This window comes from Muscardinus avellanarius (genome assembly GCF_963383645.1).
Source record: "Muscardinus avellanarius genome assembly, chromosome: 12".
NCBI lineage: Eukaryota > Metazoa > Chordata > Mammalia > Rodentia > Gliridae > Muscardinus > Muscardinus avellanarius.
Window position 1 is genome coordinate 63342498 of NC_137798.1, and position 104386 is coordinate 63446883.

The window sequence follows — 104386 nt, forward strand, 5'->3', positions numbered from 1 at the left end:
TACCACCCCCCCCCAAAAAAAAACTCCACTAAAAATAGCTTTTTCTTTAGCAAAAGAGTACCTTAACTGGATCATAATGTTACTGTGCATGGATCAGATATCTAAGGAATAGCGATCTTTCACCATGCCTTGAGTGTAAACAAGGGTGTAGAGTAAGAGAACTGTAACTGATAGATTATCTTAAATCTCTTATTATCTTGAATCTATTTTTATAGGTCAATATAGCCATTTTTATTAATTCTGTCTTCTCAGAATAACACATCAAAACTTTCTGGTTCACACTAACAGAAGAAAATGATGGGTGAGATCCAGGCTTTCATCTTAGCAACAATACAAAGAAATCCAAGTCCTTATGGTCAGTTCCAATCCTGACTCTGGCCCAAAGAACAAAGGTGAGGAAATCAGGAAAAAACGCCCAGCATGGTGGCGCACGCTTGTAATCCCAGCATTCAGGAGGCTGAGACAGGAGGATCGTGGTTCATGGACAGCCTCAGCTACTTAGCGAGGCCCTCCGTAACTTAGACCCTGTTTCAAAATAAAGAATTAAAAAAAAATATGGAAGGGGTATAGCTCTGAGGTCAAATGCCCCTGGGTTCTATCCCTGGACCCACACACACACAAAAATCCATTTTTGTCCAGCCCTTTACAGGCACAGCACGAAAATCATTTGTAGTGTAATATTAGTGAATTGGAATGCTAGTCTAGAAAACAAATACATTATGCTCAACCAATGGTTTATAAAAATTGTTAAATGTTTTGGCCAACTTTCTCTCCTTCCTCAAGTATAAAAATGTTGTGACTCTGTGATTGATGGTTTGGGATCTTGCCATACTTTATAGCTAGCAATAAATTTTCATTATGTAGTTCTACAGAAATGAAGAGTGTGATTAATCAATCAGAATGTGTCCTGACCTTAACATAGTCCTGGTCCCCATCCCTAGTGAATTATGTCTCTTTTCTAAAAGAGGACACATCACCATAATTCCAGCTGCTCATGGGCTCTAGTTTGAAGTTTTATTACAATGTGTCATGAAGTGTGGCATGAAATTTTCTTTGATAGGTCAGCTTCGAAAGCACTATTGTGGTCAGTCACGTGGATGGGTAGCCATGCCCCCAGACTCTAGAGTGATTTCCTGCTATCCCTTGCCAAGGTGGCTGGGGGAACTCAACTGGTCAATTCCCATGCCTCCGGCATCCTTTTTTTTTTTTTTTTTTTTTTTTTTTTTTTTTTTTTGGTGGTACTGGGGGTGGAATCAAAAGGCTTTCTACCTCCGGGCTATACTCCTAGACCTATTTTATATTTTATTTGGAAACAGGGTCTCACTAAGTTGCCGAGAGCCTCACTAAGTAGCTGAGGCTGGCTTCGAACCTGTGCAATCCTCCTGTCTCAGTATCCCAAGCGCGGAGATTACAAGCGTGCGCCACCACGCCCGGCTTCTGGCATCCATTTGAAACTCTACCAAGTGCCTACTCTACACTCACTCCTCCTCCAGGGCCTGCTCTTCAAAATCCCTTTCTCACAGTGAAGACACAGTCGATTCAGAATAACTTTATAATAATAGGTGACAGTCATTTATTAACTGAATCCAGAGCTTGTGCTGTGCCTGATGCTGTGATAGGCACTGGGAAACAATAGTAAACTAAACTGACAAAGACCCTTGCATCATGGAGCTTGTATTTATTTATGTGTCTATTTATTTATTTTTATTGGTACTGGGGATTGAACCCAGTGGTTCTCTATCTCTCAGCTACATTCTCAGCCCTTTTTTATAACAGCTTCTTGCTAATTTGCTGAGGCTAACCTTGAACCTGCAATCCTCTTGTCTCAGCCTCTCAAGTACTAGGATTACAGGTGTGCCTCATCATGCCAACCTAGAATTTGTGGTGCTAGGGATTGAACCCAGGGGCATTCTACCTCCAAGCTACAGACTCATGTGTGTGTGTGTGTGTGTGTGTGTGTGTGTGTGTGTGTGTGTTTTACTGAAGATTGAACACAGGAACATTCCACCTCCGAACTATACCTCTGACCCTATTTTACTTTTTGTTTTGAAACAGAATCTAGCTAGGTTACTGAAGTTGTTCTTAAACTTGCAATTTCCTGTATCAGCCTCTCAAGTACTACCACAGGCATGTATCACAATGCCCAGCTTTATTTATTTTTAATTTGGTAACAGGGTCTCACTATGAGGCTTTTGAACCTATAATCCTCCTGTCTCAGCCTCAACTACTAGAATTACAGGTATGCATCACCACGCCCAGCCTGAAGCTTGTATTTAACAGCCCTGATATGCAGAGGATGCCAATGGAGCCCAAATAAAGATCTCAATAGACTAGGAGACTAGGGCTCAGGGCTTTTCTGGAGGCAATGCTTAAGCAAAGCTCGGAAGGAAAGGAAGCTAGATAAAAAAGGCATCCCAGGCACAAAATTGGACGTGTGAAGTAACAGGGTACATTCTGGAAACTACTGGCTGGTTGATATAAATGCTGCTTTATCTGAAAACTGCAGAGTGCCATTGAAATGTCTGAAGCAGAGCGTCATGATTGCATTTGCTTGGTAGAGTGGTCACTCTGCCCGTAGTACAGACGGTGAACTGTGGAGAGGCTGGAGAGCCACTGAAGCAGCTGAGACAGAATTCCAATCTCGGAGTGGGACGGAGAAGGTAAGACTTACACTAAACATGCCGAGGTGTCAGAAAAGATCCATGGCGGGGGGGGGGGGGGGCTCAGAGATTCTAGCTATACTGTAAACGTCTGGTTAGAAATACAACCATTTAAATCACTAGTGCTGATGAAAACTCTTTATCAACCAAGTATGAGAGAGATTTTACAGTACCTCTACCAAGTGTAAGATTAGGCCACCTACCCAGCCACTGAAGAACCAACATCAGTTCCTGAGTTGAAGAGGTGAGGTGTTCCTGCTAGCTCCGAGAAGGGGCTCTGGTGACCGAGAGCCAGTGTATGTCAGCCTGGGCTCCAGGGCCCACCCCTGTCTTCATTTGACCACCTGGCCTGCAGAGGCGGCACAGTGTGGAGGGGGTAATCAACTGAGCACGAGAGAAAGGGAGACTGTCCACGGCCCCCATTGTTTTAGCCTGCCCACCACCCACCCCTGGTTTCTGAGGTCAACTTCAGTTTTCTATTAAGAATCCACATTTCTCCCACTTTCGGTCATTTAGTTCTTGAGGGGCACAAGATCTGACTAATGGTTCAGGGAGGAGCATAGACAGCAGGGCCCATCAGTATCATGACTGCTAGAATTCTGCTTTGTTTGTTTGTTTTTGTTTTGGTATTGGAGAATGAACCCAGGAACATTCTACCTCTGAGCTACACCCCCATCCTTTCTTTTTCTCTCTATTTTCTTTTTTTTTTTTTTTTTATGGAACTGGGGGTGGTACTCATGGGATTTATCTTCGAGCTACACCCCCAACCCTATTTTTTATTTATTTTTAAACAGGGTCTCACTAAGTTGTAGGGGGCCTCACTACATAGCTGAGGCTGTCCGCGAACCACAATCCTCCTGTCTCAGCCTCCCAAATGCTAGGATTACAAGCGTGCACCAACACAGCTCTCTCCTGCATTTTCTAGACAAGTCCCAACTTGTTCCATCTCCTTTCTTTTCTCACGCCCTTTGCAGTCAGTCTCTTGGGAGAGCAAGAGGGAATGTTGATGTGGATCTCCCAGCCACTTACACCCAGTAATTTCTCTAGTCTATATCTATTTCTGAGCACCTCACTGCTCAGAAAAAGGCTGGGAGAGCTAGCCCCGGCAATAAGTGTAAGATTGAATGAGCGTGTGTGGCCCCCAGTCGCATAGAGACACGCCGAGATCTATAATCGGTCTTACGGATATCTTTATTCGTGGGACATCGGCCTCCAGCCCCCGCGTGGCCGCGGGGGCCGGTGGCGGGGGAGAGCGTGCGTCCCTCCCTCTCAGGCTCCTCTCTGAACTCTGCACTGAACTCTCTTCTTCCGGGACAGGAGGCCTGGTCCCCTCCGGAATTGCAGAGCTCCACCTCCTAGCTTCCGGCCCTGCCCCCTGTGGGCCAGGGGGGGCGACTCACACCTTACAATAAGGTTCTTGAACCAAAATAAACAAACTAGTTCTTTCTTTATCAAAGACTGCTTCTAACTTAGAAAACAGTTTCAAAGTTGGGCATAGTGGTACATACTCATAATTCTAGATTTGGGGAGGGTGCCTGCCTCAGTAACCTAGTGAAATTCTTAGCAACTTAGAAAGACCCTGTTTCAAAAAAATAAAATAAAAAGGACTAGGGCATATCTCAGAGGTAGAACGCCATTGGATCCAAGGTTCAATCCCCAGTACCAAAAAAAAAAAAAAAAAAAAGAAGAGAGAGAGAGAGAGAGAGGAAGGGAGGGAGGGAAGGAAGGAACAAAGGAAGGAAGGAAGAATTTTCAAAACAAGCAATGTCCTAGCCAGGCATGGTCCCACACACCTGTAACCTCAATACTTGGGAGACTGAGACAGGAGAATTGCAGGTTGGAGGCCAGCCACAGCAATGTAAAGAGACTCTCAGAACTTAATGGGACCCTGCTTAAATTATTTAAAAATAGGGTTGGAGTGTAGCTCACAAGTATAATGCCCCTAATGAAACAGGGGTTTCTTGAGAGAAAACCCGGCGAGTTCTTGTCTACTGTGAGCGAAGGTGAGCGAAGAATGACACCCGCAGACCTCAGGAAGGGGAGTAAAAGGTTTATGGAAGCAGCAGGGAATGGGGGGAGAGTGGCTGAACACCCCCAAAGGGGCTGGAACTCTGGGACCAGCAGCTGCCTTCAGGACAATACTTGAGAGTAGTCCAAGCCGAATTGCCTTCAGGTGCAGGCTGCTTTCTTCCAGAGTCCACGCGATCTGCCAGAAGGGAAAAGTGACCACAAGTGCCCATCAGTTGCAAACTACTTTCTCCCAGAGTCCACGCGATCTGCCACTACTTGAGAGTCGCCCGAGAGTTGCCCTCAGATGCACTCTGCCTTCTCTCAGGGCCAACACGACCTGCAAGAGAGAGAACAGCTCCCCAAAAGGGGAGGGGGTCCGGAGTGGGAAAGTCCCCCTTTGCCATCTAGTAAGGCAAAGGCCTAAATGCTTGCAAGTCCGTTTTTGGTTAGGGTGAATTCCAAGGAGAATTTGCATAGGGTATTTGCAAGTCCTTTGAAGGGTCTCCTTTCAGGAATGCCAGACTTGCTCAGTGTGTTTGTTGATTAGTAAACAGATGGCTTTGTGAAGCTCTGGCCTTCTTATCTCTGAGCCTTTGGAGTTTCAGGCATTTGTTGCCCCTCAGGAAATTCAGGAAATTAACTTTTTTCTACCAAGGCCTTTTCCCTATCTGCCTATTTCCTTTCTATCTCCTCACTAAGTCAGTCCCCAGTGCCATAAAACAAAATGGGTGTGGGGGTGGAAAAATTAGCTGAAGCTGGGAAAGGAGGCATACATTTGTATTCCAGTACTCTAGGAGGTTTGAGGCCAGCCCCAGCAACTTAGCAAGACTCTCTCAAAATAAAAAGAAGAGAAAAGTTAGTAAAAACTAGCAGAAGAAGCAAAGGTCAAGAATATTCCAAATAAGCTGAGCATGGTGGCACACGTTTGTAATACCAGTACTTGGGAGGCTGAGTTAGGAGGATCACAGGTTCATGGTCAGCCTAAGCTACTTAGTAAGGCCATCCATAACTTAGTGAGAACCTGTTTCAAAATAAAGAATAAACCAGGCATGGTGGCGCACACTTGTAATCCCTGCACTTGGGAGGCGGAGACAGGAGGATTGCGCTGGTTCAGAGCTAGCCTCACTGGCTTAAGAGACCCTGTTTCCAAATAAAAATTATAAAATAGGTATGGGAGTGTAGCCCAGAGATAGAATGGCTTCCAGGAACCCCAGTACCGCCAAATAAATAAAGAAAGAGAGAGAATGAATGAATGAATGAATGAACGAATAAAATATAGGGCTGGGGCTGGGGTGTATCTTGGAGGTAGGATGCCCCTTGGTTCCATCACCAGTACCAAAAAAAAAGTTCCAAATTGTTGGGAGTGAGGGTGATGGCACAAGCCTGTAATCCCAGCATTTGGGAGGCTGAGACAGGAGGATCACAGTATGCGGGACAGCCTCAGCTACTTAGTGAGGCCCTTTGCAACTCAGACCCAGTTTTAAAATAAAGAAAAAGCTGGGCGTGGTGGCGCACCCCTGTAATCCCCCGCGCTTGGGAGGCTTAGGAGGCGGAGATAGGAGGATCAGGCAATTTCCAAGCCAGCCTCACTGGCTTAAGAGACCCTGTTTCCAAATAAAAATATAAAATAGGTCTGGGAGTGTAGCCGAGAGGCAGAAGGGTTCCATCCCCAGTACCACCAAAAAAAAAAAAAAAAAAAATTTAAAAAAAGAATGAAAACTAGGGTGGGGGTCTTAGCTCAGAGGTAGAATGCCCTAGGTTCAATTCCCAGTACTGAAATAAATAAATAAATAAATAAATATTCCAAATTTAATGAAAAATAGAGACCCAGTGGTCCAGAAAACACAATTAATCCCAAATACAACATGAAGAATATTACACCAAGGCACATCATAATCAATTACCTTTAAACAAGTGACAAGGAGAAAATCTTAAAAGCAGCCAGAGAAAAATGACTTTATTTATAGAAGAACAAAGATAATGGCAAATGCCTCATCAGAAACAATGTAGAGCAACAGCTTTAAAGACCCAAAAGAAAAAAAAATACTTCTTAACCTAAAATGCGATACTCAAGGAAAATAGCTTCCCAAAACAAAGCTAAATATTTTTTAACACACTTATCACTAGCAGATATACATATAAAACGGGGGTTTCTTGAGAGAAAACCCCGGCGAGTTCTTGTCTACGGCAAGTTCTTGTCTACGGAGAGCGAAGAATGACACCCGCAGACCTCAGGAAGGGGAGTGAAAGGTTTATTGGAAGCAGCAGGGAATGGGGGAGAGTGGCTGAACACCCCCAAAGGGGCTGGAACTCTGGGTCCAGCAGCTGCCTTCAGGACAATACTTGAGAGTAGCCCAAGCCGAATTGCCTTCAGGTGCAGGCTGCTTTCCTCCGGAGTCCACGCGATCTGCCAGAAAAGAGATGCAGCCAGAAGGGAATAGAGAAAAGTGGCCGAACACCTTCAGGGTCACTACCCGAGTGTCGCCCGAGCCAAGTGCCCATCAGTTGCAAACTACTTTCTCCCAGAGTCCACGTGATCTGCCAGGAAAGAGATGCAGGTCACCCCTAGGGGCCTGGTCAGCCATGATGTCCAGCAGAGGCCTTCAGGTCACTGAAGAGGCCCGAGCCACGTGCCTTCAGATGCACTCTGCCTTCTCTCAGTGCCAACATGACCTGCGAGAGAGAGAACAGCTCCCCAAAAGGGGAGGGGGTCCCGAGCGGGAAGTCTCCTGCTTTTGCCATCTGACTGGCCGATGCCTGACCGCTTGCAAGTCCCTTTGTGGTTAGGGCGACTTTGAGATTTCAAGGAGAATTTGCATAGGACATTTGCAAGTTCTTTGAAGGGTCTCCTTTCAGGAATGCCAGACTTGCTCGGTGGGTTTGTTGATTAGGAAACTCAGGATGGCTTTGTGAAGCTCTGGCCTTCTTATCTCCTGAGCCTTTGGAATTTCAGGCATTTGTCGCCCCTCAGGAAACTCAGGAAATTAGCTTTTTCTACCAAGGCCTTTTCCCTATCTGCCTATTTCCTTTCTATCTCCTCACATACACTATAAGCTGGGGTGGTGGTGCACACTTATAATTCCAGTACTTAAGAGGCTGAGACAAGAGGATCACAGGTTCAAGGACAGCCTCAGCAAATAATGAGACTCACCAATCTAGTGAGACTCTGTTTCAAAATAAAAGTCAAATAGGGCTGGGGTGGAGCTCAGGGGTAGAATGCCCCTGGGTTCAATTTTTCGTACTGCAAAAAGTAATTATGCCGGACGTGGTGGCGCACGCTTGTAATCCCCGCACTTGGCAGGCTGAGACAGGAGGATCGCACAGGTTTGAAGCCAGCCTCAGCTACTTAGTGAGGCCCTCAGCAACTTAGTGACACCCTGTTTCCAAATAAAAAGTATAAAATAGGTCTGGGAGTATAGGCCGAGACATAGAAAGCTCCTGGGTTCCACCTCCAGTACCACACACAAAAAAATTAAAATTAAAAAGATACACTATAAACTGGGCATGATGGCACACACTTGTAATCCCAGCATTCAGGAGAGACAGGAGGATCACAGTTTGCGGACAGCCTCAGCTACTTAGTGAGGCCCTTTGCAACTCAGTGAGACGCTACTGAAAGAATAAAGAACAAAAAGTAGAGCTGGGGGTGTAACTCGGAGGTAGAATGTCCCTGGGTTCCACCCCCAGAAACGCCAAAAAAAAAAAAAAAAAAAAAATCACTATAAATGTTAACCTAAATCTTCATGTGGGAGGAAAATTATACCAGATAGGAATCTGGATCTGCACAAAGGAATGAAGAATACCAGAAAAGGTAAAATAGAGATAAAAATAATACTATTTGAGACAGGGTCACTTGCCATATTGCCCAAGCTGTCCTCAAACTCTTAACCTCAAACGATCCTCCTGCCTCAGCCTCTCGTGTCGCTAGGACTACAGATATGTGCCACAGCACCTGGTTAATTTTTCGTATTTCTAAATCTCTTCTAAACCTGCTTCTATTTCTTGGTTATAGTTCCAACCAAAGAATTTTACAACTGTTTTGGATAATCAGAGCCAATTCAATTGTTTTGTAAACATTTCTGTGGCCTAAATATTCACTCTACCGTGCTTCACTGTTAATGTTTTACCTCATTCTCCCATAAAAATTATCCACCTCTCAGTGTTTCCATACATTCCTTTGTATTAATTTTTTTAAATTATTTCTATGGTAGCCGGGCGTGGTGGCGCACGCTTGTAATCCCCACGCTTGGGAGGCAGAGACAGGAGGATTGCGTAGGTTCGAAGCTAGCCACGCGCGCGCTGGCTTAGGAGACCCTGTTTCCAAATAAAAATGTAAAAATAGGTCTGGGAGTGTAGCCCAGAGATAGAAGGGTTTCCAGGAACCCCAGTACCACCCAAAAAAATAAATAAATAAATAAAAATTATTTCTATGGTACTGAGACAGGGGTGTTTCTTCTCAGAGAGTTCTTGTCCAGTGCATTTCTCTTTTTTCCTTTTTTTCTTTTTTTTGGGGGGGGCTACACGCCCAGACCTATTTTATATTTTATTTGGAAACAGGGTCTCTTAAGCCAGCAAGGCTGGCTTTGAACCTGTGTGATCCTCCTGTCTCCGCCTCCCAAGTGCGGGGATTACAAGCATGCGCCACCACACCCGGCTTGTCCAGTTGATTTCAACGAATGAAATCCAAGGACTAGCGAGCGAAGGGTATAGAAATATGGAAGCTTAGCCAGGCGTGGTGGCTCATGCTTATAATCCCAGTGTTTGGGAGGCTGAGCCTGGAGGATCACACAGGTGCAAAGCCAGCCTCAGCTACTTAGTGAGGCTCTCAGCAACTTAGTGAGACCCTGTTTCCAAATAAAGTAGAAAATAGGTCTGGGAATATAGCCCAGAAGTAGAAAGCCCCTGAGTTCCATCCCCAGCGAAGAAGGAGAAGGAGAAGGAGAAGAAATATGAAAGCCTTTTTGTTGTTATTTTTGGTGGTACTGGGGTTCCTGGAAGCCCTTCTACCTCCGGGCTACACTCCCAGACCTATTTTATACTTTTATTTGGAAACAGGGTCTCTTAAACCAGCACAGCTGGCTTCGAACCTGCGAGATCCTCCTGTCTCTGCCTCCCAAATGTGGGGATTACAAGCGTGCACCACCACGCCCAGCTGAAAGCTTATTTTAAGTCAGGGAGGGAGGAATAGAAGACTAAAGGAGGAGGGCTGGAAAGAGAGTATCCAGTGAAGCTGTTGTAAGGTGGAATTTTAAACCTTATTGAGTTTTCCCATCTGCTCTTGTATGATTGGCCCATTGGATTTGGGGGAACCAGTGACTTTTACAGAATTTCAATCCTTCATTAGAAGTGTTATTTTTTGGGCTGATGGGCCCTGATTTCCTGGTGCCCACAGGTTTCTCAGTTTCCTGCTCACCTCCCGCCACCCCTCACAGAAGGCCATGCAGAGGGCCTCTTTTTTTTTTTTTTTTTTTTGGTAGTACTGGGGGTGGAACCCAGAGGCTTTCTACCTCTGGGCTATACCCCCAGACCTTTTTTTACATTTTATTTTATTTGGAAACAGGGTCTCACTAAGTTGCTGAAAGCCTCACTAAGTAGCTGAGGCTGGCTTCGAACCCATACGATCCTCCTGTCTCAGCCTCCCAAGCGTGGGGATTACAAACCCAGCTAGATGGCCTCTTTTTTAATCCCTTCTGCTTTCAGGTCCTTTGCCCTGCCTCAGTACTTGGCGGGTCTGGTGGCACACACCTGTAATCCCAGTACTTGGAATGCTGAGATAGAAGTATCACAGGTTTGCGGCCAGCCTCAGCAACTTAGCAAGACCCCGTCTCAAAATAAGAAGGAATGAGGGGGAGCATTCAGGGGTAGAATGACTCTGGGTTCAATTCCCAGCAACACACAGTAGCACACACATGTAACACACACGTAACACACACACACACACACACATACTGTTCATATATCAGGTTATTTTAATAAAGTATCTTTTTGTGGTGACAGAAGAAGAAATATTTGAAAGTTAGAAAGTATCACGTCAGTTGGATTTTGACAAAGAGAAAGAATTCCTCACAGCTAAGTCTCAAAAGTGTTTGCAAATCCAGCAGGTGGTACACACTTGTAATTTTCAGTGTTTGGGAGGCTGACACAAAAGTGTCAGAGGCCTCCATAGCCAGCCTCAGCAACTTGTGAGGCCCACCGCAACTTAGGGAGATCCTGTTTTCAAATAAAAAGTAAAATACGGCTGAGGATGTGGTTCAGAAATAGAACTTCCCTGGGTTCAGTCCCCAGTAACTAAAACGCACGCACACACACACACACACACACACACACACACACACACACACATTATTCCTGAAGCCAAATGATGGAAGTTTGCTGCACTGTTTTTACTATGTTTGCAACTTATGAGGTTTAATTGACATCGGAATGGAGTAATTTTTGTGGACCATTGGCATATAATATGTCTATCCTTCCTCAGTATATTTTTCTTTTCTAATTTTTTAAATTCCTTCAGTTGTTACTGAGATATTTTAGACCAAATCTTATGGTTGAACATTGCCATCTGTTTTTGTCTATTAGTCATATACATTGAAAAATAAAGCTACAAAATTAAATCTGCATTCTGATTAAATCTTATTATAGTTTCAAAAGCATTAATTCGGAGGCATAAGATAGGAACTAAAAGTCCCAGTAACTAGGTAACTTCAGTTGATTAAATCAGAATACTTGTTAAATTTATTTCTAAGACATTGCTAAATTGTCTCATTGTGACCTTATTGTTGTTAAATATAAAAATCATGTCTTCTCTTATATAAATAACATGTCTTCTCTTAAATAAATAAAGGCAATTTGTCACATACTCATGATTACTGACTAACCCTATCTCCACTTCTAAGTTAAATTCAAACCAAATTTTCTTGCATGTACACTTAAACATTGAATATATAAATTATTTCATGGAGTGCTTCACATTTAAATTGTTTTGTGCAGGGCATTGTGGCGCATGCTTGTAATCGTAGACTTGGGAGGATCACAGGTTCGAGGGCAGCCTCAGAAAGTAGTGAGACGCTCAGCAACCTGATGAAAACCTATTTCCAAATAAGAAATAAAATCAGTCTGTGGGTGTGGTTTGGGTTAAATTTCCATTACCACAAACAAAAATTTGTTTCTTGTATTCTGATCTAAATCTTAGCAGCATTATTTTTCAAGTTGAGAGTTTGTGATAAACCCTAAATGAACAGACATTATATTTTAAAATGACCTGTTTAATCCCAAAATCTACCCCCATCACTATGACCCTCTTTTCCACACACTATAAATTTTTTTTGGTGGTCTTGGGAGTGGATCCCAGGGGCTTTTCTACCTCCGGGCTATACTCTCAGACCTATTTTATACTTTATTTGGAAACAGGGTCTCACTAAGTTGCTGAGAGCCTCACTAAGTAGCTGAGGCTGGCTTTGAACCTGTACGATCCTCCTGTCTCAGCCTCCCAAGCACTGGGATTACAAGCATGCGCCACCACGCCTGACTTTCCACACGCTATTTAAAACAAACCACCAGGCATGGTGAGGTTTGCCTGTAATCCCAATACTTGAGAGGCTGAGAGAGGAAGACCCCAGGTTCATGGACGGCCTCTGCAGCTTAGCAAGACTCAGCAACCTAGGAAGCGCCCCGTTTCAAAACAAACACACAAAAAGGGCAGGGGTATAGCTCAGCAGTAGAATACTCCTGGGCTCAATCTTCAGTACCAAAAAATAAAAAATAAAACAAACACAGCCACCCAACACTGTTTCATTTACCTTATGTGTTGTGTATATATTTATTGTCTATCTCCCCCTGCTGGAATAAAGATTCTCCATAAAGGCAAGAATCTTTTTATATTTGGTTTGACAGATTTCCAAGCACCTAGAACAATTCCTGGCACACATTAGTGTACTCGATTATTTTTCTTCCACCAATAAACCTTATATACTTCTCATCAGGGAGGCCTGTTAGCACTGAGACTTTTGTGTTTGGTTTTGTTTCCGCTTTTGTATGTCAGGGTCAGTCTTCATTTTTTAGTCAGACTCTCAAATTTTTCTAAAATCCTTTCCTTTTCTACCATGTCATTGTCTTAGTTAAGGTAGTCATCATTTCTTTCATGGATTCTTACAGTTGTTTGCAAATTGGTTTCACACTGCCAGTCTCAATCCCCTCTATTTTAATCCTGGTCTACCAAACACTGAAAGAGATAAATGCAAACTGAACACAAAAGTGACACTCTCCCCGTCTTATATAAAATATTTTGAGTGGTTACTAATACCTACAACACAAAGCGCTAACTCCCCAACATATCAATAAAGTGTTTAATGATTTGACCCCATTACCTCTGGACAACTGACCCCTGAGTCTTACCAAACTTCCCATAAACCATGGCTACCTGCAGTTGTCTCTACCTGGAATACTCTCCCTGTGATTCTAAGTTGGAAAAATGCAGTTAAGTTTTTATTTTTATTTTTATTTATTTATTTTTTGGTGGTACTGGGGTTCCTGGAAGCCCTTCTACCTCCGGGCTACACTCCCAGACCTATTTTTACATTTTTATTTGGAAACAGGGTCTCCTAAGCCAGCGCCCGCGGCTGGCTTCGAACCTGCGCGATCCTCCTGTCTCTGCCTCCCAAGCGCGGGGATTACAAGCGTGCGCCACCACGCCCGGCGCAGTTAAGTTTTTAGATAGCGTGAGTTTGTGTATTATGTCCTGTTATATTCTCTTTCTTGATGAATTGATTGATACTGGAGCTTGAACCCAGAGTCATTCTACCAATGAGCTACACTTCCAGTCCTTTTGCTAAGTTTGCTGAATTGCTGAGGCTAGCTACAAACCAGAAATTCTCTTGCGAGCCTCCCACATACTAAGATTACAAGTGTACTGCTACTGCCCCTGACTTAATTTGTACATTTACTTCAAAGGATATTTTATTTTTTGTGGTACTGGGGATGGAACCCAGGGGCCTTCTACCTCCAGGCTACACTCCCAGACCTATTTTATATTTTATTTGGAAACAGGGTCTCTTAAGCCAGCAGAGGCTGGCTTCGAACCTCTGCGATCTTCCTGTCTCAGCCTCCCAAGCGCGGGGATTACAAGCGCCACCACACCCGGCTCAAAGGATATTTTAAAAGATACAAATAAACAGTCAAATGGACTAAGATACTGTTCTTTGTGTTAGAGTACTCATTTTATTTTAGGGTGGTTTTTTGTTTGTTTGTTGTTGTTTTTTTTTTTTTTTGGTGCTGGGGATGGAACCCAGGGGTATTACCTACCTTTGGGCTTTACCTCCATATTTATTTATTTATTTATTTATTTATTTATTTATTTATTTAGTGTTACTGGGGATTGAACCCAGAGACATTCTACTTTCGGGCTACAGCCCCAGCCAATTTTTTATTTATTTGGAAACAGGGTTTAGTTAGGTTGCTGAGAGTCCTCACTACTTGCTGAGGCTGTCTTGGAACCTGTGATCTTCAAGTCTCAGCCCCCCACTCCCCAAGTACAGGAATTACAGGCATGGGCCACCTCGCCCGACTCTTATTTTTTTATATGAAAATTGCTGAGGCTGGCCGCATACCTATCCTGTCTCAGCCTCCCAAATACTGAGATTACAAGCGTTCACCGCCTACCCGGTTTTAGTGCCAACATTTTTACACTCCGATTATATGCTTCTTAATGCCTCGTTGCTCCTGTGGTTCTTGTCGTCTGTTACTTTTACTGTTCCTGCATTTCTCTAACTTTTCCTGTTAACTGTGTGAGGAAGTGGGGTGGGGGAGGTGTGGTGAGGTGGGGAGAGACTGGGAATTGAACCCAGAGCACTTTACCTCTGAGCTACACCCCCATTTCATTTTTTGTTTTGAAACAGGACATTACTACGTTGCTGAGCCTCTCCTAAATCTGTGATCCTCCTGTCTGCCTCTCAAGTGCTGGGATTACAGGCGTGTGCCACGGCAACAGGCTCAACCTTAGTCCCACTAAACCACTGATTGGTACTCCTGAGATTCACTGATGCTATTGGCGTGTGTGTGTGTGTGTGTGTGTGTGTGTGTGTGTGTGTGTGTGTGTGTGTAGAGAGAGAGAGAGAGAGAGAGAGAGAGAGATTCTACCTGAGTTACACCCCAGCCCTATTTTTTTTTCTTTATTCTTTATTTTGAAACAGGTTCTGAGTTGCAAAGGGCCTAAGTAGCTGAGGCTGTCTTCAAACTGGCGATTCTACTGTCTCAGCCTCCTAAATGCTGGGATTACAAGCGTGCGCCACGACGCCTGGCTTTATTATTTAGTTTTATTTACTTTGGTGGTACTGGGGGTGGAACCCAGGGGCTTTCTACCTCCGGGCTATATTCCCATAACTATTTTATACTTTTATTTGGAATCAGGGTTTCACTAAGTTGCTGAGAGCCTCATTAAATAGCTGAGGCTGGCTTCAAACCCGTGCTATCCTCCTGTCTGAGCCTCCCAGGTACTGGGATTACAAGCGTGCGCCACCACGCCCGGTTTATTCTTATTTTAAGGCAGAGTCTCGCTAAACTGCTGAGACTTATCTCAAACCTGCAATCCTCCTGTCTCAGCCTCTCAAATACTGGGATTGCAGGCGTGCGCCACCCACACCGACTCTAGCTGCTTTCTTCGGGATGAAAATTAAAACTTTCAGCAAAACGACTGCCAAATAAAGTGCTGTTCGCACCCATTATCCTTTAAAGCTTTAGTATAGATTTTTAAATCAGAAGGTCTTAAGGTCCGTCCCTGGCTCTGTCTGGGGAACTGAGAAAGTTAATCTCTCCGAGCTTCGGTTCCCAAAACCAGAACACCTATTCTGGGTATTTGTTGCCTTGGTTAAATGATAGGCAAAATGCCTGGCACCAAGGAGGTGGAAGGCGGGTCCGGCAACTGCTGCCCCAAGAGCCCAAATAACCCACGAGAACAACTCCCGCTGCCTCTGCCGCCTCTGCCGCCTCCGCGCAGAGACCCGGACGCGCATGCGCCGAGCGAGGACCCCCTCCACCCCCGGGGCCGCCCTTGCTCCCTGGGGTGCCCGCCGCGCCTGACCGCGCCGCCTTCTGGGGGGTGCTCCGCCCTCGCGTCCCCGCTCCTAGACCCCCGGCCGCCCGCGGCTCCCCCTCTCTGACCCCAGTGAGGGGTGCGCGTGCGAGGGTTTGGACCCACCCGGAATGAGGCGCAGCCTGGGCAGCCCGAGCCGGCGCGCCGCGGCCACGCTAGGACCCCGCCCCGCCCCGCCGGACAGCCCGGGCTGCGGACAGCGCTGCGCCCACCGCCGCCTGCCTCGCCGCCATGCCGCTCTACGAGGGCCTGGGCAGCGGCGGCGAGAAAACTGCAGTGGTGATCGACCTGGGAGAGGCCTTCACCAAGTGAGTGGCGGTGGCGCCCCCTCCGGTCCCCGCTCCTCCCCCAAGGCGCCCTGGGCAGCCGCAGGTCCCCCTTCCTTTCCCGGCTCCCCGCCGCCGACGGCTTTTGTTTCCGCCTTGGGCGGTGCGAAGCCTGGAGCTCCGGTGGAGCTGGCGGGGCTTGAGCCCCAGAGAGGCCCGGGCTGGCCCAGAGGATTGCCATCGCCGCCGCCAAGGTCGTCACCCCAAACCCAGCGGACTTTTGGGGTCACGTTGCAGTGGGTGATAGCGATGATGTAGATGTCGCTTACCTTAGCCTAATCTTGTTAGGATTGCAGCATTTGAATTGTAACGCTTGACGATGATTTTTCCATCATAAAACATTTATTGAGTGGATCTTCTGTTGGTGGTGTTATGTTTAAGATAGGGCGATTGCTCCCCAAGAGTAGGGAATCAAATTATGGAAACGGATAAAAGGAGGTGAAACCCTATAGATGCGACTGAAAATACTTAGTTGGCTTCTCCAAACTCTTTGATTACATTTTACATTAAAATAAAAAAAAAAAACTTGTAAACACTAGAGTAGTGGTCTTCAGTCTCTCGGATGGCAGAGGTCTCTGAAAGCTAGATGAAATCCACAAATTCACGAATCTTTAAACATTTACACACAGCTTCAGGGGATTAGTGAGTCATCATCGTGGTCCTGGTCCTGCAACCCTACCTAAAAAGCCCTTGTATAGGGCTCAAGAGAGGGGGAAAAAAAAAAAAGACAGAATTACATCTAGCTATCCATATGCATGAAATAGAAATACTTAAAAATCTTTGTTCATCTGTTAGCACTACCTACCATATAATAAGTATTAAATAACTTTTTCTTTAGCAACTAGTTAAAGAGTGCACTTAAAAATTGGATCTCAGGAGCTACAGAACTGGATTAAACTGTCCGTGGTTCCTAGCATTCTCTATCCAAGGCCCTCAATTATTTATCCTTTATGTTAAAAACTTTTTAACATAATAAACACCTTAAGACTACTAGATAATTATTTTGTCCATACATTGAAAAAACAAAAAGCTGTTACACGGGAATATTGAGATAGCAGGAAGGCCGGGGGTCGTGGCACAGGCTTGTAATCCCAGCAATTGGGAGAGCAAGACAGGAGGATCGCTGTTCCAAGACAGCCTCAGCTATTTAGTGAGGCCCTTTGCAACTCAGTGAGACTGTTTCAAAAAAGAATAGCAGGGCGTGGTGGCGCAGGCTTGTAATCCCCGCGCTTGGGAGGCAGAGGCAGGAGGATCGCGCGGGTTTAGGAGACCCCGTTTCCAAATAAAAATGTAAAAATAGGTCTGGGAGTGTAGCCCGGAGGTAGAAGGGCTTCCAGTACCACCAAAACAAACAAACAAACAAAAACCAAAAAACAAGAATAAAAAATAGGCCTGGGGATATAGTTCAGAGTTTAGAATACCCCTGGGTTCTATACTCAATACAGAGAAAAAAAAAATAGCAGGACAATAAGGCAAGTAAATAGTGCAAAAGTACATACAGGGGAATTCAAACACAGGTACAAGCAAATGTGGATATGGGAAGAATACAAAATGGAGAGTGATGTTTGGGTATAGGAGGAGAGCAGTATCAAAAACTAGACAAGATACGAAGAGGTAATGTCAAGACTAAAGAAGCATTGTGGTCATTCTTAGAAGGTTTTGTTTTCCTTACTTGAAACAAAAATGGCAATATCTAAATACTCAAGAGAATAGTTTCTTTTTTTCTTTTTTCTTTTGTTGTGCCAGGGATGGAACCCAGAGGCATCTAACCTCTGAGCTACACCCCTAGCCCTATTTTTTATTCTTGTAGAGTCTCACTGAGTTGCAAAGGGCCTAAGTAGCTGAGGCTGTCCCTGAACTGTGGTCCTCCTGTCTCAGCCTCCCAAATGCTGGGATTACAAGCGTGCACCAAGCCTTTCTGAGAATAGTTTTTAAAAGCATGAAGTAAACAAAAAGAAAAAATTTAAGTGTGAAGTATTATGCAGTTTTTTATTTTTTATTTATTTATTATTTTTGCGGGTCTGGGGATGGAACCCAGAGGCATTTGACCTCCGAGCTACACCCCCTGCCCAGTTTTTAATTCTTTGTTTTTGAAACAGGATCTCGCTGAGTTGCAGAGGACCTCACTTAAGTAGCTGGACCGGTCTCAGCCTCCCAAATGCTGGGATTACAAGCGTGCGCCACCATGCCCAGCTTGCAGTTTTTTTTTTTGGTTTTTTTTTGTTTGTTTGTTTTTTTTTTTTTGGTGGTACTGGGGTTCCTGGAAGCCCTTCTACCTCCGGGCTACACTCCCAGACCTACTTTTACATTTTTGTTTGGAAACAGAGTCTCCTAAGCCAGCGCGCGGCTGGCTTCGAACCTGCGCGATCCTCCTGTCTCTGCCTCCCAAGCACGGGGATTACAAGCGTGCGCCACCACGCCCGGCAGCTTGCAGTTTTTTAAATAGGACTTAATATGGGCATAAGCTTATTGTTTGAGTTCACAGTGTATTAAGTGTTATTATAACTGTCATATATATATGTGTAATAGTTTGCAAAAAGACTAAAGATAACACCAATATGGAATTCTATTTCTATTAAAATGATGGAGTTAGCCCATGTGGTGTAGCATGCCTGTAATCCCTGTACTAACAGAGGCTGAGACAAGAGAATTGTGGGTTCACAGCCAGCCTCAGCTACTTAGGCCCTCCACAATGGAGTGAGACCCTGTTTCAAAATAAAGAATAAAAAATAGGGTTGAGGTGTAGCTTGAAGGTAGAATGTTCCTGGGTTCAATCTCCAGTGCATAGGGGAAATAAATGCTGGAGTTAAGCTGGGTAAGGTGGCACACACCTGTAATCCCAGTACTTGGGAGACTGAGACAGGAAGATTACAGGTTTGAGAACAGCCTCAGCAAGTAGTGAAACTTATCAACCCAGCAAGACCTTGTTTCAAAATAAAAATAAAATAGGGCTGGGGGTGTGGTTTGGAGGTAGAATGCCCCTGGGTTCAATCCCCAGTAACACACACACAACACACACACACACACACACACACACACACACACACATAAATGGAATTGTGAATTATAGTCATGCACTGACACATAAAATCCCCTGGTCTGTCACTATTATGTATGTGGTTTGTCATTGGCTGAAATGTTACATGGTGCATGGCTATAATTTATAGTAATCGTTTGTATGTCAAGAAACATATATTTGCCTTTTCTTTTTTTTATTTATTTATTTTTTTTTTTGGTGGTACTGGGGTTCCTGGAAGCCCTTCTACCTCCAGTATACACTCCCACGGGCTATACTCCCAGACCTATTTTTTAACATTTTTATGTGGAAACAGAGTCTCTTAAGCCAGCAAGGCTGGCTCTGAACCAGCGAGATCCTCCTGTCTCCACCTCCCAAGCGCTGGGATTACAAGCGTATGCCACCACACCCATCGTGATATTTGCCTTTTCTATGTTTAGATGTATTTAGATATACAAATATAACTTTGTTACAATTGCGTGCATTATTCAATGTAATAACATACTGTAGCCTAGGAGCAATAGGCCATATTATATAGCCTAGTTGCATACTAGACTATACCATCTAAGTTCCTGTAAGCATACTCTATGATGTTGCACAGTTACTAAATCACCTAACATTTCTCAGAGTATATCCTATTTATTTATTTATTTATTTATTTATTTATTTAGGTGTACTGGGAATGGAACCCTTCTACCTCCGGGCTACACTCCCAGACCTATTTTATATTTTATTTGGAAACGAGGTCTCTTAAGCCAGTGAGGCTGGCTTCGAACCTGCACGATCCTCCTGTCTCCACCTCCCAGGCACGGGGATTACAAGCGTGTGCCACCACACTGGGGGAGTATATCCTCTTTTAAGCAGTGCATAGCTGTATATGGTGTCACATGATATAGTGCAGATCCAGGGTTGTTGAAATATTTTGCCTAAAATTCAGCTAAAATTAAAAATTGAGGGAAATTTAAATGCTGTCTTAAGAGAACATACTAGTTTATTTCAGTTTCACAATTTTGAGATAATTTTTTTATATAAATTATTAACAGATGGTATTAACTTCTTGTTTTCTTTGGGGGCAAAGGTTGACACATGATGTATCAGGCCTTTCCAATAGTTTTTGTGGCATTGTTTTGAAACAAATGCACAAATACTTGTGTCTCTGACAAATATTTAGAAAGATTGCTATAACTTGTTTTAATTTTCCATTTATTTGCAGGTGCGGATTTGCTGGAGAAACAAGTCCAAGATGTATAATTCCTAGTGTGATAAAAAGAGCTGGCATGCCTAAGGTATTTTGTTTTAACAAATTACAAAAATAAATGCTGTGCTATAAAATATTTTAAAATATGACTTCAAATAAGATTGATTAAGCCAAGCATGGTGGCACATGCTTGTTATCCCAGTAGTTAGGAGACTGAGACAGGAAGATCAGGGTTGGTGGACAGCCTCAGCTACTTAATGAGGCCTTCTGCAACTTAGTGAGACCTTGTTTCAAAATAAAGAATAAAAAATAGGATTGAGGGCTTGGTTTCAAGGTAGAATGCCCCTGGATTCCATCCCCAGTACTGCAAATAAATAAAAGCCAGGCGTAGTGGCTCACTCTTGTAATCCCAGCATTCAGGAGATTTGCAGTTTGAGGACAGCATCAGCCATTTAGTGTGGCCCTTTGTAACTCAGTGAGACCCTGTTTTAAAATAAAGAATAAAAAGTTGGGCTGGGGGTATAGCTCGGCGGTAGAATGCCCCTGGGTTCCATCCCCAGTACCGCAAAAAAAAAAAAAAAAAAAAAAAGATTGATTAAAACACTGCTTAATATATAATTTGTAGCTGTATTCCAAAAAGGTTTCTTTATTGAGGTCTAATTTTTAAAATTTTTTTTATTTATTTTTTTGGTACTGGGAGTGGGACCCAGAGGCTTTCTACCTCCGGGCTATATTCCCAGACCCATTTTATATTTTACTTGGAAACAAGGTCTCACTAAGTTGCTGAGAGCCTCACTAAGTAGCTGAGTCTGGCTTCGAAACCTGTGCGATCCTCCTGTCTCAGCCTTCCAAGTGTAGGGATTACAAGTGTATGCCACCACGCCCGGCTAATTTTTTTTGTTTGTTTGTTTTGGTACCGGGGAATGAATCCAGAGGTATTCAACCTCCAAGTTATACCCCCAGCCTGCTTTTCTTATTTTGGAACAGGGTCTTACTAAATTGTGAAGGGCTTTTTGTCAAGTTGCCAAAGCTGGCTTTGGAACCTGCGATCCTCCTGTCTGAGTCTCCCAAGTACTGGATTACAAGCATGCACAATCACGCCCAGCTTCTAATTTTGTATTGCATAAATTTTTATGTTGTACAATCTTCACCACAACCCAAACTTAAAATATTTTCATCACTCCAGCCAGGGGTGGTAGCGCACAGTTGTAATTTCAGCATTTGGGAGGCTGAGACAGGAGTATCTCAGCTCGCAGATAACCTCAGCTACTTAGGCCCTTTGGAACTCAGTATATATAGTATATATATATATATTCATCACTCCAGTGAATTTCCTAATGCTTATTTATAGTTAAATTCCCATTCCCATCATACAGATTCACCTTTCATCGCTTCTTGGCCAAAGTGTAGTATCTGTTCTTATCAGTTTAATAGACTCACCTCCTTTCTGCACATTTTACTTAAGTGGAATCAGATAATATGAAGAGAAAGTTTTTTTTTCCCTTAGTATAATACCTTTATGAATCCTGTAACATAACATAATCACCGAATGATTTACCCTATTCAAAGTCATTATCTACAATTCCAAAACCTAAAGAATTTTTTTTTTTTTTTTTTTTTTTGTGGTACTGGGGGTGGAACCCAGAGGCTTTCTACCTCCGGCCTATACTCCCAGACCATTTTTATATTTTATTTGGAAACAGGGTCTCACTAAGTTGCTGGAAGCCTTACTGAGTAGCTGAGGCTGGCTTCGAACCCGTGCGATCCTCCTGTCTCAGCTCCCAAGCGCGGGGATTACAAGCGTGCGCCACCACGCCCGGCAAACCTAAAGAATTTTAAGAAACATTTTCTTGCAGACTAATAGAATAATTTTGTCTATCATAAAATTCATTGGTTTGGTGTGCATTTATGTCTACACAAGTTTTTTACCCCATTATGATGTATAAATACAATGCACAAATAAAATAAAATTCCCTGGTTAGAAAACATAATACAGGTTGTTCTGCTATAAGATAATGCTATATTTCTGAGAAACCTGCAGTACTTTGTGTGTGTCTGTGTGTGTTTGGTACTGAGGATTGAACTCAGGGCATTCTACCTCCAAGCTACACCCCTACCCCAATTTTATTTTTTATTTTGAAACAAGGTCTCACTAAGTTGCAGAGGGCATTTATGAGGTTGCTGAGGCTGGCCGCAACACTGTGATTCTCCTGTCACAGAAGAATCCCAAGTACTGGGATTATAAGCGTGACCCAAAACCTGGCTTTGCCATACATTTAAGAAAAAAAAATAAAGTTTCAGCAGAAAATGAAGTTGAAGTAGACCTTACATTTGTAACTTCATAAAACATTAGCAAAAACAATAATTGATAACTCAGAAAAATTTAAATAACCTTGCCTGGTAGCAAAGTTATGTGTGGCTGGAGGCTATCTTAGGAGATATTAAAAACAAAATAAATGTTGAAAATGTTGGCCAGTGCATGCTGAGACAATCCAGAGGGAAGTGAACTCTGAGTCAGCGGAGCTGCCGTTACATTGGAACCAGGAGATGCAGTCCAGTATCATGAAAGGATGCATTCTGGAGATGGAGCCCTGGGCGTAGGGGTTTGTTTAAATAGATGTAAAATAGTAAGTACTTGTGTGATCATTAAATTGATGACTTTTTTTCCTTCATGAAAGTTACAATTTTAGCTTCTATTGCCCATTATGAACTAACACAAGTTTAACATTATAGATATTTCCGTACGTAGCAATTACATATGAGTATATTTGGTTTTATAGAAACGCATGTTGAGGCTGGGTGTGATGGCACATGCCTGTAATCACAGGACTTGGGGGGCTGAGACTGGAGGATTGCAGGTTCAAGGCCAGCTTCAGGAACTTAGCAAAATCCTTAGCAACTTAGCAAGTTTCAAAGTAAAAATAAATATAAAAATGGTTGGGGTGGTATAGCTGGAGATAAAGCACACTGGCTTTAATCCCCAACCCCCCCCAAAAAAATAAATAATAAAATAAATAAGCATATCATTTTAATATGAAAGTTTTATTAATATAGACTTACAAGTCATTTTAATTTTTTTAGCCAATTAAAGTTGTGCAATATAATATCAATACAGAAGAATTATATTCCTACCTAAAGGAATTCATCCACATATTATATTTCAGGTAAGTTACAATTCTATTTGTTTGGGGTTTTTTTCCTCTTAGTTTTTGCAGTTAGATGCATTGTCCTATTGCCAGTCATAGTAGTATTTGATTGTACTATATCTGATTTTTAAAAAATTCCATTGCCAGTTTACTTGCTTATATTCAGCCTTTTAAAAGTATATTTGAAGAATAGAAAACTAGCAAGCATAAGAAAATATTGAAAACAAATCCAATTTCTATTATTAAAGGAAAATTATAAGTAAATTTTCGTATATCTCTATAGAAAAACTTAATGCAGCCATTTAAAAAGGAGTTCTGAGAAGCCGGGCGTGGTGGCGCACGCTTGTAATCCCCGCACTTGGGAGGCTGAGACAGGAGGATCACACAGGTTCGAAGCCAGCCTCAGCTACTTAGTGAGGCTCTCAGTAACTTAGTGAGACCTTGTTTCCAAAAAAATAGGTCTGGGAATATAGCCCGGAGGTAGAAAGCCTCTGGGTTCCACCCCCAGGACCACAAAAGTTCTGGGGGTTTGGGGAGGTAATTCAGTGGTAGAGTGCTTGTCTAGCATGCATGAGGCCCTGGGTTCTATCCCAGCACCAAAAAAAAAAAAAAAAAAGGAATAGGAATTCTATATGTAGTAATACAGAAACATGTCTTAGGAATATTGATAAATGCAAAAGGCAAGTTGAAGAACATCTGTAGAATCAATATTTCTGTTAAAATACATGCATACACATACACATTCATGAGTATGAAAAGTATTCAAATTACTGTTGGTGGTAGTTTCCAGACAGTAGAAACTTAAAGATCATTTAGTTTTCCAAGTTAATATCTTTGACAATTTGAAGTGTTGCAAAAATCTATTTCTTTTACAAACCTACAAAAAGAAATTGTTTTTAATGATGAAGATTAGTAATCATAATTGGCTATAGTTTTATTTTCTGAGGTAAGTGAGTTAATAAAGTTCCTGGCATAGTGCATGGCACATAGGAAGAACTCAAACTTTTTCTTTTTTTGGGATAATAAAATGATTTTTTTTTTTGTCATAAAACATCTTAAGCAAAGTAGTATACTTTCTCTATTCCTAAATTGCATTACTTACCAAGATAAGTGCTAGGTTTTATATATCTTTAAAAACAAAACCATCATTTTTCAGACATCTGTTGGTGAATCCCAGAGATCGTCGGGTTGTGGTTATCGAGTCGGTATTATCTCCTTCCCACTTCAGAGAGACACTCACTCGTGTTCTTTTCAAGTATTTTGAGGTACCTATCTTCAAATGAAATGAGTATGTTGCTTCTAAGTTGAAAGAAGGATTAGGGGACCACTGGGCATGGTGGCATGTGCTTGTAATACCAGCATTTGGGAGGTGGAGACCGGAGATCCAGGTTTGGAGATCCAGGTTTGCGGACAGCCCCAGCTACTTAACGAGGCTCTTCACAACTCAGAGAGATCCTGTTTCAAAAATCAAAAGAAATCTAAAAAATATGTCTGGGGGTGTAGCTCAGCTGTAGAACGCCCCTGGGTTCCATCCCCAGTACTGCAAAAAAAAAAAAAAAAAAAGGATTTAGGGGTATATCTCAGTGGTAGAGCACTCGTCTACCATCTTCATATCTCTGAGTTCGATCCCAGCACCACAAAAAAAGGAAAAAAAAAAAAAGAAAGAAAAAGAAGTTTAGAAAAGTCTTACATATTAGTTTTTAGGGAATTTTTTCTACCCCCAACTTCTGTCTTTTTGGAGGAGATACTCAAAAACCAAAAACCCCACATTTTATCTGCTTCACTGTATATGTACTACACAGTATATTTGAGGAATCAGATGACAGAAGCTTCTTCAAATTGTCCACTTATTTCTTTCACTTTATGGTTATTTCATGTTCAATTAGCATTTTATCTAATGCATAAATAATTGGAAATTTTTTCTTACCAGAATTTGTTATTTATTTATTTGGTTTTTTGTTTTGTTTTGCTGGTCCTGGGATTGAACTAGGGCATTTTACCTCCAAGCTATACCCACAGCCCTATTTTATTTTATTTTTTTAATTTTGAAACAGGTTCTTGCTAGGTTAATGAGAGTCTCTACTTGTTGAGTCTGTCCTCGAACCTGTAATCCTCATGTGTCAGCGTCCCAAGTACTGGGATTACAGGCATGCACCACAATACCTGGTTTCTGTGATTTAATGTAGGTTTTTCTGTTTGGGGACTTTTTTTTTCAGAATTAAAAGGAATATTTAGTACTGTGGAATTTATGGTTGATTTTTCCCAAGAATTTCCAGTTAGCTAGGCCCTTTGCAACTCAGTGAGACCCTGTTTCAAAAATAAAAAGACTGAGGCTGGGCATGGTGGCGCACATTGTAATCCCCGCGCTTGGGAGGCTGAGACAGGAGGATCGCACAGGTTCGAAGCCAGCCTCAGCTACTTATTGAGGCTCTCAGTAACTTAGTGAGACCCTGTTTCCAAATAAAGTATAAAATAGGTCTGGGAGTATAGCCCAGAGGTAGAAAAGCCCCTGGGTTCTATTCCACTCCTAGTACCACCAAAAACAAAAACAAGCCGGCTGTGGTGGCAAACGCTTGTAATCTTTGCGCTTGGGAGGTTAAGACAGGCGGATCACATAGGTTCTAAGCCAGCCGTGCTGGCTTAAGAGACCCTGTTTCCAAATAAAATATAAAATAGGCCTGGAAGTGTAGCCCAGAGGTGGAAGGACCCTGGGTTCCATCCCCTGTAACACACACACACACACACACACACACACACACACACACACACACACACACACTAATAAAAGGACTGAAAAATAGGGCTAGGGATGTAGCTCAGAGGTACAGTGCTCCTGAGTTCCATCCCCAGTACCGCAAAAAGATAAATAATAATAATAATAATAACAACAACAACATTATTATTATAGTTTTCACTTGAGAGGAGTTAATTATTTTAAGACCAAAAACAAGATCCAGGTGTAGTGGTGCATGTAGGTTTGAGGCCAGTCTCAGCAATTTAGTGAGACTCTGTTCAAAATAAAAAATAAAATAGGGCTGGGTTTAGATAGCCAAGTGTGGGGGTGCATGCCTGTAATTCCAGTACTTGGGAAGCTGAGACAGGAGGATTCCAGGTTTAAAGCCAGCCTCAGTAACTTAGCAAGATCCTGTTTCCAAATAAACAAAATAGGAAGCCAAGTGTGGTGGCACATGCTTTTAATCCTAGTACCTGTGAGGCTGAGACAAGAGGTTCACGGCCAGCCTCAGCTACTTAGTGAGGCCATCTGCAACTTAGTGGCACCCTGTTTTAAAATTAAAAAATAGGGCTGGGCCTGTAGTGTGGTAGAATGCCCCTGGGTTCAATCCCTATTACGTCACACACAAAAAGACCAAGAATATATTGTAAAATTATTACATTTTATAGTATGCCAAAATCTAGTAGTGAGACTCTCATCAACCTAGCAAGACCTGGGGGGTTGTAGCTCAGAAGTAGAATGCTTCTGAGTTCAACACTCAGTACCAAAAAATAATTAAAAAAATATTCACAGCCCAGTACTTGGAAGGCTGAGACAGGAGGATCACAGCCAGCCTCGGCTACTTAATGAGGCCCTCTGCAACTTAGTAAGACTCTATTTCAAAATAAAGAATAAAAAATACGGCTAGAGGTGTAGCTTGAAGGTAGAATGCCCCTGGGTTCAGTCATTAGTACAGAAAAAAAAAAAAAAAAGGTGTACAGTATATAAGGAATAAACCATATATAAATTTTTTTCATGCATTTTACTTAACTAAAAATATACCTAATACCAAAACTTAGTGTCTTTATGTTGTAAGGGCAGTTAATGTTTCTAACTTATATTTTGACAAGACACATAAACAGGTTGTATAACCTCCTGTACTTACTGACACTATAGATTCAGGAATTGTGTTTGCAATAGGGATAACAAAATACCATAAGTTGTCATATCAGCTCTTATCTGAATAAAGGTTATCTGTACTTATGCTTTAAATTAAGAGTTCTAGTTGTTTTTGTGTATCTTTTCTCATACAACTATAATACTGTTATATCTGCTTAGATAAGGGATATATAGCTATAATTTTTGTATATGTGAGTACTAGGGATTGAATCCAGAGGCTTTCTACCTTTAAGCTATACCCCTAGCCTGATTTTATTTCTTATTTGGAAACAGAGTCTTGCTGTTATTTTTTTATTTTTTATTTATTTATTTTTGTGGTGCTGGGGTGGAACCCAGGGTCTCACTAAGTTGCTGAGAGCCTCAATAAGTAGCCGAGGCTGGCTTCGAACCTGTGTGATCCTCCTGTCTCAGCCTCCCAAGTGCAGGGATTACAAGCATGCGCCACCACACCCGGCTGTCTTGCTGTTATTTTGTCTGCTATTTCATTAAGATGGACTGAATATCTGATATTTGGATATCATTAAATCTGGCAAATACTCACTAGGAAAAATGCCACACAGGGTAATGATTTTTATAGTTTTGTTCTTCAGTTTATTTTAAACTGCTATATTATAGTGTGTTAAAAGTAGAGTTTAGGCCAGGCATGGTGGCGCATGCCTGTAATCCCTGTACTTGGGAGGCTGAGCCAGGAGGATTGCAATTTCAAGGCCCGCCTTATCAAGTAGTGAGACTCTCATTCTACCTCTGAGCTATACCCCCAGCCTTATTTTATTATTTTATTTTGAAACAGGGTCTCACTAGGTTACTGAGGGCCTCATTTGATGGCTGAGATTGTCCTCAAACCTGTGACCCTCTTGTCTCAGCCTCCCAATTACTGGAATTACAAGCATGACTAGCAAATTAGATCTTAATTAAATGCCATAAAATGGCTGAACAGATATTAAAATATAAATAAAAACAATATTCCACTGAATTTTTTCAAACTATTTTAATATAAAGCCAACACCTTCAAATACCTCCACTTACTCTAGTTTTGGTGTTGTTTTGTCTTTTTCTAGGTTCCATCTGTCTTGCTCGCTCCGAGTCATCTAATGGCTCTTCTGACTCTTGGAATTAACTCTGCCATGGTCCTGGATTGTGGATATAGAGAAAGTCTGGTGTTACCTGTATCTTTTTTGTCAACCATCCAATTATGTCCATTTTACTCTAATTTAACTAAAACAATTAGGGTTACTAGAATTTTTTATTATATTAAACTTTTGGGTTATTATGTACAAATATGAATTAACATGTGGTAAAAGTTTACAGTATTAGCCAGGCATAGTAGCACAAGCCTGTAATCCTATTACTTGGAAGGCTGAGACAGGAGGATCACAGGTTCACAGCCAGCCTCAGCAACTTAGAGAGGCCCTCTGCAACTTGGTGAGACCCTGTTTCATAATAAATAAGATAAACCAGACGTGGTGACAGTGCTTGTAATCCTAACATTCAGGAAGCTGAGAAAGGAGGATCAAAGGACCTAGTAAGGCCCTTTGCAACTCAGTGAGACCCTGTTTATAACTAAAAACTAAAAAAAAAAAAAAAAAAAAACTGGGCTGGGGGTGCAGCTGGAAGGTAGAATGCCCCTGAGTTCCATCCCCGGTACTGCAAATAAAAATAAATACATAAATAAAGCCGGGCGTGGTGGTGCATGCTTGTAATCCCAGGATTCGGGAGGCTGAGACTTGAGGATTGCAGTTCTTGGACAGCCTCAGCTACTTAGTGAGGCCCTCTGCAACTCAGACCCAGTTTCAAAATAATAAAAAAATAGGGCAAGGGCTGTAGCTCAGAGGTAGAATGCCCCTGGGTTCCATCCCCAGACCGCAAAATAAAATAAATAAATAAATAAATAAATAAATAAATAAATAAATAAATAAATAAATTAGAGATGGTGGTATAGCTCAGAGGCATTTTGCCCCTGGGTTCAGTCCCTAGTACCCAAAATAAATAAACAAAAGATCAAAATATTATAAGGCTTAAATTTACTCTTTGTAGAAATTTTTCGTTACAGTTTGGTCCCAGTATATACTACAGGAGCAGAACTGAATATTATGTTTAGTTTTTAAGAGGAACCTCAACTAATTAGGATGTGTCAAAAGAAGTTGACAAGGATAATTAAAGTCTAAGAAAAAAGCCAGGCATGGTGGCACACACTTGTAATCCCAGTACTTGGGAGGCTGAGACAAGAGGATCACAGGTTTGTGGCCAGCCTCAGCCACTTAATGAGGCCCTCTACAACTTGGTAAGACCCTGTACCCAGATTTAAAAGGCCAGCAGTGTAGCTCAGAGGTTCAATCCCCAGAACCAAAAAATATTCTAAGAGCCAGGCGTGGTGGCGCACTCTTGTAATCCCCACGCTTGGGAGGCGGAGACAGGAGGATCGCACAGGCTCGAAGCCAGCCTTGCTGGCTTAAGAGACCCTGTTTCCAAATAAAATATAAAATAGGTCTGGGAGTGTAGCCTGGAGGTAGAAGGGTTCCATCCCCAGTACCACCAAAAAAAAAAAAAAAAAAAAAAAATTTCTAAGAAAACAATTATGCAGCAAGTAATTGGAGAAACCGAAATGAGAAAATTTAATGAAGAAAAATTAAAATGTAATGGCAGCTTGAAATCAGCCTTCAAATACCAGAAGAGTGTGTTGTAGAGAAATTAACGTATATTTTTCTCTTATGTCCAGAGGCAGTCGTATGTCAGACTGTATACTGTAGGATATGAACTTGGGTTTTGGAATCATTTACCCAATAAGTACACATTTCAGCTGTGCTCCTTACTATTTGCACGATGTTGGTCAAGAAGCTTAAACTCTTTTGGCTTCAGTTTCCACATCTGTAAAGAGCTGATGATATTTCAGTCTCAGAAGAGTTGTCTGGGCTGAGTAAAGTAATGCATGTAAAGCATTTAGCACAGGACCTGGCACTTGTTCAGTAAGTGCTATAGTTCTTACGTCATTCACTAGGGAAGAATTTACCAACTCAAGCAGTCCCAAAATGAAATTACTGCCTATATAAACTGATACATTCCTTTTTTTTTTTTTTTTTTTTTTTTTTTTAGTACTGAGGATGGAACCCAGGGGCATTCTACCTCCTTGTGACACCCCCCATCCCTATTTTTTTATTTTTTATTTTGAAACAGAGTCTTACTGAGTTACAAAGGGCCTAGCCTAAGTTTCTGAGGCTGGCTGCGACTGCGATCCTCTTGTCTCAGCCACCCAAATGCTGGGATTACAAGTGTGCACCACCACGCCCGCTCCATTCCTTTTCATTATAAGCATTTAAGATAGTAGAGGTAAGCAGTTTTTGAATTGTCACAGTGAACATCATTTCATAGAATTACATTGAATGTAAGCCTCTTGCAATTTTGAGACCCACATGTATATTTATGAGAATATTCATGGGAAGGAAATAAGAATAAATTATTCCATAAGTTTCTCCTATTCTACCTCTGAGCTATACCTCAGCCCTTAATATACATACATAAATGTATACATACGCGCACGCACGCGCTTGCGTGCTTTTATTGTTGCACTGAAATACTCCAGCCCTTTTTTTTCCTGCGGTTCTGGAAATGGAACCCAGGGATATCTACCTATGAGCTAGCCCTATTTAAGTCTTTATTTTTGAAACAGGGTCTCACCGAGTTCTAAAGGGCCTCACTAAGTAGCTGAGGCCGTCCATGGAACTGCGATCCTCCGGTCTCTGCTTCCCAAATGCTGGGATTACAAGTATACGTCGCCGCGCCCAGTTTTTGTTTTGTTTTAACAGGGTCTTGGAGCTCTGTAGCTCAGAGATTAGAGCACTGGTCTCATAAACAGGGTCTTGCTAAGTTGCTGAGGCTGGCCTTGAACCTGTGATACTCCTGTCAGGCCTCCCAAGTACTGGAATTACAGGCCTCCTTGAGTCTCTGGGATTACAGGCATGAACACCATACCTGGTTTATTTTTATCTATTTCTTTGATGAATAATATGAAGAGGATTTTTCTATAACTTTTTTTTTTTTTGCAGTACTAGAGATGGAACCCAGGGGCATTCTACCTCCGAGCTACACCCTGAGCCCTATTTTCTATTCTTTATTTTGAAACAGGGTCTCACTGAGTTGCAAAGGACCTCACTAAGTAGCTGAGGCTATCCACAAAACGGGATTCTTCTGTCTCGGCCTCACAAATGCTGGGATTACAAGCATATGCCATCACAGTCGGCTTTTTCTATAACTTCTTAAAAATTAGAAAGATAGCCGGGCATGGTGGTGCATGCTTGAAATCCCAGCATTCGGGAGGCTGAGACGGGAGGATCACAGTTCATGGACAGCCTCAGCTACTTAGTGAGGCCCTCCACAACTTAGTGAGATCCTGTTTCAAAATAGGGTAGGGGGTTTAGCTCGGAGGTCAAATGCCTCTGGGTTCCACACCCAGACCGGGAAAAAAAAAAAATGAGAAAGATGCTGGGTCTGGTACCCTATACCTGTAATCCCAATACTAGGGAAGGTGAGCAGAATTGTAAATTTCAGGCCAGTCCCAGCAACTGAGAACCTGTCTCAAAATAAAAAATATAAAGGGAGCCAGGTGTGGTGGTGCACTCTTGTAATCCCAGCATTCGGGAGGCTGAGAACAGTGAGGCACTCCGCAACTTAATGAGACCCTGCTTCAAAATAAAGAGTAAAAAATAGGACAGAGGGTGTAGCTCAGAGGTCAAATGCCCCTGGGTCCATCCCCAAACCTGAAAAAAAAAAAACCAAAACATATATATATGTAGTTCAGTGAGAGTATACCTAGGTTTTATACCCAGTACAAAAAAAATGAAAGAAAGGAGAGTTTGTCACCAAAGTTAATTTAGAACAATACTCCAGAAATTGAGGGAAATACCAAGAAAAGAGCATTATTTTATCTCCTAAAATACTAATGTCCTTGACTACCCTGTAGATATATGAAGGAATCCCAGTACTAAATTGCTGGGGAGCACTTCCCCTAGGAGGAAAAGCTCTTCACAAGTAAGTTTCTCACAGTTCTCTTCACCTTTGCCACAAAAGCAGATACTAATCTGTGTATACATCAGTGATCAATACTGATGGACTTTTAATAGGGACATTTCATTTTATTTGTTTCATTCTGTTAGTTTTAGTGTTGCTCTTTGAAAGATAAAATCTTTTTTATTCAAAACATAATCTGTTATTTAGTAAAAGTGTTAAGAAAAGGATATTGCTTATAATATCTTAATTTTAGTAACTTTTTCAAATTTCAGGGAGCTGGAAACTCAACTGTTGGAACAATGTACTGTTGACACAGGTGCTGCTAAAGAACAGAGCCTTCCCTCGGTGATGGGTAAAGTCATTTTGAGCTGTTTTTTTATTTTTGGTGGTACTGGGGAGGAACCCAGGGGCCTTCTACCTCCGGGCTACACTCCCAGACCTATTTTATATTTTATTTGGAAACAGGGTCTCTTAGGCCAGCTAAGGCTGGCTTCGAACCTGCCCGATCCTCCTCTCTCAGCCTCATTTTGAGCTGTTTAAGAAATGATTTAAGAGCTGGGCGTGGTGGCGCACGCTTGTAATCCCAGCACTTGGGAAGCTGAGACAGGTTGGAAGCCAGCCTCAGCTACTTAGTGAGGATATCAGCAGCTTAGTGAGACCCTGTTTCCAAATAATATATAAAATAGGTCTGGGTGTATAGCCCAGAGGTAGAAAAGCTCCTGGGTTCTACCCCCAGTACCTCACACACAAAAAAGAGTGATTTATATTAAAATTTCTTAAAATTATTATTATTATTTTTGGTATTGGGAATTGAACCCAGAGGCATTCTTCCTCCAAGCTATACCCCAACCCTTTTTATTTTGAAATAGGGTCTTGCTAAATTGCTGAGACTAACTCTTTAAAATAAGAATCTTCAGCTGGGCATGGTGGCGCACGCTTGTAATCCCAGCGCTTGGGAGACTGAGACAGGAGGATGGCACAGGTTCGAAGCCAGCCTCAGCTACTTAGTGAAGCTCTCAGGAACTTAGTGAGACCCTATTTTCAAATAAAGTATAAAATAAGCCTGAGAATATAGCCCAGAGGTAGAAAAGCCCCTGGGTTCCATCCCTAGAACCACACACACAAAAAAAGAATCTTCAAACTGGTTTTAGGCATATATATATATATATGTGTGTTTATGTGTGTGTGTGTGTGTGTGTGTGTGCTGTTCTCATAGGATATGAACATGAACTTTAAACACTTATGCTTGTTTATTTGCAGACTCTATATGTGTCATTACTGCTATATTATGAAGTGCACAAAAGTAAGAAATTAAAAAGGACTAGGTAGCCGGGCGTGGTGGTACACGCTTGTAATCCCAGTACTCAGGAGGCTGAGACAAGAGGATTGCACAGGTTTGAAGCCAGCCTTAGCTACTTGGTGAAGCTCTCAGCGACTTAGTGAGACCCTGTTTCCGAAAAGTATAAAAAAAGAGGTCTGGGAGTATAGCCTGGAGGTAGAAAGCCCCTGAGTTCCACCCCAGTACTACCAAAAAAAAGTTTTTGTCTTAGCCAGGTGTGGTGGCACATGCTTGCAGTCCCAGAACTTGGGAGGCTGAGACAGGAGACTCACAGATTTAAGGACAGCCTGAGTAATTCAGTGAGATCCTTTTTCAAAATAAAATAGGGCGCGGTGCGCACGCATAATAATCCCAGTATTCAGGAGAATGAGAACAGAGGATCATGGTTCCTGGACAGCCTCAGCTACTTAATAAGTCTCTTTGCAACTCAGTGAGATCCTGTTTCAAAATAAAGAATTAAAAAAATAGGGATGAATGTGTTGCTCTGAGGTAGAATGCTCCTGTGTTCCACCCCCAGTACTGTACCCACACACACACACAGAAAAGTAGCTGATGCTGGCTTCAAACCTCTGTGATCCTCTCAGCCTCCCAAGTACTGGGATTACAAGCATATGCCACTACGCCCGGCTTAATGCCAGTTATTTACTATATTTTAAAGTTTTTTATATAAAATTTATGAGCTAGTGACATTCTATATCACTTTTTTTATATTTATCTTCAACATCTATGCTTTGTATTAACTTTAAATAATGAAATTTATTTCCTAAAAGCAAACTTAACTCTCTTAATTTTACTGAGATGAAAAATGGAAATGTGAATGCAATTTATTAGGCTGTTTTTAATTATTATATAAGTTCTATAAGCCAGGTATTTGGTACATACCTGTAATACTAGTACTTGGGATGCTGAGGCAGGATGATTGCAGGTTTAAGGCTAGCCTCAGCAGCCAGTTACAAAATAAATTTAAAAGTGGTGGGGGAGTAGCTTGGAGGTTTAAATGCCCCTGGGTTCCATTCCCAGTACCCCCCAAAAAAAGTAAAGATCTGTAATTCTAAATAACATTTCTGTTTTAGGTGCAGTTCCAGAGGGCATCTTAGAGGACATTAAAGGTAAACAAAGTTTTCATTTCTTTCTCTTTCATCTTTTACCATTAGTTTGGATGACATGTTTCTAAATTCTCCCATAGCTAGTAAATAAATTTGTAATGTAATATACTAAAATATTTAATACATAGGCTGTAGCATAATATGAATTAGAATCTGGTTTTTCTTCACATCTCTAGAAACTCTGGCATTATTCATGATGTGTTACTGAAGCAGCATCTCAATTTTATATAAAGTACGGGGCTACTAGGGAACTAGTAGTTTACACAGTTTGAAATAAGTTAAATTGCTTAAGAAAACCACTGGTTTGATGTTGTCTAATGTTTATTTTTTACTGTAGTTTTTCTTTATGTTTTTTATACGGTTAGTCTTTTTACTGACTATTCAGAATTTCTTTTTTTATTGTTGTTGGTACTGGGGTTCCTAGAAGCCCTTCTACTTCCGGGCTACACTCCCAGACCTATTTTATATTTTTTATTTATTTGGAAACAGGGTCCCCAAAGCCAGCGCGGCTGACTACGAACTTGCGCGATCCTCCTGTCTCCGCCTCCCAAGCGTGGGGGATTACAAGCCTGCTCCACCATGCCTGGCCACTATTCAGAATTTCTAAAGTTGGAACTAAAGTAAATTGGATTCACTTTTTTTTTTTTTTTTTTTGGGCGGGTCTGAGGATGGAACCTAGGGGCATTTGACCTCCGAGCTACACTCCCTGCCCTATTTTTTATTCTTTATTTTGAAAGCGGGTCTCACTGAGTTGCAGAGGGCCTCACTAAGTAGCTGAGGCTGTCCACAAACCGCGATTCTCCCGTCTCAGCCTCCCAAATGCTGGGATTACAAGCATGTGCCACCACGCCTGGCTTAGATTCACTTTAATAAGATATATTACTTCTACTTTGCTAGAAGTAATATATTTTTATTTTTAAATAAATTTTTATGATAATGTTCAAATTGGGTTTTCTGGTATTTTTATTCACTACAAGGAAAAGCATTTAAAATTTATGTTCCTTAGGATGTCATGTAAAATCAATCTGGAATTTTCAATAGAGAATTAGATAATAATACATTTTAGATTTAAATGGGACTTGAAGATAATTTAGTACAGTCTGGGCTCTGAATTATTAAGTACTTAGTTCATTGTCATACAAATAAGTAGGGTAGGAGTTAGCTCTATGAAAGAGATCTTGCTCTTCATTATATCGCTTACTTGTGAAGTAGAATTACCTTAATTTTTTTTCCCCAGAACTAGGGTTGAACACAGGGGCATTCTACCTCCAAGCTACACCACCAGCCCCATATTTTATTTTATTTTATTATTATTTATTTATTTTTACAGTGCTGGGGATGGAACCCAGGTGCATTCCCCCATATTTTATTGTATTTATTATTATTTTTTTTTTACAGTGTTGGGGATAGAACCCAGGGGCATTCTACCTCCAAGCTACACCCCAAGTCCTATTTTGTATTCTTTATTTTGAAACAGGGACGCACGAAGTTGCGGAGGGCCTCATTAAGTAGCTGAGGTTGTCTGCAAACCGCGATCCTCCTGTCTCAGCCTCCCAACTGGAGTTACAAGTGTGCGTACGCCACCATGCCTGGCTTATTCTTTATTTTGGAACAGGATCTCACTATGTTGCAGAGGGCCTCACTAAGTAGCTGAGGCTGGCCTCGAACCTGAGATCCTATCTCAGCTCTCAAGTACTGGAATTATAAGTATGCATCACCACACCCAACATAGAATTACCTTAAATTCTTTCTATTGTTGTACAATTTTAGTCATTTGTAATCAGACTTATTGCAAAGTTCAAATAACATAGAAAATGAATTTACCTCGAGTAAAATGAATAGTTTTTCTTCCTCTTTTCAGTCTTATTGTCCATGTTTTAACAGTTGTGACCGTGTGGAGGGTTTCTCTTTATATGACTTCTAACTTTTGAAAAGATGTTTAGCTTTTCTATCAGTTAGGGAAACATCAGACTGGCCAAAATTTTGAAAGAGATACCCAGTACTGGTGAGATTGTGGGAAAAATTAATACATATTACTATTAGTAAGGATTGCAAACTGAATTTCTTGGAAAGCAGTCTGTCATGTTTGTTAAAATTGAAAGTGTTTGGCTATCTAAAAGGGGAATCTTGAATGAAGTTTGACGACTTAATAAGGAATACCATGTACCTATTTATTCTTTTTTTTTTTTTTTTTTTTTTTTTTTTTGGTGGTACTGGAGGTGGAACCCAGAGGCTTTCTACCTCCGGGCTATACTCCCAGACCCATTTTATATTTTATTTGGAAACAGGGTCTCACTAAGCCAGTTGAGGCTGGCTTGGAACCTGCGCGATCCTCCTGTCTCAGCCTCCCAAACACGGGGGATTTCAAGCGTGCGCCACCACGCCCAGCAACCATATACTGAAGGGTCCAAGAATTGCCCACCAACCCAAATATCGAAGGACTCACAAGAGATGTAAGAATGCAAGCGAGGTTTATTGTCCCGGCTAGCCAGGGGTCGAGACCAAGACACTATGGCCGAGGTTCGACCCCTCCCCACTCCACGCTCTGAATTTTATAACCCTAGGAGGGAGTGGTTACACATGAGGGAGTGGTTACACACGTCAGAGCCCGCCAACCTTAGAATACAACCAATCAGATACAAGGACAAACAAGTACAACCAATAATTTTAAAACATGCATCCACACACGGCAGAGCCTGCTCTGCCTTTCCCACCCACCTTGGCTGGGCCAGGCTCATCTCTGCACTGAAGAACAGATTATCTCTGCACTGGAGAGCAGATTAGCCTGGCCTTGTTTGCTGATCTAGCTCAGAGATATGGGGATGGGGTCCCATTTACAAAGACCTTGGCCGGCAAGCTGGAGATTAGAGGCTTTGACCTTGTGGGTCCCCTACCCTTGTCCTTGGATGGATCTTGATTTTATTTCCAATCCTACCCTACTTCTATCTTAACTATATTTTAATACCTTATTTCTAATCCTAATATGGGAGAAGACTTCTCTAGTTAACTTCTCATATAGGGGGGGAAAGCACTTCTTCCAGCCTGCTTTCCAGCACCCCTACAATACCTATTTAAAAGAAGGCAATAGCCAGGCATGGCAGCACATACCTATAATCCCACTACCTCAGAGACTGAGACAGGAGAATCACAGGCTTGAGGCCAGCCTCAGCAACTTAGGAGACCCTCAGCAAGTTAGCAAGACTGTTTCAAAATAAAACGTAAGCCAGGCGCGGTGGCGCACGCTTGTAATCCCGCACTTGGGAGGCGGAGACAGGAGGATCGCGGAGGTTCGAAGCCAGCCACAGTGGCTTAAGGAACCCTGTTTCCAAATAAAAGAAAAGTATAAAATAGGTCTGGGAGTGTAGCCCGGAGGTAGAAGGGCTTCCAGGAACCCCAGTACCACCAAAAAAATAAATAAATAAATAAAAATAAAAAGTAAAAAGAGCTGAGGTATATCTTGGAAGTAGAGTGCCTCTGAGTTCAGTCCCCAGTACAAAAAGAAAAAAAGAGCTGGGCATGATGGCGCACGCTTGTAATCCCTGCACTTGGGAGGCTGAAACAGGAGGTTTGCACAAGTTCGAAGCCAGCCTCAGCTACTTAGTGAGGCTCTCAGCAACTTAGTGAGACCCTGTCTCCAAATAAAATACAAAATAGGTCTGGGAGTGTATCCCAGAGGTAGAAAGCCTCTGGGTTCCACTCCCAGTACCACCAAAAAAAAAACAAAAACAAAAAACAAAAAAAGAAAGCAGTAGATGTATTGTTTTGGAAGGATATCCATAAAGTTAAGGAAAAACCATGCCGTGGAATGGTATACAAAAAGGACCTGTTGTTACTGATGCAATAGGCAGCATACTCACCTAGCCCTGTAAAGTTCTGCTCATGATATGTTGACTGATGTGTATTATAAGCAACATGCCATTAGATTTCTTGCATTCAACATCAGTTCTCTCAAGTTTTTACTTATTCCTTCCCTGTTTCTAAAGATTATCTGAAGTAATTTATTTAAAAGGTATTGCAGCCGGGCGTGGTGGTGCATGCTTGTAATCCCAGCATTCAGGAGGATCGCGGTTCGCGGACAGCCTCAGCTACTTAGTGAGGCCTCTGCAACTCAGTGAGACCCGGTTTCAAAATAAAGAATAAAAAATAGGGCAGGGGGTGTAGCTCGAAGATCTACTGGGTTCCATCTCCAGACCTGCAAAAAAAATAAATAAATAAAATAAATAAATAAATAAAATAAAAAATAAAAGGTATTGCAGCTGGGTGAGGTGGCACATGCTTCTAATCCCAGTACTTGGGAAGCTGAAACTAAAAAAAAAAAAAAAAAAATTGTGGTTTTACAAAAAATGAGTACTTGATTAAGATGTCTATTTGAGAATTATTTTAGCTGGAATATAAATTTTTTTCTGTTAATCAGAACCCATAACAAAATTTCTTTTCCTCCTTTCTTCATAAGTGCGCACTTGCTTTGTAAGTGATCTGAAGCGTGGACTAAATATCCAAGCTGCAAAATTTAATATTGATGGGAATAATGAGGTAAGTTAAAAGCAAGCATAAATATATCTTCTTTCCTCATAGGTTACAACATGTATAGTCTTATGGTTATGATATTTTTATTTCAGCGTCCTTCACCACCCCCAAATGTTGATTATCCATTAGATGGAGAGAAGATTTTACATGTTCTTGGATCAATCAGGTTAGACTTCAGTTTATATGAGCAAAATAGTAAGCTGAAAGAAATTCTCGGCTTTAGTGTTTCTGATTTAACAATTGAATGCTTTTTTATTAACCTCTTTTACTCATTAATTTTATTAAGCTCTAAACTGTGTATGTGTGTGCACCCATGCACACTACTAGAGATTGAACCCAGGGGCTACCTCCAAGCTACCCTCAACCCATTTTATGTTTATATTTTGAAACAGAATTTTCAATAGGTTACTGAGAGTCTCACTGCTGCAATTTAGTGAGACCCTGTTTCAAAATAAAGAAAAAAAAATAAGCCGGGCATGGTGATGCATGCTTGTAATCCCAGCGTTTGGGAAGTTGAAACAGGAAGATTGTGGTTCACGACAGCCTCAGCTACTTAGGCCCTTTGCAGCTCAGTGAGACCCTGTTTCAAAAAGAATAAACCGGGCATGGTGGTGCACACTTGTAATCCCAGCATTTGGGAGGCTGAGACTGGAGGATTGCAGTTCCAGGACAGTCTCAGCTACTACTTAGGCCCTCTGCAAGTCAGTGAGACCTTGTTTCAAAATCAAGAATAAAAAATAGGGCTGCGGGTGTAGCTAGGAGGTAGAATGCCCTTGGGTTCCATCCCCAGACCTGCAATAAATAAATAAATAAATAAATAAATAAATAAATAAATAAATAAATAAATAAATAAATAAATAAAATAAAAAATTAGGCTGGGGGTGTAACTTAGAGGCAGAATGCCCCTGGGTTCAGTTCCCAGTACCAAAAAGAAACAAAAAAAAAAAGAAAGAAAGAAAATATGTAAATGAATGACTATTTGTGTTACAGTAAAACTTTATTTGGAGAGATAAATATTGGGCTTGATTTCACTCAAAGGCTGGCTACACCCCACCCCTTTCTCTCTCTCTCTCTCTCTCTCTCTCTCTCTCTCTCTCTCTCTCTCTCTCCTCTCTCTCTCTCTCTCCTCTCTCTCTCTATGGTTCCTGGAAGCCCTTCTACCTCCAGGCTACACTCCCAGACATATTTTATACTTTTTTGTGTATGTGTGTGGATACAGGGTCTCTTAAGCAAGCACGGCTGGCTTTGAACCTGCGCGATCCTCCTGTCTCCACCTCCAAAGTGCAGGGATTACAAGCGTGCGCCACCACGCCCGGCACCGAGCTATATCCCCAGCTCTTATCTTTTTTTGGGGGGAGGGGGCAGGGTCTCTTAAGCCAGTGTGGCTGGCTTCATTTTTTGAAACAGGGTCTCACTGAGTTGCAAAGAGCTTCCCTAAGTAGCTGAGCCTGTCTGCGAACCATGATCCTCCAGTCTCCTCCCGAATGCTGTGATTACAAGCATGCGCCACCACCCCCGGCCTATTACTTGCTTTGAAGCAGGGTCTCCCTGGGTCTTATTAAGTTGCTGAGGCTGACCTTGAACCTGAAATCTTCCAGTCTCAGCTTCCCAAACTCTTTATTGTTTTTAAATCCCTTCCATCTCTGATTTATATGCTTTTTGAATCTTACTTTTACAGAATACTCTTTCTATTCTGTTATTGGGCTTGGGGGGTATAATTGGGCACATAATATATGTAAATTTACACATAATAATAGTAATAGGTAGCCGGGCGTGGTGGCGCACGCTTGTAATCCCAGCGCTTGGGAGGCGGAGACAGGAGGATCGCGCAGGTTCGAAGCCAGCCGTGCTGGCTTAAGAGACCCAGTTTCAAAAATATAAAATAGGTCCGGGAGTGTAGCCCGGAGGTAGAAGGGCTTCCAGGAACCCCAGTACCACCAAAAAAAAAAAAAATAGTAATAGGTAATACTTAGAGGTCACCTTCTATATTTCAGACCTTATTCTGTGAACTTACTAAATCCTCCTCTCAGGCAGGTGTGGTGGCGCATGCTTGTAATCCCAGTATTCAGGAGGGTGAGACTGGAGGATCTCTGTTCACAGATAGCCTCAGCTACTTAGTGAGGCTCTGCAACCTATTGTGACCCTGTTTCAAAATAAAGAATACAAAATAGGGCAGGGGGAGTAGCTTGGAGATAGAATGTCCTGGGGTTCAATCCCCAGACTCCCCCACATACACACATAAAATCCTTATCTCAGCTGGACGTGGTGGTATATGCTTGTAATCCCAGTACTTGAGAGTCTAAGACCGGAGGATAACAGGTTCGAGGCCATCCTCACCATAGTGAAGCCATCCACAGCTTAGTGAGACCCTGTTTCCAAGTAAAAAATAAATAAAATAAGGGCCGGGCGTATTGGCACATGCTTGTAATCCTCATGCTTGGGAGACGGAGACAGGAGGATCGCACAGGTTTGAAGCCAGCCTCTTTGGCTTAAGAGACCCTGTTTCCAAATAAAAAAAAATATAAAAAATAAGTGTCTGGGAGTGTAGCCTGGAGGTAGAAGGGTTTCTAGGAACCCCAGTACCACCAAAATAATAATAATAATAATAATAATAATAATAATAATAATAATAATGATAATATAAAATCGGGCTGGGGGTATAGCTCAGAGGTAAACTGTTTTTGGGCTCAATCCTCAGTACCACAGAAAATAAATAAATAAATCCTCATTTCAACCACTGTGAGGTAAGTACTATTACTCTCTGCATTTACAAATGAGACTACCTTGTAGTTAAATAATTATTTATTATCATAGTTCTGATACTTTAAAATATTGTGTCAATATAACTAATGGTTTATTTCATATCATATGATTCCAACAAAACACTCTTTTTTAATCTCATTAGAGATTCAGTTGTGGAAATTCTTTTTGAGCAAGATAATGAAGAGAAATCAGTTGCCACTTTAATACTGGATTCCCTTCTGCAGGTATTGTATTTTTTAAAAAGCTTCCCTTGATTTTAATAGTCCTTTAAGAGAAAGGTATTTCCTATATTTTCCTTGTTTCTTGCTTTTTTTTTTTTTTTTTGGTTTTTTGTGATGCTGGGCCTGGAACCCAGAGGCTTTCTACCTCTGGGATATACTCCCAGACCTATTTTATATTTTATTTGGAAACAAGTTCTCACTAAGTTGCTGAGAGCCTCACTAAGTAGCTGAGGCTGGCTTCGAACCTCTGCGATCCTCCTATCTCAGCCTCCCAAGTACTGGGATTACAAGCATGTGCCACCACGCCTGGCTAAATTGCAGAGGGCCGCTGGGATTACAAGCAGGTGCCATCACTCCCAGCTTACTTTTTTTGAAAACAGTATTTCACTAAGTTGCCAGGGCTGGCATTGAACTTGTGATCCTTCTGCCTCAGCTTCACAAGTAGCTGGGATTATAAGTGTACACTGGAAAACCCATCTTAGTACTATTTATTTTTTTTAATAGTTTACATATTTTTATTGTTGAATTTTTAGTTAATGAGTTTTACTTTGGCAATAGATATGGTACCTATATTTCATACCCAAGGATAATGACTGCTTTTTTCCCCACTTTTAATTTTGTACCTATTGTGGCTTGTTCCTTCAAATTCTCTCTAGTGTTGAATGTAAGTTCCTCAGAGCAAAGCCAGCATGCCTGTAGTCCCAGCTGTTGCACAGGGTAGCAGTTGGGTCACTTGAGCCCACAAGATTGAGGACAGCCTGAGCAGTGTCCCCATCTCAAAATAAGTAAATTCCATGGGGCATAGGGCCTCACTAAGTAGCTGAGGCTGGCTGCAGATGTGCAATCCTCTTGTTTTTGCCTCCCAAGTACTGGGATTACAAATGTGTACCACCATGCCCAGCTAAGAAAAGTTATTTCTTCTCATGTTCTTGGTCCAACTCAGCCATTCTACTTTGAAAATAAGGACACTCATATTACTGCCATAATACCTGTGGAATTGTAAATTCTACGCTGTTAGATTTTAAAACAGAAGCTGGCCGGGTGTGGTAGCTCACGCTTGTAATCCCAGTACTTGGGAGACTGAGATAGGATTCAGGTTTGTGAACAGCCTCAGCCAATTAGTTTGGCCCTCTACAACTTAGTGAGACCCTGTTTCAAAATAAGGAATAAAAAAAATCAGGCTGGGGATGTAGCTCCGAGTTAGAATGCCCCTGGGTTCAATCCCCAGCACCAAAAAAAAAAAAAAAAAAGCCACAAAAGCCGAGCATACTGGTGCACACTTGTAATCCTAGTACTTGGGATGCTGAGACTGGAGGATCACAGGTTCAAGGACAGCCTCAGGAATCTAGTGAGGATCTCAGAAACTTAGTGAGACCCTGTTTCCAAATAAGAAATAGAGCTGGGCATAGTGGCACACACTTGTAATCCCAGTACTTGGGAGGCTGAAACAGGAGGATCAAGTAAGTTCGAAGCCAGCCCCAGCTACTTAGAGGTTCTCAGCAGCTTAGTTGAGAACCTGTTTCCAAATAAAATAGGTCTGGGAGTGCAGCCCAGATGTAGAAAGACCCTGGGTTCTGTTCCTATCCCCAGTACCAAAAAAAAAAAAGAATGAGCTCAGAGGTAGAATGCCTCTGGGTTCAATTCCCAGTAAAACACACACACACACACACACACACACACACACACACACACACACTATGAAGCAGATTAAATTATAAAAATAATTTAAAATCTTTAAAGTTCTATGTCTGATAGCTGGGCATTGTGGTGCACACTTTTGTAATCCCAGTACTGCAGAGGCTGAGACAGGGGAATCTCAGATTTGAAGCCAGCCTCAGCAACTTAGTAAGACCCTTTTAAAAATAAAAAAGGTCAGCCGGGTGTGGTGGTGCACGCTTGTAATCCCAGGTTTGGGAGGCTGAGACAGGAGGATCGCACAGATTCGAAGCCAGCCTCAGCTACTTAGTAAGGCTCTCAGCGACTTAGTGAGACCCTGCTTCCAAATAAAATATAAAATAGGTCTGGGAGTATAGCCTGGAGGTAGAAAAGCCCCTGGGTTTCACCCCCAATACCACCAAAATAAATAAATGAAAAATAGATAGATAGATAGATAGATAGATAGATAAAAATAGGTCTAGCGGTGTATCTCAGAGGTAGAAGGCTCCTTGATTCCATCCTCGGTGTCATAAATAAATAAATAAGTAAGTAAATAAATAAATATATTTCTATATATAGTATGGCAGTATTGTGGTGGTTGTATTTGCTACATGAAAGAAGTGTTGCTGTCCTTTTTGGGTGCAAATGATGACCTTTTTGATCTGTACTAAATACTTCTGTATATTTCCTTCAGGAAATCAGTACTTAATCTAATTAAGGATGAATTTCTTTTTTCTTTCTTTTTTGATAACAGTGCCCAATAGACACCAGAAAGCAGCTAGCAGAGAATTTGGTTGTCATAGGTGGCACATCTATGTTGCCAGGATTTCTTCACAGATTGCTTGCAGAAATAAGATATTTGGTAGAAAAACCAAAATACCAAAAAGCACTTGGCACAAAGACATTCCGAATTCATACTCCACCTGCAAAAGCTAATTGTGTGGCCTGGTTGGGAGGTAAGAGTTTAGTTTTTAAAACATAATGATATATTATTGATTCCTAAGTGGGATTCTAATGCATGTATTAAAATAGATGAATCAAGCAGGGCATAGTAGCGCATGCTTGTAATCCCAGTACTTGGGAGGCTGAGACAGGAGGATCTCAGGTTTGTGGCCAGCCTCAGCTACTTAGTGAGGCTCTCCACAATTTAGTGAGACCCTGTTTCAAAATAAAGAATAAAGCCAGGCATGGTGGCACACGATTTTAATCTCCCTTAGGAGGTGGAGAAAGGAGGATTGCGCAGGTTCAAAGCCAGCAAGAGACCCTGTTTCCACATAAAAATATAAAATAGGTCTAGGAGTGTAGCCCGGAGTTAGAAGGGCTTCCAGGAACCCCAGTACCACCACAAAAAAAAAAGAAAAGAAAAAAAAAGGAGAATGCCCTGGGTTCAAAAAAAAAAGATGAATCAGCATTCAAAATTTCCCACTTAATAAATAGATCTATTAATAAATAGTTTAATAGTTTTCTTTCTTTTTTTTTTTTTTTTTTTTTTTTTTTGCAGTTCTGGGGATGAAACCCAGGGGCATTCAACCTCCAAGCTATACCCCCTGAACTATTATTTTATTCTTTATTTTGAAACAGGGTCTCACTAACTGGAGGAAGGCCTCAGTAAGTAGCTGAGGCTGTCCACAAATCGCAATCCTCCAGTCTCATCCTCCCAAATGCTGGGATTACAAACATGTGCCACCATGCCCAGCTAAATAGTTTTCATTGAACAATGACTTTTCTTTAAATTGTATTAATTTTCAGAATTATATAACTATTTCTTTTGCATTTGCAACTGTGATTTTAAGTAAATTTTATTAAATTAAAATCGTCCCTCAGGCTGGGTGTGTTAGTGCACACCTGTAAGCCCAGGACTTAGAAGGTTGAAATAGGAGGATTGTAGGTTCAGCAACTTAGACCCTGTTTCCAAGTAAAAAATAAAATAGGGCTGGGGATTTAGCTCAGAGGTAGAATGCCCATAGGTTCACTACCAAGTAACACAAAATCAAAAAACAAACAAACCAACAAAAAAAAACCATACACACACATTTTTTAAATTCCTTCTAAAGCTAGTGAGCCACATAGGAAAATTGGTCTCTCTCTTTTTTTTTTAATTTTACTTTGTGACGGAGTTTATTGAGCATTCTAAATAATGATCCTTTCACTGAAAAAAGCAAATAGCCTAATAATACTTTGAAGAGAAGAAAACAATTGTGAATGTATACAGTTGTATACATTATAGTATGAGTTATTATGCAGTTAGAGGTAGTAGGTACCAGGATCTTACATTGAGAGGAAAATTAATGACCACTATTTTAAAATGATAATACCAATTCTTATAAAATAGAATTTGGTCAATATGTAATTTTGACCTAGGACAAATGGATTTAGTAATTTTGGGGGATTTTTGCGCACTGGGGATTGAACTTGGGTATTCTACCTCCAAGCTACACCCCCTAGCCCCCTCCCCTTTTCTTTTTGGTGATACTATGGGTGGAACCCAGGGGCTTTCTACATCTGGACTATACTCCCAGACCGATTTTATATTTTATTTGGAAACAGGGTCTCACTAAGTTGCTGCAAGCCTCACTAAGTAGCTGAGGCTGGATTCGAGCCTGTGCGATCCTCTTGTCTCAGCCTCCCAACCACAGGGATTACAAGCATGCGCCACCAGGCCCGGCTCCCAGCCCCATTTTTTATTCTTTTATTTAAGACAGCGTTTCAAAGCCGGGCACGGTGGCTCAGGCTTGTAATCCTACCTTTTGGGAGGCTGAGACTGGAGGATCTGGGTTCAGGGACAGCCTCACCTAGTTAGTGAGGCTCTTTGCAACTCAATGAGACCCTTTTTCAAAAAAAAAAAAAAGAATAAAGCCGGCGTGGTGGTGCACGTGTAAGGAGGCTGAGACAGGAGGATTGCAGTTCGGGGACAGCCTCAGCTACTTAGGCCCTCTGCAACTCAGTGAGACCCAGTTTCAAAATAAAGAATACAAAATTGGGCAGGGGGTGTAGCTTGGAGGTTGAATGCACCTGGGTTCCATCCCCAGACCCGCAAAAAAATAAGAATAAAAAATAGAGCCTGGGGTGTCCCTCAGAGGTGGAATGCCCCCGGGTTCCATCCCCAGTCCCACAAAACAAACAAACGGGATTTTCAGCTGGTGGTTCACGCTTGTAATCCCAGCATTTGGGAGGCTAAAACAGGGGGATCCCGGTTCGAGGACAGCCTCAGCTACTTAGGCCCTCTGTAACTCAGTGAGACCTTGTTTCAAAATAAAGAATAAAAAATAGGGCTGGGGGTGTAGCTTAGAGATAGAATGCCCCAGGCTTCCATCCCCAGGACTGCAATGAATGAGTGAATGGCAGGGTTTCACTAAGTAGCAGAGGACCTCACAAGTAGCTGAGCCTTGAACAGCTGCAGGATCCTCCTTTCTCAGCCTTCCAAGTACTGGGATTACAAGTGTGTGCCACCACACCTAGCTATAAATTGTTTTTATGAAGACTGCTTTGTGCATCTTTTATAAAGTTTTCAATATAGAATCTTGGAATTTTAAAGGATGACTACTGGGTTTTGTAGTGCCATTTTATTTATTGACATGCAACCTTAGAGATATAGCAAGGAAAACTGATTGCATTTACATAATACACTCTTACTGATTGTATTTACACAAAATTGAAAGTACCTTACATCCCATTCTTCCTCACTTTCCTCCAGGCACAGTACTTGTTATCATATTTACTTTAACCTGTTAAAAGCCATTTAAGTTACTTTCAACCCAGGAATTAGGACATGTCCCATTATTCAAATACAGCATAATTGGAATTAATTTAGAGTGTGAATATGCAGTGCTGAATGTTACCAGTCCACTTTTTTCAGATAGTGGATGTATGTGTACTTAAAGTCTTCTAGTAAAAAGTTTTCATCTTAGTTATAAACATATTTTTACCACACAGGGGCTATTTTTGGAGCATTGCAAGATATACTTGGGAGCCGTTCTGTTTCAAAGGAATATTATAATCAGACGGGCCGTATACCTGATTGGTGTTCTCTCAATAACCCACCTTTGGAAATGATGTTTGATGTTGGGAAAACTCAGCCACCTCTGATGAAGAGAGCATTTTCCACTGAGAAATAAAAATATGATAAAAATTCAGCTTTGCCTCATTTCAAATAATTAAGCAATTACAAGCGAGTTGTACAAAGTATGTAGGATGCTCTATTATATGCAATTCTAGTGGAAGTGAGCATTTTTGTATTTATTCTTTGCTAATGTTTAATTTCGGTTTGTTTCTCTTATGTAGTAGTAAAATGGTAGCTGATGCTCATGAGATTTGTTGTATTTATATCAATAAATTATAGTTAAGTTTAATTTTAGAAGTTTGTTACATAGTCCAGTTTTCGAAAGGAGCAAGAATGTTCTGCCACAGTTCATATAATTTGTACTAGGCATTAAAGATTCCATTAATTTTATAATTTTCAGCAATTATTTCATTTAATAAGTGGTGTTAATCACCATTTAATGAATGATGTTATCAGTTATTTCAAAGATTAATGGGTATCTATTTTTAGAAAGTACTTTGGGTATTAAGGTTTGGTAGCAGGGTCAAGCATTTGTTGGTGTAGAGTGTAGAATTGTTCACTTTTAATTTTATAGTTTCTTTTAGAAAAATTTCTGCATTTCTAAGATTTCATTGTTTGTAAAGTTCTGTTTTGGGGGGAGGGTACTGGGAATTGAACCCAGAGGCATTCCACCTCTGAGCTACACCCCTATCCCTATTTTTTGTTCTTTATTTTGAAACAGTCTCACTAAGTTGCAGAGGCCTCACTCAGTAGCTGAGGCTGTCCTTGAACCCTGATCCTCCTGTCTTAGCTTCCCAAGTTCTGGGAATACAAGTGTGCCACCACACCCAGCTAGTTCTGTTTTCATGATGCCATTAATCGATGCATTTTTGCTTTGTATCTTCTCAGGACAGGAATTCTTTGAAATAAAACTCATTCATTGTTTAACTTTTATCTTTGTTTTTCTTCATTTGTTTTTAGTGAACTGCCTCTTGAAATTTTGCTAGTTTTATTTTTTCTAGGTACTTGTGAAGAAAGAGAAAAATATCTATGTGTACATGTATATGTATATATATTCATATGTTTGAAGACAGAGTAATCGATACATCTTCTGGTCTGTATGTCCCTAACTCCCTTCTGACAGTTTAATCTCTTTGATTTTACTTTTCTGAATCCTTCCTAGTTTTGCCATATCCTTTATGTATGAAGACACCAATACCAGCTAATATTTTAGAAAGCTAGTGTCTTGGCAGTAAAAATAGGAAAGGATTCATTTTTAGATTTGTGTGTATTACTTTTTAAAATACTTCTGAACTGAGTGCCGTGGCACACCCCTATAATCCCACACATGGTAGGTTGAGACGGGAGGATTACAGGTTGAAGGCCAAACTCAGCAATTTAGCAAGACTTTGTTTAAAAATAAGAAGTAAAAGGGCTGGGAGGTATGGCTCAGTCATTGAATACCTCTGGGTGCAGTCCCCAGTACCAAATAATAATGATAGTAACAATACTCCAGCACTACTTTGTGACTATATGCCATGTTAGTAGCCCAATACTTAAGACTCATTTGTTACCTATTCAGTGTCTTCCATGTACCTAGTATAGTTTTAGATACTCTAAGTGCTACAGCAGTAAAATACAGGCCTTTGCCCTTGGGTTTTGCAAGCTAGTAGAAATGATTATACTCAACAGTGTGGTGGGCACCATAGAAGGTTATTGATTGCTTTTTGTTACTGGTGTAGGTAATTCTGACCGGGTAGCTGAAAACCTCATGCAGTGGCTTTGACCTACTTTCTGAAGAACGAATAGGATTTTCGTAGTTGGGAGTTATTTCAGGTGTGTAAATGGAATTCTCTACACAACATTAAAGTGAGTGATTTGATTGCTGAATCCCAGGGTAACATTGCTGATTATAATTTTGGAAGTACATCTTGAAGAATTCGAAAACCATGGTAAATCAATAAATCAAAGTTTGCCAGGCATGGTGGTGCATGCCTATAATCCCAGAATTTAGAAGGTTGAAGTAGGAGGACTGCAAGCTTGAGGATAACATCAGCAATTTAGTGAGACTCTCAACAACTTAGCAAGGTTCTGTTTCCAAACTAAAAATTAAAGGCACTGAGTGTAAAGTCAGAGGTAGAATGCCCCTGAGTTTGATCTCTGATAGGTCAGGTCCCTCCCTTCCCTCATGAGACCTGCAGCAGGGACAGCAGGCAGAACCCCCAAAGCCAGAGCTGAGATGCCAAGATACTCCAGGTGTTTGGAGACTCTAAACATCAGGAGACTACAGATGTCGCTTCTGAATCGGCGGCATTCCCACACTTTAAACATCGGTACTCCTCTCCGCCATGTGACCGCCAACCTACCTGGACTACTGGCCCACTCTGCTGAGTGGCTCATCGGTCCCTTCCCCCGTGGCTGGCAGACTCGCCAGACGGCGCCGGTTGATTAAAACACTTTTAATAACCTGGTTGGTGTTTGCCTCCTTTGTGACTCCCCAGCTCAATTTCAAGGTTACAATCTCCAGTACCAAAAATAAAACTTCAAAGCCAGGTATGGTGGCCCACGCTTGTAATCCCAGCATTCGGGAGGTAGAGACCAGAGGATTGCAGTTCATGGACAGCTTCAGCTACTTAGGCCTTTTGCAAATCAGTGAGACCCTGTTTCAAAAATATAAAGACTACGAAATAGGGCTAGGGGTGTAGCTCGAAGGTACAATGCCCATGGGTTTCATACCCAGTACCGCAAATAAATAAAACTTCAGTTTAGACATCCATTTTCCTGATCTCTTTTTCTTAAAGGAGAAATTCCTCTGCAGCCTATCACTTTTCCACAGCACCCTTTCCTCCATCTTCCCCCTAAGCACATTATACCTGAGGTACTTCTAACTTTTACCTTGTAATTATTTCTATGCAGCTCTGTATGTATGTATATATGTATTTTTGTTACTGAGGATTGAACCCAGAAGCATAGCATTCTACCTTCAAGCTATACCCCCAGCCCGAACTACACCCCCTGTCCTATTTTTTATACTTTATTTTGAAACAGGGTCTCACTAAGTTGCAAAGGGCCTCACTAAGTAGTAGTTGAGGCTGTCTGTGAACCGCCATCCTCTGGTCTCAGCCTCCTGAATGCTGGGATTCCAAGCCTACGCCACCACGCCCGGCTATTATATCTTATTTTGAAATGGTCTCACTAGATTGCTTAGAGCCTCACAAAGTTGCCAGCTGGCTTTGAACCTGCAATCCTGTCTCATCCTCCCAAGTACTGGGATAACAAGCATATGTTACCACACCTGGCTGCAGTAACATAATTTTAAAAATTCTCTGCACTCATATTTGTCTTCTCTTGATGAGTTTAGATTATGAGAAATTTTTCATCATTGGGTAATATATAAAACAATATGTGTTTCTAATATAGAGCTTCATAACTATAAAGTGGCAGGCACCTAGTAAAACAGGTCCAGGAATGTTGGACTCTGTTATGGATTGAAATGTGTCCCACTAGCCGGGCGTGGTGGTGCACGCTTGTACGCTTGTAATCCCCACAGACAGGAGGATCACACAGGTTCGAAGCCAGCCTCAGCTACTTAGTGAGGCTCTCAGCAACATAGACCCTGTTTCCAAATAAAATAGAAAATAGGTCTGGGAGTATAGCCCGGAGATAGAAAGCCTCTGGGTTCCACCCCCAGTACCACCAAAAAAAAAAAAAAAAAAAAAAAAAGGTGTCCCACTAAAAGATAAATTGACGCCTTAACTTCCAGTGACCTCAATTGGAAATAGTTGTAGATGTAGTCAGATTAAAATGAGGTAAAGTGTCATGTAACCAAGATGCCTGGTAAGAAGAGGAAAATGCCATGTGAAAGAGGCTTACCAGGGAAACATGTCAAGACCAAGGCAGAGATTGGAGTTACACAGCTGATTGGTGACACCAGAAGCTAAGAGAAAGCTAAGGCAGAAAGCATTCTTTCAAAGAGCTTTTTGAAAGCATCGCCCTTGGTGACACCTGGGTTTCAAGTTTCTAGCCTCTAGAGCCATAAGAACAATAATAAATTACTGGGGTTTTTTTTTGTTTTTGTGGTACTGGGGACAGAACCCAGGGGCATTCTACTTCTGAGCTACACCCCAGCCGTATTTTTTGTTATTTATTTTGAAACAGGGTCTCACTGAGTTGCAAAGGGCCTAAGTAGTAGCTGAGGCTATCCTCGAACCCAGATCCTCCTATCTCAGCCTCCCAAATGCTGGGATTACAAGTGTGTACCACCACGTCGGCTCCAGGCTCTTTTTTTTTTTGGTGGTGGTACTGGGGGTGGAACCCAGAGGCTTTCTACCTCCGGGTTATACTCCCAGACCTTTTCTATATTTTATTTGAAAACAGGGTCTCGCTAAATTGCTGAAAGCCTCACTAAGTAGCTGAGGCTGGCTTCAAACCTGTGTGATCCTCCTGTCTCAGCCTCCCAAGCGCGGGGATTACAAGTGTGCACCACCACGCCCAGCAATTTTTTATTATTTATTTTGATACAGGTCTCAGTAAGTTGTAAAAGGCCAAGTAGCTGAGGCTGTCTACTAACTAGGATCCTATCTCAGCCTCCCAAGTATTGGGATTATAAGCATGTGCCACCATGCCCAGCATCCAGGTAATAAATAATTTTTTTTTTTTTTTTGCAGTACTGAGGATGGAACACAGGAGCATTCTACCTCCAAGATACACCCCAGCCCTATTTTTAGTCTCTTTATTTTTATTTCATTTTTTTAATTTTTAATTAATTTATTTATTGTGGTACTGGGGTTCCTGGAAGCCCTTCTACCTCCAGGCTACACTCCCAGACCTATTTTATACTTTTTTTAAATTTGGAAACAGGGTCTCTTAAGCCAGCAAAGGCTGGCTTCGAACCTGCGCCATCCTCCTGTCTCCGCCTCCCAAGCTCGGGGATTACAAGCGTGAGCCAACACGCCTGGCTTCTTTATTTTTTGAAACAGGGCCTCACTGAGTTGCAAAGGGCCTGCTAAGTAGCTGAGGCTGTCAGCAAACCATGATCCTCTGGTCTTCCCCTCTCGAATGCTGGGATCACAAGCATGCTCCACCACACCCAGCTCCTCATAAATGATTTTTAAAAAGCAAACAAAAAAAAAGGTTTTAGACAAAGATCAAGATTTAAGTTTTATACATACTAAATTTGACACAACTACTAGACACCTAAATGGATATGACATTTAAGGGAGAGAAATCTGGGCTCCCTCTTGTATTGTTAGGAATTGTAAACAAATAGCTGGTATTTAAAGCCATGAGATCACCACCAAGGGAGTGTGGATAGAGAAGACAACCAAGAATTCATCCCTGAAGCACTCCAAAGTGAAGAGGTGTGTGGAGATTTTTCTCCGGGACTTGGGAGGGAGAGACCTGAGAGGGGAAATCGAACAGCTACCTGATGGGCAGCTGCCCTGAACACCAGACAGTTGGCTGATGACCAGCTGTCCTGAAATGAAAGCAACAGCTACCTGATGAGTAGCCATACTGAAATGTAATTGCCTGATAAGCAACTACCCTGAAATGAACACACGGACAATTTCCTCTTGTGCAACTGACCCAGTTTATTATTAAAACCAAGATTTTATGCCCTACACCAGTGAAATTCTTAGTAGAAAAGTGTAAAACACCAAAGAACAATAGTGAGGCACTAAGTGAAAGACAAGTAAATCACCAATCATAAACAAGACAAAAGGAAGGCCAGTGACATCACAGGTCTTGTGATTAGCCCCATGATTACAGGTCTCTAAGATCAGCCCCCTGATGTTGTGGGTGGGTCCTGGGGAGCAAATTCCGGAAAGACAATGGTCACTGCCCAGAGTTTTGGAGAATTTTACCTTTCATAGAATCTCCTTTAACTCTTTCAGGAACCTTCCGTTCCTCAGGCTTCGTCCTCCATCAGAGGTGAGAAAGGAAAGGAGGAATTAGTGAGAGAGGAGAGAAACCAAGAGAGCTTCGTGTTTTGAAAGTCAAGGGGAAAAGTATCCAGCATGGAGTGATTGAATTTGCAATAAGTTTCTGATAGGCTGACAGAGCAGGCCAAGCAATTATCATTTAGATTTAATAAGGGGGACATGATTAGTGTCCATTTCATGAACAGCTCAACAGACTAATAGAGGATGGGGTGAGGCAGGAAAGCCTGACCACAGAGGGTGGAGAGCGTCAAGCAGTAGCTCCACACACAGCGTCTAGAGTCTAATCTGACATAGCTAAGCCTCAGTGCTGTTACACAGACAAAATGTTTTTAGCTAAATTATGTTTTTCTCCCTTTCTCACAGAACATTCCACTTCAGACAAGGTAGCCATTGTCCAATTCAAAATGCCAAAGCGGGGTAGGTGGCACATATTTGTAATCCCAGTACTTAGGAGGCTGAGATCGAGGTATCTCAAACTGGCAGGCTATCAGCCTTAGCTGAGTGAGGCTCTCTGCAATTTAGCAAGACCCTGTTTTTCCAAATAAAAAATAAAATAGGGCTGGAGATATAACTCAGAGGCAGAATGCCCCTGGGTTCAATCCCCAGAAACTCAAACACACGCGCATACACACACACACACACACACACACACTTCTCTAAGAGTGCCTGTTTACAAGTTTCAGGTGTGTGTGCGCGCGTGTTGCGTGGGTGCGTGCGTGCGTGCGTGCGTGTGTGTGTGTGTGTGTGTGTGTTCGCCTGCGGGCATGTGTTTAATGGGGTCTTAAACCCAGAGGAATTTCACTTCTGACCTACACCCTCAGCCCTTTATATTTTTTATTTTGAAACAGTCTTACTAAGTTGCTGAGGGCCTAAGTTGCTGAGACATGACCTCGAACTTCTTCCTTTTTCAGCCTCCCAAGTGCTGCGGTCACAAGGTGTGCGCCACAACAGCTGGCTCCAATTTCATCTTTATCCCTCCTGTAGTCGGCCCTTGGTAATAAAGTTCATTGAGATCATAAGATTGCCCAGGCTTTCTGAGAGCACCCATTTCAGGACAAATCCCCACTTCTTTAGAACTGTCCCCAAATTACGGAACCCAAACCCAAACCCTGGTGCTTAAACATCTGCTTTCTTAGGCACCCCGCGGTTCTCCTTCATTGTAATGAGTAAAACTCCCAAGGATTCCAGTACAGGTGTGTTGTTTTAGGGCCTTTTCAGAGTTAGGAGGAACAGTGCACCTAGATAACTGGGCTGACTTCTGCTCTGAAAAGGAACAGGGAAACAGAAGGGGAGTCTGCAGAGAAACTGAATCTAAGCTTTAAGACTGAGAAATAACGGCGCGTTTCTCTGTTGAAGCAAAGCTTGACTCCTCTAATGCGGGCTCGGCCTGAGGCCGGCGGGTGTGTGGGGCGCAGGCTGGGCCTCGGGGAAGCTGGGCCTCAGCTGTGCGGTCCCGGGTGCGAGCTCCGGAGCCTCCCGGGGACGCTCCCGGTGTGGCTGCCTCAGAGCGTCAGTGCAGAGAGGAGGCGCCAGCCTGCCTCCCTCCAAGGTCTGCGGGTCCGTCCTCATTCCTCACTCCTCTTTGGTGCCTCTGTGTCAGTCTCTTCGCTAGGATACTAAGCTCCTAACATCTACTGAGGTAGTACATTCCACTTACAATTCCAAGGACGTAGAAGAAAACGAGATGCCCGCACTGGTCCTTTCTTCAGACAATACCTCCCTCCCCAGGACGGCCCTGCGTTGAGGGAGAGAGAGACAGGGGTCAGGGAATGAGAAAGCAGGGCAAAGCAGTTTGCTCTTCCGAGTCCCCGGGCTCCTCCAACTGCTTTTACATCGGATCTCTTAAATTTAGAAAAGTAATCGCAATTGGAGCTCAATTTTGTTAAGACAAAGTTCAAAACTGCCGTCTGCCACCAAGTAGGCAAACATGCACGATAACACAGAAAACTGGTTCTAAAAAGAAGCCTTTTAGTTTCCTTTGTGCTTTAAGGAAGAGGCTGGGGCGTGGACACGTGCTTTCAAGTGCGCAGGCGCAGTCCGCAACTCGTTTCATTTACTAATGGAACTTTTCCCCAGAGATCTGGTTAATATTGGAATTATTTAAATTGATATGGCTTAAGAACCCTCAAGGTGTTTTGGAGAAGCTGAAAGGTTTGCAAAAGTCCAGGGAGTTTCTTGATAAAAGGAAAATTCCACAGCTCGCCCAACGTGGGGCTCGAACCCACGACCCTGGGATTAAGAGTCCCATGCTCTACCGACTGAGCTAGCCGGGCAGCCGGCAGGCAGGCCTAATTTTTTATCTTTTGGTGATTTCTTAATTGGATTTTTTCCCCCTTACAAATTTCTATTTTTTGTTTCTACAAAATTTGCAACATACTAGGTAAGTTTTTCCGAATACTTCTTCAGAATTATTTTTTAGTAAGCTTTAAGACATTTTACTTAATTGTAGTTACATGTAAGAATCATTGATTATGTAAGATTACTGTTAGCTTATACAAGTCTATCATTACAGTATCTTGTTTCTGAAGTGTTCTAAAATCTTACTCGAGACTATACTGCACTAATAAAAGTATACTAAAATAAAACATTAACTGCCAATATTATCTTCTTTACATAAACGATCAAAACTCTAATTTCTATCTAATGGCATATGGAATTGCTACACATATGGGCACCACATTAAAAAAAAAGTCAAACCTCTAGCAGGTTAGTTTCACTAAATAGCAGAACTTAGCTCTTTTCATTAGTATGGTCTGATTAATGGAAGTTAAATCGAAGAGTGGGAATTCTGACTCAATAAGTTCTTTTTGAGTTACTTAACAATGGAGAACTATGCTTTCAGAGGTTATAACCTGTTCAAATGAAAAAAAGTTATGAGGAAAAGATCAGAAGTCTGAAACTAAAGGCAAAAAAATGTTAATTCTAAGACAAAATGGGAAGAACTTAATTTGACCAAATTATGACAAGCTGTAATAATGGAATAATCTACGGCTATACATATATATCCTGAGATACTGGTAAACCTTTCTAGATAATTAGTTCTGCAAATTTATGTGTTGGGCAGCTGAGGAAGAGATGTTTATCCTACTGTTTAGAAAGTCAAGTTAAAGCCTGATTGTAAACCTGGAGATAACAAAGAATTCTGAGGATATCTTTTTCATTTTTCTCTTTCTTTCTTTCTTTCTCCCTCTTTCTTTCTTTCTTTCTTTCTTTCTTTCTTTCTTTCTTTCTTTCTTCTTTCTTTCGCGGTACTGGGGATTGAACCCAGGGACATTCTACCTCTGAATTACACTCCCAACTCTATTTTTTTATTCTTTATTTTGAAACAGGGTCTCACTAAATAGCACAGGCTGTTTGTGAACCACTGCAATCCCCTGTCTCAGCCTCCCAAGTACTAGGATTACAAGTATGTGCCAACCACATCTGGCTTCTGAGGATATATATATATATATATATATATATATATATATATATATATATGTACACATATATGTATGTATGTATATATATGTGTATATATGTGTGTGTGTGTATATATATATATATATATATATATATATATATATATATATAATATATTGGTGGTACTGGGGTTCCTGGAAGCCCTTCTACTTCCGGGTTACACTCCCAGACCTATTTTTATACTTTTCTAATTTGGAAACAGGGTCTCTTAAACCAGCACAGCTGGCTTCGAACCTGCACAATCCTCCTGTCTCAGCCTCCCAAGCGCGGGGATTATAAGCGTTTGCCACCATGCCCGGCTGAGTATATTATTTGTAAAACAAAGTACTTAGAAGCTAAACACACTGGGCATGGAATTTCTGGAGGTACCCAATTAAAAAATAAGACAGAGCCGGGCGTGGTGGCGCAGGTTTGTAATCCCAGCATTTGGGAGGCTGAGACAGGAGTATCACGGTTTGCCGACAGCCTCAGCTACTTAGTGAGGCTCTGCAACTTAGTGAGACCCTGTTTCAAATAAAGAATAAAAAAATAGGGTAGGGGATGTAGCTCAGAGGTTAAATGCTTCTGGGTTCCATCCCCAGAACCGAAAACAAACAAACAAACAAACAAACAAACAAACAAACACACACCCCAGGAGCCAGGCATAGTGGTGCATGCCTGTAATCCCAGTACTTGGCAGGCTGAGACAGGAGGACTAAAGGTTGGAGGATAGCATCAGCAAGTAGTGAGACTCTCATCAAACTAGTGAGACCTATTTCAAAATTAAAAAATAGGGCTGGAGGTGTACCTCGGAGGTAAAATACCCCTGGGTTCAACCCCCAGTATCACAAAAAAATTATTATTCAAAATTGAGATGATTTACTAAATCATACTTTTTTTTTTTTTTTCATTACTAGAAATGGAACCCAGGGGCATTCTACCTCCGAGCTATCCTCCAGACCTATTTTTTTTTTTTTCTTTACTTTGAAAAAGGGATCCAGGCATGGTGGCGCACTTTTGTAATCCCAGCATTCGGGAGGCTGAGACTGGAGGATCGTGGTTTGCGGACAGCCTCAGCTACTTAGTGAGGCCCTCCACAACTCAGTGAGACCCTGTTTCAAAATAAAGAATAAAAAAATAGGGCAGGGGTTGTACCTCAGAGGTCAAATGCCCCTGGGTTCGATCTTCAGTACCACCAAAAAGAGTGTGTGTGTGTGTATGTGTGTGTGTGTGTGTGTGTGTGTGTGTTTTACTGGGGATTCAATCCAGGGGTACTCTACCTCTGAACTACACCTTTAGCCTTTTTTTGTTTTGCTTTGTTTTGGAACAGGGTCTTGCCAGGCCTAACGCTTCATGAGGAGGAAGAAGCAATTGAAATTCCTTTTTCCTTATATTCTGCATCCAGTTCTTCAGCAAGCTCTACATATCTGAAAACGAGCCACACATTTTCACCACTGCTACCATTCTAGTCCAACTCATTGTCTGCTCTTGATAGCCCATAGTTTTCCAACAGTATTCTTGCTCCTTGCTTTCCCCTGAGCTATCATTCTTCATACAGAAAGGAGAGAGATCATTTAGTAATTTTGTTACAAAATAATATAATTTCCCTTCTTAAAAAACTTTTGGGCCGGGCGTGGTGGCGCACGCTTGTAATCCCCGCGCTTGGAAGGCTGAGACAGGAAGATCGCAGAGGTTCGAAGCCAGCCTCAGCTACTTAGTGAGGCTCTCAGCAATTTAGTGAGACCCTGTTTCCAAATAAATTTTAAAATAGGTCTGGGAGTATAGCCCAGAGGTAGAAATCCCCTGGGTTCCACCACCCCCTGTACCAGCAACAAACAAACCATGATTTTTTAAAAAGTTGTGGGTGCTGTAGCTAGCACTCCAGGGATTAATCCTCAGTACTGAAGAAAAAAAAAAAAAAAAGAATACACACACACACACACACTCCATCACACCATACTCATAGAAAGGACACTAACGCTTCTGTGAAATTTCAAGTAATGGTGAGATTATACCCTTAAACTCCAACTCTTTCGAAGCGTGTGAGAATAAGAATGGATGTCCCCATTTTCTGACCCAAGATAGAGGGTCAGTCATACATGCACCTGTAATTCCAGTATTTAGGAGGCTGAGACAGGAGGATCGCAGGTTCGAGGAGAGCCTCAGCAATTTAGGGAGACCCTCTGCAATTTAGTGAGCTCCTGCTTCAAACTAAAAACAGAAAACAACAATAAACACTTGTAATCCCAGTACTTGGGAGGCTGAGACAGGAGGATCATAGGGTACAGGACAGCCTCAGCAAGTAGTGAAACTCTACAACCTAGAGAGACCCTGTTTTAAAAATAAAAAATAAAATAGGGGTGGGGGTGTAGCTCAGAGGTAGAATGCCCCTGAGTTCAATCCCCAGTACCAGGAAAAAAAAAATAAACAAAAACCAGGAGGTCACGGTGTAAGGGATACCACACCCCTACTGCTTTCTTTGCTCTTTGAAAGATTATATAAACATCTTTCGTCTTTAAGACAAAATAAAGCAATGGTAAGAGAAGGAAAATAGAAAAATAAAAAATTCCTAGGAAACGAAGCCGAGCAGCTTCTCAAACAACCGCTGGTTCAAGTGGCTCCAGGAACTGGACCCTTTCCCCAACTCTACCGCCAAAGCTTCTGCCCAGGCGCACTGCCCACCGCGCTCCCTGGGTCCTTTTCCCACAATCCTTTAGTCCGCTGCACGAGCCGCAGAGGCAAAGGCTATTGGTTGGAAGCGCAGCCAATGGAAAGGCCCGTTACTGGCGTGCGGGGTGCCGCGGGGGTAGGGGAAGCCTGTCGGGCCTGAAGCCCCTAGGGGAGCGGTGGTGTCGGCAGGATGAGCTCGATCGGCACCGGGGTGAGTTCTTTGTCTCCGTGTGATTGATGGTCCGGCTTCGAGGCCGGCGCTGCAGTGAACGCGAGCGACGGCTCGGGGACCCCGGCCCGGGGCGCGCCGGCCGGCCTGGGCCAGGTGGGCCGCCAGCCTGCAGGCGGCGGTCTGCGGTGCTGGGTCCTTAGGCCGCGTCTCGGCGACCCTGGCTGCCGAGGCTTTTCACACCAGCTGTAGCGAGTTTGATCGGAACAGCACTCAGGTTTGGAACCACCTTGGATTGCTGAGTCACTTTCTTCAGCTGTTTGGGAAACCGAAAGTGGAAACCCAGTGGGGTTTGGCCACTGTTCGCCCCCGGAGGACCGCCGGCGCCCTGTGCTGGGATTCCTTGTTCTGAGACCCATGCTTGCCATAGCGCGCCTTTGCAGGTGGTAGGTGCTGCTGACTCACAGGCCTTCTCTACCTTCCCTTCCCGCGCCTCCACTCAGTAGCAGTCCCTGGAAACCCTACTGGAACAAAACTAATAAGGAAAAGGGTCTGGACAGCTAGATCTGATGAAGCCTTTGACTTTTCCCTTTACTCCAGCCTCTTATGCACAAATTGATTAATTGCGCTTTTAGGGATTAATATTGAAGACCTTGAAGTGATTAGCGTCTTAACTGCTAATAACTTCATTTTTGCGGTAGTGGGGATTGAACCCAGGGTTTTGCGCTTGAGTGTTCTACCACCGAGCTTTGTCCTCAGACCTTTTGAAATTTTTATTTTGAGACAGGACCTCACTAAGTTGTACAGGCTGGCCTTGAATTTTTGATCCTCCTGCCTCAGCCTCCAGAGTAAATAGAAAGAGGACAAGAGTCTGTCTTACAAGAGTACACCACCACCCCCGGCCTACTTACGACTTTTAGGATTTTGGTGTTGGTCCTCTTGTTCTGTTACTGCTTTCTTTGTTAAATGTATTGGGTGTAAGCCGGGCGTGTTGGCGCACGCTTGTAATCCCAGCGCTTGGGAGGCTGCGACAGGAGCATGGTGCAGGTTCGAAGCTAGCCTCAGCTACTTAGGCTCTCAGCAACTTCGTGAGACCCTGTTTCCAAATAAAGTATAAAATAGGGCTGGGAGTATAGCCTGGAGGTAGAAAAGCCCCTGGGTTCCACACCCAGTACATGTAGTCTTTTACTTGTTCCTTTTATATTTTTTTGTATAGAAAATAGGTTTTAGCACACATGTGGTGGTGCACTCTAGTAATCCCAATACTTGGGAGGCTAGGACAGGAGGATCACAGGTTCAAGAACAGCACCAGCCATGTAATAAGACTCTTGGAAACCTAGCAAGACTGTGTTTCAAACATAAAAGATGTGGTCAGGCGTGGTGGCGCATGCTTGTAATCCCAGCATTTGGGAGGCTGAGACAGGAGGATCACACAGGTTTGAAGCCAGCCTCAGCTATTTAGTGAGGATCTCAGCAGCTTAGTGATACCCTGTTTTCAAATAAAAATAGAAAATAGATCTGGGAGTGTAGCCCGGAGGTAGAAAGCCCCTGGGTTCCATCTCCAGTAATACAAACACAGTAAAAGATGAAAAGGACAAGGGTGGAGGGGTATAGTGCAGAGATAAATGACCCTGGGTTCAACTCCAGGACTTCCCCCTCTACACACACACAAAAGAAAAACTAGCTTTTAAAAGATATCTATAGGTTATTTGCACTAGAGATACTGAATAATGGATTTCTCAGTGCATTTGTCCTGCTTATTCACAAGATTTCAATACTCGGCATTAAGCCCAAATACTGGTGTTCTGACGTTGCTAGCATGCAGTTAATGTTAGAAATAGTTTAATCTATTGAATTATGAGATTCTGAAGTTTTATCATACTTTTTTGGATGAGTGTTCAATTATGCATTTTGTATCAAACTGACTTTGCAACTACATTAATATAACTTTCAATTAATAGTGTTTCCTTTTAAAAACATTTTTTTTCCCCAGTACTAGGAATTAAGCCCAGGACCATTCTATCTCTGAGCCATAATCCCAGCCTTGTTTTTTATTCTTTTTTTTTTTTTTAAATAGGGTCTCAGTAAGTTTCAGAGGGCCTCACTAAGTAGCTGAGGCTGTTTTTTTTTTTTTTTTTTTTTTTTTTTTGTGGTACTGGGGGTGGAACCCAGAGGCCTTCTACCTCTGGGCTATACTCCCAGACCTATTTTATTTGGAAACAGGGTCTCACTAAGTTGCTGAGACCCTCACTAAGTAGCTGCGGCTGGCTTTGAACCTGTGCAATCCTCCTGTCTCAGCCTTCCAAACGCGGGGATTACAAGTGTGCGCCACCACTCCCGGCTCTGAGGCTGGTTTTGAACCTGCAATCTTTCTGTCTCAGCCTCCTAAGTGCTGGGATTACAAGTGTGTGTCATCTCTACAAACCTTTTAAAATACTTGCTAGCTGGGCGAGGTGGCACACGCTTGTAATCCCAGCATTTGGGAGGCTGAAACTGGAAGATGGCGGCTTGCAGACAGCCTCAGCTACTTAGTGAGGCCCTCCACAACTTAGTGAGACCCTGTTTCAAAACAAATAATAAATAATAGGCAGGGGGTGTAGCTTGGAGGTCGAATGCCCCTGTGTTCCATCCCTAGACCTGGAAAAAATAAATCCAGATACAAGTTATTGTCTTTTCTGTCCACTTGATTGTTTAATAGTCATTTAATTTCATACTGCATGTCCAAATTAGAGTTCTGGGTTTTCTCCTCCTCTTACCATTATTTTTTTCTCTTTTGTGGTACTGGGGATTGGATTCAGGTGTTTCTACCTCTCAGATACACCCTTATCTCTATTTTTTTTTTTTTATTTTAAAACAGGATCTTATCATTGTGAAGAGCCAAAGTTGTTGAGACTGGCAATGAACCTGTGATCCTCCTGTCTCAGCCTCTCAAGTACTGGGATTACAGGCTTGGTCCATCATACCTGGCTTCCTCTTGCCATTTCCTGTCTCCTGTAGTCTTTTTTTTTTTTTTTTTTTTGGTGGTACTAGCGTGGGACCCAGGGGCTTTTCTACCTCCAGGCTATACTCCCAGACCTATTTTATACTTTATTTGGAAACAGGGTCTCACTAAGTTGCTAAGAGCCTTAGCTGAGGCTGGCTTCGAACCTATGTGATCCTCCTGTCTGAGCCTCCCAAGCATTGGGATTACAAGCGTGCACCACCACGCCCTGCTCCTGTAGTCTTAATTTCAGTGAATGGTTCAATTCTAGTTGCTCAAGTGAAAAAACAACAAAAAACCAACCATGATTCATCTTTAATTTGTTTTATTTTAGCACAGAGCCAACCCATTAGCAATTTTTTTCTTTAAACTCTCAAAAGAGAGTCTTTTTCTTTCTTTCTTTTTTTTTTTTTTTTTTTTTTTTTGCGGGTCTGAGAATGGAACCCAGGGGCTTCTACCTCTGAGTGACACCCCCTGCCCTTTTTTCTTATTCTTTACTTTGAAACCGGGTCTCACTGAGTTGCAGAGGGCCTCACTAAGTAGCTGAGGCTGTCCGCAAACCGCATTCCTCCAGTCTTGGCCTCTCGAATGCTTGGATTACAAGCGTGTGCCACCATGCCCGGCTAAAAGAGTCTTTTAAACTCAAAAATTTTTTTTTATAAACTTTACAAAGATAGTCTCTTCTCGGCCAGGCATGGTGGCACACGCTTGTAATCTCAGCATTTGGGAGGCTGAGACAGGAGGATCACAGTATGCTGACAGCCTCAGCTACTCAGTGACCCTTTGCAACTCAGTGAGACCCTTTTCAAAATAAAGAATAAAAAATAGGGCTGGGGCGTAGCTCAGAAGGTAGAATGCCCCTGGGTTCTATCCCCAGTACTGCAAAAAGTAAAAAGAGAAAAGAAAAAAAGAAAAAGAAAGGTAGTCTCTTCTCTTTGTTCTCCATTCAAAGCCACCACCAATATCTTTGGAATATCTGGTTTCTGTGTGCATCCACTCCCTATTGCTACAATTTACTTTCCACGTGAAGCCTGAGTGATGTCTTAAAAACTTATTCAGATTATATCACCTTCCTGCTTATACTTTTCATTGTGTGAATGCATGCATGAATTCATTCATTTGCTTATTTATTTTATAGTATTAGAAATTAAACCTAGGGGCATTCAGTTTCTGAGCTACACTTTATGGTTCTTGCTGGTTTTGATTTTTGAAACAGGGTCTCTCAAGTTAACACACACTAGCCTTGACCTTGTGATTCTGCCTCCCAAGTACTGGGATTATAGGTATGAGTCACTATGCCTGTCTTCTCATTGCATTTAGAATAAAATATAAACTACCTACTCAAGCTTTGAAGACCCACCATAGTTTGACTCTTCTTAACCTCACTGGCATAGTGTACTCTTTTTTCAGTGTTTAAGGTTCTCAAGTTACAGTGACCTTATTTCTGTTCCTCCACTGGGCTAAGCTTATTTCTACCCTAAACCCTTAAGTAAAATGCCAGGAAGGTTCTTCCTCCATTATTGTAAGTGGTTACTTACTTGTCACTGAGATTTGACTCATGTAACTGCCCCAGCAAGGCCTTCCCTGATGAAGTAGTCTGTACTTGTTCCTTCTATCACTTAATTGTTTTATTTTCATTTTGGTTTCCTTTTCTGTTTGCTATATCTCTACCTACATTTGTATCTGGTCTGTTTTGAAAATAAAGGACTTAATGAATGATTATTTTTGTATTCCAACATAGTGACTCAAATAATAGATGCTCATTAAATGTTTGAGTGCTAAATGATTTGACCACATTTTGTGCTAGTTTGATACAAAAGATCTTTCAATTTGTTAGTGGTACAGCTAGGAATGTAAATACTCTAAGCCCGGAATGTAACTCTGGTGGAGCACTTGCCTAGCATGCCCTCCCGCCAAAAAGAAAGGGTTCTGACTTCAGTGCTGTTTCTACTGTAATGCTACCATATTAACTTTTTCAAAAATTAGTTTCAAGCCGGGTGTGGTGGTGCATGCTTATAATCTCAGCATTTGGGAGACTGAGATAGGAGGATCTCATTTCTCTGACAGCCTCAGCTACTACTTAGGCCCTTTGCAACTCAGAGAGACCCTGTTTCAAAATAAATCATTAAAAAATAGGGGCTGGGGTGTACCTTGGAGGTAGAATGCTTTTGGGTTGCATCTCCAGTACAGCAAAAAAAAAAAAAAAAAAAAAAAAAAGTTTCATGAGCTGGGTGTGGTGGTACACACTATAATCTCAGTACTTGGGAGGCTTGAGACAGGACTATCTCAGGTTTAAGATGAGCCTTAACAAGACCCTGTATCAAAATAAAAAGATCTGGGGATGGGGACATAGCTCAGAGGTAGAATGCCCCTGGGTCAATCTCCAGTACTTTTTTTTGTTTTTTTTTTAAGTGAGTTTTGTGTTCTTTGTGAAAGAAGTTCTGATCTTCTAAAACTTGCATACATTATTTTTCAGTGGTAGAGATCTAAGTTGTATAGCTTTTCTTTAGCTACAGTTGCTACTCTGACATGCTTGTTTTTTCTCTTCAAAGCAGTCTTTTTGGGATAATAACAGATTCCTGATATTTAAGTTATTTAGAGGGAAAATGTGATATGGTTGTTACTGCAAAAAAAATACATTGCTATCAGCTTGTTTTTGCCTTTTTATCCCTAGTATGATCTGTCAGCCTCAACATTCTCACCTGATGGAAGGGTTTTTCAAGTTGAATATGCTATGAAGGCTGTGGAAAACAGTAGGTAAGAAACATTGCTTTACTTGGAATAAATGTGTTTTGGCCAGGTATCAAATATCTTCATTATTTTGTATATTTTTGGTATTTAGGTTTTGTTACTTTTTATGTCTCATTGACATAAACTATTTTATGACCTAAAAATCTCAATTTATTTAATTGCCAGGTTTTTTCTTTTTCTTTTTCTTTTTTTTTGCGGGTCTGGGAATGGAACCCAGGGGCATTCGACCTCCGAGCTACACCCCCTGCCCTATTTTTTTTTGTTCTTTATTTTGAAACCGGGTCTCACTGAGTTGCAGAGGGCCTCACTAAGTTGCAGAGGGCCTCACTAAGTAGCTGAGGCTGTCTGTGAACCGCGATCCTCCGGTCTCAGCCTCCCAAATGCTGGGATTACAAGCGTGCGCCACCACACCTGGCTAATTTCCAGGTTTTTTCTTTGCCAGTTCTTTTACATCCACATTAGTTCTATACTTCCAGTTGATTCCACTTAGTTATATATTTCTCAGTGTGTGTGTGTGTGTGTGTGTGTGTGTGTGTGTGTGGTGGGTGGGTGGGTGTATTACACATACACCCACACACACACTCTGGAGATTGAACCCAGGGGCATTCTACTTCTGAGACACCCCCCCTCCATTTTATTTTTATTTGAAACAGGGTCTATCTAGGTTGATGAAAGTCTCACTATTTGCTGACACTGGCCTGGCCTGGAACCTGTAATTCTCCTTTCTTAGCTTCCCAAGTACTAGGATTACAAGTGTGTGCCACCATGCCCGGCTCTTTTGCTCTTTTCTTTTTTAGGTGGCACTGTAGATTGAACCCCAGAGGGAATCTATCTCTAAGCTATATTCCAGCCCTTTTTATTCTGTGCTAGGTATTTTTTTCCCCCCCTTGGTGGTACTGGCATTCTTGGAAACCCTTCTACCTTCAGGCTACACTCCCAAACCTATTTTATTATTTTTATTTGGAAACAGGGTCTCTTAAGCCAGTATAGCTGGATTTGAACCTACGCAATCCTCCTGTTCTGCCTCCCAAGCACGGGGATTACAAGTGTGCGCCACAACGCCTGGCTTCTGTGCTAGTTTTGTACCTTCAGTTCTCCTGTCTTAGCCTTCTAAGTACTGGGATTACAGGCCTGTGCCACCACACAGGGCTTTATGATTCTTGTTGAATAAATTTTGTAGTCAGTTATACTTAAGGATTTTCAAGCTGGGCTTGGTAGCACATGTTTGTAATCCTAGTACTTGAGAGGCTGAGACAGGAGGAATCCAGATTTGAAGACAGCTTCAGCTACTTAGTGAGGCTTTTAGCAACTTAGCAAAACCCTGTTTCCATATATAAAATAATAAATCGGGCTGGAGTATAGCCCGGAGGTAGACTGCCCCTGGGTTTAGTCCCCAGTACTGCAAAAAAAGAAAAAGAATTTTAAAAACTTAACCAAGCTGGGCATGGTGGTGCATGCTTGTAATCCCAGCATTCAAGAGGCTGAAACCAGAGGATCATGGTTCATGGACAGCCTCAGCTACTTAGTAAGGCCCTCTGCAACTCAGTGAGATCCGGTTTAAAAATAAAAAGAATAAAAAAGTAGGGCAGAATGCCGGTGGTGGCGCACGCTTGTAATCCCCGCGCTTGGGAGGCGGAGACAGGAGGATTGTGCAGGTTCTAAGGCAGCCGCGCACGCTGGCTTAGGAGACCCTGTTTCCAAATAAAAATGTAAAAAAATAGGTCTGGGAGTGTAGCCCGGAGGTAGAAGGGCTTCCAGGAACCCCAGTACCACCAAAAAAAAAAAAAAAAAAAAAAAGGCAGAGGGTGTAGCTCAGAGGTCGATTGCCCCTGGGTTCCATCCCCAGACCTACAAAACAAAACAAAACAAAAACCCTAAAGACTAAACCAGCTTTAGGATGAATTAAAAGGCTTTTTTTCCTTCCTCCTTCTTTCCTTCCAGTGTGTGAGTGTGTGTTTGTGTGGAAAATTGAATCCAGGACCTTGTGCATAATAGGCAGGTTCTCTTTCATTGAGCTGCACCCTAGAATTTCTTTCACTGTATCATCTCATTGAGATTTATTTTAGGGGAGTACACTAGGAATTGAACCTGGGGCATTCTGCCTCAGAGTTTTACCTTCAGCCCTTTTTATTTTTTTGTTTTGAAACAGGATCTCCTTGATTTGCTGAAGTTAGCCTTAAACCTGTGATCCTCCTGTGTCAGCCTTCCAAGTACTGGGATTGTAGGTGTGTGCCACCATACCCAGATTCTCATTCAGATCTTTAAAATTTATATTTACTTATTTTTCAGATACGAATAGGTTGTTGGTGTTTGGGCTCATTTTTTTCTATTACAGGTAAAACTTTTGGAATAAAGGTAGAATAGGGGATGGTTTTAGAAAAGTACACGTGTAAAATATTGAGCTTTTGCCAGGTGTAGTGATGATTACCTGCAATTCAAGCTACTCAGGACATTGGGGCAGGAAGATCGAGAGTTTGAAATCACCTTGGGCAATGGAGAGAGACCCTGTCTGAAAAAATAAAATATAGCCAGGTGCAGTGGCATATGCCTGTAATACCAATACTTGGAACGCTGGGGTAGGGGGAATCACTAGTCAAGGCCAGAATGTGGTAACTTAGACCCAATCTCAAAATAAAAATAAAAAAGGCTGTTTTATGTTTCTGAATTCAATCTGTATTACCAAAGGGGGGGAAAAAGAGCTTTTCTACTTTCTATTATTATTTTCAAAAAAATTTCAATTTTAATGCTTGATTATGTAAGTGTGTGTGTGTTACTAGGGATGGAACCCATGGGCATTCTACCTCTGAGCTACACCCCCAGCCCTATTTTTTATTCTTTATTTTTAAACAGGATCTCACTGAGTAGTAGCTGAGGCTAGCCGGGGACCTGGGATCCTCCTGTTTCAGCCTCCCATGTACTGGGATTACAAGCATATACATACCTCCAGGTAGCAAAAGATAAGATTTTAATCTTCTAGCCATGATGGCGCATGCCTGCAATTCCAGTACATGGGAGGCTAAGACAGGAGGATAGCAGATTTGAGGTCAGCCTCATGAATTTAGTGAGACCCTGTTTTATTGTACTTTTTTTGGGGTGGTACTGGGGGTGGAATCCAGGGGCTTCTCTATCTCTGGGCTATACTCCCAGACCTATTTTTATATTTTATTTGGAAATAGGGTCTCACTAAGTAGCTGAGGCTGGCTTTGAACCTGTGTGATCCTCCTGTCTCAGCCTCCCAAGTGCTAGGATTATAAGCATGTGCAACCATGCCCAGCGAAACTCTATTTTAAATAAAAATAAACTGGGTGTGGTGGCGCACGCTTGTAATTTCTGTACTAGGGAGGCTAAAACAGGAAGATCACAGGTTCTCGGTCAGCCTCAGCAACATAGTGAAATCCTCTTTCACAAAATAAAATAGGGCTTGGGGGTGTAGCTTAGAGTTACCCCCTGGGTTCAATCCCCAGTACTCAAAACAAAGAAACAAATAAGTAAATATGGCTAAGGGTGTAGCTTGGAGGTAGAATGCCTCTGGGATTGATCTCCAGTACCAAAAAAAGATTTTCATTTTCCTTTTTAATCTCATTAAAGAACCAAGATCTGAAAGGAAAGTCATATAATATACAAACTGATTCGGAACAAAAGTCTACGAAAGGGGAGACAAGAGGATCACAAGTTAGAGGCCAGCCTCAGCAACTTAACAAGACTCTTAGCACCCTTAGACCTTATTTTTAAAAACAAAAAGGGGCCAGGCATGGTGGCACACACTCGTGATCCCAGGACTTGGGAGGCTGAGACAGGAGAATTGCACAGGTTCGAAGCCAGCCTCAGCTACTTAGTGAGGCTCTCAGCAATGTAGACCACAAGGTCTATATTATTTGGAACACAGGGTCCAAATAAAATACAAAATAGGTCTGGGAGTGTAACCCGGAGATGGAAAGCCCCAGGGTTTCATCCCTAGTAACACACACACACACACACACACACACACACACACACACACAAAAACAAAACAAACAAAAAAACAACTAAAAAGGGCTGGCATGTAACTTGGAGGTAGTACGTCCCTGGATTCATTCCCCAGTACCAAAATAAGCAATCAAACAAAAACATTTATGTAGGCTGTGGGTTCTATTGCTACTTACCATGTTAAAAATACAAGCTGAAAAAATTTAGAATGACATTTTGAACATGAGTAACATGCAAGACACTATACCATATTGTACATACTTTCTTAGCACTTTTTAATGGTACTGGGGATTGAACCCAGGAGTTCAGTCCTAGCCCTTTTATTTTTTATGTTGAAACAAGGTCTTGAAAAGTTGCTGAGATTATCCTCGAACCTGCAGTCCTCCTCTCCCAGATTCTCAAGTACTGAGATTACAGGTGTGTGCCACCATCCTCAGGTCTTTTTTATTTTTCCATTTGAAACAGGGTCTCGCTAGGTTGCTGAGAGTCTGGCTGCTTGTGGAGGCTGTCGTCAAACCTTTGATTTTCCTGTCTCAGCCTCCCAGGTGCTAGAATTATAGCCAAGTACCACCACACTAGCTTGTTAACACTTTCTTTTTTAACTTATATATTTTATTAATTGGTATATGTTAGATTTTGGGGGCTTCATATGATACTCATTTATTGGGTTAGTGCAATTTGGGGTGTTTTTCCTTTCTTGTTTTTAAATGTTTTAAGGTATTTGACATGCTATAAATGTTACTCTTTGTAATTAAAGAAATTTGTTTCTATAGTTTCTTCTGTTTTTAGTTAAAAGAATGATTTTTCTTTTTGTTTCAGTACAGCTATTGGGATCAGATGTAAAGATGGTGTTGTCTTTGGGGTTGAGAAATTAGTCCTTTCTAAACTCTATGAAGAAGGTTCCAATAAAAGACTTTTTAATGTTGATCGGCATGTTGGAATGGTAAGGTCAGATTTTAAAATGTTAATCTTTGGTTTGTCTTATTTCTATTTAAGTAGCTAAAATATATTAAAATGGAATTTTAAGAATCTATTTATTAGTTGGGTTTAGTGGTGCACACCTATAATCCTAGTACTTGGCAGGCTAAGATAGGAAGATTGCAGGTTTGTGACCAGCCTCAGCAACTTAAGGAGACTGTCTGAAACTTTATAAGACCCTGTTTCACAATAAAAAATAAAATAGGGCTGGGATGTAGCTCAGAGACAGAATGCATGGGGTCACCCAAAGCTCAGGAATTAAACAAGAATTAATAAATGGAATGGCATCAAAGTAAAGAAAATAATAAAAAATCTAAAGAGAGAGCTTACAGAATGGGAGATCTGCCAGGGATGGTGGTACATGCTTGTAAGCCCAGCATTTGGGAGGCTGAGACAGGAGGATCCTGGTTTGTGGACAGCCTCAGCTACTACTTAGTGCAGTCCTTTGCAACTCAGTGAGACCCTTTTCAAAATAAAGAATAAATATAGGGCTGGGGGTGTAGCTTGGAGGTAGAATGCCCCTGGATTCCATCCCCAGTACCGCAAAAAAAAAGAAAAGAAAAGAAAAAAAAAATAATGGGAGATCTTTGCCTTTGATAGAGGCATTAGAAGATCTGTCCTAGCCAGGTATGGTGGCCCACGCTTGTAATCCCAGTACTTGAGATGATGAGACAGGAGGATCACAGGTTCATGGCCAGTGTCAGCTACTTAGATCTATTTTCAAAATAAAGAATAAAAAAGATCTGTTCCTTGGCAGAGGACTGATATCTAGAATATACAAAGTGCTTAAAAGACTCAACACTAAAAAAGCCCAATCAAGAAAGAATGGGCTATTGTGCTGGGCGTGGTGTTGCATGCTTGTAATCCACGCACTTGAGAGGTGGAGACAGGAGGATCGCACAGGTTCGAAGCCCCTCGCTTGTTTAAGAGACCCTGTTTCCAAATTTAAAAAATATAAAAAATAGGTCTGGGAGTGTAGCCCGGAAGTGTTTTCAGGAACTCCAGTACCACCAAAAAAAAAAAAAAAAAATGGGGGGGGGGCTATTGAACTAAATAGATATTTCACCAAAAAGAAATAAAAATGGCCAGTAAACGTACAAAAAATGTTCAACATCATTAGCAATCAGGGAGATGCAAATCAAAACTACCCTTAGATTCAGTCCAACACCAATCAGAATGGCAGTCATAAAGAAGTCAAATAATAAATGCTGATGAAGATGTGGGAAAATAGGAACTCTTTTTGCACTGTTAGTGGAATTGCAAATTAGTGTAGCCGCTTTTGGAGATCAGTGTGAAGATTCCATATAAACCTGGGAATAGATTCACTAAATGATCCAGCTACGCCAGGCGTGGTGGTGCACGCTTGTAATCCCAGCATTCGGGAGGCTGAGACTGGAGAATCGCGGTTCGCGGACAGTCTCAGCTACTTAGTGAGGCCCTCTGCAACTCAGTGAGACCTGGTTTCAAAGTAAAGAATAAAAAATAGGGCAGGAGGTGTAGCTCGGGAGGTTGAATCCCCTTGGGTTCCACCCCCAGACCCGCAAAAAAAAAAAAAAAAACGATCCAGCTATTCCATTCCCGGGTTATCTTTCCAAAGCGGTTGAAATCACAGTAGTACATGCATATCCATGTTTATAGCAGCACAATTCTCAATAGCCAAATTATGGAACCAACCTAGGTATCCATCAATAGTTGAACGGATTACAGAATTATGAGATATACACACAATAAATGGACAGACCAGAAGAACATTATGCTGACTGAGATTAGCCAGTCATAAAAGTGAAAGGTCATAGGTTTTCTCATGCAGTAGCTAGGGAGGGACTTCATATAATGGAGAAGTGGAGCAAACGAGGTCATCTAGGGGAGAGTGGGAGAAAAGGGGAATAAATGAGGGAAGCACTTGCATTGACATGAACATGTGTGAGAATATCAATGCCAGTCTCTGTCCTGTATGGGAAGAGGGAGAGTGGAAGGGAGCTGGGAGAAAGCCCACCATGTGCTGGTGCATGTATGTCACTATTACCATAAAGTACATTATGGTGCGAGACTATAATGCACCAATGACAGTATTTAAAAAAAAAAAAAAAAGGAATGCCACTGGGTTCAGTTCCACAAAGAGAATAACTTTTTTTTTTTTAGTACTGGGAATGGAACCCAGAAGCATTCTATCTCTGAGCTACACCCCCAGTCCTATTTTTTATTTATTTTGAAACATGGTCCCACTGAATTGCAAAGGGCTTCAATAAGTAGTAGCTGAGGCTGTGCATGAATTGTGATCCTGTCTCACCCTCCCAAAGGCTGGGATTATAAGTGTGGACCACCGCCTGTCTCCATTTATTTCTTTAACATTTAAATCAGTAGTACATTAGTGAGAAGCCACAAAAGTAACGAGTTACTGGCTATGTATAGTTAACTGTCAGAAAGGTAGCATTCTTATAACCTAATTGGTGACAGATATAAAAAACTAGGTTGCCTGAAGGAGACGATGAGGGAGTATGCAGAATTAGGATCTTGGTAGCATCACCAGTGGAGACTATTTGTGCTTGAGGCAAAGGATCTTTAGCTTTTGGTATTCTTTATGGGGATCACTGTCACAGTGCAGATATTAACAGAGAATATAGTAAGGTAGAGCACCAGGACAGGGTGCTTAGAGGAAAAGTGAGCCAGGTATGGTGGCACACCTGTAATCCCAGTATGTGGGAGGCTGAGACTGGAGGGTCACAAGTTTGAGGCTGGCCTCTAGCAACTCTAGACCCTCTTTCAAAATAAAAAGAGGCCTGAGGTATAGCTTAAAGGTAGAATATCCCTAGGTTAAATCCCCAGTACCCAAAACAAAAAGAAAGAGAAACATTTATTATTTATCTATTTATTCTTTTGCAAAACTGGAGGTTGAACTCAGGGGCATTCTACCTCTGAGCTATACTCCAGCACTGTTCTTTATTCTTTACTTTGAAATAGGGTCTCACTAGTATGTGGAGGGCTTCACTAAAGAGCTGAGGCCGGCTGCACACCTCCGGTCCTCCTGTTCCAGCCTCTCAAGTACTAGGATTACAAGTGTGCACCACCACGCCCGACTTTTGAACACATCCTTTTAATTGGCTTCATAGCATCATTGTAAATTATTCCATGCAGCTGGTATCTAAGTTGTTTGAATGACTGTTCTGCACAAGTGCTAGCTTAGTATGTATAGGACTGGTATGGAGTAAAGACATTCTATATGGATGTGACTTTGTCCAGTAAGAACTACCAGAGTGAGAGAGAGAGGCTTCTAACCCTGCTACCTGAGAAGGCAAGAAAGAATACTTGAGTGCTATGTACCAAGTTGTGAGCTCATTACATAAATTATCTCATTTAATCGTAATAATCCGGTGAAGGAAATATTAATCCTAGTTTTATTGATGAGAAAACATACACAGCTAGTAGGGGAAAAAACTGGGATTCAAACTGGAATCTTTGTGTTACTGCAGAGCCTACTCTGCAGTGACACCTTGTAATACCCATTCTCTTTGCTGACAGGTGTGTGTGTGAGAGTGTGTGTGTGTGTGTGTGTGTGTGTGTGTGTGTGTGTGTGTGTGTTTTACTGGGGATTGATCCTAGGGGCATTCTACTTTCTACTTTTGTGTGTTGAGGATTGAACCTTAGGGGCATTCTACTTTTGAGCTATACTCCCAGCCCTATTTTATGTTTTATTTTGAAACAGATCTAAGTTTTTGTTTTTTTGTGTGGTACTGGGGATGAAACCCAGGGGCATTCTACCTCTGAGGTACACCCCCAGCCCCTACTTTTTATTTTAAAACAGGTCTCACTAAGTTGCGCAGGGCCTCACTAAGTAGCTGAGGCTGTCTGTGAACCCAGATCCTCCTGTTGCAGCCTCCCAATTACTGGGATTTCAAGCATGTGCCCTCACACCCGGCTTCAAAATTTATTTTAGATAGTGATGCTTGTTAATATATATAATTATATATTGCTGGTAGTGTTGGTGCATGCTTGTAATTCCAGTACTTGGGAGGCTGAGACAGGAGGAGGATATGGGTTTCTGGCCAGCCTCAGCTACTTAATAAGGCCCTCCACAGCTTAGTGAGACCCTGTTTCAAAATAAAGAATACAATCTGGCTGGGGATGTAGCTCTGAGGTCATATGCCTCTGGATTTAATCTTCAGTACCAAAAAAAAAAAAATTATTAAAGCTGGACATGGCCAGGTGTGGTGGCGCATGCTTGTAATCCCCACGCTTGGGAGGCTGAGACAGGATCGTACAGGTTCGAAGCCAGCCTCAGCTACTTAGGCTTTCAGCAACTTAGACCCTGTTTCCAAATAAAATATAAAAAAGGTCTGGGAGTATAGCCCAGAGTTAGAAAGCCCCTGGGTTCCACCCCCAGTACCACCAAAAGAAAAAAAAACAGCTGGACATGGTGGCGCATGCTTGTAATCCCAATACTTGGGAAGCTGACACAGGAGAACCTGGGTTTGTGGACAGCCTCAGTTACTTAGTGAGGCTCTCAGCAACTTAGTGAAACCCTATTTCTAATAAAAAATAAAATAGGTCTGGGGGTATAGCCCAGAGATAGAAGGCCCCGTGGGTTCTATCCTCAGTACCACAAAACTATTAGCTGAGCTGGTGATGCATGCTTGTAATCTCAGCATTTGGGAGGCTGAGACAGGAGGATGGTGGTTCACAGATAGCCTCAGCTACTTAGTGAGGCCCTTTGCAATTCAGTGAGACCCTGTTTCAAAATAAAAGAATAAAAAATAGGGCTGGGAGTGTCACTTGGAGGTAGAATGCTTCTGGGTTCCATCCCTGGTACTGAAAACAAAGAAAGAAAAACTATTAGGTCATAAATAATTGTATCCTTTCTGTCTTGTGATAGAGTATGATTATCAAGTTTTATTTTCTTTTCTCTCAGGCTGTGGCAGGTTTGTTGGCAGATGCTCGTTCTTTAGCAGACATAGCAAGAGAAGAAGCTTCCAACTTCAGATCTAACTTTGGGTATAACATTCCACTGAAAGTAAGTTGGTGACATACTGAGGAACTTTGAACAGTAATATAAGTGTATTGATAAGCTTTTCTATTTCTTCCACATAGCATCTTGCAGACAGAGTGGCCATGTATGTACATGCTTACACACTCTACAGTGCTGTTAGACCTTTTGGCTGCAGGTATGACATTTTGACATTTTATGGGATAATCAAAAGTTAGGTCTGTACTATAGATACTATTTAACCTAGAATATTAGTCTCTTATACCCTTCAAAATAGAAATTTTTATCAAGCATTAGTGCAGTGATTAAGAGCGTACATGAAGTTGGCGTGGGGGTACTTGCCTATACTCCCAGTGCTTGGGAGGTTGAGACAGGAAAACCTGGGTTTGCAGCCAGCCTCAGCTACTTAGTGAGGCTCTCAGCAACTTAGACCCTGTTTCAAAATAAAGAATAAAAAATAGGGCTGAGGATGTAGCTTGGAGGTAGAATGCCACTGGGTTTCATCCTTAGTGCCATACACACAAAAAATAGTACATGAAAAGAGTTTTCAGAATACTGAATGGGATCATAGAGCTTTGAGATGATGATAATGGAGCCTGGTGTGCACACTTGTAATCCCAGTACTTGGGAGGCTGAGACAGGAGGCTCACAGGTCTGAAGCCAGCCTTAGCAATTTCATGAAGTCCTCTTAATGTAGTGAAACCCTGTTTCAAAACAAAGGATGAAAAAGAGGGCTGGGGATATAGCTCAGATGTAGAATGACCCTGGGTTCAATTCCCAGTACCACAAAAGAAAAAAAAAAGGAATGATAACACATAATTCCTATTTTTTTTGGTACTGGGGATTGAATCTTGGTACTGGGATCTACCTCTGAGCCATATCCCATGGAGATTCACTTGTGAGAAGGCCTGGAATGGGTCAAATACTCAAATATAGTTTCTAAGTAGCTGAGGCTGTCCTTGAACCACGATCATCCTGTCTCAGCCTCCCAAATGCTAGGATTATAAGCATGTGTCACCATGCCCTATTCTTTATTTTTGAAACTGTCTCATTGAGTTGCACAGGGCCTCACTAAGTAGCTGAGGCTGTCTGTGAACCACCATCCTCCTGTCTCAGCCTCTTATTTTTATTTTGAAACAAGGTCTCACTAAGTTGATGAGAGCCTCACTACTTGCTGGGGTTGTCCTTGAACCTGCAATCCTGTGTCTCAGCCTCCCAAGTGTTGGCTAAAAGTCCATTTTTGGTTTGTAACTTTTTTTTTTTTTTTGTACTGGGGATTTAATCCAGGGGCATTCTACCTCCAGGTTATACCTCAGTCCTTATTTTTATTTTGAAACAAGATCTCACAAGGTTGGTGAGAGTCTAACTACTTGTTGAGGTTATCCTGGAACCTGGGATCATCCTGTCTCAGCCTCCCAAGTACTTGAATTACAGGTGTGGGGTACCATATCTGGTTCTATTCTTAACTTTAAAAAATAATTCTGCTTGATCAAAACACATTTACCCACAGTGCTTGGGTATAGTCCTATCATGGAATTGTTCATAATTAGCCACACATAAATTACTTAGGAAGAGCCGGGCGTGGTGGCACACACTTGTAATCCCCGTGCTTGGGAGGCTGAGACAGGAGGATCGCACAGGTTCAAAGCCAGCCTCAGCTACTTATAGTGAGGCTCTCAGCAACTTAGTGAGACCCTGTTTCCAAATAAAATATAAAATAGGGCTGGGAGTATAGCCCGGAGGTAGAAAGCCTCTGGGTTCCACCCCCAGTACCACCAAAAATAAAATAAAAATAATTTCTTGGGCTGGGTGTGTTGGCGCACGCTTGTAATCCCAGCGCTTGGAAGGCTGAGACAGGAGGATTGCACAGGTTCGAAGCCAGCCTCCGCTACTTAGTGAGGCTTTCAGCAACTTAATGAGACCCTGTTTCCAAATAAAATATAAAAAAGGTCTGGGAGTATAGCCAGGAGGTAGAAAGCCTCTGGGTTCTACCCCCCAGTACCACCACCACCCCCCCAAAAAAAAAAATTACTTAGGAAGATAGAAAACCTGTTTAATTCTGCTAGCAATAAGTTACACTTGGTAGATAATTTGTTACATTGCTAATTGAAGTTCTCACTTGATTTACTCTGTGAAATACTTCTTTGTGTGTTGCTAGGGTTTAAGACAGTGGTGCTCTACTATACTCCCAACCCTTTTTTATTTATTTATTTTGGGGTACTGGGGTTCCTGGAAGCCCTTCTACCTCCGGGCTACACTCCCAGACCTATTTTTACATTTTTATTTGGAAACAGGGTCTCCTAAGCCAGCATGCACCACTACGCCCGGCAACCCTTTTTTATTTTGAAATAGGGTTTTGCTAAGCTGTTAAAGTTGGCCTTGAATTTATGATCCTGCTGTCTGAGCTTCCCAAGTACAGGGATTACAGGCATATGCCATTGCACCTAGATGAAGTGCTTTTGACTACATATAATTCCTTTAATTTTTTTTTGTCATAACTAGGGATTGAACCCAGGGATGGCATTCTACCTCTGAGCTGCACCCCCAGCCTTATTTTTTATTTATTTATTTATTTTGAAATAGAATCTCACCTAGTTGCAGAGGGCCTCTCAAGTTGCTGAGGCTAGCTGTTAACTTGTGATCCTCCTGTTTCAGCCTTCCAAGTACTGGGATTACAAGCATGCGCCACAACACCTGGCTAATTTTAGCCTTTGAACTGAGCTCTGTGTGTTCAGTTATGTTTCTTAAGTATATACTGTGAGTGAGTCATACTGTGAGGACACAGTTGAATGTCACCACTGATAAAGTCTTAGAGGCAATAGGATACATGTACTGGATGTAGTTGAGTATCAAATCAGGGAATGGCCTAATTCCAGATTGGTGTCAAAAGGTACGAGATGCCGGGCGTGGTGGCGCACGCTTGTAATCCCCGCGCTTGGGAGGCGGAGACAGGAGGATCACACAGGTTCGAAGCCACCCTTAGCCACTTAGTGAGGCTCTCAGCAACTTAGTGAGACCCTGTTTCCAAATAAAGTATAAAATAGGTCTGGGAGTATAGCCCAGAGGTAGAAAAGTGCCTGGGTTCCACCCCCAATACCCCCCCCCCCACACACACACGTAGGAGATATAGGGGGAACGAGTGAAGATATTTCATGGCAGAGAGATGCATGAAATAGATGGGTATTTCAGGTAATGCAGAGAGGTAGTCAAATGTACATAGTAAACAGAGTATAAGATTTAGAGATGGCACTGCAGACATAGGGAGGTGTTAGAGCAAATACAAGTCTGTGCTCCATGGTAAGGAGTTCCATTGAAGGAAATGCTAAGGGATTTTAAAATAACTGTCCTCTAGCAGGAATGGTGGCACATGCCTGTAATTCCAGCGCTTGGGAGGGTGAGACAGGAGGATCTTGGATTTGAGGACACCCTTAACAATCTAGTGATCTTGTTTAAAAAAAAAAAGGGTGGGGGCTGGGATACAGCTCAGAGGTAGAATATCTGAGTTCAGCCGGGCGTGGCCGCGCATGCCTATAATCCCCACAACTTGGGAGGCAGAGACAGCAGGATCCTGCAGGTTCTAAGCCAGTTGTGCTGGCTTAAGAGACCCTGTTTCCAAAAATAGGTCTGGGTGTGTAGCCCAGAGGTAGAAGGGCTTCCAGGAACCATAGTACCACCAAAACAAACAAACAAACAAAAAACCCCAAAACAGAAACAAACCTGAGTTCAATTCTCAGTACCATTTTGAAAAAAGGAATTAAGGGTGGGAGAAGTCTGGCATGGATTCATTGTACTATCAGAAATGTTCTCTCTTTGGCTTCTGTGTGTTTATGCCTTATCAGGACCTCTCATTAGTTCTCTTTTCCACCTATCAATACTCCTTTTCAACACTGCTATCTTTCTAGGGTAGAGTTTCATCAAAAAGTTTAATATTTAAAAAGCTAAGCTGAGTGTGGTGGTACATGCTTGTAATCCCATTACTTTGGAATCTGAGGATAGGATGATTACAGGTTCGAGGCCAGCCTTAACAAGCTAATGAGGCCTTCTACAACATAATGAAACCCTATTTCAAAGTAAAAAACAAAAGTCGGGCATGGTGGTGCACACCTGTAATCCCAGTACTTGGGAGGCTGAGACAGGAGGATCGTGGGTTCATGGCCAGCCTTAGAAACTTAGTGAGGCCTTCTGCAACTTAGACTGTGTTTCAAAGAAAGAAGTAAAAATAGGGCTAAGGTATAGCTGGGATGTAGGATGACCCTGGGTTCAATACACAGAACCCCCCCCCCAAAAAAAAAAAAGTTATATATTTAAAGTAATAGAACTTTAGCTGGGTTTGGTGGCGCATGCTTGTAACCCCAGCATGTGGGAGGCTAAGACAGGAGGATCCGGGTTCGCAGACAGCCTCAGCTACTACTTAGGCCCTTTGTAACTCAGTGAGACCCTGTTTCAAAATAAAGAATAAAAAACAGGGCTGGGGGTGTAGCTCGGAGGTAAAATGCTTCTGGTTCCATCCCCAGTACCGCAAAAAAAAAAAAATAAAATAAATAAAATAAAAATAAATAAATAAAATAGAACATTCGAGCCAGGCATGGTGGCACATACTTGTAATCCCAGTAGTTGGGAGGCTGAGACAGGAGGATTGCAAGTTTGCAGCCAGCCTCAGCTACTCAGGGTATCCACAACATATTGAGACCCTGTTTCCAAATAAAGAATAAAAAAATAGGGCTGGAGTTGTAGCTCAGGTAGAATGCCCCTGGGTTAAATCCCCAGTACTGTTAAAAAGAAAAGAGCCAGGCATGGTGGCATATGCTTATGCTTATAATTCCAGTACTTGGGAGTTTGAGACATAAGAATCTTAAATTTGAAGCCAGCCACAAGAATTTATTGAGGATATCTGCAACTGCAACTTATTCCTGTTTCAAATAAGAGGTGGAGGTGTAACTCGAAGAATGTCCCCTGGATTCAACCCTTAATACCACAAGAAAAAAAATCAAAGCTACACAAATTTTTAATTATTTCTCTTGTGTGTGTGTGTTGAGGATTGAACCCAGGAGGGCATTCTACCTCTGAGCTACACCCCCAGCCCTATTTTATTTTTTATTTTGAAACAGTCTACTAAGTTCCTGAGACTGGCCATGAACCTGTGATCCTTCTGTGTTAGCCTCCCAAAATACTGTGATTACAAGCGTGAGCCACCACACCCGACCAACTTTTAGTAATTTCTAGTATTACTAAATGAAACTACCATCTCAAAAGTACTATGAGTTCTTTGTGTATTAATAGTCTTGACAGTATAATTGCAGTTTTTTCACTGTAGGTTTTAATACTTTTGTGGCTCTTAAGCAGCATAATTTAAACTTTTTTTTCAGTTTCATGTTAGGGTCTTACAGTGTGAATGATGGCGCACAACTCTACATGATTGACCCATCAGGTGTTTCATATGTGAGTAGTTGTGAATCATTTTAATTCTATTGTAGTTAATAGTACTTCATTATCATTTATCTCATATTTATATGTTTCTTTAAAACTTAAATAATGTTTTCTCATTTATCATTAATAACCTATGGGTAAAGCAAGGTGTCGTGATGCATCCCTGTAATTCCAGTACTTGGGAAGCTGAGACAGGAGGAGTGCAGGTTTGAGGATAGCCTCAGCAACCTAGTGAGACCCTGTTTCAAAACAAAAAGTCAAATGGACTGAGGATGTAGCTTGGAAATAGAATGCCCCTGGGTTCAATCCCTAGTACCATAAAAACAAAACTCTCTGGCTGTAAGGCAGAAGATAAACCTGTGTCTTTTTAGTATACTATTTACAGAAACTACACAGTTAATACAGTATTTTAAATGTATGATTCTTTCACTACTATAAATATTAATACTGTCTTAAAATTGATAAGGCTGGGGGTGTAGCTCATTGGTAGAGCCCTTGTCTAGTGTGCAAAGCCCTGGGTTCAGTTCTCAGCAAGTTTTTATTTTTTGAGCCCCTTAACATTCATGAGAATGTTTTTGTTTTTTTTTTTTTTTTTTTTTTTTTTTGGTGGTACTGGGGGTGGAACCCAGAGGCTTTCTACCTCCGGGCTATACTCCCAGACCTATTTTATACTTTATTTGGAAACAGGGTCTCACTAAGTTGCTGAAAGCCTCACTAAGTAGCTGAGGCTGGCTTCGAACCCATGCGATCCTTCTGTCTTAGCCTCCCAAGCGCAGGGATTACAAGTGTGTGCCACCACGCCCGGCTTGAGAATGTGTTTTGAATGTATTTCTTCATGCTTGCTTTTATGTCATTTAATATTGTTTTATAATTTTTAAATAGTATACTTTCTACTAATTATGTTTTATGTCCTTTTTTAAAAATAGGGTTATTGGGGCTGTGCCATTGGTAAAGCCAGGCAAGCTGCAAAGACAGAAATAGAAAAGCTTCAGGTAATACATATTTGATGTTTGAATTCTGCTAGAAGTTAAATTTATCTCCACAAACTAACCTTTTTTTTTTTTTTGTCCTGGTACTGGGGGTGGAACCCAGAGGCTTTCTACCTCCAGGCTATACTCCCAGCCCTATTTTATATTTTATTTTGAAACAGGGTCTCACTAAGTTGCTGAAAGCCTCACTAAGTAGCTGAGGCTGGCTTCGAACCTGTGCGATCCTCCTGACTCAGCCTCCCAAGCGCGGGGATTACAAGCGTGCACCACCATGTCTGGCCAAAACAACTTTTTATATATAATGTTACAAAAATCCTTGAAATCCATTTATGGATCTATAGGTTGAAAATTCTGGTATTTAAAAATTCTTAGTTAATGTCACAGAATTAACTACAATAAAAAGTTATATACTATATATAAATATATTTTACACTATGTGTTTTATATACTATACATATTATATACTCTATTTTATAAAATACAGTATTTGTCTTTGTATCATTTGTATCACTAAGACATAGCTTTTATGTCTTCATACTTGTTCCTAGCTACAGAGGGCATGAAATTTTTCCTGTTACAATAAGACCCACTTTAAAATTCCCCATGAGCCAGAAATTCAGCTATTAGTGTGAAGAGTTTTCTTAAACACAGGTTTTTGCTGGGCGTGGTGACTGCCTGTAACCCCAGTACTTGGAAGATGAATGGGAGGATCACAGTTCTGAGGACATCCTCAGCAATGAATATCAAGACTCAGTAACTTATCAAGACTTTTTCAAAAAGTAAAGAGATGGCGGTGTAACTTGGAGGTAGATGCGGGTATAACCTGGGTTCAACCCGCATAACAAAGCAAACAAGAGCCCCAAATTATAAGAAAACCTTAGTTTTTCTATGCACAAAATCCTTATTGCTTACTTCTTACAAATTTGCCTAAATGGTAGATATGGCTTATCAGACATTTGATTTTATAGAAATAAAATTTCATGTGCATTTAATATTGAGGCTGTATTACAAACTTGCTTAACTACTCATTCAATTTAAGGCCCTGTTTGAGAAAGTACTTAAGTTTAGAATTTAATGACAAGTTCTAGACTTCCCTATAAAGCCTAATTCATCTTTAGTATTTTAGTAAAGTTGACAAGAACCATAGAGATCACTTAACCCAGACCTTTAAACACTGCCTAGGGTTACAGAATAAGTTGATTGCGAACAGTATATCTCATGACTGCTAAACCAGTTTCTTTTACATCAAGTACTATCTGGTGTGCTTGTTAGGTAGTTTTCTTTCCTTTTTTTTTTTTTCTTGTGGGTCTGGGGATGGAACCCTGTCTCCGAGCTACTACCCCCCCCCCCCATTTTTTATTCTTTATTTTGAAACAGGGTCTCACTAAGTAGCTGAGGCTGTCCGCGAACCTTGATCCTCCAGTCTCAGCCTCCCGAATGCTGGGATTACAAGCGTGTGCCACCATGCCCGGCTGAGGTAGTTTTCTATCTTCTATACTCTTCTTTTTTGCTTACAGCCCTCCATAGTGTGATTGTTGGATGAGTCAATTATCCTTTTGTCCTTTTTTTTGCAGGTCTGGGGATGAAACCCAGGGGCATTTGACCCCCCCGAGCTACACCCCCTACCCCATTTTTTATTCTTTATTTTGAAACAGGGTCTCACTAAGTTAACGGAGTGCCTCACTAAGGAGCTGAGGCTGTTTACGAACCATGATTCTCTGGTCTCAGCCTCTCAAATGCTGGGATTACAAGCATGCGCCACCACACCCAGCTTCCTTTGTCTTTCTTAAATCCTGATAAAGAACGGAAAACAACTAATTCTATAAAAAGCACAGAAAAATCACTTTGAGGAACACTTATATTTTTTGACAAACATACTAAATCAGGGAAAACTTTGGCCCACTGCTGCTTTTGTATGTATTTTTGAAGTGTAGCCACATTCAGTCTGTCACTACATTTAAGTCTACGTGTTTACCTTTAGCTACCCCTTTACAAAATTTGCCAACTGCTGCTCTCCCATCATTCCTCTAGCCTGTTTTGATGGCCCATTTACCAAAATACACAAACTTAATGAAATATGTAAAAATATATTCACCAAGGCTGGGCGTGGTGGCACTTGCTTGTAATCCCAGCATTTGGGAGGCTGAGACAGGAGGATCATGGTTTGTGGACATCCTTGGCTACTTAGTGAGGCCTTTTGCAACTCAGATCCTGTTTCAAAACAAAGATGTATCTGGTAGGTAGAATGCCCCTAGGCTCCATCCTCAGTACTGCAACAGAAAAAGGTATATATTTATATATGTATTTGTTGTTATATTTACCATTATAAAATGTGTTTTGTTCAGGTGCACAGTACCTGGGAGGCTAACTATAGAATTCAGCCAATACTGGCAAAAACAAAACAAACCTGGTATTTTTTCCTTTCCTTTTACTTCTAATTTAACAAGAAAAAAATTGTAAACACTAGAAGATACATGATTACAACAAACCTAATTAGAAATCTTTTATTCATTTGTAAGTCTCCCCCCCAATTGAACTAATTGAAACAAACTTGCAGACATCCTTAAGTACTTGTGTTCTTCTTGTAACCACATTGAGATATCCTCTGACAGTCTGAACTGAACTTCTTCAGTGATCTCAATAGCAGCCAGGTGTGGTGTGGCGCGCACTTGTAATCCCTGTACCTGAGAGGGCGAAGCAGGAGGGTCCACCTCAGTTGCCTTTGTCTGTTTCCTAGTATTTTTAATTCAGTGTTACGACATTTGCTGTTGCCATTATTCCTTCACGTGGTTGTACAGACATCCATATCTTCATGTGTCTCAACATGAGGATTTCTAAATTTAAAACAAAGTAAAATATTATTGAACCTGATTTAAAGCTACAGTAGTTGAATCACACTTCAGCCTAGACTACCATGAGTCTTTATTTTTCCACTCTGTGACATAGCCAAAATATGAATTGTCTTGACCCTGTCATGTATATTCAACATAAACCCTTATGTGTAATAATAAAATCTTTATGCTTACTTTTAATGCTTACACTGTACAAACATCTTAGTTGTCATTTACTGGGCTTTTTTCTACTTTTCCAGAAGTTAATTGAAAGAACACATTACTTCTAATAAGAACAAGTGTTTGGTTTCCTACTTTTGCTTTGTAGTCTGTACTTATCAAACCAGTCCAATCTGTACTATAAGATCCTGCTTAAATCCTGGTTCTCGAAGACTTTCTCTGTTATTTTTTTCTTCCTAACTTTCAGTCTTCAGGGTCTGCCTATGAATAGATTCATGGAAGGCTTGTTGAGTTTTTATAGGTTTTAACACAGAATTGGTGGTACCAAGGGTCATCTGTAGGACCTATTAGCATATTAATTTAAGACATTAAATTGTTAGAAAACTTAAGTTCTGGTTTTCTTTGGATTTTAGGTTATTTTCCTTGGTTTTAGATCTAAAGAATCTATTTCAGTTGGGCAAGGTGGTGCAAGCCTGTAATTCCAGTACTTGGCAGGCTGAGACAGGATTGTAGCTTCAAGGATATTCTCAGCAAGTCGTGAGACTCTCATCAACCTATGGAGACCCTATTTCTGAATAAGATAAAATAAGATAAAAATCAGACTGGGGGTGTAGCTCAAATGCCTCGAGTTCAATCCCTAATATCACTAAAAACCTACATCAAAAGTATGGGTTAATGCCAGTGTGGTGGTGCATGCTTGAAATCCCAGCATTTGGGAGGCTGAGACCAGGTTCGTGAATTAGCCTCAGCTACTTAGGCCCTCTGCAACTTAGTGAGACCCTGCTTAAAAATAAGGAATAAAAAATAGGGCAGGGTGTATAGCTCGGAGGTCAAATGCCCCTGGGTTCCATCCCCAGACCCCGCAAAAAAAAAAAAAAAAAAAAAAATATGGGTTATCAGCAGCGAGTTGAAAAAAGTATATATATGAAAATTCAATTCTGACCCATAAAATTAAATTAGTATACTTTACTTTTCTGTAGATGAAAGAAATGACCTGCCGTGATGTTGTTAAAGAAGTTGCAAAGATGTAAGTTGAAAACTTTCCTTACCATCCACAAAAATCACATACATTTTTCTACATACATTAATTCTAAGAGGTTGTTTTGTTTGAAAATAATGTATAAATTTTTAGAAGGTGATTATAACATTCCAAAAATTCTCACTAAGGAAAAAAATCCTTTTGTTGGTATAGGAGATTGATTTGGTCTTCTACATGCTAAACACGGGTTATCATCCACAGCCTGAATGTCTTTATTTTTAAATAGGTTACATTTTTTAAATAGTATGAACTAGATGGGAAAATAAACCTTTAAAAAAAAAATAAACTACTATTTAGGCAATAGAACTAGGGTAAAAGGACACGATCTTTAGGAGCTCCATTTGTTAGCTCCAAACTTTTCAAGTCTCCTAAATTTCAATGATAGTCCTAGAGCCTTCAAGAAAGCTTCTGATTTTTGATTTGGTGATGTAATCCAGGTCCTTATGCATGTCAAACATGTGCTGTATCACTTAACTTACACCCTCAGTTCCATAAACTGCAGCTAAGTATTTCTGTACATTATTCATGAAGCTATTTTTTTGGGGAAAGAAACGTTTCACTTTTCAGATTTATCGTAAAACTTTTAACAACAGAACAGTTGCTTCAAAACCTTTTGAAAAATAGCCTAAGAACATTTGATTTATATTTCATAAATGTAATATGGAGTGTGATGTAATAAGTTTTTGAGAGAGTAAGCAATGAAGTCAATACACATGGGTGGTTTGTTAAAAAAATTTTTTATAATTCTAGATTAAATGTAGGTTTGTGTGTGTGCTGGAAATGGAACCCAAGAGCAACTTAAAAAAAAACACACATAGGTGGGGGTGGGGGAGTTGACTCAAGAGGGAGGCAGAATGCCTCTGGGCAAAGAAAAAAAAAAAAGACAAGGGATTTAAAATAGTAAAATCTCCAAAAGGCCGTTATTGATGGCCTTTATCTGTTGGAAACATGGTAATTTGTCTTTTCTGATGTGCACAATAGACTGTAGAATGTATGTGTAATTTTATAAATTAGAGGAGGGCCTTTGGATTGGTACTGGCTGTGTTTATGTGAAATAAAGTTGATTAGAAATGACCAGATGTTCATTTCTTTTCTGTTCTAGAATTTACATAGTACACGATGAAGTCAAAGACAAAGCTTTTGAACTTGAACTCAGCTGGGTTGGTGAATGTAAGTTATCTTGGAACAATGATTTGCTCTATGATGCACCTTGTACTGTACTTTAACTGCTGGCTTCCCTTTTTATTTTTATTTATTCTTTTATTTTTTGCAGTACTGGGGATTGAACTCAGGGGCATTCTACCTCCGAGCTACATCCCCAAACCTATTTTATTCTTTATTTTGAAATAGGATTACATTGACCGGGTGTGGTGGTACACACTTGTAATCCCAGCATTTGGGAGGCAGAGATTGGAGGATCATGGGTTTCAGACAGTCTCACCTACTTAGTGAGGTTCCTTCCAACTCAGTGAGACTGTTTCAAAAATAAAGAAGAATAAAAAATTAGGCTTCTGGTGTCACTCAGAGGTAGAATGCCCCTGGGTTCCATCCCCAGTACCAGGGGGAAAAAAAGAGAGGGGGGGGTGTCTCACTAAGTTGCAGAGGGCTTCACTAAGTAGTTGAAGCAAATCTGTGATCCCTGTCTCAGCCTTCCAAGTACTGTGATTAACAGGTGTGTGCCTCCACAACCAGCCGGGTTCCCTTTTTTATTCTGAAACAGGGTCTCACTTGGCTTCCCTTTTTAATACCAAGAAAGCCTAAATAAAATTATCAAGTGGTCTAATGAAGGAATATTCTGCTTTAATAATTGACTTAAGTTGTGAACAGTTTACTTTTTGGAGACATTTCATTTTAAAACACGTCACCATTTTTCCCTTTCTTAATAGGATAACTATAGGACTTCAAGTGTAATATATTTAAATTTAAATTTTGTGTGGGAGGGGGGTTGCTGGGGATTGAACCCAGAGGCATTCTACCCCTGAGCTACACCTCCAGCCTTTTTTTTTTTTTTTTTTTGCGGGTCTGGGGATGGAACCCAGAGGCATTTGACCTCCCAGCTACACCCCCTACCCAGTTTTTTATTCTTTACTTTGAAACAGGGTCTCACTGAGTTGCAAGGAGCCTCACTATGCAGCTGAGACTGGCTGTGAACGTGCGATCATTCTATCTCAGCCTTCCAAGTACTGGGATTACAAGTGTGCACCACCACTTCTGGCTAATATTTTCAAAATCGAATGATTTATAAATTATATGTACTCATTTCCAAAATAACTTTGGTTTATCTAGTATAAAATGGAGGAGACACAAAATGAGTTCAAGCCAGGCATGGTGGTGCACACTTGTAACCTTAGTCCTTGGGAGGCTGAGACAGAGAGATGGCAGGTTCACACCCTATGGTCAGCAAACTAGCAGGAATCTCAGGAACCTAGCAAGTACATGGTATCATTCATAAGATAGTACATTTTTACAGCCTTAGATGAAGTACACCTGTGGACTTTGGTAGATTCTATGGTACTGCAAATCACAATATAGTCCTTTTAATGCCCTTAAATATTTGGCTTAACTTACAGTAACTAAAGGAAGACATGAAATTGTTCCAAAAGATATAAGGGAAGAAGCAGAGAAATATGCTAAGGTAAGCCCCAGAATTTAAAAGGCCTCTAATGAAAATCATTTATGATGAAGCAACTTGGTTGATTTTTGTGTGTGTGTGGGTCTGGGGATGAAACCCAGGGGCATTCGACCTCCAAGCTACACCCCCTGCCCTATTTTTTTTTTTTAATTTTTGAAACTGGGTCTCAGTTGCAGAGGGCCTCGCTAGCCTCCCAAATGCTGAGATTACAAGCATGCGCTACCATGCCTGGCTAACTTGGTTAATTTTTATAATAAGTTTTTTAGGCTATGTCCAGCAGGGATAAAGTTGCCCTGGCTCAACAAAAACAAAACCACAAGGAAACTGCAAAGGTTTTTTTTTAAATAGGACATTTAATGCTTTCATTTACATTCATTTCATTTTTTATATTTTTTTGGGAAGGGAGTACTGGGAATGAAACCCACGGGCTTTCTACCTCTGAGCTATACTCCCAGACCTATTTTATTTGGAAATAGGGTATCACTAAGCTACTGAGAGCCTCACTAAGTAGCTGAGGCTGGCTTTGAACCTGTGCAATCCTCCTCCCGTCTTAGCCTCCCAAGTGCTGGGATTATAAGCGTGCGCCATCACACCTGGCTTGGCTTCATTTTTGTATTTTTTAACAAAGATTGTAGAAATATGAAAGTATCTTTTTCATTTATAAAGAATTTCAATGACAGAACTAAAATAGATTTAAACATAAGGTGTTAGATGTAGCAATATTAAAAATGTAGCAATATTAAAAATAAACTGTAGCCCGGCATGTTGGCACATACTCTTAATCCCAGGACTTGGGAGGCTGAGACAGGAGGATCACACAGGTTCAAAGCCAGCCTCAGCTACTTGGTGAGGCTCTCAGCACCTTAGTGAGACCCTATTTCCAAATAAAGTATAAACTAGGTCTGGGAGTGTAGCCCAGAGGTAGAAAGCCTCTGGGTTCCACCCCCAGCACCACCAAAATAAATAAATAAATAAATAACTGTGAGCACTATCTTTTCTTAACAGGAATCACTGAAGGAAGAAGATGAATCAGATGATGATAATATGTAATATTTACTTCAGCATCACTTCTAAATTTATGAGTCTTGTGTAACTGTTTAGCTCTGTGGATTATACATACTGACCAATTTTCATTAAATCTTTGTCTTGTAACCACTGAAGTTTGGTTAATATCTGTTTAACAAAATTGGTGGGGGTAGTGGGAGACATTTACTTAGTATTAAAATATAGATCTAGGCCTATTTAAAATTAAAATAATGTAAAAGAGGCTTTGGAATTACATTACTTCAGAGCAAAACCATTCATCTCATGTAGAATTTAAAAATTATAATCTACGCAGGTGTGGTGGCACACTTTTGTAATCCCAAAACTTGGGAAGTTGAGACAGGAGGATGGCAAGTTCAAGGACAGCTTTCAGGAAGTAGTGAGACTTTTTCCAAATAAGAAGTAAAATTGGGATTTGGGCAGAGCTCGAAGGTAGAATACCTCTGAGGTCCAATCCCCAGTAGAAAAAAACGAAACCTTAAGTATGTTAGTAAAGAATGCTTTTGCTATTCATTTATAGTAGTGAGTAGTGGACTGAAGGATTTTTAGTCTGTCACTTAAACAATAACAAAAAAAAAAAAAAAAACCCCACATGACAGCTTCATGTCAAAACTAAGAATCATGAAAAAATTCTGTGAGCAGCTGTTAATGATGTGAAATGAGTTTGGTGACACAGAAGAACAGCTATCATAACCAGAACAGCAGCACTCGCTACAGGAGCAAAATGAATGTAAGCCAAATGTACAGGCCCTTTATTGGGTCTATGCCAGTATTACTCCATTCAACTGCTGAACTTTGAGCATTAGTACAGGTAAAATAGCTAACAACTCAAACTTCCAATAGTGTAAAATGATCTGCTACAGCTGGGCATGGTGGTGCACACTTGTAAATCCAGTACTTGGGAGGCTGAGACAAGAGGGTCGCAGGTTCACAGCCAGCCTCAGGCACTTAGTGAGATCCTCTGGAACTTAAGATCCTTTTTCAAAATCAAGATTAAAAAATAGGACTGAGGTGGAGCTTGGAGGTAGATTGCCACTGGGTTCAATTCCCAGTACCAAAACAACAAAAAAATTACCTGCTACATTTATTGAGTGGCACTGGGGATTGAATCCAAGGGCATTCTGCCTCTGGGCTATACCTCTACGCTTTTATTTTGAAACAGGGTCTCCCAATTACTGCACATTGGTCTTGAACCTGATGAGATTACAGGTGTGTGCCACTACACCCGAGCACCTGCTACATCTAACCTACACCCCAGGCTCTTGTTTAAAAGTTTTTATTTTGAGCTGGGTGTGGTGGTGCACACTTGTAATCCCAGAATTTGGGAGGCTGAGACAGGATTGCAGGTTCGAAGCCAGCCTCAACTACTTAGTGAGACACTGTTTCCAAAGTGTAAAATAGGTCTGAGAGTAAAGTCCAGAGATAGAAAAGCCAAGCCCCTGGATTCCATCCCTAGTACCACAAAAAAACAAAACTCATGAAAAGGATGAAACTAGTATGCTACTGTCAACTTGTTAACGTTCAGCTCAAATTTTGTGACAAGCCTAAGTCACCATGATTACCTATTTGCAGCTAGTTAATTTTTTTAGTTAGTAAATGTGTAGGTGCAATGAACCCACATTCTGGTAACTATAATAAAGGAAACACAATGGTTTGCACTAGGCACAACAGTGCACACCTGTAATCCCATTACTGGAAGGCTGAGACAAGAGGATTGCCTGAGCAACTTATCCAGACCCTGTTTCAAGATAAAACGGGTGGGGGTAGTTTGGAAGTATGTCACTCAATCCAATTCCCAGTACCACCCCTCAAAAGATTTTGTACTTTTGCCTATGTACCTGGGGGATTCAATCCCAGTACCACAAAAGGATAAGGTTATGATGCAGGATAAAGTGTAGATATTTACTTTGCAATCAAAACTTGTAGCTGTCTCTGAATTTAAATTTTCATTTCTCATTTGTTAGTTCTATCAGTTTTTCTTGTAATTTTGGAGACTGTTCAGTGCTTGTATGTGGAAAAGGGTCTAAAAGCCCAATGAGGTATGTTCATTTTAAGAATATCTTCAAATCCTTCACTGAAGTCAGAATGATGGAGAGTCTTCAGGTGCTGAGAACAGGTAAGCAAATCTTCATGTTTTTCCAATGTTGATAAATTTGGAAATTGGCTGAATTCCCCCCTCTTTTTTTTTTTGGTGGTACTGGGGGTGGAACCCAGAGGCTTTCTACCTCTGGGCTATACTCCCAGACCTCCTTTTTTATATTTTATTTGGAAACAGGGTCTCACTAAATTGCTGAAAGCCTCACTAAATAGCTGAGGCTGGCTTCAAACCTATGCGATCCTCCTGTCTCAGCCTCCTAAGCGCGGGGATTACAAGCATGTGCCACCACGCCCAGCTGAATTCCCTTAATCTTACATTTTGTTTGTACAAAAGTTTTACCACAAAGGTGGAAATAACAGTTGTTTTGCCTCACTGCCTTCGAGCTTTTGATTGTTTCATTGAATTTATTAAACAAGTCTGTCGAGTGTGTCGTTGTAATTATCCAAGCTGGCTTGTGAAGCATCATCTTTGTTTTCTAGGAACATTAGTAGTCAGTTTATAAAACAGATCCAAACAGGTACCTTTGATAGCCAATGAAATTCTATATGAAGCAATAACAAGTCATTTTCAATACAAAGCCATGCAAACAATTTCATTCAATGAAATGCTTCTAATTTTGTTGACTGCTTTAATGGCATAATGTAATGACCCATGTAGGCATTCTTTCAGATTTCTGGCAACTAATGTTGGTGATAGATAACAAAGTTAGCAGTGGATATATTAGGAACTGCTTTTTTTTTTTTTTTTTTTTGGTGGTACTGGAGTTCCTGGAAACCCTTCTACCTCCGGGCTACACTTCCAGACCTATTTATTTTATTTTATTTTATTTTGGAAGCCGGGTTTCTTAAGCCAGAGAGGCTGGCTTTCTCAGCCTCCCAAAGTACTGGGATAACTGTGCACCACCATGATCAGCAGCAAATAAATAATTCTTGGCAATTTTTTTCTTATTTTTTGAGGCTACATTTCATGGCAAAGGTGACTCTTCCGCCTATATAAAGAACTGGGACATTTTAAAATACTCACATCTCGAACCATATCATCAGTTCTTCTTTGCATTATACTATTCAAAGAAATTTCTTCCTAACAACAGATGTCGGCGTGTGCAGAATAGTGCCTGTCACTTCACTTATATGCTGCATAATTAGTTCAGCAATTGTATGTGGTTTTTCCACTTTAGCAATCAGTAATAAATGTGAGAAGCATTACCATCTTGTTTGGGTGCTATAATATCTGTAAAAAAAAAAATTGTATTTACCATCATTAGGACATAAAATGATCAAGTGATGTAACAATTCATATAATTAAAAAAGTGCATATTCTCTCACTGGAACTAAAACGGTACAAAAGCTGTGATATTACAAGAGCACCCACAAGACAATGGTATACAGTAGTTTCCATGTAAGATGGCAAGAAACAAACTAAAATACTCATAAAAATAATAAACATGATTTTGTCTTTGCTCAGCCTTAGATATATGTACTTATCAATAAACATGACTTGAGAGGTATATTTAAATGTTAATGATGAAGTTTTGTGACTTCTCATTTTCACCAATATTGCAACAAAACTATGACAAATACATTGACTGTCTACATCAAACAGTATTATACCAACACAAGTCTGCCACAATTTTTCCATTATTAAGCACTGGAAGACAAATATGTACAGTAGCTGGGCACGGTGGTGCGTGCCTGGAATCCCAGCATGCAGGAGGCGCCACCACGGACAGCCTCCGCTGCTTAGTGAGGCCCTCCACAGCATAGTGAGACCCTGTTTAAAAAACGAATAAAAGCCAGGTGTGGTGGCGCATGCTTGTAATCCCCACACTTGGGAGGCTGAGACAGGAGGATAGCGCAGGTTCGAAGCCAGTCTTAGCTACTTAGTGAGGCTCTCAGCAACTTAGTGAGACCCTGTGTCCAAATAGAGTATAGGTCTGGGAGTGTAGCCCAGAGGTAGAAAGCCCCCCCTGGGTTCCCAAATACCACACCTTGGGTAGTTCTGGAACAGTTTACAGGGGCATTTGTATCCTTGGGTGCGTTTGGTTACTGAATTAAAGGGATGGTCAAAGCATAAAGAACATTTCAAGAAACTGTCCATGTGTATTTACCTGTTAAATAAAGTTGTGATTAGCCAGATAAGGTGGCATATGCTTGCAATCCCAGTATTTGTGAGGCTAAAATAGGTGGAATGTAAGTTGTGGGGGTCAGCATGTGACTACCTAGTGAGACACTATTTCGAAGGAAAAAAAAAGCCTGGAGTTGTTAGTGTAAACGTCCCCCTGGGCTCAATCTCCAGTACCACTAAAATGAAAAAAATTGTGGTGATTATTTTTCAAATAGACACAAAATACAAGTTATAATGTATCAGTGGTTAAGTATGTTGACAGGTTTTGACAAGCATCAGGAGATGAATATTATCTACATTGGTTGTGCATTGTCTCGAAGCTCAGCACCTGTGCACAGGAATATGTGTGTGGTGACTTATTCAGGTATACCATAAGTGACATGTATGAGATCTGATACAGATTGTTTTTGAATTGTGTGACACAATAGTGCCTCCCCAGTACTGGGATTACAGGCATGTGACACTATGCCTGGCTTTCTCTTTTCTTTCTTTCTTTTTTTTTTTTTTAAAGAAAGGCAAACTGCCATGACTAGTTTGAGAGTTGGTTACAACCAAGAGACAGCAATAAAAATTGAAAGGAAACAGCTAAATGCCTACAATGTATTGCACCACCAAGAAAATTAAAACATTAAATAAAGTCTTTCCCCAGGGAAAAAGAGCCAACATTTAAAAATCACTAGCAAAGCCTTCAGAAATGTTCACTATTATGTATACAAGCATTTGGGATAGTTTATTGGACACCTGATCAATGAGCTCTCTAATAAATTAATTCAAAAGAAAAATAATTAGTAGGAAAACACTTCTAAGATGCCATAACTGAAACAAAGTAGAGACTAATTTCTACAAGTATACAAAGAACAGAATTTAGATGACAGTGGAAATGCATTCAATGTGAAAATGCATTCAATATGTAACTATTTCTCAAACTGTTTCAAAGACTGTGGATTGATTTCAAATTCATGGATTTGAATTTACTAGGTCTATAGTAGCACCCAAGAATCTGTCTTTTGAAGAAATAAATTCTTATAAACATACTAACATTAGTCTCACTGAGCTAGATACAGGGTAGAATAAAGGAGAACAGGTCAACAGAGAAGTTACTTGAAAAGGTTAAGATATTTTGTTACAAAGCAAAATAGGGATAAAACAGTAGAAGATGATGAGTATTTAGGAAAACCTTTTCATTTGATTCTTATGTTTCAGAAGAGCACAAAGCTAGATGAAAAATCGGGGAAGCATTTTGTAAAAAAAATTTGTAGCAGACGATTTCAAATACTTTACCATCAAATTCAGTGTCCAAAACAGAATAACACAAAGGTGTTAGTATAAAGGTAGACAAAGAGCCAGGGCCCAGTAAGGAAGAAATTGTATAATTGTTCATTACTAGTCTGGGATTAAAACATAGCTCTTATTTTACTGACATGTCAAAGAGAAAAATAGCTTGGATTTAAAACAGTGCAGGCCAGTTTGATAAAAAATTTTATATACGAGCTTGGCCCCAAGACTTTATAAAAGATGGTATAGAAAAATTCCCTTTACAGCCGGGTGTGGTGGTGCAGGCTTGTAATCCCCACGCTTGGGATGTGGAGACAGGAGGATCACACAGGTTTGAAGCCAAGAGACCCTGTTTCCAAATAAAAATATACAAAATGGGCCTGGGAGTGTAGAAGGGTTTCCAGGAACCCCAGTACCACAGGAAAAAACAAAACAAAACAAAACTCTTTACAGTAATAAGATTCAGGTTTACAGTGAGAGTATTTTCTATGACACATCTATTAATACCTAAATAGAAATTTACTTCCTAAGACTAAAGTGACAGACAATTCAGTATTTTTAACTGAATGATCTATTTACACACGGTTTTAATTCCAAAACGTAGGTTTTTTTTCTTGCTGTCTTTTTAACGTACTGGTACTCTCTCTTTTTTTTAACTTGCTGGGGACTGAACCCAGGGCCTCAAATATGCTAGGCAATAGCTCTACCGCTGAGCTATATCCCCAGCCCTTTCAATTTGTATTTTGAGACAAGGTCTCTGTTTATTGCCCAGAATGACCTCAAACTTTTGATTCTCCTGCCTCAGCCTCCCAAGTAATAGGATGAGGAACAAGTGTCACCATCTGTCACCCCACTGATTGCCAGCGTTGATTCAGCTGATCTGGCTGGCTAGGTGTGTGTGTCCTGAATAGAGGAGGATATGTCTTTGGTCAGTAGAATAGGAGTAGCCGCGCTCCCCTGCCAGAATCTCCAAACAAGGTCCATTTGTAGAACATAGGGTAGTCAAGTTTCCAAGACTCCTGACACATCCAAATGAGGCGCTGCACATGGCAGTCTGCCTTTCTTAAAAGAAAGAAAGAAAAAGAAAAGAGAAAAAAAATAAAGCCAGGCTCAGTGCCACATGCATGTAATCCCAGTACTGGGGAGGCTAAGACAGGAGTATCACAAGTTCAAGGTCAGCCTCAGCAGTTTACAGTGAGACCCTCAGCAACTTAGACCCTGTTTCAAAATAAAAAATAAAACAGGGCTGAGGTGTAGCCCAGAAGCTAGATAAAATGCCCCAGGATTCAATCCCTAGTAACACACACACACACACACACACACACACACACAAAACAGAACTTCTTCGCAGACAATATTATAATCCAGTCATAAATGCAAGCACGTTTGACACAAAAAGCCTAAAGGCAACCACAATGTTGGCCAAGTCAGACACTAAAAATTTCTGACAGCAAGCAGTTTTCTTCCTTCCTGGCAATCCTCTCTCATACAAAGCCAAATGAAGTTTTCTGACAAATGACTATGTGGAAACATGATGTGCCATTTTCCTCCCCCTCTAGATATCTGGACAGCTTCCAAAGTGAATTTCAGGAGAAGCTTTAAACATGAAACTAAAGCTAGTCTACTCTAAGATCTATTCTTTTCCCTAAATGGAAATCTGACAAAACAGGAAGTATAATAGCAGCAGAAAAGCAAGTTTTGTGGCTTAAGTACTTACTGGGAACAGACTAGTTCTTCATGACTATGTAACAAAATACAGAACTTTAAAATCAGGAGGAAAAGTTTCCTTAGTGCACCAGTCTTATAGGCAATATCACATGACACAAAGAGGAATAAAAAAAATTTCCTTTTTGGTACTGGGGATTGAACCTAGGGGCATTCTACCTCCAAGCTATACCCCCAGCCCTTTTTAAATTTTTCTTTTTATTTTGAAAAAGGGTCTCCCTAAGTTGCTGAGACTGGTCTTAAATCTGTCATCCTCCTGTTTCAACCTCCTACATCCTGGAATAAAAGAGTGTCACCAAACCCAGCTGGGGTTCTTGTTATGCATATATATTTATATATCTCCTTTTTGCTTCTACCTCTAGTCCATCCTCCCTTTCCCAAAAAAGCAAGGTTAGATTCATGGGAAATCAGGAAGTTAATTTTGTGGATCACACCAGAGTGCGATATCAGAGGATCTCAGGCCAAAGCTCACAATGACTTAGTGAGACTCTTTCAATTTTTTTTTCTTTCTTTTTTTTTTTTTTTTGTGGTGCTGGGGGATGGAGCCCAGAGGCTTTCTACCTTTGGGCTACACTCCCAGACCTATTTTGTATTTTATTTGGAAACAAGTTCTCACTAAGTTGCTGAGAGCCTCACTAAGTAGCTGAGGCTGGCTTCGAACCTGTGTGATCCTCCTGTCTCAGCCTCCCAAGTACTAGGATTACAAGCATGCGCCAGCACGCCCGGCCCAATATTTTCAATAAAGCAAAAAACTGGTTAACAAAATGAGCACAACTATAATCCCATTTTATTTTTATTTTATGTGGTACTGGGGACTGAGCCCAGGGACAGTCTACCTCCAAGCTACACTCCCAGCCCAATTTTATTTTTATTTGGAAACAGGGTCTTGCTATATTGATGAGCGCCTCACTATTTGCTGAGACTTTCCTTAAATCGGCCATCCTCCTGAAGGCTCCCAAGTACTAGGATTATAGGCATGCACCACACCCGGCTTAGAACATCTTTTATTTTATTTATTTTTTTTGTGGTGGTCGGAATGAACCAAGAGGCATTCTACCTTCGAGTTATATCCCAGACCAATTTTATTTCTAAAAATAAAACAGGGTTTCACTAGGTTCCTGAAAGCTTCACTAAATTGCTGAGGCTGTCCTTAACATGGGATCCTCCTGTCTCAGCTTCCCAAGTACTAGGGTTACAAGAGTGCGCCACCACGCTGCCCAGCTCTAGAACATAATTAAAAAAAAAAAAAAAATTGAAAACAGTCCTCTGTATATAACGTAAGCTATAATTATCTTTTTTGTGTGTGGTACTGAGGACTGAACCCAGAGGCATTCTACCTCCGAGCTACACCCCTAACCTGATTTTATTTCTTATTTGGAAAGAAGGTCTTGTCAAACTGTTGAGGACCTAGATAAATTCCTTAGGCTGGCTTTGAACCTGAGATCCTCCTCTTTCAGCCTCTCAAGTACTGGGATTACAGGTGTGTACCGCCATGCCTGGCTCTGTGTGAGAAAATTTTAAATGGAGGAGAAAACGAAAATATTTAGAACTGGATATGATGGCTCATACTTGTAATCCTAGTACTTGGGAGGCTATGACAGGCGAACAGGTTCATGGCCAACCTCAGCAACTTATTGAGGCCCTCTGCAACTTAGTGAGACCCTGTTTCAAAATAAATTTAAAAAAAGGCTGGGGGTATAGGTTGGAGGTAAAATGCCCCTGGTTCCCATCTCCAGTATCAGAAAAAAAATTCATATTGTTTTATGATAAAAAATTAAGTGATCTGAAGTTAAAAATGAAAACCACAGAGATAGGTAAGCAAATCCATGATAATAATCTAATCTGGAGGTTTCATTCTAAACCATCACACCAGGAAGCTAATTAAAGAGATTTATCTGAATTTTTATCTAAATAAAATATCTAAATAAAATATCTGTCAATTATCATTCATCTATTCTAGTACTTTTCTACTGGTTCAAAGAAAATTGTCCCTGGTGGTCCCCCCAATCCCCCAATTCTCAAGAATTTTACAGATATAACGACTCACCTCTGTAATACTTGAGCTGTCACTGAGATGTTTTCTTCAGCAAAACTGCAAAAAAAAAAAAAAAAAGGTTAAGTCACTCAATCATCTCCTAGTCTTGAATCTCACCAAATATAGCAATAAGATTTAAAATAGAGGTATTTTGGGTAATTATAAGCATCTATCTGGATAAGCATGACTAAGTTACTCATTAAAAATGACATACATCAGCTGGGTGTGGTGGCACACGTGTACAATCCCAGCATTTGGGAGGCTGAGACAGGAGAATCATGGAAGCAAGATTTGCAGACAGCCTCAGCTACTTTGTGAGGCCCTCTGCAACTCAGTGAGGCCCTGTTTCAAGATAAAGAATAAAAAATGGAACTGGGGGTGTAGCTTGGAGGTAGATCCCCAGTACCTAAAAAAAAAAAAAAAAAAAAAAAAAGACATAACAATCCGGGCAAGGTGGTACATGCTTGTAATCCCAGTACTTGGGAGACTGAGGAATGACTGCAGGTTCAAGGCCAGCTTTAGCTTCTTAGTGAGGTCCTCTACAACTTAGTGAGACCCTGTTTCAAAACAAACAAACAAACAAACAAACAAACAAACAAACAAACATCAGGCTGGGGGTGTAGCTCAGAGGTAGAATGTCCCTGGATTCCATCCTCGGTACCCCCACAAAAAGACATACATCAGAGCCAGTCATGGTGGTGCAGGCCTGTAATTCCAGTCCTTGGAGGACAGGAGGATTTTAGGTTCAAGTATAGCCTCAACAAGTATTCAGACTCTCATTAACTTAGCAGGACCCTATTTCAAAATAAAAATAAGCTGGAGTGGTGGCACATGCTTGTAATCCCAGCATTCAGGAGGCTGAGACTAGAGGATGGTGGTTTGTGGACAGCCTCAGCTACTTAGGCCCTCTGCAACTTAGTGAGACCCTGTCTCAAAATAAAGAATAAAAAATGGGGCTGGGAGTATAGCTCGGAGGTAGAATGCCCCGGGGTTTCATCCCCAGTACCGCAAAATAAATAAAATAAAAATAAAAATAAAAGAGTTGGGGGTGTAGTTCATAGGTAGAACATCTCGGAGTTCAATTCCCAGTACCCCCTTCCAAAAGACATATATGTCATGTTTTTCATGAATCATTCTGAGGAAAGGCAGACACGAGTAACATTGATTTTGCTTCAGTTAAAATGTCCTCTTGTTGAGCAAATTTGTGTAGACTGTCAACGACATCTCACATCTCATTTTTATTTTCTGTGGTACTGGGGGTGGAACCCAGGGGCCTTCTACCTCCGGGCTATACCCCCAGACCTATTTTACATTTTTAAACAGGGCCTCACTAAGTTGCTGAGAGCCTCACTAAGTAGCTGAGACTGGCTTTGAACCTGTGCAATCCTCCTGTCTCAGCCTCCCAAGCAGGGAGATTACAAGTGTGTGCCACCACGCCCGGCTTCACATCTCTTTTTTGTGTGTGTGTGGTACTGGAGTGGAACCCAGGAGCTTTTCTACCTCCGGGCTATACTCCCAGACCTATTTTATACTTTATTTGGAAAGAGGTTCTTACTAAGTTGCTGAGAGCTTCACTAAGTAGCTGAAGCTGGCTTCCAACCTGTGTGATCCTCCTGTCTCAGCCTCCCAAGTGCTGGGATTACAAGCCCGGCTTCACGTCTCATTTTTTATTTATTTTTTTGGTGGTACTGGGGTTCCTGGAAACCCTTCTACCTCTGGGGTACACTCCCAGACCTATTTTTATTTTTATTTATTTGGAAACAGGGTCTCTTAAGCTAGCGAGGCTGGCTTCGAACCTATGCGATCCTCCTGTCTCCGCCTCCCAAGCGCAGGGAGTACAAGCGTGAGCCACCACGCCCAGCTTCACATCTCATAAAAAAAAACAAAAAACAAAAAACAAACAAAAAAACTTGTCAAACAATCTGACCGCACCACTTAAAATATGTACGCTTTTGTCTCAATAGACAAGAGGTTGCTAACAAGAGCCCTATCAGTCCTACGGAGGAAGTCCTTAGTCATCTAAGATGTTTTCGTTCCCTGCAGAAACACTGCTAGCTTCTCGTGCAGTGTGAAACAGAGGCTTGTCTAAGGTTACAGGAGCTGCGTCTGTGCTAGCAAGTAGATTCCTTGCCATTCCCGAAGCCTGAGCTTTCCCCTATCCTCACGGCTTCGCTGCGTAAGGAGCACGCGGAAACACCTCTGCCCCGCAGCGCGGTCGCCGGGTGCAGGATCTGGCACCTCCCTGGACAGCACTTCCAAAGGGAGGAAAAACTGCTCGGAGAAGCCGAATCCAGAAGCCTCTCTGCCACAGAGATCACCTGCGAGAAGGATGCCAGCCTCCTCAGCCTCTCTCTCTCGGCGGGAGAGGAAGCCTCGCCCCCTTTCGGCCCGCCCCACTCCGCACCCAGCAGGGAAACTTACTTTCGGCCATGGCCGCCTGAGGCCGCTTCACTTCCGGTGCCGGTGCCGCTCAAGCTGCGCCATCCCCTAGTCCATCGGATGACTATAGCCCCCAATTCACCTGTTTGACAGCTCTGCGACTCCTCTGACCTTCCCTGGATGCTGTCCGGAGCGAAAGGTATACCGGCGCCATACTAAAATAAATCTACCGGATAAGGACTCCGCTCCCTTCACGCCAGAAACATAAAAAGCGATCAAGCTGCGGCCACCGCTGCCGGGACAAAATGGCGCCCAGAAGCCAGTTTAGCGCAGGCGCCTTGGAAAGATCGTGCCCCGCCCCCGGCAAGCGCCTGGCTGCAGGTCTGGGTTCCGTTTCCATGGGACACTCCACCGCCAATCCTCGTGCCGAACTGCTCTTCCTGACCCCTCAATTCACCAATCGCTGCTCAGTCAAGCACATCCGGAGTCGTTTCTGCCAATCATTTCTCAGGCCTTGCTTACTCAATCCCCGATACTCCAATCATGTCGCTCTTCGGAGATAACCAATCAGAAGTGGAAGATATCCTACCTGCTGTTTTCCGCACCAATCCGTGAAGTTTGAGAGCTACATCCAATGAGAACGGCAGGTAGCGAGCTCCAATCCGAAGCTCTTGGGCGTCATGAGCAGCCAATAGGAGTTCGTGTAGAAGCGAGTCTGCTCAACAGCTTGTTATTTGGTGGATTGTGGCAGTAAATCGGGGCGAGTGGGGATCCCGGCGCAGGAACTGCCGCCGCGGCCCGGAGTGGTGCTGCCCGGACGGGGGCCCACGGCGGTCTCGGGGGCGGAGGACTAGAGAGCTGACAGCGCGCACTTCACCCGCAGCAGGTAGGTGGGGAGAAGGGGAGCGGGGGTCCTGAATGGACGAAGCGGCAGTAGCAGCTGCTGCTGCCGCCCGGGGTCCCGGTGCAGTTGGAAGCTTTGGAGGTAGGGAGGAGGATGCTAGACCAGCGGCGCTGCGAGCGCAGAAGTGGCAGGTCCGGGAGCGGCGGCGGCAACTGCAGGAACCGCCGCCGCAGTCGCCTCCTCGGCGGCTTCCCCGGGAAAATGGCTGTGGGCTGACCGCGCCGCTAAGTTTGCTTCCGCGCGGCGCGGAGCCGGTTGCTTCGGGGAGCCGGCCCCCAACTCCGCGGCTCGACCTGCCCCGGGGAGTCCGCGGCCGGACCCGGGGACGGGGGTCGGCACCTCTCCGGGCTGTACAAAAAGTTGAGGCGGGCGCGGGAGGAGGCGGCGGCTGCGGCGGTGCGGCTCCCCTCCCCTCCCACACCCCGTCCCGGCCGCCTCCCTCCTCCTCCCCGCCCCCAGCCCCTCTCCCGCCCGGGGCTCCGCGGGCGGCGCTGGCGGCCGGGGTCCGCAGGCCGCCGCCCCTACCCCTTGGGTGAAGGAGCGCTTCTCCTTCCTGACATGGTGCAGAGCGAAGGAGGGAGAGCAATGGCGCCGTGACACTCCGCTGCCGCCACCGCGGGCCGGGGCGGGCCAAGGGGGCCGAGCGGCGGAGGCGGGGCGCGTGCCCAAGTCGGGGTGTCCGGGGGGCAGCGGAGGGGCGGCTCGGCGGCCGCCCCCCTGGGGACCCGGAGGAGCCCGGGCGGCGCCCTGCCCTTTCCCAGGGCGATCTGTCCTGAGCTCGGAGTTGGGCATTCCGGGCGGAGCGGCCGGCGCGGCGGGGGCGCGGTGGGCCGCGGGCGAGCCCGGGGCGGAGCGGGCTGCCCTTTGGCGCGCTCGGGCTTTCCGCTGCCCCCTCGCCTCCGGCGTCCAGGATGCCCTCCCAGGGGGTCTTGTCCTTTGGCTGCTGAGGGTCCTGCCCCTCCCGGCTGGCGTTTGTTTACTTTCTTTTCTTGTGTCGCTCCTCGCTGCTGACGGATTCTGTGCCTGCCTTTGCCCACCCCAGCGACGGCGAAGATAACTCGTTGAGCTGGAACCCCACAGATCGCCAGTAAAGATGAAGGTAAGCGCAGTCTACTCTTGCGAACCGCCCGCCCTCGACGCTGCCAGTCCCGAGGCCGGTGCCTTGGAATGTCATCTTTTTGTTACTTAAGATTGATTTCTCCACTAAGCAGCACTTTCGGGAAACGAGGACATGTGAACGGGTGAGAAATGTGTGTGTCTAAATGCAGTTAGTTCGGCTCTCTCTGTAGCAGCACTTTGGAAAGGCTGGTGCAGCCTTTCAATTGTTGTCCATTCGGCTAGTATTTTTAAACACTTCCTGTGTTGGCAGCAACCTTTGCAGAAGTAAAGCTTTTGTCCTGCTTTGGCTCTTTGGGGAATTTTTTGAAAAATTTTTTTTCTTCCCCATTGCGAATGCGATTTTCTAAGAGAAAGAATATGTGGATTGGGTAAAGGAGATCATAATTTCCTCTGTGGTTATAGAATTTGAGGTTGAATTCAAACAAATAATGTTTAGTTTTAGTTTAGGCGTTATACTTAGTTTAGGCGTTATACTAAATATTTTAAAGCAGATAGTCATCCTAAATGTGTGTGTGTGCGTACACACACACACACATACATACGAATATTCTTCTGATGAAGCCTAATATTGCAAAATTCAATATGTGGATATTTAAAAGGTAAGGAACGTCTCCTAACATGGTGAAGTACTGTAGCCACTGAAGGTTTCTGGTCAGATACTTATCTGTTCCACATATTTGTCTTCAGTTTTTAATTCTTTGTCTTATTTACTGTTCATTATATT

At 41.8% G+C, this 104386-nt stretch overlaps 2 protein-coding genes across 3 annotated transcripts; both read left to right on the plus strand.

Annotated features, from left to right (window-relative positions):
• Positions 1-15984: 15984 nt before the first annotated feature.
• On the plus strand, positions 15985-48059 carry ACTR10 (actin related protein 10; the record flags this gene model as incomplete). Its single annotated transcript, XM_080707614.1, has 13 exons — positions 15985-16061; positions 20309-20381; positions 23375-23457; positions 24596-24704; positions 28390-28497; positions 32286-32353; positions 32605-32684; positions 34745-34780; positions 39231-39310; positions 39397-39470; positions 42210-42291; positions 44699-44900; positions 47878-48059. The coding sequence occupies 13 exons, from the start codon at positions 15985-15987 to the stop codon at positions 48057-48059; spliced, it is 1254 nt and encodes a 417-aa protein (XP_080563740.1).
• Positions 48060-60226: 12167 nt separating this feature from the next.
• PSMA3 (proteasome 20S subunit alpha 3) lies at positions 60227-90009 on the plus strand (the record flags this gene model as incomplete). Of its 2 annotated transcripts, none has more annotated exons than XM_080706970.1 (11): positions 60227-60247; positions 65860-65942; positions 70722-70845; positions 75787-75888; positions 75966-76039; positions 81228-81300; positions 82215-82280; positions 86269-86315; positions 87430-87497; positions 88898-88962; positions 89965-90009. In XM_080706970.1, 11 exons carry the CDS (start codon positions 60227-60229, stop codon positions 90007-90009), a joined length of 768 nt encoding a protein of 255 aa, XP_080563096.1. The 2 variants fall into 2 exon arrangements, with proteins under 2 accessions (XP_080563096.1, XP_080563097.1); XM_080706971.1 differs by having other exon boundaries at positions 81249-81300.
• Positions 90010-104386: the final 14377 nt, after the last annotated feature.